General features: G+C 42.4%; 1 long non-coding RNA gene across 2 annotated transcripts; it reads left to right on the forward strand.

Moving 5' to 3' along the window:
- Positions 1-14225: 14225 nt before the first annotated feature.
- On the forward strand, positions 14226-97941 carry LOC138923471 (uncharacterized). 2 transcript variants are annotated; one of them, XR_011437120.1, is made up of 5 exons: positions 14226-14571; positions 16247-16377; positions 50925-51045; positions 68484-68710; positions 96994-97941. It is a non-coding gene; the product is annotated as an uncharacterized lncRNA (long non-coding RNA). The 2 variants fall into 2 exon arrangements; XR_011437121.1 differs by lacking the exons at positions 50925-51045; positions 68484-68710; positions 96994-97941 and adding an exon at positions 20524-21246 and having other exon boundaries at positions 14292-14571.
- The last annotated feature ends 46238 nt before the right edge of the window (positions 97942-144179 follow it).

The following is a 144179-nucleotide window of genomic DNA, read 5'->3' on the forward strand; positions in this document are numbered from 1 at the left end:
GGAAAGATATCCTGCGTTCATGGATTGGAAGAATTAGTATTGCTAAATTGTCCATACTACCCAAAGCCATCTATAGATTCAATGCAATCCCTATCAAATTTCCAATGGCATTTTTCACAGAAGCAGAAAAAATAATCTTAAAATTCCTGTGGAATCACAAAAGATCCTGCATAGCTAAAGCAATGTTGAGAAAGAAGAACAAAGCTGGAGGCATCCCGCTTCCTGATTTCAAGCTATATTACAAAGCTATAGAAATCAAACAGTATGGGATTGGCAGAAAACAGACACACAGATCAGTGGAACAGAATAGAGAGCCCAGAAATAAGCCCATGTATATAGGGTAAGAGGAAAGGGTAGTCTCTTCAATAAATGGTGCTGTGAAAACTAGATATCTACATGCAAAAGAACAAAATTGGACCCTTATCTTACATCACTCACGAAAATTAACTCAAAATGGATTAAGGACATAAGACCTGAAACCATAAAACTCCTAGAAACAAAACATGCAGAAAAAGCTCCTTGATATTGGTCTTGGCAAGAATTTTTTGGATAGGACACTAAAAGCATAAGCAACAAAAGTAAAAATCAACAAGTTGGACAATATCAAGTTAAAAAGCTTTTACACAGGGGCCGGCCCAGTGGCGCAGCGGTTAAGTGCACATGTTCCACTTTGGCAGCCTGGGGTTCATCGGTTGAGATCCCAGGTGCGGACATGGCACCACTTGTCCAGCCATGCTGTGGCAGGCATCCCAAGTATAAAGGAGAGGAAGACGGGCATGGATGTTAGCTCAGGGCCAGTCTTCCTCAGCAAAAAGAGGAGGATTAGCAGCAGATGTTAGCTGAGGGCTAATCTTCCTCAAAAAAAAAAAAAAATCACCTCGTACACCTTAAACTTACACAATTTTATATGTCAATTGTATCTCAATAAAGTTGGGGAAAAAAAATAAAGGCATTCCTCACCACAGAATAATTTCCCAGGCCCTTGATCACTCTCCGATAAATATTATGTGTAATGACTACCATTTATTGAGCGACTTTTATTTGCCCAGCCTTGTGTTAAGTGTGCTACTTTTATGATGTCACTAAAAAATCACAACAGATTTATAGGAGAGACACTCGTTAATCTCTGTTTTGTAGATAATATATCTGAGACTCAGAATTTAATTCACTTGCCCGAGGCCACTTGGAAATAAAGCCGGATTTGCATGTACCCCCCAGATTCTCACCTCCTATCCAACAGACCATGGAGTGGTAAGTGCTAAAATGGAGGAAAATGGAGTGTTAGATATATCCACAGCCGATGCATTAGTTTTCTATTGCCGCTGTGGCAAATTACCACAAATTTAGTGATTTAAACAATGCAAATTTATTACCTTATACTTCTTATGTTGAAACCCAACAGAGGTCTCATGGCGCCAAAATCAAGATGTCGGCAGAGCTGTGTCTCTTCCTGGAGGCTCTAGGGGAACAATCTGTTTCTCTGCCTTTTCCAGATTTTAGAAATTGCCCACATTCCATCTTCAAAGCCACCAATGTCACATCTCTTTGGGCTTCTTCTCCTGTCACATCTCTCTCTGACCACAGTCTGGAAAGGTTCTCCACTCTTAAGGGCTCATGTGATTTGATTGGGCCCACCTGGATAACCCAGCATGCTCCTCCCTCTCAGGGTCTGTCACCTTAATCACATCGGCAAAGTCTCTTTTGTCCTGTAAGGTAACATCTTCACAGGTTCTGGGGATCAGGATGTTGACATCTTTGGGAGGCCACTATTCTGCCTGCCACAGCTGAGTCCTGTTATATCAGGGAAGGCTTCCATGAGGGAGTGAGCTGAGTTTTACAAAGATGAAAAAAATGTCGACTAGTAGGCAAACTGTCCATTGTAGAATAATGAAGACTGTTCCCCGATTTGTAGCCAGTGCTAGACTGAGCCACTTGTGGACACAAAGGAGCCCTGGGAAGAAGATATTGAGAAGACCAGATGAAGAGCAATTCTGGACCAAGACATCAATCTAAGACAGAGGGATTTGTGTGGGAATGCTTAGCCTCTTACCTGAAGGGGAGTTGAGTGAAGGCCCCTTGTATCAGGATGGTGCTTTTGCCTGTAAGTAATAGAATATCTGAGCAACAATAGGCTAAATTATAAGATGCTTAATTATTTCACATTTCAAGAAGTCTAGAGGTGGATGTTCTACTGCTGTTTGTTCAACAAGATCATCAAGGACCCCAGGCTCTTTACATCTTTAGCTCTGCCATCCTCAGTGTGTTGGGCTATGTTTCTCCTCATGGTTACAAGATGGCTGCCTAAGTGCAAAGTATCACATCTTCATATTACATCAGCCTAGAGAGGAAGGAAGGTTGGTTGTGAGAAAGGGAATTTCTCTTTAGGGATCTCTTTCTTATCAGGCAGGAAGGCTTCCCCAGAAGTCCTCATAGATCTTCTTTTTCATCTCATGTCTGATCAGATGCCCAAAATTAAATCAATCACTGGTAAAGAGGAAGGAGATGGCCATGACCAGCTTGGATCAATCATGATCATCCCCTGGGGCTATATGCATTACCACTTGTTCTGTTAGCAAGGAAGAGGTGGGCAATGACTCGTATTCCACAACCTTGGAAACCAACAGTGTCTCCCACAGCCTAGGAAACGTTCCTGGAGGCCTGTTCCAGTTAGGAGTATAGGAATGCATTATCTCTCAGGGCTTTTCCTTCACTCTAAGCCAAGACTCCACTCAAGACAAACTCTCCAACGTATCCCCACAATCCACTTGTCACCATCTTTTCTTCCTTCCCCTCATTGGGGAGTTCTCATTTACAACCTGTGTTACTTTGGGTAAGTTACTTAACTTCTCTGAACCTTGATATTTTCATTGTAATATCTAGCTTCCAGGACTGTTTTAGTGAGGAAGTGATATCACAAATGTGAAAGTATCTAGCCTGGTACTTGGCATACATGAAATGCAAAATAAATGTTGGCTGGATAGTAATGATAACAAGGGTTTGTATATGCTGATGACCCAGCTCTAAATGTCCACAAGTAAGAACACAACAGAAATGCTGTAGGGAGTTTTGTAGAGTCTGCACAGTGAGCTGACCAATCAGCTAACAGATAGTTATTGTGTGAGTTCCCTATGCCCATGATGCCAGTTAAAATTGCCAGGCTTGTGCAGAAGAAACTGCTTGTACTGGCAATTTGAGTAGTTTGCTAAGGGAGATATAATTGTGGTTGCTTTTATTTAAGACAGGTCGTCAGGGCTGGAAAGCGGTAGCAGGACAGAGTCAGGGCTGACAAATGCCAGTGGGCAACAAAAGGGGAGGGGCTTTCTAACCATCCGGTGGATGTAGGTCACTGACTCTTTCTCCATGATAACTGGGACCTCAACTTAAAGCTGGTGTACACATCAAGCTCGCCATCAGGGGCCGTGTTCCTGAAGGGGCTTACAGGTGCCGCTCACCTTACCCAGGTGAGCCCTGTCCATCAGACCAGCTGCAGGCCTGGGGCCAGAGAGCTCTTACCCTCTTTCCTGTCTCAACCTCAGGCCTTACTGCTGAGAGGGGACTCGGGGGCTACATCCAACTTCAAGGAAGAAGGCAGGAGGGTGTCTGCCGGCTCATATTTACTACTGAGAAAGGTGATACTTCAATTCTTATACACATCCCTCCATGCTCGGCGCCCCCCCCAAAAGCAACAATCTCAAGACAACGTACACACGCAAACTAAACTCTCCACTCTTGATCATCTCATCTTAGTAACCTGTAAACACTGCTGGCCCCTTTCCTCAGCACCTCCTCCTGTGGGATAAGCGGAAGCAGAGCTGAATCAGCTCTGTGGGGTCTTGCTACGCAAAGTGAGGTCCCAGCCCAGGAGCATCCGCATCCCGTGGGAGCTTGTTAGAAACGCAGAATCTCAGTCCTTCCCCATCCACTAAATCTGAATCTGCAATTTAACATGATCCCCAGGTAATTAATATGCATCTTAAAGTTTGAGAAATTCTTGTCTCCAGTACCCCGCTGCCTACTTACGTTGTCGCTGATGAGAGTAGACTTTGCAGTTGAGAATGTGGCACCACTGATAAGCAGGTGTTTCTAATGTCCTCTCACTAAGCCCCTGGTTTATTCAACAGTCATCAGAATCCAACTGTCCACAAGAAGCCATCAATACTATTTGAGTGGTTTTTTTGGCTGTGAGTGCCATCAAGTTGATTCCAACGCCTAGCGACCCTGTGCAGAGCAGAGCAGAACCCTGCCCAGTCTTTTTCCATCATCCTCTCACTTTCTGGGGCTGTATTAGACAATGCTCTGCTCATAGGATTTTCATGGCCAATCTTTTTGGAAGTGGGTGGCCGGGTCCTTCTTCCTAGTCTGTCTGAGTCTGGAAGCTCCTCTGAAACCTGTCCACCAAGGGTGACTCTGCTAGTATTTGAAATACCCATGGTATAACTTTCAGCATCACAGCAACACGCAGCTGCCACAGGATGACCGCTGACAGACAGGTGGTGTGGTTCCCTGACCGGGAAAGGCACCCAGACTGCAGCAGTTAGAACGCCGAATCTTAACCACTAGGCCACCAGGGCTGGCTATTTGAGTGTTTACCAATTATATGCATGTACATACATGGTGTATTATATATTTAAGATCATTCACTACATGCTATTTTGGAATCTGCTGTTTTCACTTAGCAACAAAACACTACTATTCACAGCATTGTGTATCCTTTTATTATACCAGTTTTAATCCCTGCATGGTAGTCTATTTGTATGGATGTACTACAATCGACTTAGTTCCTAACTGTTGATCATAGGGGTTGTTTACATTTTTATTTAAAATAATATTACAATGAATATCACTGACACTAAGTCTTCGCTACCAGCTCGGAGACAGACCTATGTATACATGGGAACTTAACATATGACAAAGTGGCACCACGAATCAATAAGAAAAGGAAGGTTTGTTAGGTAGATGGTATTGGGAAAACTGGAAAAAAAATACTGGAACCTTTCCTATGACCAGCTCAAAAGTGAACTGCAGATGATGTGAGGACCTAAATGTGACATAGAAAATCCCACAATAAGAGAAAATGTTGAGAATATCTTGTGACCTGCGATTGTAGATGGACTTTGTGTGCAAAACTGAAAAAAGTATAAACCATGAGGTAAAAAATTAATATATTCTATTATGTCAATTTTAAGGATTTCTTTTCAATCAAAGATAACATGAACAAGGCCCAAACCAACTGGCAGAAGATATCAGCAATGCCTAAAACTCACAAATGACCAATATCTAGATTCTAGAATATTCCAGAAACTCCTGCAAATTAAGCTAAAAGTCAATGACAGCATTAGGAAAATAGATGAAGGGTAGCAACAGGCAGTTAACAAAAAAAAAACACAGAAAGATAATAAGCATGTGCAGAAATGCTCAAATTCATGAGTAATCAGAGAAGAACAAACTAAAACAACAATGGGATATCCCTTTATGACTGTGAGACTAGAAAATTAGAAAGTGGCTAATATTGAGCGTTGGGAGAGACGTAGGGAGAAGAAGCTGGTCTATCGCTGGTGGGAGATGGACTGGTGCAGCTTTCCTGGAGAGCCCTCTGGCAAGAAGAAGCCAAATAGAACGTACACATACCCTAGGGTCCAGCAATTTTACCCCTGGATAGAGACCACAGGGAAGTTCTTACCCTGACCCGTGCCCATAAAGGAACATGGATGAGCGTTTCATCACAGCACGGTATGTGATGACAAGAAGGTGGAGGTAACTTGGGGGAGTAACGCTAGAGAAAGGAAAGGCAAAATTCATTGCGTGTGGAGTGTACACAGCATTTTGAAGAAGCAGATAGAGTTACACACAGCTACTGGCTGCATCTTAAAAGCACCGTGGTGGGTGAAGAAGTGAGAAACAGAATAAGATATGTACATAGTATTGGTGAAGAAAATTAAAAAATACATATACGTATAAAATAATATGCATTTTGCAAGAGCCCATGCAACCAAAAAGAGGCACTCTAGATACGATAGCAGGATTGTCTATGTCAAAGGCAGGGGAAAGAAAGAAAGGAGAGGGGACAGAAGAGGACGAACAAAACCAGAGAGAAGCCTTGAAGGATGACTCAGGCACAGAGGCATAGGAATTACTTGGCCCTTTGCAGCTGAGGGGGAAAAAAATCTTTATTCACATTCATAATTATTTTATAGAACGAATTCCTGGAAGTAGATGACTTCACCTCATTCTCAAGTCATGAGAGAGGTGGAAAAGCTACAGGATTCCCCATGGACTAGAGAAGTCTCTTGAGCAGAGGACTCTCTCTTACTGTTTTTGAGGCTCGAGCTTGGGGCTACTTCCCTTTGCCCCCAGAGCAGTGGGTGGCTCACCATCCTGGAGTGATTTTCAGCCTCCTGTTCACTGGCTGGGCCAAGAGATAAAGGGGCCAACCCAGCAGCTGCTCTGAGATGTGGTTGCTGATAAACTCCAGGAGAGTCAGCTCATGTGTGTACAGATTATCTCATGACAGCATCAGATTAGCCTTGCACGTTAGCATCACAGGATCTTAGACTGGAAGTTGAAGAGGTCTCAGGGTTTGACCTCCCATGGGTCACTCGAGCCCTTTTGAAAATCTTCCACCCCTGCTTCACCAGAGGCGAAGAGCTCAGTAGTGAGTGTGACAATTTCTGCTCCCCTCCGTCCCCCAGCCCTGGTCCCCTACTCCTCCAGCTCTGTCTTACACACCTGGGAGTCCAGACCCCTCACCATCCCAATGAATTCCTTTTGGCATAGGTCAGCATCCCCTTCTCAGTCACCAAAACTGGGTGCTGTGGAAGCAGCCTGTCTGGGACCTTACTGTCCTGAGGACCACACCTAATTGAAGAAGCAGACTGCAGCTCGTTCACACAGACTGGAGATGACTCCCACCTGGGCCCGTCAGCATGGTGACCTCTCTACCCATAGTGCTCTAGGTCAGGGGACAGCACACTGCTCCTCAGGCCAAATGCAGCCCACGAACCAAGAGCTTCGGATGATGTTATATTCTCAAGGTCTTAAGAAAATAAAAGAAGAATATGCAACAGAGACTGTACCTGGCCCACAAAGCCTAGAATATTTCCTACCTGGCCCTTTACAGAAAAAGTTTGCTGAGGGATGCCCTAGATCCTTCACAACCAGCAGCAGCATCAGCATCCCTTGGAAGCTTCTCAGAAATGCGAGGTCTCTGGAGCATCCCAGAGCTCCTGAATCAGAGCATGCATTTTCACTAGAATGCCCCCCACTGCACCCCCCGCAGATGATCTGAACACACGGTGACATTTGGGAAGCCTCAGCTTAGGCCTAGATGTTTCCTGGGTTTGGTGGTTAAGGGGCAGGGTCTGGAGCTGAACTGTAGGGGTTCGAATCTTCATGCCACCACTCCATTCCTGCGTGGCTGGGGAAGCCATTTCACTTGACCAAGGCCTATTTTCTCATCTCTGAAATGAGACAATGAGAGTTTCCACCTAAGAGGGTCTCAGTTAGGCTTGAATTAGAGTAATAGCCCCCAGTAAGGGCTCAATAAATGTTAGGTTTCATTTCTGCTCTGTTGTTTCTAACATCAGCCCTGGCTTCTCTCTGCCTCAGAACAGGAGAGACACACTTTGCATAGATTACTCAGAAGCTGGATGTTTCCTCAGAATCCCAGCTATGCAAATACTCTGAGTCAGCAGGTGAGAAGGGCAAGGGCGAGCCCAGCTCAGCCCCACCTCGTCAGGCGCTTTCTCCTCTACACAAGGAGAGGGAAATGATTGCTTTCTGACTGTGGCCAAATTGGTTTGTTGGGCCCGAGTCATAGGCTCTTTTTCCCCTGAGAAACGGTCGGTGCCCGGCTCAAATTAAAGATAAGGTTAAAATAAAAAATAAAATAAAAAAACAGATCCTGCCCTCCATCTGGAAGCTGCCTAAGCGGGCTGCCTTCCACATGCCTGTGCCTCCTGTCCGCCTTCCTTAGGCCATAAAATGGTTGCCTCGCTCCCTGATTTGCATTTAGCATATGCTTTTCCTGCACAGGGTTCACGCTGGAACTGCCTGGCTGGGTCCCACGTGAGGGCAGAAGGGAGCGCAGGTGGAGGGAAGGAGGACAGCGGCCGGGAGAAGCTGTGTGCTTCCAAGATAGAGCACTGCTTCACCTGAGCCTGGGCAACACTTGCTCAAAACGAAGAGACAAAGGGAGAGCTGGGTGCTCCGGAGGTCCAGTGAGGGACAAGCGTTTAGTTTATACAACAGCATGAGGGTTGCTTCCTTTTTGACTTTTTGAGGGTTGCTTGTTGGGATTAATGAAGTCCATTCAAATATTTCCAAGGATGCAGTCTCTGGAGAAGGCATTTGTCCCCAGGCACTGTTTACTTTAATAATACAGACACAATTCACACCAGGTTACCTCAACACAAAGCAATTCCCTCATTGTGCTTTGTGGACTTCTCAAGTGTGAACTGGGTGATTTTTAACTCATGATCATTTTCTCCATGATGGAAATTTCACATGAATCTTACAGGAAATACATCCTTTAAAAATATATATATATATACATAGTGAAATATATATATATATATATATATATATATATATATATATATATATGTACATATACTGAAGAGCCAGCACAAAATTGGGCAGATAGCCACTTAGCTTTAAGACCATTTGGCAAACTGGAAGCAGCCTCGGCCTGGCGGAGAGATGGCTGTGGATTCTTAGCTTGGGCTCTTCCACTCACTGGTGGAATATTCCCTTTGCCTCTCTATGGGCCCCAGTTCCCTCATCTGTAGAATTAGAGTAGTGGGTATCACCGCGATGCATCGAGCTCTGAGACTCCCATTGGCTGGGGAGAGGGCTGCCACAGCAGTGGGGGCGACAGTGGTGAAGGGAGTGACATGGGGCAGGAGTTCGTCCTCCTCTGCTCCCTTCAGCCAGAACAGCTTCCCCTTCTCCTGTTTTACACAGCAGGAACAGGAGTGAGTATCTGTTTGAAGAAAAGGCCTTCCAGGCTAGGTGAAAGCTTGAAAACTACTTTGGGTGATCACAAAAGTTGGGTAATTGAACATATTTTACCATCAACACAGGGTGTTTTGAGACTGGAAAGGAGATGCTATTAATAATTACACTGGGACAAGAGACTTAAGTGGGTGAATCCCAAATAAAGAGGGATGTGTGATCATCAACCTCTGAGTCCTATTCCAGCTCAGAGGGCCTTTGCTTCTCGATCCTATGTTTCTATGGTTTGACTGCTCTTCTGTTTCTTAGCATCAGGCAGAGTTCTGGGAGCAGCCCTAGGCAGAGAAGCAGTCAAGGACAGCCTCTGGGAATGAAGTCATTAGGGGACAGCCTTGGGGACAGCAGCCATCAGGGACAGTTCCAGGGACAGAAGCCATCAGGAGACAGCACGATGCTTACTTGCCGGAGCATGCAGCTGGAAGAAATGCACAAGGCATCTGCAAATGACAGATGACATGGGTTCAGCTTGTGTTCTTGTTCAGAATCATGTGAGAATCACAAGTTTCACGGTGAAAACCTCAGTGAATCAACGAGCAGTCACCCCGTAAGCAAGTGCCCACAAAGCACTCAGCCCAGTAGAACAGTACTAGTGGTGAAAGATTAAGCAAACAGCCCAAATCATGGGTCCTCGGGCAGAGGAAACAGTCAGGGGAGGAGAAGATCACAAGGCAAGAAGAAGGCTTCATTCCCCAGGCCGGTTGTCCGATGAAGCGTTGTGCCAACCTGGGAGAATCCTAGGAGGATTTCTGCAGACGAATTAACGCAGAGGGCTGGGGACTTCTCTCCCCACCTGTGTCCCCAACACAGACCCAGCACAGGATCCGTAAGGACTCCTGATCCCACCAGGCCTGGCTCAGGCCTGGTGGAGGCCGATTGTCCACTTGCTTCAGTAGGGGTCCCACCCTTTGCCCACCATCCAGTGTTTGCTGCAGTGACGTCCTACCTAGTTCTTCTGCTCCAGCAGCGTCCATTGCATCAAAATGACCTTCCCCTCCCTTCTGTTCCAGGTCTCACAGATGGTGACGTTTATAGCAGAGGGACACAATGAGGAGAAGGCTGGTGACGTAATGAGTTATAAAAAAGTATACAGAAGGTGCTCATTTACCTCTGATGATTTTTTTCTGGTTGCCTTTTGCTGGCAAGTAATGGTTGTGGACTTTTCGGTTGGGCATAGAACATGGTTTTGCGTTCTAATCAGGACTTCCCTACTTGCCAGGCATGCGACATGGGGCAAGGATTGTAACCTCTCTGGATCTTGGTCTTCCCATCTGTCAAATGGGGACACACTACTCCTTGCCTTGCCTGCCTCAGAGGACTGATGGGTGTCCCCCAAGTGTCACCATTACTCTGCTACTCACACGCCCCCCCCCCCCCCCCCGCCCCATCCCATGCCGAGGGGAGTTCTGCAATGCCTTTGGGATCAGGTTTTCGTGGAAACGTTGGCTCCATTCAAATTACCTCCTTTCATCTCACTCCTCAGGTGACTCTCCTCCCCTCTTCCAGTCAGGAAATGCCTCTTTTCTTAATTTTTGCACAAAACAACATCCTTCGTGCATTTGTTAATGTCAGACTTTGCTGACTTTGGGGCAACAGAAGGACTTCACCTCACAGCATTGCAGACAACTAAAAGTTAAATATTGGACTTTCATTTCTGAGAACCACCTTGGCCATTTCTGCCAACTTGGGCACGTGTCTCCAACTGTAACTCAGGCCTCACGCTCCTCCCTCTCTCAGTTCTCAGGGGCACAGAAAAATTTCTCGGGGAATCGTTTTGCAGGAGAATTCAGATCCTCCAACCCCTATCTCCAAACTCAACTCTGGCTTCTCTTGCCCTCTCCAAGCCTCGACATGCTTGGCCAAACAATGAGCCACACTGTATGTGTGGTTTTAAACAAGAAAAAGTTTCTCTTCCTTTATGTGCGGATGAAACAGTGTCCATTTTAGGAATTGGGTTGGGATCCCGGGCTGGGAGGGCCCCATGGGTCGAGCCTGGCGAGAGAGTGCTGGCCAATGGCAGCCTCTGGGCCCCGTGCGCTGGCCTTGGAGCTACTGGCAAACTGAGGGGGGCCAGTGCAGCGAGGGGAGAGGCAGGACCTAGAGGGCCAAGAGGCCCCTGCTCCGTGCCCTTTGACAGGCAGGCTGCTGGCTCACTGTGAATACTACACTTAAATCCTCAACCACCTTGAAGGTAGGGGCCACCTCAGTGGAGACGCCCAAGCTTAAGGAGCCACCTCACCAGTGGCACTGAAGCTCTTGTCTTTCATAAACTCTTTCCTTACACCAAAGGATTTGGGGGAGGGGGTGTTTCTCTCCCTCCCCGTTCTAGCATCACAGCCAAAACCCTAACCCTTCCGGAGTCCAGCCCAGAGGCCCTGCTCTCCAGAGAAACGAGAGCAGCTCTTGGTGTGCTGTGGGCAGGAGCACATCAGATTTTTCAGTGGCGCCCCATTGACTAATTATGTCACTGCAAACAGGATAATGTATTTGAAAGCTCTTTGAAAACTAGAAAATGGGACATGAAGGATGGAAAGATTTAATTAATCATTATCACTCAGGTGGGATAGATCTTGGCTTGAAGCTAGACCACAAGAAGGGCCCAGGGAGCTCCTGGCGTTCCATCAGGTGTGAAGGGGAGAAATGAAGGCAGTTATTCTGGCTCCACTGTAACTAATCAAAATGAGAACACCCGGGGCTGCGAGGACAGTATCTTGGCGCTGTGGCTGGAGGTCTTATATAAATGCTAACAAGGCAGAATGGGATTTCGGCTGGCCCAGGCGGTAGCGAGCAGGAGCTGCTGCTCTCATTTCCTCGGACAGTAGCATGGTCTCACTTTAACTCGCAGATGTTTTAAGCTTGGGATGCTGATACCTGGACCGCAGAAGGGAAGAAGGTGCCTCCGAATAGATACAATAGATTAAAGCTGAAATCCACGTGGATTACTCCAATTCCTGAAACACCCTTGTCTGTTTGTACCTGCCTGTTTGTTGCATTCACTTCTTATTCCTACAGTATTTGCTAGGAGAGACTTTTATTTCAGGAATGACAAAGGACTTAGCCAAATGTAGTATATTCGGAGGTCAGTACTTATAAGAATGGGCTTCAGAGCCAGACAGACAAGGTTTGAATCCCTCGCTGTGTTATCTTGAGCAAATATATTTAGCTTCTTTAAGCTTCAGTTTCCTCATCCGTAAAATGGAGCTGATGAACATGCCCAGGGTATCTTTAGGGATTAACTGAAATACATACATAAATATTCATCTCAGGACTTGGGATATAGAAGGTGCTCCCCAAGTGGTACCTATTATTATCATCATTATTATTTTTTGGTTATTCACTCACACGGTCACACTAAGGAGTGAACTTGTACGAGGACTGACTTAGTAGGGTATGTAGGCCACGGTCGGCTGCACCATCATATGCTTTACTTTCTTCTCCTAGAAAACAAAGCATGCTTTGAAAAAGGATGGCTTTCATTTCCCATGGGAAGTCATTTCTACAACCCACGAGTAAATGAGTCTAATGACTAGAATGTGACAGTAGCTATCAAGAATGAAATGTTCCATAAACAGGACTGCCTCCGAAAATGACTCCATGGCAGTGCTCTGAGTCCTCTCTCGCCCACTCATTCTTTGCTGCTGATTCTCACCCTCCCGTGCCCCCACCTCTCCCCTAGCCCATTGTTTTGGAATCCTTAGGGCCCATTACTATCACCCCGAAATCTCTGAAGAGCATGGGGCAGTCCCAGGGTTCAAGATAAAGCTCAAAGACCCCCATGCGACTCTGCTTATTCCGAGTGGCCTGGGGGATGGGGTGGGGGGTCCTGATGCAGCAAAAGGTGGCACACCAACAGGCGAGCCAGTGGACCATGCCTCATGCATTTTCAGGGAAACATCATTTAATCTCAGAACATCTGCAACAGTCTGCTAGATATTTTCCCCAGGGTTTTACTCTAAGCTGACAAAAGATACCAGACACCCCCACAGATTCTGTGACATATCTTGGTATTATTGAACAAACACCAGTTAGGTTCCCGCCTCAGAGCAGTGTCAGTCTGAATAGCAAATACGCCAGCGTTCTTATCATCGCAGACAGACTCCGTAACTCACCTGCTGATAGTGTCAGTGACGCGGCTCCCTGCCGTGGGGGCTCCTCTCCCACATCTTTGAGAGCATTGTTCTCAGGCAGGCAAAATAATTAAGGTGCTTTTCGAGTTTATGTTTACATTTTCAGAGTAAGCAAGAATTCCACGATCAATGCCATGCACCTTGCAGACACACAATAAATGTCAATGAATTCAATACTATTTGAAGCACCCCCAGGGCTCATTTTTCTACTGCTTAAACTTTCTTTCTGCCCCTTCAGTAAAGGGAAGTCCAACTCTAAAAGAAGGTCAGATTTAATGCCTTCATTTTAAGGATAAAGAGACTAAGGCTCAGAGATTGTAAATTATTTTGCTGGAGCCAACGAGACAGTTGCAAAGCAGAGCCTACGGCCCTGAACTTAGAACTTAAGGGTCAGAGCTTTTCCTACCATTTTTTCACTTACTAATGTCATTCATTTCATTATGACATTAGTCTCTGCAAGTGGATCTTGTCTCTGTATTTCTTTTGTCTTCAAAATAGAAACCGTACACAGCATGAGACATCTTTTGTTTGACTCCTGGAGTTTAAAAATATTTTCTGAATTAACTTTTCTTAAAAAAGGGAGGTCTTTCTCAAATGTCTACATTTCTGGCTTCTCTTAAATTTGGACTATCTGGCAACATTGGGCTTGAATTCTTGCACAGCAACACTCGGCGGGGGCTGGGTGGCAGTAGTCCTCTTCTGACGAAATCTGTGCTGTGGCCACAGTCCCCACCACTCCCTGCTGTCTCACATCCAGCCTGCTTCATTCCTTTCCCTGCTTGGCTGCCGTATGCATTTGAATATGGCCCCGAGTTGAAAACATGACAAACAACATTACAGACATTATTGCTTCAACCTAGATATCAGCAGGGGCCTCCTGAAATTTCCTCGAATCCCCAATTCCACAGCCTGAAAAACCTAAGACTTTCCAAGCAATTGTGTGAACGCTCATAGATTAATATTCTCATGGTCTGCTTTGCCTCTAGCGCCTATGGTTTTGACTCATGACAACTTAAAAGGATCTAGATTCTTCCTTGGTCTCCTCCCCTCACCCCAGGCGATCCAGGATTATGAGTACACTGTAATGATGTGGGTTTTTTTGGGGGGTTGGCGGAGTTCTGGAGTAAAGATTTTAACAGCACCCCTGCGGTAGATGTAATTTTTCTCTCCTTTCTTCACGGAGAGTTCTGTCATTCTCTCTCCTCCCCACTCCCCAGTGTCTCCAACCTGATTCAAATTTCCCTTTCTCAGTAGCAGAACAGTCCGCCTTCTCCCAACCGCGCTGGTGCAAACCCATCAAGGTGCTCAGAGAGCAAAGCCTCTTCTTTGTTAACGCTGTCCATGTCTCTTAGAGAGATGTCCGGATTCTAGACACCAAATGTCTTCCAGTTACACTTCCAAAACGTTCCACAACTGCGCGCTGATCTCTGAGGAGGTAAGTTCCTAGGCTCTTATTCTTTGTATGAACCAGCCTGATTCCCTGACTTTAGATGTGTATAAACCGTTTGGTCCTAAATATCAAAACCCTAGGTTTATCTGTTTACGTGGCTGCCTCCTTGACTGAACTATAAGCCTCTTGAAGTCAGACATATCTTATTTATCTTTAGATTTTCATTACCTACACAGTGGGGAAGGTAGAGGGAAGGGCGGGGAGCAGGGCATACAGAGGAGGTATTCAATAAACAATAGACAAAAGAAGGAAGGTTGCTTCCCTGGTATGTTTGTACCTGTTGTTCACTGCACAAGGAGCACCAACAGAATGGGGCAAATGGATGCTGAAAGCCAGGCCATGCTCTGCTCACCAAGCCAGAATCCTGATGTCTGTCTGCATCCTTCTGCCACTGCCTGTCTTGCCGCCATGTGCTGCCCTGCTCCAGAAGGGGCACTTTTTCTAATTCTCACAAAGGTGCCATGTGGGCTGGGGGCTGAATGGAAAAACATTTTTTTTCTAGGAAATGTGTATTTTTTTGTATTTGTTTTCAACTCCAAGAAAAGCTTCACAACTTTGTCAGGATTTGCCACAGTGGACTCTGATAATGAGGCTGGGACTGGGCCCCCGGGCTCCCCCTCAAAGAGTAAGAGCCACCCACAGGAAGCGCACCCCCAAATCTGAAGAAAGTGGAGCATTCAGGCCTAAAAATAAGTAAAGTCCCTGCTCCCCCCCGGGTACATGTGTGGACCCCTGTCCTGTGACTGCCCCCCTCGGGAAGTGCAGCTCTGCACCTTCATGGGCCAGGCCTTTCGGGGAGAAGCGCGCTTAGCTGGCAGCCGCTCAGCCTCGCGCCCCAGGTCCCTGCGCTCAGCCTGACACCTCCCATTACCCGAGCTCCGGTTGGGAAGAGCATCTGGCGAGGAAGCGTCGGCTGGCCCAAAGGGTGAATTTGGGTTGGATTGCAAGGCTGAGCTAAGCGATCTTTCAGCGGCGCTCCGGGAAGGCGGGCGCCGCGGGCCGTGTGCGAAATGGGCGCGCCGCGGAGCCGGGGACGCGGGCGCGGAGGAGGTGGTGCCCCCAGGTCCCCGCGCTGCGCCGCGCTGGTGCTGACTCGGCTTGGCGCTGACTCGGCTTGGCGGCCGGGAGCCGGCGGAGTGGCTCTGCCAGGGCCTCTGCCCTCATCTGGAAGATGCTGCTCGAGGCCGAGGCGGATCCGCTGAGGTTGGCCTCTGGGTGAGCCAGTATCATCTCCCACTCCGGCTGCGATGCAGTCTTCGTGCTTTTGTTCAAGGCTCCAGCGCCTTTCCCTTCTCAGCAAGCTGGGCTCATGGCAGAGTCCTTCTAGAAAACATAATCGCAGGAAAGGGTGCCTCAGAGCTATGCTCTTCCATGGAATGGTTAAGAATTCAAGACCGGGGCTCTGATGGAGCCGGGTTGGAATGCTGCCTTCACCACATTCTAGCTGGTTCCTTAATCTCTCTGGCCTCTGTTCTTCCTGCTGTAAAATAGGTATTATTTTCAATAATAGCTATTTGGAGAACTCTTTAAAAAGTAAGTGAGAAAAGGTGTTCAAAACACTTAGCACAATGCCCAGCAGGCTCTCAGTGGTCACGTGGTGATGGTGACGTAAAATATTGATGCTAAATCGGAGGCATATCAATAACCTGTTTCTCTAAAGCCTCAGCTACTCAAAGTGCATTCCGTGGACCAGCAGCATGGGCGTCATCTGGGAGCTGGTTAGAAACACAGAAACCAGGGCCTGCCTCCAGACCTTCTGAACCAGAATCTGCATTTTAACAAGGCACCCAGGTATTTGTACAAACTTCAAGTTGTTGCACTGCTCTGGAACATTCCAAGGGCTTCAACCCATTATAATCCGCCAATGTCTTATGAGTCAGTTGGAGCATGTATTTCCAGGTGCATTTAGGCGTCCCAACCCTACCCTCAATGGCTGTAACATTTTCTCCAGGGGCACCCTCTAGCAGCAAAGCATCTGTCTAGAGCTTTATTTCTTCCTTTTTCCTCTGGATGCCCTTAGAAGTGCTGAGGAGCAGAGAAATGACTAGATGGGGCAAATGGAAGGAAGGAGAGGAGGAGAAGCTGGACGCCTGGATGATCCACAGTCTGGGTTCTCAGCCTCCCTGAAGTCTCCAGGTCCCCCTTCCCCCTCATGTGAGATTAATGGGAACCAACAGGGTGAGGCCCAGAGAGCCTGAGGTCCAGAATCATCCTGACTTGTTTCTGCATTGCGTAAAGATTCAGCCTTGGGGATCCTGGACCCTGAACCACTTTATGGGCTCCTCACGCCTCTGGAGCCTGGGCCAAGGCTGAACCAATTCATTCATTCATTCATTTCACAAATATTTACTGAATGTCCGCTCCGTGCTGGGGAAGACCCAAAGTCCTGCTCCCCAGATAAGCTTTTGCTATGCCATTAGTTAAACTGTCATTCTTAGTGAAGTCAGGCATGTGATGGCAGAGGACCCTGCTGAAGGGCCCCTCATTGCCTCGGCTGCTGGAAGTGTGGGTGGCTGAGAGTTCTCAGCTCAGTCCCTCTCCGGGATGCCCCTGGCCTTGTCACACCCCCACCCTGGGCAGCCCCAACTAAGGTCTGGTGGATGGCGGGGGAGGGCATGTGCTTCAATGTGCAAAAATTCTGAAGGGCCAGAGTTACCAGTAGCATTGACGGAAGTCTGTGTTGTAGCTGTGTGACAGAACTGCACGTAACTGTGCCCGATCTTGCTTCTGTCATCCCTCACAGGGATGGTTCCTCACTGAGTGCACTCCCCATCAGACGTTTGCCAACAAATCTCAGAGTGTCAGAATCTGTTTCCAGGGAATAGATCGAAGACAATGATTTTTTCTAAGTACCCTCAATGCCTAAGAGCCTCTGTCTATGGCAATAAACTACAGGTAACTAATTGGCTCAAATTGATATATTTACATTTTTGGAAAAACATTTTCTCAAAGTCTTTTCAAGAGCTCCTAGAGAGGAGAGGTTCTCAGATGTGTTTACTTAGTTTTTTTTTTTTTTTGGAGGAAGATTGTCCCTGAGCTAACATCTGCACCAATCCTCCTTCACCTTGTATATGGGATGCCGCCAGAATGTTGTTTAATGAGCAATGTATACCTCCATGCCTGGGATCCGAACCAGTGAACCCCAGGCTGCCAAAGCAGAGCATGCGAACTTAACCCACCGGGCTGGCCCCTACTTACGTTTTTTAAAGTGTAAAAATATTTTAATCCATAATAAACATATGAATACAATCTCATTTTAGATGAGATGAACAATGCAGAAAAATATACAGTCAAAGTTGAAAGACTCTTTCTATCTGGGTCCTTTCTCCAATCTAACTCTTTTCCTCAGAACTAACCACTGCTTGAGTGTGTCCTTCTAGACAGACCTTTTGCGATGAATTTGCACACATGTAAATGTATAGAAATAGACATTTTTAAACATACATGAGATCAAATTGTTTAAGGCATTTACTTCTTAAAGTCTTGAAGATAGAAGATCTTTTTTCTCACTCAATGTAGATCTGCCTGATGCTTTTTAATGGCTGCATAATATTCCACAGATTGGATATCCCATGTAGCTACTCCCTGGGGCTAAGGCTGTTAGTGCTCACACGTATCCAGTTCTTTTCTCCTCCGGACATGTGAGAGGATTCTACTTCCTGCTCCATTGCAGTTATTTGGAGCCACATGACTAGCTCTGGCTAGTGGGTTGAGAGTGGAAATGCCCTGTGTCACTTCTGGGCTGAAGTATTTAATGGCAGGTCTGAGGTCCTCCAGCATGCGATCCCCTGCCATGATGGAGATGGCCTCCTGTTAAGATGGTGGAGCCACAAGATGGTGGAGTGCTGAATTTCAACATGAAGAAAAGCTGCCCTAGGGGTTGTCTGAATGCAGAGCACACCTCGTAGTGAGTGAGAATTTACCCTTTGCTATGTTAAGCTGCTGATTTTTTTTTTAACCACAGCATAACCTAGCGCACTTCCCTGTTGAGCATTTAGGTTGCTCCTAATTTTTTCACTGTTAAATAAAATGTTGCAATGAACATCCTTTATATACACCTCTGAGCAAAAGGTGGGTTTTTTTTATAGAACAGGTATCCAGAAGAGGAACTGGTGATGTCTTAGTCTGTTTGGCTGCTATAAGAAAAATACACAAACGAGGTGGCTCAAACAATGAACATTTATTTCTCACAGTTCCCGAGGCTGAATGTCCAAGGTCATGGTGCCGGCAGATTTGGTGTCTGGGGAGAACCCGCGCCCTCACAGATAGCTGGTCTTTTTGCTATAACCTCACATGGTGGCAGGGGCTAGCTAGCTTTCTGGGGTCTCTTTTATAAGGGCACTAATCCCATTCATGAGGATTTTGTCCTCAAGACCTAGTCACCTCCCCAAGGCCCAACCTCCTAATACCATCACCTTGGGGTTAAGTTTCAACATATGAATTCTGGGGACAGAAACATCAGATGCTAGTAGATAGCCAAATGGTATTCGTATTTAATTTTGAAAGAAACATCAAATTGTCTTCCACGTTCTTCACCAATATATGTATCCATCAACAGCATCTCCGCTATCAATAGATATTGTTCTTTTTTTCCTAATTTGACAGAGAAAAATGCTATTTTGTTGTTGTTTTAATTTGTGGTTTCCTGATTACTGGAGGTTAAACAATTTTTTTGGGGGGGGGAGAAGATTAGCCTTGAGCTAACATCTGCTACCAATCCTCCTCCTTTTGCTGAGGAAGATTGGCCCTGAGCTAACATCCATGCCAATCTTCCTCTACTTTATATGTGGGATGCCTGCCACAGCATGGCTTGACAAGCAGTGCATAGGTCTGTGCCCAGGATCTGAAGTGGCAAACCCCAGGCTGCTAAAGCAGGGAGTGCGAACTTAACCACTGCGCCACCAGGCCAGCTCCTAAACACTTTTCTATATTTCCATTTGCCGTTTGTATTCCTTCAGGATCTTATCTATGTTTTTCCATTTACCTTCTAAGTTGAAAAATTTTTTTTAAAGATCTCTAGAATAGAATGTCTTCAAGAAAGTCTTTGTCATTGAATTCTTTGTAATCAAATATATCTCCCCCTCTTGACTTCCCAAAGGTGTCCCTGTGTTCATTTAGCCTTTCACAAATATTCATCATTCATTCTTTTTCTACGTATATTTATCAAACGGTTGCTGTGCACTAAGCACTGTGGATGCACTGGTGACCAGAACAGAGTTCCTGTCCTCATGCAGCTTTAGGTCTATCGAAGAAAAATGATGTTGAACAAGTCCCTTGTCTTCGGTGCTGGCCTTAGTAACAGGCGGTAAAGCAGCAGAGGGAGCTGGAGGTAGGCCCGGGATGGAAGCAGTAGAGGGTGGACTAAAAACAAGGCAATGCTCCTTCCCTCGACGTTTAGCAGCTGCAACAAACATTTTCTGAGCTCCCGGAGTCACGGACTAATAGACTGTCAGAGCCCCATTTTATAGATGAAGAAATTGAGGCCCACAGAAGCAAAGTGACTTGCCCAAGGTCTCCTGATTCCTCATCTAAAGCTCCACCCCCTCTCTCAAATTGCCTGCCTGGTAGACCTTTGCAGCTGTACCAAATGCTCATAGACCTTTCTAGGTGCAGAGTGAGGGAAAGGTGAGCACCTGTCCTGGGAGGTATAAAAAATATAGTCCCCACCCTCAAAGGGCTGACAATCTAGCTCCTGCAAATTTCCTTCTAAAATACAGTTTGTATCATTTGGTTAAAAGCTTATTTTCCAAGAGACTAAAGCAACACCAGCCTATGTTGTGCCTTAATAGAACTCATCTAAATGTTTAAAATTTTCATTAGGGTCATGGTTTCCAAAGCAAGTAGAAGCTCTCCAGACAGGGAGCTTCACTGAATTTTAAAAAGCATATATGCTTCCTGGTATTGACTACTCATCCTGGCATTTCACTTGCTTTCCAGGGAATAAAAAATTCCAGAAGCAGCACTGACGGCCTAACTGTTAAAGTTCAGCACTCAGCACTTTGGCAGCCCACGTTCGTTTCCCAGTCATGGAACCGCTCCACCTGTCTGTCAGTTGCCATGCTGTGGCAGCGGCTCACATGGAAGAACTAGAAGGACTTACAACTAGGATATACAACCATGCCCTGGGGCTTTGGGGTGGGGAAAAAAAAAAAAGGAGGAAAGTTGGCAACAGATGTTAGCTCAGGGTGAATCTTACCCTCCAAAAAAAAAAAAAAAAAATCTAGTGTCCATCAGGGTACTCCCTCCTGTACAAATTAGTCCGTCTTTCCTTGCAGAACCATGTAAACAGCTCTGGGAATGTCAGAGGAAAAGTTAGGCAAAGCAGATTGGTCCCATAGCTATATTCCTTAAGCCTCAGTTTTCACAAAAATAAAATGGGGTTAGCAACGTGACCTCATAAGATTGTTGGGAGGATTAAATATAAAGCACAGGAATAGTTATGTCTGTCTCAGAGTAAGGGGACCAATAAATGTTAGCTGCTATCATTGTCTTCAACGCCATGCCCTAGTCCGTATTTATCAACAACCTGGGCATCTGAACAGCCATATCTGAGAAAGCAGAACCGTAAACCACAGCCATCTGCCTTTGTTTTGAATATTTCTGAAACCGATGAACCCTGAAGAATAAATGAGGCATCAGTCCTTGCGTATGAGTCATGGCCCATCGTTCTCTGTGTTTCACGCCCGATGTAGAGCGCACGCCTGGGCTTTCAGGTGTTACAGTTGACCAAGAGCTCGACAATTCACAGCTCTGGGGCCATCCCGTCACCGTTTCCTGCCCACCCTCCATCTTCTCCTTGCTTCTCATTTATTTTAAACCCTAAACTGTCTTTCTGTCTTTTATTTAGGCTGGCTCACCGGTACTCCTCTGCCATGAAGCACAGATAACAAAACTAACCTTTTTCTTCAGTCTCCGTGGGTAGAAATATAAAAATCCCCCCTTGTGCTCAGGCTGTTGGGAAGGGCCGAGTGGCCGGCTTGCAGAACGGGGTCAGAGGCTCGGCTTTTCCTACCAGCTCTCTCCCGAAGGCATAGTGACTTGAATTTCTCTGGGCCTCAGTTCACTCCTCTGGAAATGGGACGGGCAGGGTTGCCTGCTTCTGGTCGGACTCATAAGGCTGTTGGGAGGATGAATGAGATTATGTCTAGCAGGTCATTCGAGTTCCTCAGAGAAGGGTGCTCTCTGAATACAGGGCACGATTGTGTGCCACTCACACGAAGGAGGAGAGGGAGGTTGTCCGGTGCTCCAGAGCGCATCCCCCAGGCTCTCTGCCCTGTCACTGTAATTGCAGACGATTTAATAACGGAGGCAGAGCCCTCACTGGTCAGGAGGTGCAGGTCGCAGGTGCCGGTTCTGTTTGAGGACGTGTGCAAGCTTTAATAAGAGCCTGGGGGTAGGGAGCAAAGCCAAAGCCAGAAATCCTTCCCTCCACCTTAAGGACTCCCCCTCCACTCCCCTCACCCCCACGCCAGAGGTGGGGATCCTAACAGGCTCCCTGGCAGGCACTCAATGAACGCCGGTGGAATTGAAGGGTAGTGAGTAATAACGGATTGTCTTCCTCTGAAGAGCAGTGCCATGCTTTTGCCTGTGTTGAGTGTTTCCTGACCCTTGAGGTAATTATGGATTCAGGAGTATCCTCTAATGTGTTGGGAAGTGTGAGGGGTGGCGGGGTGCGAGCCCGCTTACTCTATGCCTCTTGGCTGTCACTCCCAGTTGGGGTTGCAGACCGGAAGGGGAATGTCAGGTGGGCCCAGTGGTCTGGCGTTGCTGGGAGACAGAGCTGTGAAGAGTTGAAGGTAGGTAGGAGATATGCCCATTAGAATAACCTGTTTCACATAAGGAAGAGCAGCCGGCCACGTCCTGGAGGAGTCACTTGGAGGAGGGGCCTAAGGCCGGTGGTCAGAGATTGGATGAGAATAGCATCCCAGGAAGATACACACATTGCCTGGTCCACAGCCTCCTCCGCCTTTCTTTCCTGAAAACTGGGGTCATCTGATCTCCATCTGCAGACCCAGCTCCGGTCTGGGCTCCCACATCAAACCCCTTGTGTCAGGGCCAGCCCTGTGGCCGGGTGGTTAAGTTCCCGCACTCCGCTTTGGCAGCCCAGGGTTTCGCTGGTTTGCTGACATGGCACCGCTCATCAGGCTGTGCTGAGGCGGCATCCCACATGCCACAACCAGAGGCACTCACAACTAGAATACACAACTGTGTACTGGAGGACTTGGGGGGAAAAAAAGCAGAAAAAAAAAAAAAGAAGAAGATTGGCAACAGTTGTTAGCTCAGGTGCCAATCTTAAAAAAAAAGAAAAAGAATTGGATTTAGATCCCAACTTTGCTTCCTGGATAAATATTTACGTTCTCTAAGCCTCTGTCTTCATCTTTCAAGTGGGAGTAAGAATACCTACTCTCCAGGGTTGCAGGCTGGGCGAGGGCCGTCACAAGCAAGATTTCCACAAGTGAGGACTGACGGCAGCATGGGAGGATAGTAGCAGGACTTTTTGAGATTTGGTCTAACATACAAGATCCTGTGTTATTTGAGGTGTCCGAGTACCTGCCTTGGTGACCCGCCTGCTACCCCACAACGACAGCAGTTCCCATCTCCAGTCCCAGCTCTCTGCGGGCATCTCTGTAGAGCCCCTGTTTCTGTGTTTACTGAGTGTCACCTGCCTGTCATTCATCCTTTCAATAAATATAGACAATAGCTTACATTCTAGTGGGAGGAGACAGACAATAGATAAAATAAACCTGTAAAATACACAGTATGTTCAATGGTAATAAGTTCTTCAAAGGGCGAGGGATAGGGGAATAAAGCAGGGAAATGTCAGGGTGGGGCTGCAAATTTAGAGAAAATGGCCTGGGAAGGTCACAGTGAGAAGGGGGCATCTGGATAGACGCTAGCCTTGGGGTAACTTCCCCGATGCTACCTGCCCTGCTCTAGGACTGCCTCCTGTCTGGGGCCACACATCTGGACACAGCTTTTTCTCTGCCTGAGAGCCTGGCCTGAGACCAAGACAGACATGGATTCAGCAGTATCATGCAGATGTTAATAAAAGGAGACGGGAGGGGCCACCCCAGCGGCGCAGTGGTTAAGTTTGCACGTTCCGCTTCTCGGTGGCCCGGGGTTCGCCAGTTCGGATCCCAGGTGTGGACATGGCACCACTTGGCAAAAGCCGTGCTGTGGTAAGCATCCCACGTGTAGAGGAAGATAGGCATGGATATTAGCTCAGGGCCAGTCTTCCTCAGCAAAAAGAAGAGGATTGGCAGTAGTTAGCTCAGGGCTAATCTTCCTCAAAACAAAACAAAACTAAACTAAATGGAGGCTGGAGACCAGGAGCCACCCCAGAAAGGACTGTCGTCTTTGACAGGTCTTCAGTAGCAGGAGGGAAGGAGGGGAAGATGCACCCTGGTTCAAAGACCTGTAGGAACCTGCAGACTGAAAGTAGAGTGATGGCTGGGCCCTCTTAGAAGCTAGTTCAGTGCTTTAGATCCTCGCTTCTCAGAATGTGGTCAGATCAGCATCATCGCTTTTAGAGATGCTGAATCTCAGGCCCAGCCAGGACCTATAGAAACAGACTCTGCATTTTAACAAGACCCCTAGATGACTCATATGCACAGGAAAGTTCATCTTTGCCAAATAGAGTACGGTGTGCCTGTCTACTTCATTTGTTAGAGTTTATGTGCTGAGGTTCCCCTGCGGCACTTGAGGAGAGTTGGGCAGTTGATGGTATAATGGTGGTGTATAGTGAAGAAACCACTAGGAAACATATGGTCGCTCTATAATCTTCAGAGAACACTTCCTTCCATAGTTTCTCTGGATTTCCTTCATTGGATTCCTTCCTGTGGACGAGATGACTGTCCCAGCTTTCAATGCCACATCCACCTTTCAGTCAGTGAGATGGGAGAATGAGGTGAGAGGAGGGCACGTTCCACTCCTTTTAAGGTCATGACTTTGGCTCATATTCCAATGGTGATGATCTAGTCACATGGCCACACATAACTGCAAGGGAGGCTGGGAAATGGAGTGCTTAGCTGGGTGACTATATTCTAACTTCCATTACTTCTAAACCACAGAAGAAAGGGAGAATGGACTGTGTGGTGATAACAGGCCATCTCTGTCACACGGAGGAAAAGAATCATTGGGATAAGGCATAAGCTAAAGTGTAGGTACACCAAGGATGGAAATATGGGTCTCAGGGTAACTTGGACCAAGGTCCCATCAATCAGAGCACTGTGAACCTCAACCAGAAGATAGCCAGTTCTGAGAGTTAAGAAGCTCTCATCCAAACTATGCTGAGGCGGTACTCACTGGTCAAGTTATACTAGGTATGGCTAACATCTCTTCTGCATGATCCATGCCCATGCCATCCCAGTTGTTAAACATTTTTAACATCACCTCTGCTCTCATTTCTTGAACTTCTGCAAGGTTGAAATGGGATTTTTCTCTCACTCTCACTACCTAAAACTCCCCTGAGAGACAGAAGAGATGCAGTAGGTGAAAAATTATGATCCCTGGTATGCTCCAGGGCGCTTTTTCTCCTCCCCATACAAAATTTTACTTCAACTTTTAATTTAATTTACATGTCCAAGGATAAAATTGTCACAGTCTATTTCCTCCACTCCCTCCTCCAAGCCCCACTTTACTTTTAGAGAATTGCAGTCTCTGAAGAAGGGGGAGGCGGGGCTGGGGGATGGGGGATGGGGAAGAATATGGTAGTCAGGCTGCCTCAGAAAGCAGCGTCCAAGGAAAAGGGAGACAGCTATGGTGTTTGTAGTTGAGGATATGGCTTGTGTTTCAGAATTGGGCCTAATGGAGAGCCAAGGATGAGGTAGGAACTGTTCGCATGTGTTTTCCACAACGTGGCTGTGCTTGGCCACATGGAACCAGTGTACTGACCATGAGGACTATGGGGACTATGAAGCGAATGGTGCCCCTGTGGTTGTGCAAGGTGCAGAGCTGTTCCACAGTGGGTCTTTCTCTGCTTAAAGGCGTGGTCTCCTATTGTGTTTCTCAATCTAGTTCTCATGGCCTTGTAGATAGTGGAGGATTTTGCTTAAGTTCCCACAATAGATAAATGCCAATTCTTATTTTTGGAGTTTTACGATTTCAACTTTTCCTGCCTCTTTGTATATATATTTTTTGAACTTAGGAAAGACTGTGCCCTTTTACCAAGAAATGTATCCAAAATATTAAAAAATCAGATTAGATGAAACCATAGTTTTTCACCACTTGTAGATAGGAAAGAGATCAAGGCCATCATGGATAGTGGTGCTGGTCCTGCACCAGAGAAATATAGCTGCATTCGGAGGTCCTGGAGGCAGTAATGCTAAAGATAAGAATACTGCTCTGCTAACAAAGAGCTTTGTGATAGTCATTGGTGTCACAAAATCCTCTAAGTGAGGGACTGGAGTTTTTTTTTTTTTTAAAGATTGGTCCTGAGCTAACATCTGTTGCCAATCTTTTATTTTTCTTCTTCTTCTGCTTCTTCTTCTCCCAAAAGCCCCCCAGTACATAGTTGTATATATCAGTTGTAGGTCCTTTTAGTTCTGCTCTGTGGGACATCACCTCAGCATGGCTTGATGAGCAGTGCCATGTCTGCACCCAGGATCAGAACTGGTGAAACCCTGGGCCACTGAAGCAGAGGATGCAAACTTAACCACTTGGCCACAGGACCTGCCCCTGTTTTGTTTTGTTTTTTTATATTACATTTTGTTTTAATATGGTCTTTCAAATATATATTCCAAGAGATCAGCATTGTGTCCAGATGCTCTCTGAAACCCAACACACCCAATATGTAGACAATTGCAAAATATTTGTAATCATAATTTCATACATAAATTTTGATTTCAACTTTGGTGTTTGTTTTTGTTTTCGGGAGATACTTGTTACTGTGGTAAAATATATATAACATGATTTTTACCATTTTAACCATTTTTAAGTGTACAGTTCAGTGGCATTATGTGCATTCACAATGTTGTGTAACCTTCATTACTATATATATGCAAAACTTTTTCATCATCTTCAACGTAAACTCTGTATTCTTTAAACAATAACTCGCCCCACCCCCATCAGCCCCTGGTAACCTCTATTCTACTTTCTGTCTCAATGAACTTGTCTATTCTAGGTACCTTGTATAAGTAGAATCACACAATACTTGCCCTTCGTATCTGGCTTATTTGACTAAGCATAATGGCCCACCCATGTAGCATATACCAAAATTTCATTCCTTTTTATGGCTGAATAGTATTCCATTGTATGCGTATACCATATTTGCTTATTCATTCACCTGTTGATGGGCACTTGGGTTGTTTCCACCTTTTGGCTATTGTGAATAATGCTGCTATGGACGCTGGTATACAGATATCTGTTAAGTCTCTGCTTTCAATTCTTTTATGTACATACCTAGGCATAAAATTGCTGGATCATATGGTCATTCTATGTTTAACTTTTTGAGGACTTATGAAACTGTTTCCCACAGCATCTGCCCCATTTTACATTCCCACTGGCAGTGCACAAAGGCTCCAACTTCTCCACATGCTCACCAATACTTATTATTTTCTATTTTTTCTAATTATTATAGCCATCCTACTTGGTGTGAAGTGTTATCCACTATGTAGGACTGGAGTTTTGATTAGACTATTGCAAAATCTTAGGACAAGTGTGACTACTTTTAACAGACTGGGGAAATTCTCATGGCTCTAATCTTCTGGGCAAAGCATGCACTTAGGAGATGTAATGTCTACAAGCAAGCCTTAACGTAGCTGATGCTGTGGGATTGGCGGCAGGATGAGGGATGCTGTCGATGTAGTATTCTCTGGGCTACCTAGTCATAGATAGTTTTATGGGCCAGTGCGATATTGTGATTTATAAGAAAAACATATATTTTGTCATTCAGATGATCAAAATATATTTCTCACATATATTTGGTCTTCATCCATGGTTCCCGCCTCACAGATCCCTTGGAATTTCCTGAGTGGTTGTCAGTTATAACAGTGTCTTTTGTTATGTTAATGAGGTGGCTTTTGGAAAGCACCTAAGGATGGGGGATGGTTGCCAGTGGAGCCAACCATGCAATTAGAGGGTTAAAATTTTCAGCCCCACCGTCCTCCTCCAGCCTCAGGGGAAGGGAGAGGGGCTTGAGATTGTAGCAATCACCACTGACCAATGATTTCATCAATTGTGACTATGTAATGAAGCCTCCATGAAAACCCAAAAGGACAGGGTTCCTAGAGCTTCCTGGTTGGTGGAGGCGTGGAATGAGAGTGGTGTGCCTGGAAGGCATGGAAGCTCCATGCCCTTTCCCCATATCTTGCCCTGTGCAACCCTTCCATCTGGCTGTTCCTGAGTTATATCCTTTTCTAATAAATTGATGGTCTAGTAAGCAAAATGTTTATCTGAGTTCTGTGAGCCGCTCTAGCCTATTAATCAAACCCAAGGAGGCCATGGGAACCTCTGACTTATAGCCAGTTAGTCAACAGTATAGCTGTTACTGAAACCTAAGTGGGTTCCCTCCTGGCAGGTTAAATCAGACTCTCCACCAGAAGTAAGTTGTTTCACAAAGTAAAGTATATTTGCGGCAAATAGTATACCATGCAGAATCATTTCCGGAGCCATGGCATCCCCAAACAAAGGGAAGCAGGGGCCTTTTATTTCAGATGGGGAATGAATATTCGAGAGGGAGAGGTGGGCATTCGCTTGCGCAGGCTCAGTTGGAAAACACACTTCCACATATACTGCGGGTTATGGTAAGAAGGCCTAAACTCCTCCTGGAGAGATTTTAGCATTAAAAATAAGGCAAAGGTCACAGGCGTAGCTCTCATGGTGAGGCTTGGTCTGGTTCAGGGTGGTTGTTGATTGCGTCTCCTTAACATAACAAAAGGAAAAAGAGCAATTTGGAAAAACAGTTAAAATGCATCCAAACCCACCCTTGAGTTCCTTGGGGCCAAATAGAGGTTGACACAGCTAATAACCTGGACTTGCAACTGGGGGGCTTTGGGAACTCCAGTCTGTAGCTGGTTGGTCAGACGCACAGGTAACAAGCTGGCCATACGACTAATGACTGAGGTTGGGGTAGGGGTCAGTCTTGTGGGACTGAGTGCTCAACCTGCGGAATCTGCTGCTGTCTCAGTGTAGATAGTGTCAGAATTGAACTGGATTGTAGGACACCCAGCTGGTGTCCTGAGAATTGCTTGTTGGTGTGGGGAACCACCCCTCCACGTTGGAAATTGAGTCTCAGAACTAAAAGAGCTACCAACAGTGGCAGCTTAAGAACCCTGCAGCTATGTTATGATATGGGACAGCCCCTAACATATGGGCTAAAAGCTGCTCCCAGCTTCATGCCCCATCCCACTGCTCAATTTCACAATTGTGTGCAACCACCCAGGGATGAAAAAGAGAGATTTCCTTGTCTGGGTCTCCAAGAATATATCAGGGAAGAATTGTGCAGATTATCAGAGATTCCAAACCTATGATGCTAAGAACGAAAAACCATATAGTTACTCAAGTTTATTAGTTGGGATATAGCTTTGTATGCTCTAAAAAAGGCTGAAAAGCAGACACCAGGAATTGGCCTAGGAATCATTTGAATAAACATGCCCGTGGGCTGTAGCTCTGAGAAGAAAATTCAGTATCTACGTGAACAGAGAATGGACTCAATGATCATCCTCACACCCAGTTCTTTTGGAAAACACTGTCTGGTTAGGTGTCCCCATCTTTAAAGATGGAACCTTAAGGGGGGGGGGGGTGCACATAGGCCTATGAAAAAATATCACCAAACAAGAAAAATTGAATATTATCCTATAGACTCAGAAGAATAGCAAACTTTTGCAAATGATTTATAGGAATCAGAGGAAAATTTTAAAAACTCGTTGAGCATCCTCAATAGGATGCACAGGAACTCTATGAAACAAGAGCAGAAAAGCATGTGAAAAAATGGGCTGAGATAAAAAGTGACAACTGAAATATTAAATAGGCACAGCTTATGGAAAATAATGACAAAGCAACTTTTTTTAGCTTCTCACTGTCATTTTCTCTCAATTTATTTTTTAACATGAAAAATTTTAAGCCTATATAAAAGTAGACAGAATAGCATAATCAACTTCCACTTTCCCATCAGCCAGCTTTAACAATTCCCAGCTCATGACCAATACTCCCACCCCGCATGGCAGTTATTTTGGCCCCTGTCTCTCCTGCATCTTCTTATCTCGAAAACGCACCAGGAATTGGCACCCTTCGCATCAAATCCTCTACCCCTACCCTAGTACGGGCCATCCTCACCTCTTGACTGGACAATCTTTGTTTGCAACCTTGTTTACAACTCTTTATCATAAAATAAAAGACAGAAAACCACACAAAACAAATGTATAGATTAAGACATTATAATGCAAACATCCTTGTAACCACCACCTGGAAGGAGAAATTCAACTTTATCAGTCACCCCAAAGGGCCCAATCTGTGCCCCATCCAACCACAAGCCCCTCCCTGTCTCTGTCCCTATTAGTGGGCTAGGGCTGCCTTAACAAAATGCCACATAGTGAGTGTCTTAAACACACGAATTTATCCTCTCACAGTTCTGGAGAGTAGAAGTCCAAGGTCAAGGTCTTGGCAGGTTTGGTTTCTCTTATGGCCGCTCTTCCTGGCTTGTAGATGGTGCCTTCTCACTGTGCTCTCACATGGCCTTGCCTCTGTGCAAGCTCATGTCTGTGCCCTCGTCTCCTCTTCTTACGACACCAGTCATACTGGATTAGGGTCCACCCTAGTGACCTCTTTTAACCCTAATTACCTCTTTAAAGGCCCTATCTCCAAATACAGTCACAGTCTAAGTACTGGAGGTCAGGACTTCAACACATAAATTTGGGAGGGGGTACACAATTCAGCCCATATTGACCTCCAAATGTAATCACTGTTCTGATTTTTATAGTAACCAGTTCCTTATAAATCTCTATGGTCTCATCAACCAAGACACCAGAGTTTAGCCTTGCCAAATTTTAAAAATTTGAAATGTCGTTAATCTTCTTAATCCACAGGCTTCCTTTCTATCACTTTCTTTTCCTTATAATGTGTCTGTTAAAGAGCCTGGGCTGTGAGGCCTGTCGAGTTTCCCAGAGCCTCGCTATTGCTGACTGCACACTCGTGGAGCAGCTCAGCCCCTTCTCTCCTCTGCGTTTCCTAAAAATTAGTAGCTGGATCCAGAGATTTGAACAGACTTGGGTTTGCTCCCTGTGGCAAAACTATGCAGAGTGGTATGTCAGATCAGCTTTGCTGAAGTACAACATACATACAACAGATTTAGGACGTCCAGTTCAATGAGTTCCGGCCAATGTGTACGGTTTACAGCATCACATCTGCGTACACAGCACCAGAGTATATATAGTACCACAAGTGTATACATATATACAGATCTGTGATCAAGTTATAGAACATTTCTATCACCCAAAAAACTCCCCTCACACCTCTTTGTAGTCAATAACTCTCTTCCTCTCACTCTTGGCCCCTGACAACCACTGATCTGCTCTATGTCACTGCTGTTTTCCTCTTGTAGAATTTTATACAAATATCATCATAGTTGTAGTCTTTTGTGTCTGGTTTCTTTCATTTAGCATAATGTTTGAGATTCGCCCATGTTGTTGTGAATATCCGTAGTTTATTCATTTTTGTCACTGAGCAGTGTTTTGCTGTATGGATATATCACAATTTATTGTCTATTCATCTGGTGATTGATATTTAAGTTGTTTACAGTTTGAGCTATTAGGAATAAAGCTGATATGATTATTTGCATACAAGTCTCTCTGACATATTTTCATTTCTCTTGAGTAAAGGAGAGGAGCTGCTGGGTCATTTGTTCAGGATCTGATTTACTTTATAAGAATGTGCCAATTTACTTTGCAAAGTGACTGTACTATTATGCATTCTGAGCAGCAACGTCTGAGGGTTCTCATTGTTCCCCATCCTTGCTAACATTCAGTATTGTTAGTCTCAATTTTAGCCATTCTCGTGGATGTGTAGTGTTGTCTCATCATGATTTTGCTTCACTTTTCTAATTATTAATGATGTTGAGCATTTTTATGTGTTTATTTGCTTTTCGTATATATATGTATATATATATATATATATGTGTATATATATATATATATATGTGTATATATATATATATATATATATATATGTATACGTGTGTGCATATAAAGATTTTCTTCAGTGAGTTATCTGACAAGTTTTCACTCATTTTTAATTGTCTTATTATTGAGTTGTAAGAGTTCTTTATACATTTTAGATAGTAGTCCTTTATCAGATGTATTTAACAAATAACTTCTCTCAGTCTATGGCTTGTGTTTTCACTTTTTTAAAGTATTTTTTGAAGAGGAATGTTTTTAACTGATGAATTTTTTCTTTCCTGTTTTGGATTTTCCATTTTCCATATAAGAACTCTTTGCCCACATATATGACAAACCCACTGCCAACATCAGACTCAATGGGGAAAAACTGAAAGCCATCCCTCTGAGAACAGGGACAAGACAAGGGTGCCCACTCTCACCACTGTTATTCAACCTAGTACTGGAGGTTTTGGCCAGAGCAATTAGGCAGGAAAAAGAAATAAAAGGAATCCAAATAGGCACTGAAGAAGTGAAACTCTCACTGTTTGCAGATGACATGATTTCATGTATAGAAAACCCTAAGGAATCCATTGGAAAACTATTAGAAATAATCAACAACTACAGCAAAGTTGCAGGATACAAAGTCAACGTACAAATATCAGTGGCATTTCTATACTCTAATAATGAGCTAACAGAACAAGATCTCAAGAATACAACCACATTTACAATTGCAACAAAAAGAATAAAATATCCAGGAATAAATTTAACCAAGGAGGTGAAAGAACTATACAAGGAAAGCTATAAGACATTACTGAAAGAAATCAATAAAGACATAAAGAAATGGAAAGAAATTCCATATACATGGAAGAATAAACATAGTTAAAATGGCCATACTACCTAAAGCAATCTACAGATTCAATGCAATCCCAATCAGAACCCCAGTGACATTCTTCACGGAAATAGAACAAAGAACCTTAAAATTCATATGGAGGAACAAAAGACCCCGAATAGCCAAAGCAATCCTGAGAAACAAGAACAAAGCTGGTGGCATCACAATCCCAGACTTCAAAACATGTTACAAAGCTATAGTAATCAAAACAGGCACACAGATCAATGGAACAGAATTGAAAGTCCAGAAATAAAACCACACATCTATGGCCAGCTAATCTTCGACAAAGGAGCCAAGAACATACAATGGAGAAAGGAAGGTCTCTTCAATAAATGGTGTTGGGAAAACTGGACAGCCACATGCAAAAGAATGAAAGTAGACCATTATCTTTCTCCATACATAAAAATAGACTCAAAATGGATCAAGGACTTGAGGGTAAGACCTGAAACCATAAAACTTCTGGAAGAAAATATAGGTGGTACACTCTTTGACATTAGCCTTAAAAGGATCTTTACAAATATGGTGTCCACTCAGACAAGGGAAACAAAAGAAAAAATAAACAAGTGGGACTTCATCAGACTAAAAGGAAACCAAAATCAAAATGAAAAAACAACCCACCAACTGGGAGAAAATATTTGCAAATCATATATCCGATAAGGGGTTAATTCCATAATATATAAAGAGCTCACACTACTGAACTACAAAAAAGTGAACAACCTAATCAAAAAGTAGGCAGAGGATATGAACAGACATTTTTCCAAAGAAGATATACAGATGGCCAATAGGCACGTGAAAAGATACTCAACATCATTGATCATCAGGGACATGCAAATCAAAACTACACTTAGTTAGGGCCGGCCTGGTGGTGCAGCGGTTAAGAACACACCTTCCGCTTCGGCGGCCCAGAGTTTGCCAGTTGGGATCCTGGGTGCAGACATGGCACTGCTTGGCAAGCCATGCTATGGCGGGTGTCCCACATATAAAGTAGAGGAAGATGGGCACAGATGTTAGCTCAGGACCAGTCTTCCTCAGCAAAAAGAGGAGGATTGGCAGGAGATGTTAGCTCAAGGCTAATCTTCCTCAAAACAATAAACAAAAAACAAACTACATCTAGATATCATCTTACACGCGTTAGAATGACTATAATCACCAAGACAAAAAATAATAAATGTTGGAGAGGTTGTGAAGAAAATGGAGCCCTTATCCACTGCTGGTGGGAACGCAAACTGGTGCAACCACTTTGGAAAACAGCGTGGAGATTTCTCAAAAAATTAAAACTGGAATTACCATATGACCCAGCTATCCCACCACTGGGTATTTATCCAAAGAACTTGAAATCAACAGTACAAAGAGACTTATGTACCCCTATGTTCATTGCAGCATTATTCACAATAGCCAAGATGTGGAAGCAGCCCAAGTGCCCAAGAACTGATGACTGGATAAAGAAGATGTGGTGCGTGTATATATATATATATATATGATGGAATACTGCTCAGCCATAAAAAAAGATGTAATTGTTCCATTCGCAATCACATTGAATGGACCTTGAGGGTATCACGTTAGGCAAAATAAGCCAGACAAAGACAAACACCATAAGATTTCACTCACATGTGGAATATAAACAAACTTACGGACAAAGAGAACAATTTAGTGGTTACCAGGGGGAAGGGTGGGGGATGGTGGGCACAAGGGGTACAGGGGCACATTCATACGGTCTTTGACAAATATTAATGTACAACTGAAATTTCACAGTGTTATAAACTATTTAGACCACAATAAAAAAATTTTAAAACAAAAATACTTTTTGCCTAACCTAAGGTAATGGGGATTTTCTAATTGTATCGTTCCATCTGTATTTACTATGCACGAACGCTCTTATAAAAAAGACATTTCCCTCATCAGTTATTTGTTTACCTTAAAATACAGTTTATATAAGAAAAGCAGTATAAATGCTTGATTCTTTCATTTCATCAATTTTCAGAATACTAACTCTGCTTTCAGGTCAGTATATTTTGCACTGTTATAATCTTCTCTAACAAACACACACACACAAAAGCTGTAAGGAATTACAACAAAGTGCTGAAATTGCTTTTTTTGATATTGGAATTTTTGAGGATGTTCTTCTTTTTTCCCACCCTCTGGAAAGACACACACCAGAGAGTTACCTACAGTTATATGCAGCTGGTGAAACTGTGCATGATTTCCTTTTCTTCCTATTTTTCCTGTGTTTTCTAAATTTTCTATGGTATATCATAGTGTTAGCAAAATGGGAAAATACATTATACATAGCAAATATCAATCTGTCTGTCTATCCATCAATTCAGTCTTTGGCACTCCATGTCCTCAAATTACTCTTTTCATAATAGAAAATCTGTATTGTTGAAATGGAGTATTTCCTGTGACCAGTTTCAATCTCACAAAAAGCCGTATTGGTAAATTGTGGGGTTTTGCCATTTTAAGGCGAAGTGATAATGTCCAGTGTGCACGCAGAGTGGGGGTCCCAGGAAAGATAGTGAGAGAAACTCTCTTGTCTGGGCTCGTGCAGGCTTCTGTTCCTTTGGGCTGCTCCTGAGCTGGAGCTCCAGCATCACTGGATGGACAGAATAAATGGTGAAGCCAGTAGCTGCCCATGTTCGTTCACTAGGCAGCCATAGCAAAGTCCCACAGACTGAGGGGCTTAGACAACAGAAATGTGTTTTCTCACAGTTCTAGAGGCTGCAAGTCCAACGTGAAGGTGTTGGCAGATTGGTTTCTTCTGGGGCCTCTTTCCTAGGCTTGTAGTTGGCCATCTTTTCCCTCTGTCTTCACGTGTCTTCCCTCTGCACATGTCTGTGCTCCTCTTCTCACAAGGACACCCATCATATTGGATTAGGGCCCACCATAATGACCTCATTTAGCCTTAATTACCTCTTAAAGACTCACTCTCCAAATAACAGTCTGAGGTACTAGGAGGTTAGGACTTCAACATACGAATTTTAGGGGACACAATTCAGCCCATAACACTGCTCATTGCCTATTGTGGTCCTGTTTTTTTCTCTTATAAAGATGATTGTGCTCTATTAGAAAGCAGCTTTTACTGCTGAAGCTTCTCTGCCTAGCTCCCTCAGTAAGTCTTCAAAATAGGTTCAAAAGTTCCAACCCCAGATTTCCAGATCACAGCTAGTTCCCATGCTGGAGAGTTGATGGGAATGTCTCCATCTTGGCCGTGATGGTCACTGCCAGCTAGCCTGCTGGTGGTTCTGCCGAAATTTCCCAGATTTCCCTCCAGCCCATCACCCTCTTGTCAGCCCCACCTCCTTACTGGGTCCTGATTCTACGGCTTCCTTCACATCTTCTTGCAGCTGTGTTTTCAATTTAAGAGCCTGCTCAGGTTCTACTTCACCGGGCCTCAGGATAACGTTGATACTGCTTTCAAATCATTCTTACCCTTTGTCCCCTCTCTGTTTTCTCTCTGTGGCAAGGAGAGCAGAGGCTTACCAGGCAAATGGTCAGTTCACAATGGGTTGCTCTCGTGCTTACTTTTCAATTCTACTTTTGAATGATGGAGAAGCTCCTCCACCAGCCCAGGCTGAGTGTTATCAACTTTTATTTGCATATAAGAAAACCTGAAGCAATTGTGAAAGAAAATAGGCAAATGAGAATAGGTTTGTTTACAACAACTGCAGATGTGTCTCACTTTTACTTTTCCACAAAAGGCCAGAATGCAGTTTTTGCTTTTGTGTGTGGTTGGTAATCTATGCACAACTCCCTACGTTGTGGTCAGGCTGAAAGATACACATTTGGGGAGGCTTCTTTAAGAAAGAGGATGCAAAAATATATTACTTTTGCAAACTTTACAAAAACATGGGAGCTTATGCATGAATTGCTAACTTGTGCCCCGCCCCCACCCCATTACACACAGCTTTGGAAGGGGCCTGTGAAAACCAGAGACCCGGAAGTTTACCCCCAAGCCTGCTTCATTAACTTCCTAGGAAATACGCTTCTAATTATAATGAACCACTTGGGTGTTTACTTGTTTATTGTTTTTCTCCCCTGGCCAGGGCTAGAAGCATAGTACTGTATTCATCACATGTATCTCAATTTCTAGTACAGCGCTTGTGTATAGTAGGCGGTCAATAAATATTTGTTGAATGAAATTGATTACTGCAAAGTAGGAAGGAAGAATGAATGAATACAGTGATGGACCCCAAAACAATTTTGCTCACGCAACATGGAAAAGCTGAGCAAGTTCAAGGCGGTTAACAAATATCCTCACACTTTACGCTTTAAGGGAACACAGGTCATCTTGCTCATGGGATTGGCTCCTCCCCAGCCTCCCTCCCACAGCCTCCCGTGACAGCTGAGACCCATTCCTTCACTGAGAGTGTTGCAGATGGTCCCCGGTGCTCTGGAAGTCCTCCGCCCAAGGCCTACAGCTGTGGGGGCCTCAGTTGGGTCCGGAGTTGGTTGACCTTTGGAAGGAACTTCAAGGCTTATTCTTTCCCATAAGACTTGTCTGAGAAGATGTGATAACCAGTGACCTTTTCCTGAGGACACTGTTAGAGTTGTCACTGGGAGAAGGCCTAGAGAATTGTGGAGAATAACCTACTTCCCCTGTGAGCTTAAAATACCTCCTGACATCCCCACCACAGAATGCTCCCAGGCGGGAACAATCTGCAGGAGCAGTAATCTCACAGCGGTGATCTCTGGATAAATTAACCATGAGAACACAGTGTCCTTTTTTGACAGAAGGGTCGTCAGCAGACCCCATCTAGAGAGCAGGGTGATGTCTTTGCATGCGCCACACAGCATGTGCTTCTTTGCGGGGGCTCCAGATATATTGCCGAAATGCTAATATTGCATTTTCATTTCTTTGTCTCTCTGCCTCAGGCAACTTTGCTGTGATGCTTTCAGGATTTGGTGAGCGAGGGTTGGGACCTTAATCATGACACAATATTAGGCATATTTAGAAAAGCCAGAGTTGTAAGAGAAAGGACTGTAATAATAGGGATTTAGAGATTAAAGCAATTTGAAAGAGAATGCAAACACAAGTAATAGAAATGAAACTTGACATGGATCTTGATGAAACACTGCAGTGCAAAAATACAAGAATTCAAGAAGGGACTCCTCCCCTGTTCTCACAGGGCCTGCTTGGAACAGCCCAGAGGTTAGAGCATGGCTTCTGCAGTCTGAATCCCTGGGTGTGAACCTCACCTCTGCCTCTTACTAGTTGTGTGCTTTGGGGCCGGTTCCTTAACTTATCTGACCCTTATTGTCCACTTCTGCAAATAAGAAACTAGTAAGGGTACTCACCTTATAGGATGGGTGAGGTTTTAATGAGATAAGGTGTGTACATTGCTTAACAATTCCTGGCCCTTAGTCAGCACTCAGCATTGGGTAGCAACTAACCATCACAGGAAACCAGAGCACGTTTAGAATTATCGGTCAAGTCTCTCCATTAAAAAGCAATAGGCTTTCTATAGATGGGATCCGAGCAGTCTGACTTGAATGCCTGCTTCAGGCAGGGGGACAATGTGAGTGCAAAGTGTTAGATATGCTTTTCAGATGCAGAGAAAAAAGCACTAGGTAGCTGGTGACTTCAGAAGACAGGATAAAACCAAGTTGTGAGATAGTTAGTAAGGAGGGGAAAAAAGGAGGAAGGAAGGAGGAGAAGAGAGGGAGGAAGGAAGAAACATGAAAAGGAAGGAAGACAGGAAGTAGACATGGAAAATATCTGCTTACAATAGCACGATGAGGCAATGGTCCCCCAGCAGCAAGGGGCACACTAGTGATGAAGAGGAAGGTGCTGGGTGGAGGAAGGTATGTGCCCAGGAAGAGGCTGGACAGAGACTCCAGCCCCCTCGGGTTCTGGGGACACTAGTTTGTCTGCTTGCCAAGCTGGGCAGCGCAAGACTAACTCCCCCTGAGGCACAGAAGAATGACGTTAATGACTCCAGCTGGGGGCCCTTGTTCCAGAGCCTGTCTGAAATGAATAGTGTCTCCCGTAGAGCTGCCCGATTTAGCAACTCAAAATACAGGATGCCTGGTGGAATTTGAATTTCAGATAAACAACAAATAATTTTTTAACATAAGTATGTCCTGTGCAATGTTTGAGACATGCTAAAAAATTATTCATTGTTTGTTTGAAATTCAAATTTAACTGGCTATCCTGCATTTGATCATTGAATTTTCATCTCAGAGGCTCTGTTAATATTGCCAGAAGTGTGATGGGAAATAAAGCCTGCGTTTTGAAGGTGGTAAGAATGCTCTCTTCCTACAGGCAATAGTGAGCGACTCCGGCGGAGTTTCTGCTCTGTGCTGGGTCTCACAGGTCCCCCTCTCATTTAATCTTCCCAACAACCCTGGGGGCAGGTGTTATCATTATCTCTGCTACAGCTAAGGAAACTGAGGCTCAGAAAGTACTTTACAAAAGATTGACAGAGCAGGGATCTAGATCAAGGGAGGCTGATCCTGGAGTCCATGCTCTCCACAGCATTGGGGTTCGCCCAGTCGAGAACACCCAAGCATCTGAGCACCCCTCCGCCTCCTTCCTGTTATGCGGAATCCTGAATGACAGACTCACCACTGAGCAGCTGAGCCTTGGCCAGAACAGCTCAGGCAGCAGAGAGCAAGGACACACGTATAACACAGGCCCCCACTCCTGCCCTTTCCCGTAGGTCAAGGGATGTACTGCTTTCCCTCTGGGTCTCCTGTCCTGGTGGGCATCCTCTCTGCTAGTTGGTGGAGGCAGAGGGCTGTGCCCGTCAAACACCACCTCCAGCTCCAGCTCCCTCAGTGCCCCAACAAGTGAGTTCTCTCCCGTACCACTCGCGTCTCCAGGTGGAAGAAACAATGGCTTCTACGAGGTTTAAACATTTCTTGGTACCGGACAGCCTGCCCAGGGACCTGAAGGATGTCATGCCTGTCCATGCCTCTGGAGGCTGGCCTGCCAATCTCAGTTCAGCTGGGAATCTTGAAATAGCCCTGTAACCTGGCTCCAGCCCCTCTTAGCCATGGTCTGGGAGTGGTCCTGCCCACCCACTTGGCAGGAGGCACACCTGTCTGTACCTCTCTAGAGGCAGGCCTGTAGACCTCTGTCCCAGCTATGGACCCTGAAGCAGCCCTGTGATTTGCTTCCAGCCCCTCTCAGCTGTAATCTTGGCCCAATTCTGCCTGCCCAGGGCCCTGCCCAGTGACCTGTTGGGAGCCCTCCCAGGGACCCGTCAGGAACCATACCACTTGCCTGCCTGGTAACAGGCCTGCTGTCTGCAGACCCTAAAGCTGACCGTTGTCCCAGTACCAGCCCTACTGACAAAGTCCTAGAGGCAATCCCCTCTACCCAGATGCTGGATAGAATCCACGCCTGCCCGAGCCCCTGGTAACACAGACCCACCAACTGCAGACCTCACTGTGGAGCTGGCAGCAGCCACGAGACCCAGCTCCAGCCCTGCTCAACTGTGATCCCAGAGGTAACCACATCAGCCTGGGAATCCAACAGGAAAAGGTCTTTACCTCCCAAAACCAGTCCACAAAGACTAGAACAGATATTTGCTCCTTCAAATGCATAGGCACCAATGCAAGGCTGCATGGATCATGAAAATTCTGGCAAAGCTGACACTACCAAAGGAAACTTATAAAGCTACAATAATTGACCCCAAAGGAATGGGGATCTATGAATTTCCTGTCAAAGGATTCAAAATAATCATCTTAAAGAAGCTTAATGAGATGCAAGAGAACATAGACAACTAAACAAAATCAGGCAAACAATGCATGAACAAAATGAGACGTTTAATAAAAGAAAAATAGAAACTATTAAAAAAGAACTAAACAGAAATCTTGGAGCTGAAGACAGAACTGAAAAATTCAATGGAGAGCTTCAAAAGCAGACTCAATCATGCAGAAGAAAGAATCAGCAAACTCAAAGACAGGTCATTTGAAATTAGGCAGCTAGAGAAATACTACGGCCTAACTATTCATATACCTCTCAATTCGTTTTTTGAAATCCTAATGCCCAATGTAACAGTATTACGAGCTGGGGCCTTTCCAAAGTGATTAGGTCATGAGAGTGGAGCCCTTGTGAACGGGATTAGAGTTCTCATAAAAGAGACCCCACAGAACTCCCTAGCACCTTCCATCACGTGAGGACACTACGAGAAGAAGTCTGTGACCCAGAAAAAGGCCCGCATCCAACCATGCTGGAACCCCGGTCTCAGACTTCCAGCCTCCAGAACTGTGAGAAATAAATTCCTGTTTTGTTTTTTTTTTTTGAGGAAGATTAGCCTTGAGCTAAGATCTGCTGCCAATCCTCCTCTTTTTGCTGAGGAAGACTGGCCCTGAGCTAACATTCGTGCCTTCTTCCTCTACTTTATATGTGGGACGCCTACCACAGCATGGCTTTTGCCAAGCAGTGCCATGTCCGCACCTGGGATTCGAACTGGTGAGCCCCGGGCTGCTGAGAAGCAGAACTTGTGCACTTAACAGCTGCGCCACCAGGCCAGCCCCAAAATCCTGTTTTAATAAGCCACACAGTCTGTAGTATTTTGTTATAGCAGCCCAAATGGACTAGGACAAGGAACAAATTTCATTCTTTTGCGTGTGGATATCCAGTTTTCCCAACATCGTTTATTCAAGAGAGAGACTATTCTTTCCCTGTTGTGTATTCTTGATGCCTTTGTTGAAGATTGGTTGACCATATGTGTGTGGCTTTATTTATGCCTTTCTGTTCTGTCCTATTGATCTATGTATCTGTTTGTATTTCAGTACCATACTGTTTGATTTCTATAGCTTTGTAACAGAATTTGAAATCCGGAAGTGTGATGCCTCCAGCTTTTTCCTTCTTTCTCAAGATTGCTTTGGCTATTCAGTCTTTTGTGGATCCCCAGGAATTTTTTTCTATTTCTGTGAAAAATGCCATTGAAATTTTCATAAGGATTGCATTGAATCTGTAGATCGTTTTGGGTAGTATCAAGATTTAACAATATTAAGTTTTCCATTTATTTATATCTTCTTCAATTTCTTTCATCAAAGTCCTATAGTTTTCAGTGTACAGGTCTTCCACCTCCTTGGTTAAATTTATTCCTAAGTATTTTATTCTTTTTGATGCTGTTGTAAGTGGGATTGTTTCCTTAATTTCTTTTTTGGAGAGTTTGTTGTTAGTATATAGAAGTACCACTGATTTTTGTGTATTGATTTTGTATCCTGCAACCTTACTGAATTTATTTATTAGTTCTAACAAGTTTATGATGGAATCTTTAGGTTTGCTACATATATGATTATGTCATTTGCAAACAGGAACAACTTAATTTCTTGCTTTTTAATTTAGATAATCTTTCTTTCTTTCTTTCTTTCTTTCTTTCTTTCTTTCTTTCTCTCTTTCTCTCTTTCTCTCTTTCTTTCTTTTTTGCCTAATTGTCCTGGCTGGGACTTCCAGTATTATGTTGAATAGAAATGGTGAGAGTGCGCATTCTTGTCTTGTTCCCAATCTTAGAGGAAAACCCTTCAGCTTTTCACCATGAGTGAGCTTGTCATACATGGCCTTTATTACGTGCCTTCTGTATCCAATTTGTTGACAGTTTTTAACGTGAAAGGATGTTGAAGTTTGTCAAATGCTTCTTCTACATCTATTGAATAGATCATGTGATTTTTATCTTTCATTCTTACATATTATCTTACACCACTCACAAAAGTTAACTAGAAATTAATTAAAGACTCGAACATAAGACCTGAAACTATAAAACTTCTAGAAGAAAACATAGGGAGAAAGCTCTTTGACATTGTTCTTAGAAGGATTTTTTTCTTTTTCTTTTTTCTTGCTGGGGAAGATTCGCTCTGGGCCAACATCTGTGCCAATCTTCCTCTATTTTGTATGTGGGCTGCCTCCACAGCATGGCCACTGACAGACAAGTGGTGTAGGTCCACACCTGGGAACTGAACCTGGGCTGCTGAAGTGGAGCATGCTGAACTTAACCATTAGGCCATGGGGCCGGCCCCAGCAAGGATTTTTTGGATACGACATTAAAAGCAGAAGCAACAAAAGCAAAAATAAACATGTGGGACACATCAAACTAAAAAGCTTCTTTACAAGAAAGGAAACAACCTACAGAGTGAAAAGGCAACCTACAAATGGGAAAATTATTTTCAAACCGTGTATCGGATAAAGAGTTAATATACAAAATATATAAGGAACTCATACAACCCAATAGCCAAAGAACAACTCGATTAACAAATGGGCAAAGGATTTGAATAAACATTTTTCTGAAGAAGACATACTAATGGCCAGCAGACCATGAAAAGGTGCTCAACATCACTAATCAGCAGGGAAATGCAAATCAAAACCACAATGTGATATCACCTCACACCTGTTAGGATAGCTGTTATCAAAAAGACAAGAAATAAGTGTTTGCCAGGTTTGGGGAGAAAAGGGAACCCCTGTACACTGTTGATGGGAATGTAAATTGGTACAGCCGTTATGAAAAATAGTGTGGAGGTTCCTCAAGAAATTAAAATTAGAATATCATATGATCCAGCAGTTCCACTTCCAGGTGTCTATCCAACAGAAATGAAAACAAGACATGGAGGCGATATCTGCACTCTCATGTTCACTGCAGCAATATTCACAATAGCCAAGATATGGAAACAACCTAAGTGTCCATCAATGGATGAATGAAAAAAAAAAATGTGGTATACTCATACAATGGAATGTTATTCAGCCACGTAATAGAAGGAAATCCTGCCTTTTGCAACAAAGTGGATGAAACTTGAGGACATTATGCTAAGTGAAATAAGCCAGACATGGAAAGACAAATGCTATATGATCTCACTTATGTGTGGAATCTAAAAAAGTCACAGTCAGAATCAGAGAGTAGAACAGTGGTTGCCAGGGACTAGGGAGTGGGGAAACGAGGAGATATTGGTCAAAGGGTACAAACTTCTAGTTATAATATGAATAAATTCTGTACAGCATGGTGATTATAGTTAATAATACTGTATACTGTATACTTGAAGTTTGCTAAGAGTCTAGATCTTAAGTGTTGCATGTATTCTCATAGCTCTAACAATGTCTGGCACATAGTATGCTCTCTACAAGTATTTGATAGATGAGTGAAGAAATGAATGAATGAATGAGTTAGCCTGAGTTAGCCATTTGAATGAGCCATCTAGGCCAGAGGTCACAATTTCCTAATGTATCTTTTTGATACACGATTTCCCTCTGTCTTAGAAAGGCGATAGGGTTTCACAAACTGCCGTGTGAATTTTGTTGAGCAAAACACAGGCAAACTGTGGATGGTGGTGGTTTTGAATGATCAGTTAAAATAAAAAAGCAAAGCCAGACTGGCAAATATCTCCAGGGGAAGAGAGTGGGGGTTGGTATTGCGGGAAGAAATGGCCAGCTGTGGAGTAGGGCATCTAGGGCTGGGGCATGTGACCCAGTGTAGGAGGTAGCTGGGTGTGTGTGCATGTCTATAAGGTGGAAAGATTGTTCAGGAGATCCCAGGTAGGTAGAATCCTCACAGAGTATCTATCCTCAGGGTCAACGCCAATAGGGAGAGGAAGCTGCTCCCAGATTATAATCAAGAGGAGTGTCTGTGTATGGTGTTACATGTGATGTGTTCTTTACACACCCTCCATTACTCAGGGTTTCATCTGGTCCAGACCCTGTTTTCCTCCTGGGCACCGGTTTCATTATTCAGGAGTTGCTAAGCAGAGTCATAACACTTGGCCTTTGCGCTTACAACAGTAAGGTTCACCTTCTGAGCCTGTGTGCAATCTGGAAACAGCAAAGAATCATTGTAAACACAAATACCGTCTGGCCTATTTTCTTGGAATGGAGTAGATGAATAGCTGAATGCAGGTGGAGACTCAAGTCTTTTTTCAGAGAGCAATTTTGTTGGTAGCAAAGACTTACTGGTGGGAACCACGTGTTCAGAGAGTGGCAGGGAGACAAAGGTGTGGCGTGGCCAATTGCCCCTGAACACCAGCCTTCACCACTGCCGCCACCTCGTTCTAGTCACAAGACCAGAAGTCTGGAGCCAAACACCTTACCACGTGGCTCAGGATTCCACAAAAGGCAGAAAACGCTGACTGTGGAAGCAAGGCCATTTAATTCAGCCAAAGGGTAACTCATTTCCAAGAGACTATTTTTGTTTTGATTTTCAATAGACATTATTTTCAGTTATGCATATGTTACATTTTGTTTTAATGTAATGTTAATGCATGTGTATTTTTTAAGTATCAAGAGGGCAGGCAGTCACACACCGGCAGTCTTCTGGAAGTCCAAACTTTCTCATGACGATCTGCTTTCCTGGCCACAGCTAACCTTAGCTCTACAGGTCACAGTTTCCAAAAGGGACCCAGAGGAAGAAATATATGTGGGTAGATTGGATATACCATGAGAGACGGGATGATGGGCTTTAATTCCAGATCTGTAATTACTTTGCATTGAAAACAGAACAAAGATGTTTTCTTCCATGGATTGTGATTATTTTAATATTACTAGGAAGAGTCAAATATTTAGTTACCCACTTCTCCTTTTCTTTTGATTTTGGTGAAGTGAGAAAGTCTATGGGCCTCAAAGTGAGGTAACACTAGGAATGAGGTCTACAGTGAATTCAGCGAAAGTCAAAGTGAGAAGACCTGGTTGGGCTCAGGATAACACACACCAGCACACCATAGTCATCTTTCTTTTCTATGTGGCCCCACTCAGCCCTTCCCCATCTCAAATGAGAACAAGATTCAATTCACTTAAGATTAAATTGGTGGAAAATAGTATGGCCATATTGATTTACTCAAGATTAAACACACTGGAAGGAAATCACTATAATCTGGAAATTGTAACAGTGGAAAGAAACAGAATGGAAGATAAGGTGCAATTTGGAAGGAAAATGTAATAATCATATAAACAGAAGGCCCAAGTGGAATACTGAGGAAGAAAACACAGGGTGATTTTGAAATGATGTACGACCGCACTCACCCAGCACTGAACAAGTGAAATGCCCAGCTCATCTTGCTCATCGAAGCAATCTGCTTTGCAAGAGAGGTGAAAGCGTGGTAGAGCAACTGGACTGCTCACTGTCTATCTGCCTTAGGTTGGTGAAAGGTTGACTGCTTTGGCCAGCTGATTGGCCTTGCCTTGCAAAGGATCACCAAGACCGAGAAGGAAATAGTCTGCGATGGACACAGATACATTAGGTTATGGGACAGGACTCTCTCCCAAATGTAAAATTGAGCCTGTTCTCCTTGCCGGGTGGTGTTTGGAGGCCACAAAGAGTCTTACAGGAGGAGGACTGCTTTAATTGTGAGGATGACCTGTTGACATTTTGTTTAGGATCCGAGTTGAGCTAGGATGGATCATGGATATATCAGAGTTTCAGGGGCAAATGAAAGGATACAGGATCAAGACATCCCCTTGATCTGTTCACTTATGCCTGGAATATTGAATATTAAAGGAAAGTGAGAGGGAAAGTGGCCTTTATTGAATACCAAGAACCATTTATTATATGGTCTCATTTGCTCCTGATGGCAATTCCATGATGTAATGATTAGTATCTGCTTTTTCCAAAAAGGACAGTGAGACCCAGACAGAATGTGATGGTTAATTTTATGTGTCAATTTCACTGGGCCATGGGGTGCCCAGATACTCGGTCAAACATTATTCTGGGTGTGTCTTTGAGGGTATTTTGGGATGAGAGGAACACTTAAGTCAGTAGACTGAGTAAAGCAGACGGCCTTCCCTAAGGAGGACTGGGCCTCATCCAACCAGCTGAAGGTCTGGGTAGAGCAAAAAGGTTGACTCTCCCCTGAGTAAGAAAGAATTCTTCCTGCCTGACTGCCTTTGAACTGTGACGCGGGCTTTTTCCTGCCTTTGGACTTGAAGTGAAACATCAGCCTTTCCTGGGTCTTGAACCCGCTGGCTTTGGGACTGGAACCACAGCATGGCTCTCCTGGGTCTGCAGCTTGCCGACTCACCCTTCAGATCTTGGGACTTAGCTTCCATGGTCACAGGAGCCAATTCCTTATAACAAATCTCTTTATATATGCATATATATATGTATACATACATATATCCTATTGGTTCTGTTTCTTTGGAGAACCCTGACTAATACACAGGTTAAGTACATGCCCAGAGTGACACGGATGGTGAGTGACAGAGCCAGAATTCCTCCCTAGGCCTGTCTGGCTCACTTTAAATTCATGTTGAAATGTAAATAGATCATAACAGATAGCCAGCTGAGAGCAATTCTAAACTTGCATGATGCTAGATTGTAGCAGGGCAGAGGTATGAATACCAGAATGCTGAGTCTAAAATGAACAAACAAGAACATTGGAGGAGGCTAAAGGGTTCAGCAACTCCCCGGATTTCTCCTGCATTCACCCCCTCTTATATGAGATCTTCAACAATAGTGTTAGCCACCATTTCTCAAGCCCCGCCTAGAGTCAAATTTATACACATCCAATGTTTACAGCAACCTTGCAAGCCAGCTATTAATCTTCCAATTTTGCATGTAAGTTCACACAATCGGCAAGCGAAAGAGGTGAGACTCAAACTCGGGCTCTCTGGCCCTAGAGCCCACAGCCTTCCCATGAAGTCTGACATGGGGCCTGAACTTTTGGGGTCTGATCCTGAGGCAAGGCGCTCCCAACATTGGCTCCTCCCACCTTTAACATTTAATGGGTGCTGATACTCCTTGCAGGACAGTAAGTTGCCGGACATGGGTAGAACATGACATAAATATGACTTAATTTCCTAAGCCAAATCCTGGATTAAATTCAGTCTTACTAACTAAGCAATCAGTAGGTGAGGATTCTGACTACAGAAAGAGAAGAAAACCAAGAAAGGGAAGGCATTACATCAAGGCTGAGATGTTCACAGCAACTCATGCTAGACAGGAGCTTGCTAATAATAACTTTGTTCGTGTGAGTTATAAACGCATAGGCTCTGAAAATATGAGACAAAGCTATCCATTTACAAGCACTGAGCCTTAGTAATCACAAGAGAAGCATTGTCAGGGAGTCAGAGAGCCAATAGTATGAAGTCTTTCTTTTGTATTGGGCTTTGCAGTTAAGTTTCATAAGCAATTGAGGGGTGGGGTTGGGGGGAATGGTCCCTAAAGGGGAATAAAATATGTTTCATGTATACCTTATTTCATGGAATCTAAGTGATATCAGGTGTAGATTCAATATTGTTTTATGTACCACAGGGAAGAAAAAACCCTGACAAGTATAATTGTGAGATGCCATGCATTACTAGGCATTCCGATTTCAGGAATGTTAAAATGCAAAAGAAATGTGTCTTAGGATTAAGTAGATATCATACACAGCAGAGAGAAAGAGAAAGAGAGAGAGAGGAAGAGAATTCATTAATGTTCTCCTCAAGACCATGAGGCAGAACAATTATTTAGACAACAGTTACTGATACAAATTTAGTCAGGCTCTAATTTTCACAGGTCAACATCAGACACATTTTGACACAATTCTTAAGTATTAGGAGAATATGGACCGTATTTTTCCTGTGAAAATATTATAAACTGTGTGGCCAAAGAAGATGTTTCAAACACAAATTTGTTCAAAGTTTGTGTTTGTTAGTACCTATAAGATTTTGTGAAGAAAATTAAAACCAATTCGTATGTTTCTTTTATCTGTTTTCATTTTTTTCTTCACAATCAACTCATAGTTTAAAAGAAAAATTTTCCATCCATTAAAAAAAAATGTTTTTTCCACTTCAGAAAATGTCTTTCTATAGGTCATTCTTGTTCCCTACCATCATTCTAATCTTTCATCATAGAACTGAGGGTCTGAAATGTCAACATTATATGTCAGAAACTTCAAAAGAGTAGATTTATACAGTTTGACACTGCAGTTCTGATATGGGGAAACGGGCTTTATGAAGAAATACACTATTTTATAACCTTGTGCTACTGGCACCTGTAACTCAGAAGGCCTGAGTTGCCTTCTGGGAATCTAACACACTGTTCTTCATTCAAACCTCCTCTCTGAAACCTGGGAAATACTCTCCTACTAAGTAATCTGCCCTCTTTATATACAAGCATTTCAACCAGCAAATGTTAGAAGGAAGTTTAGTGAAGTTAAGCTAAGGGAAAGGAAAATAAATGACCATTACTTTTCCAGCAGAAGACATGGTTACTGAAAGCTGTCCATTATGACAATTGCTCAAAACCTTGTAAGGTGTGTTTCCCAAGGGAACGATATTGCCACCAGGGGTTCTCAGGGGTCTGCAGCAGCCGTTTCGTTAGTGTGATCTGCTTCCCTTTTTGAATGGCAGGGTCATCTGTCTGGTGTGAAGCGGTGTTTTTCCCACCTTGGTCCTTGAGTGTCCCAGGCCAGTGGTTCTAAGTATAACTTTTCGCTCACTATGTGGCAGTTGTTGGATAATGTTCCCATGAAAGACGTAGTCTTTTGTGCGTTCCCAGGTTATTTATTCACCAGATCACGTATTGGACACCTACGTTTTGCCAGGCATTCCTCTAGGCACTGGGATTACGCAGCATTGAAAAACACAAAGCAAAGTCTCTGCCTTCACGGAGCTTATTCTAATGTGAATTGACACAAAATAAGGAAATAAACAAGGAAAGATACAATGTGACAGACAATCGTAAGTGCTACAGGAGAAAAGGAAAGCTGTGTAAAAAGACTAGGAGAGCAGATTACTATTGAAGGCTTTATTCATAAGAGGATTTTTGAGCAGAGACCTAAAGGAAGTGATGTTATGTGGGGGAAGAACATTCCAGAGGCTATAACAAGTGCAAAGACTCTGACATAACATTATGAATTAGACAGAAGATAAAGGGAAAAAAATGGGGGTGGAAGTACAGGGTTTAGGCATAGTGTTTATCAAAGCTTTCAAAAACATTTAAAGATATTAAAATTGTCTTTGGATGAGGGAAAGTGAATTTATGTGTATGTCCTAAGTTTTGCAAGTTGAACTTTATTTAACAAAATAAGTCGATTTTTTCAAGCCCTCACTCCAGAGTAATATCAATACAGCAAACAAATATGTGCTATTGATGAATAATTAAAAATACAGCTTGTTATTTCTAGTCTACACAGATCTCTAAAATGTAAACATAAATGGAATATTAGAAATTTCACCTGCATCTTTGATGCAGTCATGATAATTGTTGATTTTCATTAACACATGTTTATAGAAGGAGTTGGGGAAGTTGCTACTAGCAAGTGGATTGGGGCCAAGGATGCTGTTAAACATCTTACAATGCACAGGAAGAGCCCCCACAGCCAAGAATTATCTGGATTTATATGTCGATATTGTCATGGTTGAGAAACGGTGTAGTGGAAAAAGCTTCTCCTACCCAACAATTTTACCCAAGCCCCAGAATTGATTCTCATTGGATCCACTTTTGTCACATGCTCATCTCTGAACCAATCACCATGGACAAAGCATTAAATACACCAGTTGGCCAGATTTGGGCCATATGTTAACTACTAGGGCTGGGGCTGATGTGTCACGACTACCCAAAGCACACGAACTATGAAATGCATTTTGGCTTACAAAAGTTTAAATTAATATCTGACACCAGAGGAAGGGGGTAAAGATCCTGGGAAGGCAAGAAAACCAGATGTTCAAGAGATCAGCCTTGGCAGGCCAGCCCCTTGGCCAAGTGGTTAAGTTCGTGCACTCTGCTTTGGCAGCCCAGGGTTTGGCTAGTTCAGATCCTGGGCATGGACCTAGCACCACTCATCAAGCCATGCTGAGGTGACATCACACATCCCACAACTAGAAGGACCCACAACTAAGACATACAACTGTGTACTGGGGGGCTTTGGGGAGAAGAAGGAAAAAGAATGAATGAATGAATGAATGAATAAATAAATAAATAAATAAAATCTTTTTTAAAAAATTAAAAAAACATATCAGCCTTGGGAGAAGAGACTGGTAGGAACTGTGTCTGGTGGATAGGGGTTAAGGTCCTACCAGAGACTTGGAGCCAGACAGGACAATGGAGGCAGGCCAGGCCTCTGGCCCACACCCAAAGCCACAGGACCTGCTCACAGCAGGATTTCCTTCCCAGCCTCACTGCCATAAGCTGGAACAGGAAGGGAATGAGAGTGACTGACTGCGAATTAGCTCAGAAACTAGAACAAATTGAGATGGCTTGTGGAGGGCCTCCCTTGACCCCAGATGCAAAGATGCAGGAGAGAGATGGGTGATACCGCAGGAATCTCAGACCCACACCAAAGGCGTTTGAGCATTTCTTGCTCATATTCTAGTGGACACAGTATTTTCACTAATGAATCAGATTAATAACAATTCTCGTTCAGGTACCTTCCAAAGCTGGTGATATTGTGATGGGTGGGGATTACATTTCAAACTTTTCTTTTTTCTCTTCTCTTGCATTTCCCAACAGGCTCAAGGTGAGCATGATGTTAAAATGATGGCTCCGTGGAGTCTCTGCTCCTCTTCTCTCATTCGGTATTTTCCAACAAAAGGCACTCTTTGGGGAGAAAGCTCTGATCAAAGTCCCATAGGTAAGAATATCACCTCCATTCAACATTTCTCCATGTAAAAAAGTTAATAAACCTTCAGAAAACACTGTAAAATAGTGTTACTGAGGGAAAAAAAGTAATAAAATTCTTGGGTGCAGGAGGAGGAAGGGATTTGTTTTTCCTTTTTTTGTCCTTAAGGATTAGACAACTCTACAACTTTAAGATCCGTCTAGATGAAAAATATTGCAGAAATGTGAGATGAACATCAATTCATAATGAATATTTCTGACTTAAAAGGCACCGAAGGATGAACATTTTTGTGTAATGAAGGTTTTGATCTTAATACTAGTAAAACGGGATTTTACCACAATCCATTTTCTCTCTGGTTTCCAAGGGGATTGGGTTCTTGAGTAAAGGAGCATTTTGGAATCAATTTGCAAGGTGCCCATGAGGACGCAGCAACGTGGGCACTGCCCAAGATTATTACCGTACAAAAGAAACCTCAAAAGCAATTTTCTACTTACCCTTCTCTGCAGTGGAAAATCAGCAGCTCTGGGAACATTTGAAGAGTTAAAATAGGGTAAGTGGATATGTAGAAAAGTTTTTGAAAAGTATTCATTAGCAACCTTCAGAAATCTGGAAGCATGACAGTCTGAGGGCAACCTTCAGTCCTACTGGCTTCTTTTGCCCACATTTTTATTTCTACAATTCCCAAGAAGTTCATCCTTAACTTTCAACCCCTCTCTACCCCTCCCACTAGCCAGGTCTTGAAAAAACGGTCAGGAAGCCATTCTCAAAAGAAGGGATTTTAGGAGAGAAAATCAGATTGTTGTTCTTTTTCAGTTCTTATTTGCTTTTTCTTAGGATAAGACCTTGACCTCTCCCCACCCCACCCCATCCAACCTACCCCACCCCACCCCCACACCAAGAGATATTTTGGTTTCCTCTTTCTTTAAAAAATTGAAATTTGGTGTTAAGAAAAAGTAAAACAACTCTGTTTCCTCAGTAAGGGAGCAAGCAGGACCCTAATGTTCATAAGCCCTTGGCTGAGAAAGACAGTGACTTAACCCTCAAGATACGAGCAGGGGATGTTCATCATTCTTGTCCAGTGTCTTCACAGCACAGTGGCCTCAAAGTGAGCAAGCCTAGAAGAGAGAGGGAGGGATATGATGGCCTAGTTGCTCTCTTGGTGTCTTCGAAAAAGAGGGTTCTTCCTTCTACACTGCTGGTGAAAATGCAAACTGGTGCAGCCACTATGGAAAACAGTACGGAGATTTCTCAAAAATTTAAAAAGCGAACTTTAGATGATACAGCTATTCCACTACTGGGTATCTATGCAAAGAACATGAAGTCAATAATTCAAAAAGATTTATGCACCCCTATGTTCATTGCAGCATGTTCATTGTGAATAATGCTGATGGAAGCAACCCAAGTGCCCATTAATTGATGAATGGATAAGGAAGATGTGATGTATATATAGATAGATAGATAGATACAATAGAATACTACTCAGCCATAAAAAAGACAAAAATCATGCCATTTGTGACAACATGGATGGACTTTGAGGGTATTATGCTAAGCAAAATGTCAGACAGAGAAAGACAAATACCATATGGTTTCACTCATATGTGGAAGATAAACAAACACATAGATAAGGAGAACAGATTGGTGGTTACTAGAGGGGAACGGGGTGAGGGGAGGGCAAAAGAGGTAAAGGGGCACATATGTATGATGACAGATAAAAACTAGACAATTGGTGGTGGAAAAGAGGATTCTTGTAGCAAGGGACAGACACTTGCTCTAGGTTTAGCAAAGGGGAATTTAATCGTGCTGTTGCATTTGGTCTCAGAGACAAATGCACCCAAATGCTTAGTCCTGTTGAAACTCTCTTCCATCTCTGTCTCAGCTGCTCTCCCTGTGAGCTGCTCATTCCTCAAACCAGGTTTCTCCATCTCATCAGCTGCCCAAACCTCCAGGACCTGCATCTTCTTTGTCACCAGATGGGAGGCACTCTCTCTTTCTCTAATGTGTAAAATCTCAGGGTGATCCACTGCCCTGCCCCATTTGGGTTCCATGCTCATGTTCTCTAGCCGGGGGAGCAGCTTGGCCGCTCACGGTAGAACCACAGGTTGGAGGGAGGGAAGAGCACTTCCTCCAACCTGTTTCTTGAAAAAAAGAAAGTGCTCTGAATCTGGGCAGACAAATAATATAACGCATTTTATGGATCATAAGATACCTTTCTTTTCACATTTTAACATCTCTGAAATCATGATCAATGTCATGTCATATTTAATTAGCAGTATTCTTTCTTTTTTAGCATTACATAAAATAGTGGTTCATCTCAGAATAGATGGTGTCTTAGATTCAATGAAACATGGTATGTCTGAAGGCGTGTGAAGGTCAAAAGAAGAGTAATAATAATAGCAGACAAAAGTACAGTAGATGTGACTGCCTGGATCAAGGAAGAAAATACCAAGGATCAAAACCTCAATACTAAGGGAGAGATACAGAGGTTAACACAGCGCAGCACTGTCATGTTTTTGTAGATGAAGAACCTGAGCTTCTGTCACTGACTCAGACAAGTTGCCTGAGGGAAATTGTTCAACTCCTGGAGCCTTTGTTTCCAGCTTAGGAACTGACAGGCCGGTAGCTTGCCTACTCCTCGGGAATGCTGTGAGAGTTAACGGTTGACAACCCATTGAGTGTTGGTCTTTTTCCTGTCCTTCTGGTAGTCTCCAGGACAGGTCCTGGGGCAGTAGAGATTTTTTTCAACACTCATGGGTGGCCAAGAAAACCCTGGTCAGCAGCTAAGTATTCCATGCATCCTGGGTCTATAATGTTCACGAGTCCCTTTAGTAACACTTTATCTTCTGGCATCAGTTCTAACTGCTCAGAAAATAGCAAAGGGGCCACAACCCAGATGACTTTGCAGGGCCTCCTGCTGTGCCCTCTAAGTCTGTTTTCAAGATTTATCTCCACTCAGAATTAACTGGAGAAGGAGGAGGAGGGGAAGGAAATGCTAAATAGCTGCATCATGTTACAACAAATTAAGTTCAGTTTCCACATCGGCGAATGCACTAGGCGCATATTAACCAGGCAGTTTACGGCAGTGACTTTTTTGAGGGTTGTTTTTGTTTTTGGCTCTAAAAGTGTTTCCAGATCCAATGTCCCTGCAGCCTTTTTTGGAGAAATCCAAGTTTGGCTGAGATGAGTTGACTGAACACATTCTCCTACTTATTAATACAAAAGGTCCCGTTGTTTCAATATGCCAGGGAAAACCAAGAGGTGCTAATAAGAGTGGGAGATAATTTGAGGGGTTTGAGGTACATGTTCTCCCCAAAATACACTCTGGGCATTGGCTTAGCATGTTGATGAGAAAGAATGCAAAACCCCATTAACAGCAATTGACTGGTTATTCTGGAATGCCACCTCCCAGGACCCTGCTGGACCAGTACCGTGAACTCCAAGTGAATGGGCACCACCACCCTGGCTTTCCACTTGGAAGTGGGGATCTGGGGAGAAAAGGCAGCAACGCATGAGGCACATATATCATGTAGACACAACCCTGGAAGAAAAAGGGACACATCATCCTTCATTCCAGGAGGATTGTGAGCAACTGGACTGGAAAAGCTCTGCCCTTATTAGACATGGTATTCCAGGGCTCTATGTAACTCTATGATTGATACGCACCAAAAGCCAACATGGCAGGGGTCATGTGTCATTGAACAAATGACACCTGACTCATCTAAAAGACAAGAGATTCTGCTCCCTACACTAGTCTGTAACCACAGTGTGCCCATACTTCCATTTCATGGCATCCTAGGCATCACAGTCTGTAGAGATAGTTATTCATTTGTTCCATCATTCATTCAACCAGTGTTTATCGAGTGTGCCTACCATGTGCTCATCCCTGTTTGAAGCCCTGAGATACAGCATAGACAAAGCAAATTAAAACAAAAACCAACTCCCCGCCTTCGTGAAGCTTACATTCTAGTGGATATCGGCGGCTTTGCTTCTCCAGCATCCCTTCCAATGGTGCCAGGACTTCTGTGTCCTTTTGGGGAGCCATTCTCAGGCTCTGTGAGGGAGATGAGGCTGATGAATGTTTGGCTGCAGAAGCAGGTGTAAACTCCAGGCCTGCACAATCGGGGCCCTGCGGCTAGTTGGTCACAGGGCTAGCTCGTTGCTAGATCTGTTGGTGAAAAGGCCCACTGTTTCACTTGGGTGACCAGAAGGTCATTAGTTGTTGAGATGTAAGTCTAGAACTGTTTCTGGCCACCTCTGCCACTACACAGGGATAGGCTGCCTGGGAATGAAGCAGACACAGAGGAAAGCCAAGCTGAGAGATTGAGAGAAAGTGACTGAGAGAATTCCTAACATGTTTACCATGGCCATGAACCAACAATTTCCATTTCCTGTTAGGCCAGTTTGAGTTGGGTTTCTGTTATTTGCCACCAAAAGATGGCTGACAAATAGCATCTAGGGTGCTAGATGAGGTCATAAAATAGGGTTGCTTTTCTGTGACTTTCTCTCTTCCTCATTTCTACACATCCTCTCCCAGAGAAACCCAGCACATTTACACCAAGGCAATCCCGGGACACCCCCAACAGGTATCCCTTCCCTTTAACCCACTGGACTGGAAGTGCAAATTTCCCCTACTCTGCAGCCCTCGGCCCCCTCTCCCTTCATGGTGAGATGGCATAGTATAGGGGGAGCCGTCAGACTTCAGAGACAGATAGAGCTGGTTTTGTAACCTATCTCAGCACCATAGCAGCCATGTGGCCTTGGGCAAGTCATGTCACCCTGAGCTTCAGTTTCAGCATCTGTTAAATGGGAATTCAAGCTCCATCCTCACGTGTTGCACATAGGAAGAGCAACACTACAAAAAAATTCCCTTTTCTTTCCATTCTATCATTTCTCTCCCATCAAAACACTTATTATGTTGGACATGTTGTGACAAATCCATCAGGCTACTGAGAGCACATGATTGTAAAAAACTGGGAGGTTCGCAAGCAAGAAAAGACTGGCTATGAATCTGTACAAGGGATTTATATTTGGCTCAGGCCCCTGTCGAACTTCTGGGCCTGGGCGTTGGTACTAGCTTCTAACCCAAGCCCTGAAAGTTAGCGCATGAACAGTTAACAGTGATGACAAAGTGAAGAGTGTTTCTTTCCAGGGAGATTTACATTTTAAGCTGGAACAGTCTCTCTTTTTTTTTTAAAAATTTTTATAGAGATTATGATAGTTTACAATCTTGTGAAATTTCAGTTGTACATTATTGTTTGTCAGTCATGTTGTAGGTGCACCACTTCACCCTTTGTGCCCACTCCTCACCCCACCTTTCTCCTGGTAGCCACTAATCTGTTCTCTTTGTCCACATGTTTAAATTCCTCATATGAGTGGAGTCATACAGAGATTATCTTTCTCTATCTGGCTTATTTCACTTAACATAATTCCCTCAAGGCCCATCCATGTTGTTGTGAATGGGACGATTGTATCCTTCTTTATGGCTGAGTAGTATTCCATTGTGTGTGTGTGTATATATATATATATATATATATATATCATATCTTCTTTATCCAATCATCTGTTGATGGGCACTTACGCTGCTTCCACATCTTGGCTATTGTAAATAATGCTGCAATGAACATAGAGGTGCATGGGACTTTTGGAATTGCTGATTTCAAGTTCTTTGGGTAGATACCCAGTAGTGGGATAGCTGGGTCATATGGTATTTCTATTTTTAATTTTTTGAAAAATCTCCATACTGTTTTTCATAGTGGCTGTTCCAGTTTGCATTCCCACCAGCGGTGTATTAGGGTTCCTCTTTCTCCATAACCTCTCCAACATTTGTCACTTTTTGTTTTGGTTACTTTTTGTCATTCTAATGGGTATAAGGTGATATCTTATTGTAGTTTTGATTTGCGTTTACCTGATGATTAGTGATGATGAACATGTTTACCTGATGATTAGTGATGATGAACATCTTTTCGTGTGCTTATTGGTCATTCGTATATCTTCTTTGGAGAAATGTCCCCCGCCCATTTTTTGATCAGGTTGTTTGATTTTTTTGTTGTTGAGTTGTGTGAGTTCTTTACACATTATGGAGATTAACCCTTTGTCAGATATACGGCTTGTAAATATTTTTTCCCAATTAGTGGGTTGTTTTTTTGTTTCAATCCTGTTTCCCCTTGCCTTGAAGAAGCTCTTTAGTCCGATGAAGTCCCATGTGTTTATTCTTTCTATCGTTTCCCTTGTCTGGAACGGTCTCTTATTATAAGTAGATGGCTGTGGCTACAGGCATTGAATTGGGTTGGAGGGAGACAGCCGGCAGGTAGTGAGGAAGTGGTCTACCTCAGCCCCCACCTGCTCTCTCAGGGGCTGAAGCCAGCCCCAGTGGGTGAGCTCCCGGCACTGCCTGCTCTGAATTCGCCACTCTCCTCTCTGAAGAAATGCGTGTGGTTTGGGCTGCAGCGTCTGAACCGCCTTCCCCGCTGTAGTCATCTTGTGGAAGCAAAACCTTCCCTGCTAAAGAGGTTCCAGTCCTCCTCTCTCGGCTTCTCTTGCTTCTCGGGTGTGGTAACAACCTGGGTTCTGTCCATCAGATGCAGCGCCTGGGGATCTCTGACACAAAAATCAAGGCGAGTGGAGGATTCTTCCTGGGGTAGAGGAGGTGGCAGTAGCAACCTGTCTTCAGGCTGGGCAGTGCCAAGGGTGCTAATGGCGATGCCCAATGCCCCTTACCCACAGGATTAGGGGTCTAAAGATGGCGCTCAGCAACAGATACAGAAGTCTCCCTGCTGGCTGGTTCTGGCGAGTGCATTTGGCCAGAGTTCTAGACGCAGAACCTCTTTGCCTGGTGCTCCAAACTCCCCAGCGACTCTGTCAATGACTATCATTTCAGTAAATTAATTTCTATATAAATAGCTAGAGTAAGTTGCTGTTGCTTGCAGATCAGAATCCTAACTGATACCCAAGTGTCTACAAGACTTCCAAATCTACATCCCAATCCTGACTTCTCATATTTTCTGAACCTCAAGTCTTATTTTTAGCCAAGAATTCCACTTGTATCTGCCACTTTCAAATTTACCCAAGATAATTAATTTTTTTCCTGAATGTCCACTCTTCAATTTCACATAATCATCTATGGTATCTCTGGTGTCCTGGTCCCTCAGCAGTAATTAGTGACCTATGAATCTAATCCTTGACTCCTGTTTATTTTCACATCCTACATTCATTCTGTCCCTTAATAAGCCTGGTTAGGTATCCCTATTTATGGTATCCCTACTAAGCTTGGGCACTGGGAGTGCTGTGTGGCCTGACAGTCTGGCCTTCAAGGGGCCTGGTTTCAGCGGGGGAACTCTTCTTCTTTAATAGTTTCCCAAACCATCACACATTCTTCCTCTCCAGAAGCATGTCCATCTTGTCCCTGAACTATTAGTGACACACTCCTTGCCTTGGGCTCTTTTCCTCACCAGGCTTTTTGATGTGCCTTTCTCTGATGTATTTTGAATCACATCCCATCTCTTGTCAGACGCCCGCCGTGGTTCATTACAGGGTTGCAAATCCAATTAGGGCCTTAGATAAGATGGCCTCATGGGCCCCTGGCCAGAGCCTTTCTCACCCCCTGTTGCCTCTTATTAAGCATCATGTTCAACCTGTGCTGTCCTTTACCCAGGCAGCCTGCACTCTCAGCTCCAACCCCTGGTCTCCCTGAAATGTAATAGGCATTCCCCACCTGGAATGCTCCTCTCACTCTTAGTCAGACAGCGAATACTCCTGGGAGGTATTCTCACAGCAGTGCCATATGGCTCCAGACGTTCTAGAGACTCCAGCATGCCCTGGGCACATGTCTATTTCCCTATAAAGTTTTTGTTGGTTGTGTGCTTGACACAGTTGGGTATTTTTAGTTTATATTTTGGTATATGTGCCTGTGTGTGTTGTAGTCTTTGAGACTATAAATTTCTCAAAGGCATGTACTATGTCTCTTATTTCTAACTTTCCTTTCATGTAGTTAGAATAATAATAATGGTATTAATATTTTGGTTTTGCTTTATTGTTTATAAAGTGCTGTCACAAATATTATAAATGCCGTACTGCAACGTTTTGAGATGGGAATAGAAGGAGCAAGGAAGTTAAGCCTTTAGGCCTGAGTCAGGCAGACCTAAGTAAATCCTGCCTCTGCAGCTTAACAGGGGCATGTGTCTCAGTTTATTCATCTGTGAACAGGGGTAACAATGGTTCTGAGATCATACAGTTGTCATAAGAATTAAATGAGTCCAGGTGTGAAAAATACCTGGCACATAAAACGGCCCAATTATGAGTATTTTTTGTTGTTACTGTTGGTTGCAGTAACTATCTTCATTTCACAAATCAGGAAACTGAGGCTCAGAGAGGTTAAATAATTTGCTTAAGAACCTGGGACCACCAAGAGGCAGACCAGGCTATAGAACAGGCTCTAAGATGCCAAAAGCAGTGCAACACCCGACATACTGGAGGCCCCTCAACAATTTAAGGCATCATTTTCTGCTCACTGGGAGAACTGGATGGACACTGCTGAAGTGTGTGCAGGACAAAAGGCCTGGTGTCTTTTTTTTAATTATTATTATTATTTTTTTTTTTGAGGAAGATTAGCCCTGAGTTTAACTGCTGCCAATCCTCCTCTTTTTGCTGAGGAAGACTGGCCCTGAGCTAACATTGTGACCATCTTCCTCTACTTTATATGTGGGACGCCTACCATAGCATGGCTTGCCAAGTGGTGCCATGTCTGCACCTGGGATCTGAACCAGCAAACCCTGAGCCACCAAGAAGCAGAATGTGCACATTTAACCGCTGTGCCACCGGGCCAGGCCTGGTGTCTTGAAAAGCAACTACACAAACACACGTCTACATGACTCTGAGAAGATTTGGATTCTCCCTATTCACTTACACCTTTAAAAATGACAGCATCCCCTCCTGAGAGATCAGAAATGCTGAGTAAACACCTCATGTGCTGGCTGCCAGGTGCAGATACGACAGGAGGGGTGCCACCGGGATGCAAGACTCCTCTTGGGCACTAAATTAGAGACTTTTTATTCCATTTTTCCTCACAGGTGAGGAGAAAGAAGGCAAAGTCCCCACAGCGACGCTTCTCGGGGAAACCATTTGCTCCATCAATCTGTCCCTTTTCTGTTGTCACAATATATAGAATAAGGAATGAAACACTCAACTAGTAAAGAAAAACAGTCACATTTTGGAAAGAAAAAAAATTGTCCCCACGACATTCTAATGGAGAGGGCAGTGCTGTGGGATTGTGAGGAGAGCGCAGGGCTTGTCACACGATGAGCTGTGTGACCCTGGACCACCTATCCAGCCTCGGGAGCTGGGGTTCCTTGCCTGTGCCATGGAGTTAATAATCCCCCACCACAGGATTATCGTGGAGATGAAATGAAATAAGGCACGTGTAGTACTCGGCATTGTATCCTGCTTAGAATAGTGTTCAGGACGGATTTTTAAAATTCTGGGCTCTGCTCAGGGTCCGTCCTTGCTCAGTCCACCCAGTGATTTCCAGGGAGCTCAGCAAACCTGGGTAGGTGCTGTGTCAGGCAGCGGGTAAAGAGTGTCTGCTCAGCTGCTGACAGCTCCTCCTGACGTTAGGGGCCTCCTAGTCTGAGCACCTTACTGGCTTCTGAACACCCAAACCCTGAAGAATGTAGCCTACTATATTTTTATTTTCCTTTTAAAACTTGACATATAATTTTCATACTAGAAAATACACAAATCTTGTGTACAGCTCAATTTTTACTATATGTGCAGCTGTGTTGTCATGACCCAGAACATTACAGAACAGTCCTATCACTGTAGAAGGTTTTCCCCCAACCCCTTTCAGATATGACCCCTCCACTCCCAGATATAACCATGCTTCTGGCTTCTGTCACCTCAGGTTTGGTTTACTTATTCTCTAAGAACTTGTTTATAAAAGAGAAAAAGGAAAAGCATTTCATGCTTTTAAATCACCTGCCACCATCACCAAGAACAATTTCATTTTAGTCTAAGTTTCTTCTGAGGCTGGAGAAAGAAGTGGAAAGAAAGCAAACCAGACTGGTGGGGAAGGTAAGGGTCAAGAGAGGCAGGGCCTTGGGAAAGGGGACCTGGAACCTGAGGGAAAGGCCTAGAACCAGAGGGAAAACAATTTACGTAACAGAGGAGGTGTCTGAAGACTGGAGGGTTAATAAACGCCGCTGAGGAGCCCTGAATACTCAGGCACTCTGGTCATTAACTGCACAGAGACACTCAAAGACCATCTAAGCTGACGTCAGAGTGGGTGGATTAAAGAAAGCCTTCTGGACAGAAAGTCAGTTTTGCCAACTGCCTGCAGAGATGAGCACCTGCTGTCACCAGGCCTGAAAACAAGCTTCAGGGGCGAAGGGGGTTGACTCCTGGGAGGGTGAGGTGTCCAAACTCCACAGAGGAAGAGGGGAAACAGTAGGGAGAGGAAGACGATTCCAGACGCAGCGGTGTGCCCATAGCCGTTCATGTTCAAACAGCTCCATTCAATCCGTGAGCTTCCAGACAATCTTTGCCTCATTAAAGCTGCGAGGGGATCACAGGAACTATTCATGATCTCTCTGTTGACACCTGGATTATCTGTGCTGATAGAAGGGAAGGACAGGTAGCCTCTTAGCCTGGGTGGCAGACGGACAATGTGGCCAGGAGCCACACTGAGCTGAGCTGTTGGGACAAGGGAGGGTAACCCCAGACAGCTCAGGAAGCCCCTGTGAGAGTCTATCAGGAAGCAGAGCCCCCCTCACTGGTTTTTCTTCTCAAGCACAGCCCCCGCTGAGGAGGACCTGGGCACAGGCAATCTTCGGGATTGCCCTGGGCCAAACTGGAAGGCCTCTGGCCACTGGGGAGGGATCTAAGGTTTTGGCTTCTAATCTGGTGGCTAAACACAATTAGATTCAATTTATAAAATGGAATTGGCCTTAATATAGGCAAAGATATAAGGCCGGTGGGTTGCCTGATGCTCCTCAGTGCCTTCACTTCCTCTCCCCTGACTGCAGTTCTCAAAGCTGCTGGGAGCGCTGCAACAGGCTCCGGAAGTGCTTTTTTGGCTGTTTATCTTTTTTTTTTTGAGGAAGATTAGCCCTGAGCTAACTACTGCCCGTCCTCCTCTTCTTGCTGAGGAAGACTGGCCCTGAGCTAACATTCGTGCCCATCTTCCTCTGCTTTATACATGGATACCTACCACAGCATGGCTTGCTAAATGGTGCCATGTCCGCACCTGGGATCCAAATCGGTGAACCCCGGGCCACCAAAGTGGAACGTGCGCACTTAACTGCTGTACCACTGGGCCAGCCCCTGGCTGTATAGCTTTAAAGAAAGAAATTTTAAGCATGGCCTAATATATGCATATCTGTTTATAAATTACATATGTGGACTGCTCTGCCAGTGCATTCCGTGTAGTAAAGACAACAAAAAGAAAATTTGCAAAACTAGGTAAAAGATAAAATAAACAGTATTCTTAAATTGACTTTGATTTTATTTTCTAACAACACAAAAATATTTTGCTTTAATCAAAAAGAATTTGCGTGTTTTAGCAAGAGGAGTGGTTAAGTAAATCTTTGTTTAACCCATTATGATAAAACAATTTGATTAGCTGGTTCTAAGCTAAAGCAGAAGAGTTCAAATGTTGGTTTTCAAGACCATCAGAGCTGAAAAAGTTCCCTCACCAAGGGACACAGAGACAAAAGAAGAAATTCGCCCCTGCCTGGACTCGAGAAATCATGATAGTTTATTTTTCAGTCTCCTTTGTAAATTATGCAAATTTTGTTGAAATTTGGCTAGGAAATTTGTCTCTTCCTTGATATCTATCAGTTGTTCTTACAAGGTAACCTTGCACTGTTTTTATACTTAGTATTCTTTTTTTTTTTTGGAGGAAGATTAGCCCTGAGCTAACATCTGCTGCCAATCCTCCTCTTTTTGCTGAGGAAGACTGGCCCTGAGCTCACATTTGTGACCATCTTCCTCTGCTTTATATGTGGCCTACCACAGCATGACTTGCCAAGCGGTGCCATGTCCGCACCTGGAATCCCGACCAGCAGACCCTGGGCCGCCGAAGCCGAATGTGCAAACTTAACCGCTACGCCACTGGGCTGACCCCATACTGTTAGTATTCTTAACAAATGGGTTCAAAACCCACTGAAACTGTTTGGAAGATCTTTAAACAGGTTAGAAAATTATGATTCCAACTTTTTAAAGAGCGCTGACATGTGACACATGTACCCTGTTTGTACCAGCAGATGAAAAATTCCAACCATCTCCAAAATGCTCTTTTCATATACGTTTCTTTAGAAAGATTTCCTGTTAAAACATCACCTTTATTTTGAGGGGACAGATGAAGTGTGTTTATTTTTTCAAAAATATCTGCTTGGTATCATTTGTCATCACAGTAAAGGTCTGCAAACACAAAACACTTCTTTCTTACAAAAGGAAACCGTGGAACTTAGCTTTGAGTTTGACAAATCTGTTCAAAACATTTCCCTAAGACAACTTGTGAAACTCTGAGTGGTTCAAAATATTTTCGTGATCACTGTCCATCTCAATAGAAAGTATTGCTGACTCTACTGCCTGAGACACCACAGGAAGCAAATGTGTGAATGGCAGCAGCTCTCAATAAGTGAAGAGGATGGAAGAGCAAGGGACCTGTGGCCAACCCTCTGCCTCAGAGAGCCACTGTCTACCTACTGGGTGTCTCCCATGCCGTGTGTGACAAGTAACCATTTGACGTTCAGCCTGAGAGTACCAGTAACAATCCACGTAATACATTTTTTGTTTTGTTTTTGGATGGAAAATAAATATATAGAGAAGCTTGCAATGTCCTAGTGGCTCACATTCTACTCTGGAAACTTGTGTTGAGGTAGCTTGACTTTGAATCCACATACTTCATCACTCTAGTTATGAGACTTTGGGTACGTTACATAACCTCGCTCTGCAGAGGTTTCCTCTTCTTCGAACTCGGGATGACGGCAGTACTGACCTCATAGGATTGTTAGGAGGATAACATGAGCCACTGCATGAAATCACTTAGCATGGCGCCTGGTAAAATGAGAATTGGCTGCAATAATGCTTACACTTCGGGTTCTAATAATAAAGAAGCCCACTTTAACAAGCTTTTGACAAAAAGAGTCCACTTTGGATAATCTATCATTCCTCCCCATCCTTTTCCCGCCCTGTAGCCCAGGTCTGACCCTGGGCTTGGCAAATGTATTTCATCCTGCATGTTGGATCTAATTCATTGATAGTAGCTGTGTACAGCACTGGGTTGAAATGGACTGTGATGTTAAATCTAAGTTCAAGGAGGAAAAAGTGCTGTGATTGATTATCAATGTCTGCCACGGGCACAGGAGGAGAAAATGGTAGCAAGCCTCCCAGACACTACTGATCCTTATCTCATCTCTGAGCACCTTCAGGACCAGGAGGGAGCCTGGATCATCCTTACATCACTAGTCCCAGCATAATTTCTACCATTAAGGAGTCAAACAGGGTTTGTTGAATAAAGGGAACACATAACAAATGATCTACCTTGTTTGTCACTACCATCGCTTCTGTTAGCTTGAAGGAAATTATTGTTTTCTAGAAAAGTTTGATCATAGAGATCTGCCCAGAGGGCTTCAGAGTTGGAATACCAGCTCTGACCAGGTACCTCAAGTTGAAGAACGGGATGTTGAAGGAAGGCTGTGGGAAAAGGGGAGCCTAAAGAGACAGCAGGAGGAGGATGTGGGGAAAGTTAGCAATAAGACTCGTGGGACACAGGCTGAAGTCTGGAAAACTCCAAGTCACATGATAACCAAAGTGACTGTACTTAACTCTTTGAATTAAATAAAGGCGTACTTTATATGCTCTTATACCAGTATTTTTTTTTTAATTGTTGGGTAACACAGATACAAAAGTATTTCTGTGACTGGAAAGGGCTTCAGAATTATACAAGTAGCTATTCAGTGTTCAACTTCGCTCCCTGTGAAGGGGTGAGCCTCCACTGGATGAAAGCAGCTGGTTTGTAAGAAAAACTTACTTTGCTTGGTTTGGCCAAAGAGACAACTATGACATTTAGGGATTTGTAGAAGGATGGAAGGAAGGGATCTGGAAGATTAGAACAAGGAGTTAAACCTTCCAAATCTGAAGATTAGAAAATATTTCCCTTTTTTTTTCTTACACAATCTCCATTTTTCTAGTCCATCTCACCATCCCACCACCAAGCTGCCATGTAGACCATCTTGTCTTTTTCAGATTGACAGGAATTGACATTAACTAAGTTTTAGAAATGTAAACACTGGTCATGCCCTCTTGAGCTAAGCCAAGATTCCCTGGGTGTTGTAAAACTTGAACTAAGAATGACTGCAAACTGTGTGTACACATATAAAACAAATATGTATTTATACACGAACATTATTATTAATGTATAATTACAATTTAATGTCCGCCATTAACTGTTGAGTAATGTTCACCATTCGCTGTAAACAGGCAACAGAAAACACTCACTCAAGTTGTTAAGCATGCCTTTGATTTCCAGACTCTTCTATGCCTGGCTCAATAAATTAAATCGCTTAGTGTTCTCCTCTAGAGGAGAGAGATTTTCTTGCCATTTGTTTTATAATGAACATTAGTCAACCCTTGACTAATGTTGGATATGAAATTACACAGTAGCCATGTATTAAATATCGCCTGCTGTGTGTACGGAATGTAGCTATACAAAGTAAGCTTCATTTGGCATTGAGAGAACCCAATAAACAGCACCCCTCTTCCATGATCAAACTCTGAGCCAACTGAGAAATCAGACAAAAGAATAGGGCAGCCAGGAAACTAAATCACCTTTTTTTCACAGATAAAGCTGGTATCGGAGAACGTGCCTTATATATGCAAACAGTTGGGTTTTCTGAGATTAGACTCCAGAATTAGGCAAACTAGCCTACCCAGCCATAGATAGGCCTGGATGACCACAGATGCAGCCCCCCTAAAGCTTACAGCATGGAGGACCACAGAAGCCTGTGTGCACCTGTACAAGAGAAGGAGGTCTGGACCCCAAGCCCCAACATCACCTCCTAGACTCATCAACGAGATGAAGTCACTCCTCATACCTCTTTTCCAATGTAGCCCTGATGGTTATGTGACTAGGGGACAGTGCCCAGACTCAGATTCAGGAGGACAGCAGAAGGTCATCAAAATACTGAATGAAGGGGCTAGCCCCGTGGCCGAGTGGCTAAGTTCATGAGCTCCACTTTGGTGGCCCAGGGTTTGCTGATTCAGATCCTGGGCATGGTCCCACACACTGCTCATCAAGTCATGCTGTGGCAGCATCCCATATAGAAGAACTAGAATGATCTACAATTAGGATATACAACTATGTACTGGGGCTTTGGGGAGAAAAGAAAAAAAAAGAGGAAGATTGGCAATAAATGTAAGCTGAGGGCCAATCTTCCTCACCAAAACCAAAAAAAAAAACCCTCAAAAAACAGAAAACAAAAACTGAATGAGATCAGACCATGCAGGAAATATGGTATCATTCATTTGAACATAGGCTCCAGGAGGGCAAGAATTTTTTCTGTTTGTTTGCTGTATTCCCAGTGCTTAGAAAAATTACCTGGCATATATAAGGTGTTCAACAAATATTGATCAAATGAACAAATCAGGAAGAGTAAGTGAGCAGGCAGAGAGGAACCAGGAGTGTTATACATGCGGAGCCCCTCCTCATGGAAAGAAAAGTCCTTCTCCGTGTGTCTAGGAGATATTTTTAAAATAATAATAATAATAGCTGTCCTAGGAAAAAATTTTTTTCATTTGACAACTTTGCCATCACATGATATCATAAAGTTATTTGTGGGTAAGAAAAAGGAATGGTCTTAATCAGTAATATTTATTGAACATATTAGGTGTCAGGCACTCTTCTAAGCTCTCTATAAGCATTAACACTCTAAACTTCATAGCAATCCTCTGATGCAGGTGCCACTATTGGCCCAGTTTAAGGATGCGAAAAAGGACAGTGCCAATTGTAACGCATTCCAATCCAGGCGTTTCAGTTCCTGAGCTCGTGCTAATAACCGCAATGCCGTGTTTTACTTTGGGATTTTCTCTTTTTTTTTCTCTCTCTCTCTCCCGCCTCCCTGTCTCTTGGCCAAGTTTTCTCCATCTCTGTGTGATCTAGATTCACATCTTAAAATGAGGGTAATAATAGGAATTTGATGCAGCGTGGGGCTAAATAAGATAATAGTGTTAAGCACTTAGCATATTGCTTGGTATAGAGAAAATGGTTAATAAACAGTAGTTACTGTCCTTATCTTTCATACCGACATTGCACCTGTGGCAAAGTCTTGGTGCCAGGCCTCATATGCACCTATAGACCGGCTACTCGTGAGTCAGGCATCCTCCCAGATGCAGTCAGCTGCAGCGGGGATGATGGGCTCCCAGGTCCAGCTTCTGTCCGCCGGAACTATGGACTTGGTGGGTTCTGAGCTCTGCTTCTTCCTAAAGACAGGGTCTGGACTTAAGTTCCATCGTGAACGCTGACTGCTGGTGGCTTCACTTTCCCTTTTATAAGGGAGCTCAACGCCCATCCAGCCTCTATTCTCAGGGGGGTCATAAAGGTACAAACAGTATTTTCTGTGCTGGAGGAAAGGATGCAACAAACCCACAGCGCTGTGTGTGTGGGTGCAGAATGCAGCTGGATGAAACAAGCTCCTCTTAGGGTCTGGGCGAGCCCAACAAGCGGCACTTCTCTTCCTTGAATGAGCATTGAGCCAATTGAGATGTAAGACAAAAGAGCAGGGCAGTCTGGAAACCAAAATATCACCTTTATTTACTGAGAATCTGATATTGGAGAATGCGGCTTACATATGCAGGCTTCTTGATACTGAACTCCAGAATTAGGCAAACCAGCCTACCCAGTCGAAGACAGGGCTGGAACCGTGAGTCCCTGTAGGAGTCAAGGTTATTCAAGTCAAAAGAGATGATGCTTGTAAGGGCAGAGATCTGTGCCTCAACTAATGTGAGCTACTATTGTTATTACTAAGAAATTTGAGGGGCCGTCTCCGTGGCCGAGTGGTTAAGGTTGCGAGCTCCACTGCGGTGGCCCAGGGTTCAGATCCTGGGCGCGGACATGGCACCGCTCGTCAGGCCACGTTGAGGCGGCGTCCCACATCCCACAACTAGAAGGACGTGCAACTAAGATATACAACTGTGTACGGGGGCCGGGGGGGTGGGTTTGGGGAGATAAAGCAGAAAAAAAAAAAAGATTGGCAACAGTTGTTAGCCCAGGTGCCAATCTTTGAAAAAAAAGGAAGATTGGCAACAGTTGTTAGCCCAGGTGCAAATCTTTAAAAAAAAAAAAAGAAAGAAATTTGACTTGCCAAATTGAAATGAGGGAGTTTGGTGTTGAGCGTAACATACAATCTGTATGACCTGCCGTTATTTTCTAGGCTAAGGAATACTTTCTCCACCTCTGACAGGAAAGCCTTAAATCGCTTGGACTTTGATTTCCATTAACCCCGGAGGACGGGGAAGAAAAGTGCAGGTGATTATGGTGAAGAAAGCTTAGACCTCCTCCTTAATGCGCTAGTGCTCCCGAGCATTTCTCCCCCTGAGTCTCTACAAGACGCAAGTCTCAGAAAATGCACTGGAAGCCTTCGGGGACATGCGATCCCAAAGAACTCAGTCATCGTCACTGGTCATTAAGGTGAGTTTCAGTCTGTTTTGTAGCAAGCCTTTGAGGTAGCCTTTTCCTCCCTTCCTTCCTTCCCCTCTTCCTCCCTCTCTTCCTTCCTCCCTTCTTTCCTTCTTGCTAAGGAACTGTGAGCAGGACCAGGTGGCTTAGTGCCAGAAAGTCACCAAGGTGAATTAACACAGCTTCCCCTCAGGGAAAATGTAAAACTGCTAATAACTTGTTTGCAAAGGTAGGAGAGGTGGAAAGCATAAGCCACGTGTCTCCTGCACGCTGCAGCTTGCTTTCCTGGGAGGAGAGTGTTCTCGGAGCTCCCAAACACACTGTGCACCTGCCGACTGTCCGCTGGCCGAGTCCAGCAGTTCTCACTCTCAACCAGGACCTCTTGGAAGGCAGCCTCAGACCGTGTCTCATCTCCTGCACGGAGTGGTTGGGACTTGTTAACTGTTGAGTGTTTTCTCTTGCTGTGGGGACCACATGGTCTGACAGGACAGAACCTGCCTGGAGGAGATGTCACAGGCAGGTGGGTAGTAGAACACGGAATGTATGACTTTAGGATTGCTAACTACACTGCTTGAAGAATTACTTTCCACCCATAGTCATTTTATGTATTCAATTCACTGGCCCAGGCCTAGCTTGGCAGCTCCTTTATGGTCCTGGTCTCCAGGGAGAGATGTCACAGGAGGTGGCTATAGGACCCAGACAGCAGGACATTAGGATCCCTGACTATCCCATGCAAAGAATCTCCTTCCACGCAAAGTCATTTCTGTATTCGATCCACCTCACAGCTTTCAGGGCTGTCAAGGACGATCTTGTTTGCTTACTCGTTTATTTATGGTCTGTCTTCCCCACAAGAATATGGGGTTCCATGAGGACAGAGGCTTCATCTGTCATGTTCACCTCTGCAATGTCTATGTTGCGGACATTGCCTGGCTCATGGTAATCAGGAAATTAAGATTTGCTGAATGAACAGTTGAAGAAATGAATCCTGTCCTGCATGCTCATTATACAGAGGAGGAAATAGAGTCACAAGGCGACTCAGGGACTCGACTGTAGTCACACAAGGTGGAGGTTGAACCTGGACTAGAACCCAGTTCTTCTGTCTTCCAGCACCATCTCATTCCTCACCTCCTTCTGGTCTCTAATCTAAAGTCACCTTCTCAGGGGGCCAGCCCTGGCCACACCCTCCCCCCAGCCAACATGTCACCTTCCCTCTCCAGCTTTATTCTACACTCCCCCCAACCCGTGAGCACCTATCATGACTCTATACTTTACCTTACTCATTGGTTGTCCCTCCCTGTAGACTGTGGGTTGCTCCAGGGCAGGCACTTTGTCTGTTGTCTTCACTGCTGTCTCCCCAGCGCCTAGCATGACACCCGACACATGGTAAATATCTGCTGCTGAGCAGTGAATGAGCAGCACTATGGCCTCAGCCTATTTGAGGACACAATAGGATACACTTTCCACAGGATGAGTGCAACTCAGATGATGGGCTAGGAGGGATAAAACTTTAAACTTGTGTGGTCAGTACCTTTGGCCTTTGGGCAAGTTTGCCTGCCTCAGTTCTCCCATCCATGTAATGGGATTACATAATGATTAAACGATGCCATTTCTGCAGACCCCTCAGCATGTGTCTGGCCCAGAGTAGATGCTCAATAAACACGAGTGCTCCTTTGCTCTTAATCTGTCTCTGTGAGGATCCACAATAAGATGCCTGGATCTAAGAAGCCAAGGAAACCCAAGGAAGCTCCTTGAATGAGTGCAAAGAAGGTAGAAATTATGAGCAGTGGGGAGCATGTCGAGGGACCCGTGAGCGCACCTTCCGGCTCCACTTAACTCTGTGCCCGGGCCTTGACATCAGAGCGGTGCACACCGTACTCTGAAGGCGAAAGGCAACTTGTTTACCGTGGCGGAAGGAAAAGCACTGACGCGCTGGGATCTTCCCACCCAGTTCTGGGAGCATTTGCAAAGGCGGGTCGGTCAGGAGCCGGGGAGTGAGACCAAGGGAGGCTTCCTGCCCTTATTCCCAGTTAAGGACAGGCTGCCTCCTTGTCTTCCTGGTTAGAGGCCCATGATGTCACGTGACCTGGGGAAATGCCAGCCGGAACAGCAGGTCAAGATCTTCAGGGGCCTGCGCGCTGTCCCCCTGAGTGCTGACTTATAGTTTCATTTGATTGCTCTGTGATTGCAGCTGAGTCACAGGAAGACAGCAGCAGCCTGTGGGGGCACAACAAGGGTGGTAGGCACCCCCCACCCCCTCCTCCCGGCAACGGAGGCCCTGCCACACAAGGGCCCACTGTGGGAGGCAGTATATGCCCAATGGTTAAGGCACTGGCTTCCCCTCCCATCTCAGTCACTCACTAGTTGGGTCAGGTTGCTTAATGTTTCTAAGTTCAGTTTTCCCATCAATAAAATGGGACAATAGCTACTTCATGGGGTTCTTAGGGATTTTAAATGAAATAATCTATGTAAACTGGCTGACACAGTGAGTGCTAGGTAAATATTAGCTATGTCATTGTCATTGTTGTTGCTGGGGAGACAGCAGTGAACACAGAAGACGAAATGCCTGCCCTCATGCAGCCTGCATTCTATAGGGAGGGACAAACAATGACCAAGATATAAATACAGAGAGGGTATCAGTCACGGTAAGTGCTCAGGTAGACTCGGGAAGGGAAGGTGACATGTTGGCTAGGGGGAGGGTGTGGCCAGGGCAGGCCACCTGAGAAGGTGACTTTATTTTTATTTATTTATTTTTTTTTCAATTTTTTTTATTGAGTTATTGATAGGTTACAATCTTGTGAAATTTCAATTGTGCATTAATGTTTGTCAGTCATGTTGTAGGTGCACCACTTCACCCTTTGTGCCCACCCCCCACCCCACCTTTTCCCTGGTATCCACTAAACTGTTCTTGGTCCATAGTTTTAAATTCCTCATATGAGTGGAGTCATACACAGATTATCCTGAGAAGGTGACTTTAGATTAGAGACCAGAAGGAGATGAGGAATGAGATGGTGCTGGGAGACAGAAGAACTGAGTTCTAGTCCAGGTTCAACCTCCACCTTGTGTGACTACAGTCAAGTCCCCATGTCACCTTGCGACTCTGTTTCCTCCTTTGTAAAATGAGCATGCAGGACAGGATTCATTTCTTCAATCGTTCATTCAGCAAATCTTAATTTCCTGATTACTATGAGCCAGACTCTGTCTGCAACATAGACAGTGCAGAGGTGAACACGACAGATGAGGTCTCTGTCCTCATGGGGCCTCTCATTCTTAGACAGACCATAAATAAATGAGTAAGCAACAAGATCATCCTTGACAGCCCTGAGAGCTGTGAAATGGATCAAATGGAGAAATGACTCTGCGTGGAAAGAGATTCTTTGCATGGGATAGTCAGGGATCCTAATGTCCTGCTGTCTGGGTCCTATAGCCACCTGCCTGTGACATCTCTCCCTAGGGACCAGGACCATAAGGGAGCTGCCAAGCTAGGCCTGGGCCAGTCTCAAGTTGGGAAACCACCAGTGCCGAGGAGTGGTGGAAAGCATGAAGGCATAATATAGGGAGCAGAGCCTTCTCTCCTCCCTGGGGTCTTGGGGACCTCTCTGGTCCTTTCGCATCTCAGTGACGTTATAGTCTGCAAAGCCAGAAGGTGGGAAGTCCTGGAGTATCATCTCACTGCCGTGTCAATTGCCTTTCTCAGCCTTACGTTTTCAGCTTCTTCCCAGGTTTTTGTTCTTTCATGTTTTCTCTACTCCCTGCAGTCAGAAAGCCACACTTCTGATTATTCTTCTCCTGACAGTTACAATATTCCTTCCCTGCTGAATCTCATTCCTTTGATTTTTCTGCCTGGTGTCCTAACCTCGTTATATTAGCTTAGTTTGCATTCTCCTCCTTCCAGCCGCAGTGGCTCCCACTGCAGGCCCGGCTGCCACTTCATTAGCAAGCTGTTTTCACCACTTCCAAGTCATTAATAAAGATAGTAAATGAGCAAAGGCCCAGTCCCAGCCTCCAGCACCCCTGCAGACACCTCCTTGGTGGGTAATTGCTATTTGTTGTGCTGCTCTGTTTATCATCTTTTAGCCAATTGTGACTCTGTTATTTTTTAAACTGACTTTAATAGATTTTTCAAGGGGATTTCTCATGGGCAGATATTCACTCTGAGACTTAATAATGCCAAGGTCCAGAGAAACTCACTTTGTTGGTGGAATCATGTCCAGGGTTGGACAAGTTAAAACTCTCCCAGATGCTGCTCGACACCATGGATGCCACTGCACTGAGCCTACCTTTAGGGGTTTCCTGCCTCATGCTAACTCCGGCCATCATAGGAACTTACTGTTTCTATTCTTCAAGGCCCCTTGATTAAGAGCTTTGTGCCTTCCAAAGTCTAGTTATTACCAAAAAATCAACACGAACTAATGAGAACAAGTTTTCTTCCTCCTTTCCCTTTAACATACTTGTTCATTTCAGTGATGTCCTTCTATTTAATTCTGTCCAACACAAAATGTTTCCTGAGGGCCTACACAATGTGTCAGACGTTGTTTAGACACAGCAGTACAAAGATAATGAGGCGCTTTCTGCTCCTGGTGGGATGTATAAGCTCCTACAGACCAATTCTCTCCCAGATAACTATAAGCTCTGGATAAAATACAAAAAAACCCCAACTACTTGAAGGAACTGGAGTGTGAACAAGAGCAGGAAGATTCTGGAAAGGAATTGGCACTTGGAAGAAAGAAACAGCACTGGATGAATTTCCTACTTTGATGGCTTTTAGACTTGGGGTGCCATGAAGGGCGGCGTGGTTAAAATCCTCTAAAAAGTTCACTGGTAACTGAGAGGGGGATCACAGAGAGGAAAGCATCAGAGAGAGAGAGAGAACCCAAATTCTGTGTATACACTCTGTCTGGGTCTCTGTCTGCCCCTTGAATAAAGTGTGTGTCAGGTAGATTGCAGGCAGACCAGCTGAGGGTGAACGAACTGAACCAAGATTTGAGTTGCTACCCAAAAGACAGAGTTTGCATTTTGAATCCAGCTAAGTAAATTATCTGCTAAAACAAATAAAGTAAACACTGTTTAGAGGAATATAACATAATCCAGAGTCATCACAACATAACATTCACAATGTCTGGGATATGATCCAAAAAAATCACTCGACATACAAAGAAACAGGAAAATGTGACCCATTCTCAGGAGAAAGGGAGAATCATTGGAGACTGACTCCAAAGGAACCCAAAGATAATGAAGTATGTTAAATACACTATTAGAATACAATAGAAACTATGCCTTAAACACAGTTGTAAAGCGATGTACTTGGCACAGAAATGGCACACAGGACAGAACAATCTACACAAAAACTTTTGATGGGTTTTCAACATCACACTGATTTTGAAATTTCTTGTGGTCCAAAGAATAAAAACATTCAAGTTTGTGATTTTACTGCATTTGGATTTCTGCAGACTCTAGTGGAAGACCTTTGGATAGGCCTTGCTAACTGTGCTTGCACTCCTAGAAGAACTTTATGTTTCCTTTTTGGACGGAATAGATCTATGTGAACCATTAAAACAAACAGCAGTATTTCTAGAGTAAAATAAAATACAATTTTAAAGATTTTATTTTTCCTTTTTCTCCCCAAAGCCCCCCGGTACATAGTTGCATACTCTTCGTTGTGGGTCCTTCTAGTTGTGGCATGTGGGACGCTGCCTCAGCGTGGTCAGACGAGCAGCGCCATGTCCGCGCCCAGGATTCGAACTAACGAAACACTGGGCCGCCTGCAGTGGAGCGCGCGAACTTAACCACTCGGCCACGGGGCCAGCCCCAATAAAATACAATTTTAAATAAGAAAAGAAAAGGGACAGGAAAGGCTCCTCACAGGAGTTAGCATTTAAGCTGGAGTCTTAGGACGTAAAGGATGAATAAGAGTTAGGAAATAGAGAGAAAGAGAGAACTGTAGGGAAATAGATGTAGGGAGTGAAGGAGGGTACTCTAGACAGAGGAAATAGCAGAAGATGCCTTGGGAAAATCACGAGAACAGTTGAAGTCCTCCTACCCTATGGTAATTCGTTCCTCAAAAATATTGGTGAAAGTGAAAAGCTATAGAAAATTGTCTTTACATGCCTTAAACATTTTATTTGAATTTAAAACATGTAAATGGGTCTTTCACCAACCTTTTGATTTTAACCCCAGACTGTTTCTTGGAGTATGGTCTTTTGATTAGAGTTCCATGTTGACTTTCTCATGTAAATGAATCAGTATTGCATTGTACACTATTTCTAGTTTTTACTTTTTCAGTGAGTGAGAACTTAAAAATGCTTATAAAGTAAACTTAAGGAAAAACTATGCTTTTGTAATATCCTTCCACCCAATCTTTATGGTTGCCTTGTTCGCACCTAATCCAACAGCATTTTGGGGTAACTCATCTTAGTGAGTCTTTCCAAAGCATTCAACCTAGTTTTCATAGGAATAATTCTTTTCTCTCTGATATGGGATAACATTATGTAGTATTTATATATAAATTAATTATATAATGGCAATGACAAACACGGGAACAATGGCCTCTTGGTAAACATACAACTTTACTTGTGAGAGCAGAAATGCATGGGGCCACGAGAGAGCCACAAGACATCTCAAGTGCTCAGTGTGCTCATTCAGTATGTCCACAGAGAAAATGAAAAGCTTTGGTCAATAGGTTGAAAAGCCAATGTCCTAATTTTATATGCATTTTGCTGCATAACCCAAAATACCTCTCCAATATTGTCTAACTCAGAACACTTATTCTAACATTATGAATTTCCAGCTAGGAAATACAGAAGTGTCAGTAAGGAAAATATATTTAAGTAGTCAGATCTAACAGAATGCCACAATCACTCCATACAGATTGATCCTTATCTAAAATTCTATCTAAACTGGTCATTGCTAGGTCATCTCTGTCTTCACTGACTTTCTCCTTCAGAGACATCTCCATCAACCATAATTCTGCTCCCTGATTTCCTGTTCTCAGAGAATAACACTGAGTTGCTATTGTAAGTGTAAGATGAGTTCAGGAAATTTACTAAACGTCGAATGGCCTGAGTTAAGCATTTCCTAAAAACCAATTTGGAAAAATCATTTAAATTCAGTTGAAATGTTTCATTAAAAAATTGGATGGGAAATCACATGTCAGTATCCTTCTACAACTACCTAAATTAAGAAGCTCAGCTGAAAAAAACCCTGGGTACTTGTTTTCTTGAATGTAGCCTAATTTACAAGTCAGAGGCATCTATTGGTTAGGACAGGGAATAAAAATGGAAAAAATATCATTTTCAGACTAAAGGTTCAAATAAAAGATAAGTGATTTAAGTTAATATTTATAGCAAAAATAAATTCCAAAAGATGGCTAAGGTAAAAGAAGAATGAGTTACTCGTATGCATATTTTTGGCTGACTAGTTTACCTTGATTTGGGTAACCAAGTGAAAAATGAGTAAGAACTAGTGAAGAATTAGTGGGCTCTTTCTAAATGGACAAAGCTTGGAAATTACCCACATAGATTTGGTCTTTTCTTTTAACATAATATTGTACTCTTCTAAGCTTTGCTATTGTAGTCATTTACGGTGTAGATCTAAACAATGACCAATGAGCACTCTCACTTTTCTGACTTCTTTTTTGGAGTGATCAACAAATATTTATTGAACACCTACTCTACCAGATGCTGGGGGAGGTATTGAAGATGATTGTTACTTGACACACAATTCCTTTGTAACCATTAGATCATTTTTAAAAAAGTGAAGAGTTTTATCATATTCTCTGAGTGTTTCAGACTTCTAGAGTAAACATATTGTTTGATAACATATGGGGGCTAATTCTTATCCACACGTAAGTGGCGTTTCCAATTGTAATAGAATTGCCTTGTCAGAATTTCCTAGCTGCCATATCATGCAGAGGCCATAATGAACACCTCTATTTAGGCTCTTTATCTGAGAACCTATCATGTGCATCTTCTCACAATTATGAAGAAATCAATCGTAAATATAGGTCAGTATTTTTACAGCATTACATTATTCAATATTTGGACCATTGTTTTTGCATTACTTGTCTGTTTATAGTTCTCAATTTGTTAGTGACCATCAGTTCCTACCGTACTGAACTTATCAACATTCAACACACAGGACCATTCCTTCCTTCTTGAAACATTCTCATCCTTTTCGTTCTTTGATTCCACCTGCTTTTGGTTTTTTTTGTTTAACAGTATTAAAACCAGTAAAACCAGTAAATCCCTCAGGCCTATTTACAGTTAAGCCTCTTTCTCATCCCCAGCCCATCTTTCTTGGTTTTCCTCCTACCTCCCTAGCTTCTCCCTCACTCCTTTGGAGGCTCATTCTCTTCTACTGTGTCATTAAATATTTAAATTTCTCAAGGAACTACTTGGGCCCTCTCCTCTTCTCAATCTGTGCTCTTCCCTTGGAGAATCTCATCATGCCCATGGCTTCAGTTACCACCTAGAAGCAGGGAGTAATCCAGATTAGACCTCTCCATGCTGACCCAGATCTGTATATCCAAAGAATCTACTAGACACTTCCATCATAGATGTTGAAAAAGTACTTTAAATCCACATATCCAAATCCAAACTCATGGCTTCTGTCCCAGTGCTGGTTCTCAGTCTTCTTAAGTAGAACAATTGTCAGTTCAATCTCCAAAGTCAAAAACCTTGGGAGCATCCTTGACAAGATCCCCTCCCTTGTCATCCATATATTTAATGTATCATCAGGTCTCTTCAATTTTATATCCTAAACATCTCTTAAATACTTCTGCTTATCCCCGTCACTTCTGCCATTAGCCTTGTCCGGGATTCCATTATCTCTCACCTGGAAAGTACAAAAATAGCCTCTAACTTGTGTCCTCATCTTCTCTCTTCCCTTTCAATTAGTTCTCTATATTGTAGCCAAAGTCAAATTTAAAAAACCAAAAACCAAAAACCAAATCTGACCCAATAACTTTCTATTCCTCTTAGGTTAATATAAATGTATAAACACGACCCATTGTACACCATCGTACATCGTCCCTTGTTCTCCAGCCGCACAACCCACATTTAATTTTCTTAAAAGAACACGTTCCAACACATCACAGGTCTATTGCACATTCGTTCTTACTGCTCAAATCTCCTCTATCACTCACCTCACCAGGTTAACTGCTACCAATCCTTCAGATCTCAGCTCCATGCAAACTTTCTCAAGGAAACCTTGCCCACCCATCCTCAGTCTAGATCAAGTCATCAGGTTATATGCTTTCTTAGCATCTGTCTTTCCCTGTATAAAATCTACTGTAGTTTGTAATTATATACTTATTTATGGCTGTTTGATTAATATCTGTCTTTTCTACTTGACTATCAGTGCCATGAAGACGACAACTGTGTCGGCTTTTGTTCACCCAAGAGCTAACACAGCTTACAGGAGGTACTCAATAAATATTGTGAAATGAATAAATAAGTGAATAAAATGAACCAAACTAGTAAAACCAAGCAGAATACAATCGCTAAGATCTGGAAATTGCATACATTGTATACTCCCCTCCTCCAGCCCCCACATCTCTAAACTGGCTTTATTTCACATGTAGTCTGTTTTTACCCAGATAGAAGCGCTCAGTTTAAATTCAGAGGCTATTTCTTGACTGAGGTACGACATGGAGTCAAACTGACATTACTTTTTTGCGAACATGTCTTCAACTGTGACGTGTCTTTACTTCTGAAATGAGAGACCCTCTCTCACTCCTTGGAAATGAAACTAAGAGCTAGTCTTCCACATCCAGGGGTGCCCTGGCAAACATTTACCAGCTGGCTCTCCAGGGGGGAAAAGACCTAACTGGTAGTAGTTGACAATTTCAGGGGTGTAAGTACCCTGACCACAGTCAATTTGAAGTTACCAACTTGGTCTTGCTGAAAACAGTTGGGAAGGGAGACACTCCAACTGCTCTTGAGTGCCGCTCCAGCACGCCACTACATCTGAGGGACACTGTCTCCACGTTTTTCTCTCCTTTTCCTCTTTAACCAAAAAGATGGACTACTCTTGCCTCTGTCCAACTTTCTGCAACTTCATGATTATTTTCCTGTTTGTAATACTTTCAACTAGTAGAGATTGCTTTTTAAAATACAGAGACTCTAGGAGAAGTTTTTCATAGCCATTCCCCAAGGCTCAATTGCCATTTCTGTCATGAACTCTAATCTGCCACGAGAATAGGGCACAGGGTTCAACCTGTGTTTGCAGCTTCACAAAGATTTGCATTAGACAGTAAATCCCATCAAAAAGAAACACAGGCCCAGGAATCTGACCGTGAGTAAATGTTATTCACAACCACTATTTACCAACAGTTCCACATGCCTTTGCAGATATTCATAAACAGTTTTCAAGGCAGTGTTTATGCAAAGGATTAGTGAAAGGGCAAAAGTCTCAAGGGAGAGACTTCACCAAAGCACGTATCTCTCCAAGCATTAAATTGTCAACAAAATTAAGCCTTTGCTCCACCCTAGAGCCCGGCTTCCCAGCCATCGTTAGATACCCACGTGTGCTGGCAAAGATAAAGTCAACAACAAAAGCACACATGTCACATCTCCTGCGGAATGACATGACCACTGCTGCTCGGGCGTGGCAACTCAAGCCTGCTGGAAATCCTCACGGTAAACACACCAGCGAGCCCATCTCTTGTTATGTGGCTGACAGAACGTTGCAGGGTACAGAACGTTGCTTCTGAAAGCAATGATAGCAAACCTAGCAAGGGCCCCAACTGTTAGTTAAATGCCTAATGATTAACAGAAACCCCAGCCTCAGCCTTTGGGCTGCCACTCAGGGTAGTCTGTTTACTAAACAGTCAACCACCAATATCTTGAGCAGGTTGAACAGATGGCTCCAGGGTTCAGGCCAACTGTGTTTCCTTCAATTTCACACAGCTTTGGGTAATGAAGGCCATAAAATTCAAGCAAAGTATAAACATAAACACTGCCCCCTCCCTCCCCCACAGATGTACAGGGACTCCAATCTGTAGGTGATGAAATCTAACAAAGATGTAAGGTTAGAGGGAGAGGGAGAGAGAGAGCCTGAGTGGAGTGGATCTGAAGTCATTAGGAACTATCTGTGGGTGACTGAAGATTGAGGAGAGGGAAATGAAATCCCCATAAATTTTTCTGCATTGAGCATGTGAAGGAACCAATACAATGAGAGAGTGTCGTGAAGCTCAGCCAATGGCTCAGAGATCTATAGGCAGAAACCACTGATTCTAAAGTAGAAACACCTTGTAATTAAGTTGTAAATGGCACATTTGGCCTACCCACCATAGAACTTCTCCATCACACCCAAGATTCCAAGTGTTTTAAACAAGAAAAATATTAGAGGCTGAGGCTGAACATCATAGGCTTGATAGGATTATGAATAACACCTGCTTAAGACAGACTCAGGAAACCTACTTGCCAATCCTAGCCCTGCCGCTGATCACCTGTCATGCTCTTTTTGCACTTGTAAAATGGGTACATAAAGCTTGACTTTGTATATTTCATCAAGTTGTTGCTAAGATACGTGAAGCATGTCTTCTGGGCCAGAAGGCATTGTAAATTCATGCATTAGGTCCTGATCTACTCTGAATAAATGCTAGACAAGGCTTTAAAAGAGAAAAATAAAACAGACACAACCCTCATTCTAAAACAAGGTCAACTTCTGCATGAATCAGAAACACGAAGCAGGAAACAAAGCAGGATATGTGCTCCCCCCACCTGAAAAATATATTTCGAGCTAACAGAAAGCTCCAGGCCTGGGGAAGAGAGAGAGAGCAGACCTAGCTGCCTGCTGCTGCCTGCTAGAGCGAGTGCCTGGATAGATGCTATCTTCAACCTCCCCAAAGGATGGGGCCCTGAGTTGCCAATAGAAGGCAGACTTCTGGAGTAAGAACCCAAGGGGTTGAATTGAGACATCTACAAAATACAGGGAGGGACAACATTCGAGAGGGAAACAAAACCCTTCTACTCGAGATGCACCTACAAATCAAACTTCTAAAACACAGAAGGAAACCGAAATCTAAGGGAGTTAGCCAACAACATAAAAATCAAGAGATTAATTCATTCCTGAAAATGAGTGAACTGTTATTTCACTGGTGCCTATTATTCAAGTGGACCTATCTGAAAGTAACTATGCAAGTATATTTAAGGACTTCCAAGAAGTAGAGAAAGGGCTGGCATCCATAAAAAAGAACAAAAGGTCGTAAGACAGAATGGAAGGAATAATAATAATAATAACTTAACATAATAATGACAAAACAATAATAAACCTATACAGAATACATGGATTAATAGAAATCCCAAAAATGACTTCTGGTTTCAGGTCTGACATGAAAAGAGCTTGGAAGTCATCACTCCTGTTCTTACAATAATAAAAAGCTGAACAAATTGAAAATCAATGGCTTTTTTTTTTTTGAGGAAGATTAGCCCTGAGCTAACTACTGCCAATCTTCCTCCTTTTTGCTGAGGAAGACTGGCCCTGAGCTAACATCCATGCCCATCTTCCTCTACTTCATATGTGGGATGCCTACCTCAGCATGGCTTGCCAAGTGGTGCCATGTCTGCACCTGGGATCCGAACTGGCAAACCCCGGGCCCCTGGGCTGCCAAGGAGCAGAACGTGCGAACTTAACAGCTGCACCACTGGGCCGGCCCCGAAAATCAACAGCTTTTTATGAAGCTATCTGAGAACTAGAGGGACAGGTGAATTCAGAGTCACAGCTAAAGATCTGATTGTCTGAAGCAGAAGATGCTGGAACCGTAACTTGGTGTGAATACTTAAAATAGCAATTTTGATGAATTCCTGGAGACTAAGCCAGGACTAGCATGAGAGTGAGAAACTCCTGGGGATCCAGTCTTGGGAGGAACCCCACACTTTCATGGATTTTTCCTCCAGGAACCCCACCAGGTGTTTACAGTCATCATCTGGGAAAGATCCCTCTGTGGCTCTGGCAGGAGGGAGAAGAGAGTAATCCCTGTGAAATACATGCAGAACTTTTTCCATTACAAAGGCCTACTTTCCACAGGAAAGAATTTATCAGAGTCTTATGCAGCTGGGAGGAGGGCATTTCTCTTGTTTCACCCTCTTCTAGCCCTCCTATTTCATCTAAGAGGGGAAAAAATGCTGAGAAACAATTGTGAAGGTCTCAGCCCAGGGACACAGGCCCTCTAAAAGACAATTTAACTAAACAAGATTGTAGAACTCTTTCTCTCCCCCTCACCTTCCTGCCACACCCACAGGGCTCCAGTATAATACCAGTGGATTACTGTTGAAAGAGCTGTGTCATGAAGACTCAGAGGAGGGGTTCTTAAGGAAAACAAAAAGATGGACGGTAAAAACAAGGATACTAGGATAATCTGAAACCTCTCCACTCTGCAGCTACAGGAAACATTAAATATAGCCCAATTCCTAGCCAGATTAATACAAAATATCACAACCAAGGCCTATTTACCTTAGTTCCCATTATCTGATACACCATGCCCATCTTTTGACAAAAAATTGCAAGATATGGTAAATGGTAAGAAAAAACACAGTCTGAAGAGACAAAGCAATCATCAGAAGCAGACTTGGATGTGACACAGATATTGGAATTATTAGACAGAGAATTTTAAATCACTATGACTAACATGTTGAAGGCTATAATGGAAAAAAAAAAAAAACCCCATAAAAGAACAGATGAGTGGTATAAGCAGAGAGATGGAAACTTGAAGAAAGAATCAAAAACAAATCCTGGAAATCAAAAACATTATAACAGAAATGAAGGATGCCTTTGAGGGCTCATCAGTAGTTTGGAGAAGGCTGAGGAAGGAATCAGTGAGCCTGGAGAATGGCCAATAGAAGTGCTCCAAACTGAAAAGCAAAGAGAAAAAGAGAATGAAAGAAAGAAACAAACAAAAACCAGAACATTCAAGCACTTTGGGACAATTTCAAAATGCATCACATATGCGTGATTGGAATATCAGAAAGAAAATGGAGAAGAAATATTAAGTAAAAATGGACAAGAACTTTCTGAAATTAATGATATATCAAACTAAAGGTCTAAGAAACTCAGAGATCACTGAGCAGGATAAGTACCAAAAGGTCAACACTTAGGTGTAGTTTATTTAAACTGCAGAAAACCAAAAATAAAGAGAAATTCTTGAAAAAAGTCAGAGGAAAATACCTTACCTACAGAGGACCAAGGAAAGCAATTACAGCAAACTTCTTGTCATAAGCCATGTAAAGGAGAAGAGAATGAAGTGAAATATTTAAAGCACTGAAAGAAAACGAAACTCACCAACCTAGAGTTTTACATCCAGTGAAATTATCCTTCAAAAGTGAAGGGGAAATAAATATTTTTCCCAGACAAACAAAAACTGAGGGAATTCATCACCAGCAGACCTGCCCTGAAAGAAATGTTAAAAGTTCTTTGAGGGGCCAACCTGGGTTGCCTAGTGGTTAAGTTCAGCATGCTCTGCTTCAGCGGCCCGGGTGTGATTCCTGGGTGCAGACCTACACCACTCCCTTAGCTGCCATGCTGTGCCGGCAGCCCACATACTAAAATATAGAGGAAGATTGGCATGGATGTTTGCTCAGGGCAAATCTTCCTCAGCCAAAAGAGAAAAAAACGTTCTTTGGGGAAAAGGAAAATTATATAGGTCAGAATCTCACATCTACATGAAGACATGAAGAATGTCAGAGAAGGAATACATGAAGATAAAATAAAATATTTGATTTTTATTATTCTTAATGAATCTAAAAGATAACCTTATTTAAAGTAACAGTAGACATGCATTGGATAATTATAACATATGGATAAATGAAATGAATTAGGGCAATATCATAAGGGGTGGGAGGGAGGAATTGAGAGTACTCTATTATAAGGCAGCTGCACTACACGTAAGGCAGTAGTGTTACTTGAAGATGGACTTACATTAGTTTAAAAATTATATTGCAAACTCTACAGCAGCCACTAAAAAATTTTTTAAAGCAAATATAATTGATATGCTGAGAAAAGAGACAATATAGAATCATATAAACTGCTCAATTAAAGCCAGAGAAGGCAGAAAAAGAGGAGGAAAAAAATGAACAAATGTAACAAATAGGAAACGGTTACAAACATGGTTGGTATTAATCCAACTATATCAATAATCACTCTAAATGTGAATGATCTAAATACACTATTTAAAAGATAGAGATCATCAGAACAGATTAAGAAAAAACAAAACTTAACTGTGTATTGTCTACAAGAAATCCTAGGGGGAAAATGCAATGAAAAAATTCAATGGATGGAATAAACTCCAGCTTGTTCACAATCAAAAGGGGTATTTAGAAGATAAAATTAAAGACTAGCATGCAGTGCAGAGATTTAAAGATAAAAAGTGCAGTTTAGATACACAAAGTCTCGATTGAGAGGCTCCAACATATTTTGAATAGGAGTTTCAGAAGAGGCTGGAGGAAATGTGGAGGCACAATATGGAAATGTGGAGGTAATGGCTGAGAATGTCTTAGGACTGAAAAAAGGATGTGAGACCTCAGGAACACCAAGGGCATAGCTGGACAGATGAAAACAAATCCACGCCTGCACTCACTGAAGAGAAACTGCAAAACATAGAGAGGTAACCTTAAAAGCTCCCAGAAAGACAAGACAGATTCTTTTTCTCATTAGCAGCAAGAGATACCAGGAGGCGAGGGAATCAAGCTTCAAATTGCAGGCATTGCGTCTGTAAATTAGAATTAGGTTCAGCTCCAAGTAACAGAACTACCAAAAATAGCAGCAACTTAAACAAGAGGAAAGTTTATTTCCCCCTTATAGCAAAGTCAAGAAGAGAATATTCAAGACTACTATGGTGGCTCTCCTCCTTGCTCCTTAAGGATCCAGGCTCCTTCTATCTTTCAGATCTGTGGTCCCCAGGATGTGTCCCTTGTCTCACAGCCCAAGAAGGCATCTCAGCCATCAGAACCATGTTCTCAGCAGCTAGATGGAGAAAGAGGTAAAGGAGAAGCAAAAGGCACCCTTGAGCTGTCTGTTGAGGAGGGTTCCGGAAGTGGCTTTACGACACTTCCATCTACATCCATTGGCTAGAACTTAGGAACAGGACAACACCTAAAGAGGCTGGAAAATGCGGTCTTCATTTTGTTGTGCCCAGTTAAAAATTCTATTTCTATGGAAGAAGCAGACAATAGATGTTGGGGGACAAGTAGCAATTCTTGCCATATTATGTATGAAAGCTGTCTGAGGTTTTTGGGTTTTTTTTAAAAAAAAGACATTTTAATTCCAAGACTCAGAACTATAGCGATATTTAAAACAACAAAAGCTAACAAAGAAAGTAACTGAGATCTGGTAAGACTGGGGGATCCAGGGGTAGCTTAGTGTCTGTAGCTGCTCTCACAGTCTTAGAGCAGGGCTTTTCAACCTGGGGATTCATGGATGGATGTTAGGGGTCTGTCAACCTTCTACAATTCTACACAGACTTTGAGGTTTTTGTGCGGTTTCCTGGGAGATGCTTCAGGGTTTTTGACAGGTTCTCAGAGGTGTCTATGACCCCCCCACCCCCCTGCCTAGGGGATAAAATTAACTTTGAAAAATCAGTTTAGGTTGAATCTTAAGAATTCTACTTAAATGTTTATGTACCATTGAAGAATGAAAGCAAATTGGTCTAACTAAGTCCTGTAATATGAAAACTGCACATAATTAAATGGTGCAGCAAGTGTTCGTGATGAGAAATTCTGCCCGATAGCCTTTGGTCTGCACCACTCATCGGGTACATAAACTATTCCATTCTTAGTTATCTTTTTGCATCTTGCTTGCTAAGTAAATCGGATCCCCTTTCAGCCAGGACTTTGTTTGTCATACATCCTTGTATGATGTCAGCCACAGTTCTTTGCCCACAGCAAGCATCCTACTAGTCGCTAGATATCCGTTTAATCATTCCCTGGTAACTACCTGTCTGGTTTGCCCTTACCCTTTTCCTGCTGCCTAGAGGAGAGACCATTTTGGTGATATAAAGCTATTATTGTCCTTTTAATTTTTATCTTTGTTTTCTGCTTCCTAACCTTTCTCTGAAATTAGGTTGCATAGATGATATACTCCTCTTCATCGAAAGGATAACGAGCTTGAGCTTTGAAAATGTTAATTACCCAAGTTTGGTAACAAGCCTCTAGTAGCCACAGGTTGATAGAAGCCAGATTTCTTAATTCCCTCTCCTCGTCTTGTCCACATAACCACACACTTTTTGCAGGGGATGAAGGAAAAGACATCACTCCAGCTGTTCAGACACCATACCCAGGCTTTGCACCCAGCGAGCTTCCCCAGGCCTCTTCTACTATCATGTTCTAGGCTGAGGAATAAGAAGAAGATTTTATCAATAGCGTACAACCAGAGGACCTCACACTTTCAAGGGCTCAATGAGCATCCCCACAGCAATCACGTAGGAAGACACAGCCACTCTCATCAGCTCCTTTTTGGTGAATAAAGCAGTAATCCCAAACTTGCTAACATTTATTAAGCTGTTTTTATTATTGTTGCTTTTAAAGCGCATCTACTATGTGTCAGGACTGTCCTAAGTATTTTGCATGGCGCTAGTCTTCCACGTTCCCCAAGGAGTTTTATGTTGCTAATATTTTTATCCTCATTTTATAGATGAGGAAACCAAGGCACAGACAGGTAAAGTAACTTGTCCAGTGTCACACAGTTAGTAAGTGAAGGAGGTAGATAGGCAGTCTGGCTCCAGGCTCTTGAGCTCTCAATCACTGCTTCTCACTGCACACAGGACGGGCACCAAAAAGCCACAGGCGTTATCAAGTTTGTGAGATTTTCAGTGTGGTGTAGTGTTTAAGAACACTCGCTCTGGAGTCTCATAAAGCTGTTTTAATTTCAGGTCCACTAGCACTAACTCAGGTAAATTATTTAAACCTGGTTTAATGAATCATTTAAACTCTCTAAGCTAATTCTCGTCTGCAAAGTCTCCATCCTAGTAGTTCTCTCACAGGATTGCTGCATGGATTAAGAGTGAATTGCTTTACTCAATGTCTGGCACAAAGCATGGGCTCGGTACACACACGCAATAATAAAGGGACGTGTGGATGTAAATGGGAGACCTGAGACTCCAAATTATTTGACTCTTATTCAATCACATTTTACCATTAGAGAAAATATGCCAAAGAGAGTTGCCAAATCAAAAGACGTAAGTAATGAGGGGAGACAGGGAGCAGGAAAAAGTTGGATTCTAGAATCCAGCTTTGGCACATGGGACTTCCTGTTTAATACCCTCACACAGCACGTGAGAATGGGCCGAGCTGTAAGCAGCCGTCCAAATGCAGCCATTGGAAATGCTCCGGTCTCATTTTGAAATGGCTCAAAATGTTTCATGAAGGAGCCTGAGTGCAGGGAGAAGAAAACGACCCACACAGGTGACTCCCCACTCCATACGCAGAAGAGTAAGAGGGAAAGTTTAAAGAAATAGGGAGGGAGGAAGATCTTGGAACCATGACTATTGTCTAATTCATCAGGAAGACAAAGCTCAAATCCAGAAGAAGAATATTTAGGATTGGAAAATTAAATGAAACTTTGCACATTAGACCTCATTAATGACACTTAAGACGAAGTTAAGAAGACTCAGGTGTGAAAGGTGATATTGCCTAGTAATAAATGTATTGATTATAGACTGCTTAATAATTGAAAAAGGGTATTCCAGGTAAGGCCTGGCAATTTCAAGATATTCTAGAAATAAGATGTTAAAAATTTGCAAGTCGTAGAGTACAATAAATATGAGATCACTCCAGATGTCTTTGTTCATCATTTTAGGGAAAGAAAATAAGCCTGGTAGTGGAAAATTCTGTCGGGTGCTTTTAAATTGCCATTCCAGCTTCTTCCCTGGAGCCTAGTAAGGTCCATGCATTCATCCACCAAGTCCGGGTTGTTAAAGAATCATTGCAAAACGGCAGAGAGTAATTAATATGGCAGAGACTCATCAAGCTGTCTCTGGAAGGTCAAATGCGTGATGCACAGAATACAATTAGAAGGTTAAACTGGTCTGTCAACTTTTACATTATTAGCTGTGTATAGGTGTCAATATCTTTCAAGAATATGGGCCCAAGAATGAAATTTCTAAGGAGCTGGCAGAATTGTTGAACCTTTTGCATTTGCTTTAATCACGTAAGGCAACACATTTTAAAATCCCTTAAAAATATATGTCATTTTTAAACCAACATTCATGCATAGACTAGAGTAAATTCTCTAGTCAGTAATAAATGAAACAAACAAATATATCCACTAAATTGAAATCTCTAGTTCCATTCTGGCCAGATTAAAGTGTAACGAACAAAATTTTCTGATCTCTGCTCCCAAATCATATCAGACCTTTGGAAAAAAATGTCACTTTCACAATAAAGCAATTTGTTATGAGAGAAGAGTGTAGAAGAGAAGTGGAGCATCTAAGACTTTGCTATGACATCCTAAATTCTGAAAATTTTAAAACTAAATTAATAAGTGTACAGTAATTATTCAATCAGAATTTTTCTTTTTTGAGCAAGATTAGCCCTGAGCTAGCATCTGCTGCCAATCCTCTTTTTGCTGCAGAAGACTGAGCTAACATCCATACCCATCTTCCACTACTTTATATGTGGGACGTCTGCCACAGCATGGCTTGCCGAGCAGTGCGTAGATCTGCACCCGGGATCCGAACCAGTGAACCCTGGGCTGCCAAAGTGGAACGTGTGAACTTAACTGCTGTGCCACTGGGCCAGCTGCCCACTCAGAATTTTTTAAAGAAAAGAAATCTCTAAAGTGCATATATGGATATGTGGGTCAGGATATAGGGTCAGGAAGAATTTGAGGACATAGCTGGAAAGAGAGAGCTAGCTTAAGTATATAAGTTTTTGGAGAATGGTGCATAGAAAGAGAGAGAAGAAGGAAGAGCTTCTTGTCACACTCTGCATTCTTGTGGCCAAAGGGCCCTCTGACCAATTATGACCACTCCCATCCCTCACTGGTTTATTGAACACCAGTTATATGCTAGATACTGTTTCAAGCATTTGAAATACATGATCTCATTTCATTAACAAAACAACCCTAGGAGAGGTAGGTATTGCCCCATTTTGTTGAGTGAGAAACTGAAGCTCATATGGGTTATCTAACTTGCTCAAGGTGACCCAGCCAATAGCTAGGCTCCGAAGCCTTTGCTTCTAACACCACATCCAGCTCTTTTCCAGACACCGAATGGCCCTCTGTCTTTGATAAGAGAGACTCTAACCACGTGATTGGGGACTAGCTTCCTCATGATCTCTTTATAACCTAACTGACTTTGGGTGACTTTGACATCTCTAAAATGCCACAGGACACCTCTTCAGATTTCCCCATCTCTCCTTTTTCTGGTTGGCCTTTTGCCTAAACTGCTAAAGGAAACCGGATAAAACAACGTAGAACAAAACAAAACTGGGCTTTATTTATTCAATTAAAATATGGGCCTCTCAATGCAATGGGTGCCTCGAGATTTTATACCAATAACATGAAAATCCCATGACTCTCTTTCTTAAATCTATGTTCCTGTTTAATTTTCACCATGACTGTTGTCCTGGCAGGAGAAGATTCCACTGGCTCTGCTTTGCCAATTGTCAGAGGGTCTATTTTGAGGTTCATATTCCTGAGACCCTTGTGTACATCCTGTTCTGACTCATAAAACACGATGAGGAATTTACAACACTGATTTCTGCCATAGGAATAAAAGTAGCCGCATAATTCCATGTATGCAGAGGGTTTTTTTCCCAATTACTTCTTCATTAAACTGCTCATGTCATAGCAGGAGGGCATGCTGATGTCACTGTGCCTCAAAACCTTAACGAAATGGTGAGCTGGGTAGCTTGCCTCTGCCCCTTCTCCCTGTACTGGGCCCTGGCAGGCTGGCCCCTGCAGACTGCACCTGCTGGCTGCCTTGCTGTAGGGTTGGGTTTGGTCAGTGGGCAGGAGGAGAGTTGCAGTTGGCACGTCTGTTCCCCTGTCTCTCTCTCTGTGGGTTCACTGTGGGTTTCCGTGTCCCTCCAAGAATCCACTGCTCCTATCACGTGGCCCTCTCCACAGAGCTCTCTCCAGTTCTCTTAACTCTTCTCTTTAGGTCTAGAGAGGATGGCTCCATGCTGGTGCCAGCCCTGGGCTACTGCACCATCTCTGTGTGTCTTCCTAAACTCTACTCCTGTCTTGGTAAACAGTCCCTTTATTAAATTCTCCTAAATACCTATTTGGAGTGGGCCATCTCTTGCTGTTTTCTGCACCCCAGTGAATGCAGATGGGCGTTCACGTGACTCAAGATTTTCCTTGTGTGAAGATGATTGCTTGCTTAACCAAATGACATTGTTAGAGACTAAGTCCTACCTGTGCACTGCATTGCTTGTGGTTTTGCCACAACCAAGCTTTCCCCTTATGTGGGAAGAAAACACTTCAGTAAATGCATCAGGTTGTCACGTAGATGAAATGATGCCTAAGTATCTTCAGAATGAGGTTGATCTGGAGTGAGATTGGCCCACTGAAGCCATCTGAGCCCTCAGTATAACTCCATTTAAAAGCAAAAATAAAACAAACAGAAACATAACCTTGTCACTGGAGAGGTAGATATGATTGTCCCATCAAGTTTCTTGGAGGAAACAAGAACATTTTTCTGGAGACTGTCCAGAGCCTCTGGTTTTTCAAATTGGTTTTTCTATCCCTTGCATACACCCTAAAGATGGGATCCCTTCCTAATATTTATTACTAATCTGTCTGAGGATGAGGTGAGACCATTTCAGAACTTTCAGTTCAGGTGGGACATCAATCAGACCACATACTTACCTTCAAGGAATGGAAGCATGGCTGCTTTGGGCAGGGCCCGGGGCTGAAGTGGGGTTTACTCTCCTCTGTATTACAGGCCAACCAAGCCATCTGCCCTTTCCCGTGATCCAGGAGGACAAGCCATAGAAAGAAAGAAAGGAAGGTTTTGGTTTTATTCTTTCTACATGAAGAGGAAGAAGATTAGAAAGTAGGAAAAGTTGACCTCAAAGTCAACTTACAACCATGTTATATTTGACTTCTGGAAAGTCATGTAGCATCCATGGGCCTTCGCTTCCTTTTCTGTAGAATGGGATGACTGAACCACCCTACTGTGTGCCAGTGCTAATGAGATGGTGTGAATGGAACATAGTATAGCCCTCCGGTGCAGGACACAGTGACTCTGAGACTGGACTCAGCCGGGCTGCCTTGGCTTGACTCCCAGACCTTGGGAAGCCTGCCCTCGGCGTCAATTTCCTAAACTGAAAATTGGGATAATATCAGTACCTTCCTCAGAGATTAAATGAGTCAATATGTGTAAAATGCTTAGAAGGATCCCTGATCCATGGAGAGTGCTAAATGGTAGCTGGTATTACTGATGCCAAGGGGAGTAATGGTGGGGATCCCTCACACGACCTCTACCGGGCGTTCCTGTTTCCATCCAGTGGAAGAACTGTGGAAACCCAGCCTTGCTCTGGAGACTTACTCTAATTTTAGCACAATGCCAAATTGCTCGTGGGGCCCATTTAACAACAGCTCTGTCACAGGACAGTTTTGCGAGAGTGAGACTGTATTCTATTGTTTTTTTCTTCTTTATCTAAAACGAACAGTTTGCAATATGAGATAATACCACTGGCATCTGTTTCTGAACGTTTCCACTCACGAGAACCAAAAAGCTCCCATGAAGAAAAGACTTTTCTTTCCGCTGTGCTGGAGTCTTTCTGAAACAGCTTCTACTGGGAGATTAATTATAGAAGCCACAGTATTTCCTGAAAATGGTAAAACATTTTAAAGGAATACTAAGACACTGCTTGATAAATGGCTTGATTCTTTATTGCCTTACAATCCGAAAGAAAAATGCATGTTTGAAACAGAACAGGATGTAATGGAAATCTAAGTAGATGGACTGTAAAATGGATTTTATTAACTATTTACAGTGGCTGTGTAAATTGTTTTCGTCTATGCTTGAGAAAGTTCCCCGTCAGGGTGTCTGGGCCTTTCCTGGTGCTTATCTCTTTGATCTGTAGTATAAAGGTGAGTGGCTCCAAATGGGACGGTTGTTAGTTGGATCCCCAGATAAGCCTCGCCAGGTACTGCAGACCTTGCCTTAGAGCGGGACTATGTCCTTCAGAGAGAACATCCTCCATAAAAGCAAGGAAAGCACCGAGGAAAACAAGTGCCTTTGCGTCCTGGGGAATGTCTCGTGTCACCATTGCTCCTGGCAACTTGTCTCTATTGTAATAGAACAGAGGGTGAAGCTCAGTAGTGAAGTCATCTTTTAAAACATATAATTGACTCTCCAAATTGCTAAACTAAATGTGACCTCTCTCTTGTGCCATTTGTAAAAAGTCCCTCCCAGTTTGGAAAGACTTTCAATTTACTTTTTAAAAAGTTGATTTGATCTTGCCTCAAAATGTACCATAACTTTTGGGGCCGGCCCTGTGGCCGAGCGGTTAAGTTCATACACTCTGCTTCGCCAGCCCGAGATTTCACCAGTTCAGATCCTAGGCTCATCAAGCCATGCTGAGGCGGTGTCCCACATAGCAGAGCCAGAAGGACCTACAACTAGAAAATACAACCATTTACTGGGGTCTTTGGGGAGAAGGAAAAAAAAGATTGGCAACAGATGTTAGCTCAAGTGCGAATCTTCAAAAAAAAAACGTACAGTGACTTTTCCATTCTTTGTGGGATTTGCCACATAGTTTGTGAATTATCGAAACCCCTGGCTTCTCTGCTCTGAGCCCCACTTCTGACCCATCACTGAACAGTAGGAGAGCCCTTGAAGAAATGTTGGGTTACCCTATAAGCAGACTGGTTACCTACAAAATGAGGATACCCCCAAAAAAATCTTTGTGAAGAGAATTTGAAAACTGATATTTCAAAAGAAGGACTAAGACTGGCATCACAGTGGGAAAAATATCGGAGCATTGTTGTGCTTCTTTACATTTAATTATGGTGTAGTGCTGTTTTTATTTTTAATTATACACGGGAGTGGCAGCACCATAATCTTCTTAGTGCTTAGGTCCTGTAACAGCTTAATCCAAGCCTGATGTGACTCTGGGCTTAGATGTTGAGGAGAGGGCCTCCTGTGTGCCAGCTGCTGCTCTGCTTCTATGCTGTGAGCCCCAGGAGAGCAGGGAGCATGCGTCTGACTGCCTGTCTGTCTTTGGTACCTAGCACAGTGCTGGGCACATAGCAAGTACACAGTAGAGACCCCTGTAATTATAGTCACTATTTCTGCTCTTAGCAGTTGTAGTGAGTGTTGCTATTAAGGCAGCTCGGTTTAACTGAGGAAGCCAGCGAATGCTCTAGGCGCTGTATAGCTCTCTCCGTGTAGCTGGTGGAGGAGAGAAATGTGTCTGGAGCAGTTAGTATATGCTGGGCACCGGGCTGAGTTCTTTACGTATGTTAACTCTCTCTCTCTTCAATCCTTGTATCAAACCCTAAAGTTGGTATTAGCTCCATTTTACACATAAAAAACCTGCAGCTTGGAGGTTAGGCAACTTGACAAAAGTCATTCTGCCGTAAATGAAATAGTGGAGCATCAGACCAAGGTCAGTCTGACCCCCAAACTAGGGCACTTTTTATTACACATGTTGCCAGACCTCTTAAAGTTCAATAGACGGATCGCTGGTGTACAAAAAGAGAGATGCCTGTCAAAAACAGCTCAGCAAGTTCCTATCTATCAAGTCATGCTTGGCATTAAAAGAAAATTAATTGAGGACCTACACGCAAGATTGCAGGTGGGAGCCCAGGAGGAGGAATTCTCTGCAAGTTTTAGGTTTCCAGGGAACAATTCCTGGATCTGAATAAATCTTAGAAAACTCTTAGGGCCCAGGCCCTTCCTGGAGTTTTGAGAAGTGCTGGATTTGGGATGGGGCCAAGCATGAAGCTGGAGGCAGCTTGATAGGCCTTCACTTCTGTCCCACGTTTCCTGAGCTGTGAAGGTGGTGAGGAGGTAGTCAGCATCTAAGGAATGGTGAAATGATGCCAGCAAGGGACACAGAAAGAGAAGAGAAACACCCCTCATCCTCTTTTCTTTTACCTCAAACATTGGTTGAGTTCAAGACTATTTTCAGGAAATCCTGGAATTTCTACAATTAATCAAATTATGGCAACAGTCAGGGAAGCTGAAAAGCAAACTCCACAGGTCACGGCAGAGAAGGGAGCAGAGAAGGGAGCAGAGAGGGGAAGCAGTCTGGCCTTTCTGCCTGGAGGACATCTATATTTCCAGGTGACATGAAACTAACCAGCTCCTCTTCCCAACAACGGAAAGAAGAGTCTGAACTGAAGGAGGAAAAGGTATTAAGCTGCATAAAGGAAGAAGCTTCTTAAATGGAGGGCAGAGGCATGGAATCCTGTGCATTCTTTTGAAATAGGACCCAAAATTACCCGCCGGATTGGTGTTGGGCCGGGCTAAAGTGCAGGAGGTGGACAGACAGCCTTTCAAAATTCTTCCAGCTAGAAATTTCGGTGATTGTTTGGATAATTCCCCATTCTATCTAATTCTTTTTTAGTCTAGCTTTCCATGGCTCCGTTTATAATAGAAAAAGAGAAAGTTATTCCCCTGTCGCATAAGGCCAAGTCCAGGTTGTATAGAGTAGTGGAATGGAAAAGCCACAGACCCCAGCGTTAGGCAGTGAAAGAAGAAATTCGCAGACCTCGGCATGAAATGAAATGGGAAGATGTGAATTTCACTTCCTCCACGACACGTGGGCTTCTGAAGACCAAGGAGAGACAGGAGGATGCGTCATGATGGGCAATACTCCCATATCTAGCTTACCTGTCTAACTTGCTCTTTGTTTTCTATGATATTTGGATACAAACTGAATTGTAAAATATAACATCAAAGTTAATAGTGTGACTTGAGTGTTAAGTGTGATAAGTCCTGAAAAGGAGATGGTTTATGAGTACACTGACGAGAAATTGAAGAACTCAGACATAAAGTAATAATGAGTTGTGTCAACTAGGAGATGTACGGAAGAAAGGAGAATGAGATTTGAAAATAGATAGTCCATGTGACAGAGAGCTAATTATCTTGATGTCTCATCTTCCAGGAGACTAACAGTCAGTTCACTTGCTAACACTCACCTAGGAGTGAGTCGCAGAGATATTTTTAAACATGCCATTTTCATAATCTAGCCGTGCCTGCATCTGATAGGCAAACCCTTAAGGACCAACTGTTAGAGCAAAATATGAAATACTCTGTTCAGCTCTGTGCTTTAGACGCTGGGAGGTTATTAGCAATTATAAGCCCTTTACCACCATTCAGATGAGTTCCTGAGACTTGCTGCTAGCACTGTGGGATCGCAGCACCTCTGAGTAAATTGCTCCGTACTTTATTCTGTGTCACCATTTTTGTCTGATGAGATTTAACGGTTTTGGAGAGTGGTCTGGGCAGAGGGCTTGAGGGTGTTGGAAGAATCAAAATAAAGAGCAAGACCTAGGTAAGGTTCTAGTTCCAGAACTCCTTCTAATCAGCTTTGTTATCTTGGTTGTTTAGATGAATTAATAGAGTTACATTGTTTCAGGCACTTTACATGAATTAGCTCATTAATCTCTGCAACAACTCCATGAAATAGGTTCTGTCATTATTAGTCCTGTTTTACAGATAAGGAAACTGAGGATCAGAGAGTCTAAGTAATTTATCCAAGGTCACACAGGAAGTAAACCAGAGAGGTCAAATTGTACCCAGCTTTTCCTCCCTGCAGAGTCCACGCTCTCATCTTTCTTGCTATATGGCCTCTCTGAGCTTGTTGGCAATTACCATGTGTAGACAATATACTAGACGCTGTGCTAAACACAGAGCCATGGCTGAGGGCACAGTGTGGACCAAACAGACATGACCCCTGTCCTCATGGGGCTTACAGCCTGGAAGCAAAGGCAGATGTTAAACAAATCATTTAAAATTCTTAAATAATATCCAGTGTGCAAAGAGCTCTGAAGAAGAAAGGGGCATTAGGTTTTTTCCTCAATGAAGTGAGGAAACTAAATTATATAATATCCCTTCCAACTCTATCGTTGTATTCTCTTCAGAAACTTACACCCCAAATAGAATGTAAGCCAACAGTACAAATCATTAGACCCACAAAAATTCTGTTCACCCATAAAGCTTGCTCTGGTCTATGAAAGCCCCATGTTCTCCAATTACAACCACCTTCCTTCTTTCTTTAGGCCTCCTCTGAGTGTCCTACGAGATTTGTTCTAATCCATAACATTGATCGGGTGCCGTAGAGTTGACCAATGTGTCCCCATATGTCATCTCGTTGAGACTTCCCAACAGTCTTGAAAGGTAGATGCAAGTCCTTCCGTTTTGCAAGTAATAGTAAAACTCACTGAGCGCTCTGCTTTGTGCCAGATCCTGAGCTAAGCTCTTCACACACTTTATTCAATCAATCCTCTTCACAACTCTGTGAATTAGATATCATGATACACACTGAGGATGTCAAGGCTTAGTCCAACAGCTGGGAGGTGGAGCAGCAGAGATCCTCTGCTCCATAGCCTGAGCTTATGGCAGCTTGATGGGAGTTAGGACTTTCCCAAGGCCATGCAGCCAGTGAAGGGCAATGTTAGACTTGAACTTGACTCCTTTGTTCTTTCCTCCATAACCCAGAAACCTCTATACCTAGGTCTTCAATATTTGGGCACATAGGCCAGCGGAAAGACATATCGAAAGTAACTCAAGTGTACATAAATTGAGAACATGTTCTACTTCATTTTAAAATGACATATGGCTATTATCAACTTGTTTTTCTGGGAACAAAGAAAGTTTGCATTTATAAGGAAGAATCATTAACAAAAGCATTTCCCATGCATGACTGGGGATGACCCCCGCTGTAGCCTTATTCAGTTTTTGACATGTTTATTATTGTGATAGTAAAAGTCAAGAAACGCGGAAGTGTGGAATGCAGATGCGCCAAAATGAACTTCTAATCTAGTCTGCTGAAAGAAACTGACCTCTGAGCCAGTACAATCATCAAATGTAGATATTGCCCAAGAAAGTGGGCTTTGAAAGCTTTAACGCCCTCAGACATCTCATTGGATTTTTCTATGACTCAGTCTTGCTTCTCAAAAATTCTTATGAGTAGAGAAACTTTGGAGTCTTTCAAGAACATAAAATTGATAAATGACTAATATTATTTACATCAAATACAGTTTAATCTGTAAATGCTATGTAAGGCTATTCAAGGCCTGTGGCCGCCCACATTTTAATATTCAACTATAAATGGGGAAATCTGGCTAATTTTAAGCTGATTTTTTTTTTTTAAGATTTTATTTTCTCCTTTTTCTCCCCAAAGCCCCCGGTACATAGCTGTATATTCTTCGTCGTGGGTTCCTCTAGCTGCGGTATGCGGGACGCTGCCTCAGCGCGGCCCGACGAGCAGCGCCATGTCCGCGCCCAGGACCCGAACCAACGAAACACTGGGCCGCCTGCAGCGGAGCGCGCGAACTTAACCACTCGGCCAGCCCCAAAGCTAAGTTAATTTTTTAAAGATCGAAATTTAAGTTATCAAGAAAGAATTTGCCTGGTATAAAAAGTTATTTATTCTTAGGAAAAAAAACTATAGGCAAAAAAACAGAGAGAAATTAAAACATAAGGGCTCGGGCGCAGACAGAAGAATAAAAAATCAGATTAAAGACATGGGATAATTATAGATCAGATCTTTGAACAGCGATTTACTTCCCTGTCACTAGATGGGGCTCACTAGTTGAGGTTATTTCCCTTCCCGATTTGCATTTTGTGTCAGACAACATAAAGAATTCAACCGGGGTCTGGGTTCAGCATTTTAAAAGATAAGTTATTGGAAGGTATTCAATGGGAATCCTAATAAGATTGACTTTTTTGCCAACCACAATAGTCTTATTGAGCAAAGCTAGCTTTATCCCAATTTAACATGAAATAGGTCACTATTAGAAAAGACAGCTTTATTGTGTTTGTATTTAGGATTAACGGATAAAATAAATAGTTCTTTTCTTCCCACAGTGGTTGATGAGCCAGCTTTATTCTAAATGACTGAAGACTTCTGTTCTTTTCGACAAACACAGTCCTCCAATTAGGAGCTGCAAATAAGATTATATGCCCTGAATAAGTCTGAAAAGGTCCTTTTATAATGAGAAAGTTTGTGTGTGGGAAGTGGAAGCAGCGTGAAGTGCTCACTGTGGCTTCATGAAAAGAGTGACATGAAGGTTTCCCAAGTCCTTGTCTGAGTGCTCTAAAATGATAAAATAAAAATTACAGAAAACAGTGTCTTCCATTCCTTCTTTCTTTTTTTCCCCCTGAAAGCCTTCACATTTAAACTGTAGAAACAAGTCAGTGTTTTTTATTTTATCAGGCATATTTTGGAAACAGTGTCAAAAGCACAAAGACTGTTCGAATACAAGTGAAATTAATTTCAATTAGGGGGTGAAGTTAAAATAGTATTGTCAATATAGGGCATTCTGTATATTTTCACTTAAACACTTTCATGATAGTCACTCTGTTACTATATGATGTAGTATTTTGTTAAATCCTGTCGAATTTGACATATTAAGCTTCCTGGCCTGTGGACACACAGTAGTAATTGTACCCATTAACCTTTCAGATCAACCAGATTTTAATATGCAAATGGATGTTTCCTGGCTGAATAAAGACCCTCCCCACAATGCATGCAAGGACCCAATTGGATGTGGCCCTCACAGCCCCCTGTGGGGGACACAGCTTCCTCTGAACCAAGAGGGGAAGGGCAAGGCTGGCAAGGGAGCAGAAGAGCTGAGAGTCTGTAGGTATAAAGGAAAAATAGCAGTGCCAGATGCAGCTGGCAGAATCACATCGGATCTCCAGATCAACCTCCTCCACAAATATATTATGGGTTCTTATAATATGCCCTACACTATTGTGGCACTGGGGACACAGCAGTAGACAGGACAAAGATCCCTGCCCTTATGAAACTGACATGTTAGCCACTTAACTGTGGGACCCTGTTGTACCTTTCTTTGCTGTACTTTTATCTGTAAAATGGGTATAATAACACCTACCTCTTATGGTTAGTAGATTGGAAACAACATAGCTAAGGGGCCCGACAAAGGCACTGACACCTAGGAGGCACTCAACAGATATTTCATGAATGTATAAATATACTTACTGAATCAGAGACTAACTCTCTATACCTGGTTTCCTAAACTTTTAAACTTTAAAAAAAAATTAAATTGCAGATACTATCTTCTGACGTTTTAATTTTGTGGACACATAATATGCTCACACACACACACACTTTAGAATCATTGACTACCTGAGGAGTAAAAAAGATTTTGTTGAGCTTTAGTTTTTCTAGCTTAAATTGTGGGAAAAAAACCCCTTATTATTCAGAAATAAAGCCTATTTGACTGAGAACTTTCACGTCCACGTGGAACAATTGGCTTTATGGCATAGCAAGGTATAATTTAGACCAGTGGTTCTCTTGGCTGCACATTAAAGTCATCTGGAGGAGCTTTATAAGACATCTAATGCCTATGATGTCTTGCCTATGACAACAAAAGCACAGGCAACAAAAGCAAAAATAAACAAGTGGGACTACATAACACTTAAACACTTCTGTACAGCAAAGGAAATAATCAACAAAATGAAGAGTACCTCCAGAATGGGAGAAAAATATTTGCAAACCATATATCTGATAAGATGTTAATATCAAAATATATAAGGCACTCCTTCTCAGTAGCAAAAAAACAAATAATTTGCAGAGGACTTGAATAGACATTTCTCCAAAAGAGACATACAAATGGCCAATGGGTGCATGAAAAGGTGCTTAGCACCACTAGCCATCAGGGAAATACAAGCCAAAACCACAGTGAGATATTACCTTACGCCTGTTAGGACGGCTATTATAAAAAACAAAAACCAGAAAATAATAAGTGTTGACGAGGACATGGAGAAATCGGAAACTTGTGCACTGTTGGTGGAAATGTAAAATGGTGCAGCTATTGTGGAAAACAGTATGAATGTTCCTCAAAAATTGAAAATAGAATTCTCATATGATCCAACAATCTCACTTCTAGGTCTTTGTCTCAGAAATCAGGATCTCAAAGAGATTTGCACTCTAATGTTCATTCCAGCATTGCTCACAACCTAAATGTTCATTAATAGATTAATGGATACAGAAAAGCTGGTATATACAAACAATAGAATATTATTCAGCCTTAAAAAAGGAGGAAATTCTGTCTAATGCTGCAACATGGATGAAACTTGAGGACTTTATGCTAAGTGAAATGTCAGTCACATACTACAAAATACTATAAATTCCACTGTATGGAAAGTAGTCAAACCCATACAAGGTGGAGGTAGAATGGTGGCTACCAGGGACTGGGGGGAGAGGGAAATGGGGAGTTGCTGTTCACTGAATGTAGAGTTTCAATCATGCAAGCTGAAAAAGGTCTACAGACCTGCTGTACAACCGTGCATACAGTTAACACTGGCCTGTACACTGAAAAATAGGTTAAGAGGGTAAATTTCATTTTGCGTTTTTTTAATCATAATAAAAAATTTAAAAAAACAATGGATGGCCCCATCCTAACCCATTAAATCAGAATCTCTTGGGGGCAGGAGGCGGACAGCCCTTTGCTGTTTTTGCTGATGATGGTGGTGGTGCCTTTCCTCTTTCAGCCGTGCTCACGAGAGAGCTACATGCTACAGGGAAATCTCTATAAAGCTACATTATCTTCCGTTTCTAGTCTCCATCCCCTTACTCATATTTGTTCCCTAATAATAACTGTGATACTTAATAATACTTATTTGGATCAATGACATCATCATCCTTCAAGTTACCTGACCGGGAAACTTGGGTGTCAGCCTAAACTCACTCCCCTCTATCAGACTGTTAATTCCCCTCCCTCTCTCTCTCTCTCCACTACCACATCTTTAGAATGGTTTTTGTCTTTTCTAAAATTAAAATCTGATTATGTTGCTCTCATCTTTGAAAAATTTCAACGAATAGCCTTAGCCTTCAGAATAAAGTCTAAAACAGAGCCAATATGCCCCGTCAGCCTACTCTACCCACTAAAACAGAAGGGGGGAGAGTCAAATTAAAAGAGGGAAGCTCTACATAGTATATTTTAGATCTCTACAATTGAAATTTTTTTCGGAGCACTAATCAAAGTGGGGTTTCAGTTTTGAACGGACCTCGCTGTTTTAAATGTTGCAGTTGATTTGGGCATGGCAGTGTATATTATGCCCAGCTCTCCATTGTCTCACCCTGGCCTGCTGCTCCAGCCTCATCTTCACATACAAATAGTGCTCCATCCTTTCCAATCTACTCTCAGCTCCTCAAACATGCTAACTCTGTGGCCTTCAAACATTTGCACAGGTTGTTTGCACTCTCTGGAACACCTTCCGCATCCCTGCCCTTCTCCACCTGACTAAGGCCTCTTCAGACTTCAAGATCAGCTTATGTGTTACATTGGTTTCTGGGGGACAGGGATGGTCACAGCAGTAGATAATATAACAAACATGGCAGGCAGTGCCCTAGGGCTTTGAGCCTATGCACTTTTACTTCCAAAGCTGGCATTTGAAGCTAACCTGACTAGCTCTACAGAGTTTATAAGGACCCACTCATTCCCTCATCTTTGCAAGTTAGCAAAAGGGAATGCTCTAGAGGAAAGGGCACAAAGCCACAGAATTTTAATTGCAGTTTAGAATTACAAATGTGAGTAAGCCAAAGTTTGCAAAATTTGCAAAACTGAGAAGTCACTATGAATTTTGCAACGATGCCAGGAATGGTTGTGAGTAGGTCCACACAAATATGCACACTAGTTATATAAATACAGAGAGCTTTTTTTCACCCATCCCCAACCACTAAAACCAAACCCAGTCTGCCATTTTTGTCTAATACCCCCTAACATGGAAGACGGAGGGGTCGAATGAGAAGAGGTAAGCTTTATATAGCATATTTCACATCCCTATAATTAATATTTCTTTCTGAGTACTAATCAAATTGGGGTTTAGGTTTTGAGTGGGTCTTGCTATTCGAAATGTTGCAATTGATTTGGATATGCCTTTTGATTTGCTTTTGAGACTATTATCTATTTGACAACCAGGGAAAATTATCTTCTTTGGATATGACCTGCCAAATTTGATCCCTAAGAAACAATGAACATCCATTAGAGGGTGCATCTAAATTAATGAGCAAGAGGGTGTTGAACTGCGTACTCTGTAATTATCGTCTACAATTGTTTCTACATTTAAAACAAATTCTGATATTATTTGCATGCATCATTGAAAACCAATTATTTATACATGTTGCAATTTTGACTCATAAAAAATGAACACTTGTTTTATACTTTTTGAGGAGGGATAAGTGCAATGAATAGAATATAATGGATTCTCTGAAATTATCAGTTACCAAAAATATTTCTTTTTAATCCAAGAAGGCCTGTTTAAATAGGAATGTTTGCATTATTTCATTTGTTTACTTGCTTGTAGTTATTCTTGCTAAAATTTACAAGTCCAATTATTTGAATGTGACATGGGAATTATGTCCAAATAATTGGAGAATACTTTGCCCATTGGTAATTAAAGTTTCTGGGGTGAAAGGAATTTAAAAGATTATGTAAGAGATAACAAATAATATTATCTTCTGTTGAGTAACTGTGCCCTGAGTTCTTTGGAAAGGCAATGGTATTAACTCTTCTGCATTTATACTCAAGTAGGTCTTGAAGGGAAGGTTAATGAACACCAACTACATGGCAGACACCGTCCCAGAAACTGAGAACACAATGACAAATAGAAACCACCCCCCCAGCCCCAACAAGAAACTTACATTTTAGAGGGCCACAGTGTCTGGGAGTTTAAAATATCATGTATAGGAAGTTATCTACTACCCAATATCCTCTCCATCAACACTGACGGAAGCCAAGGCCTGCAGAGCTCTTGCATCGAGTGTAGGAAGGTTCATGAATATTTCAGAGGCTACAAAAATGTCTGCAGGCTCATAATGTTTTGGAACTTATAGGAGAGAAGATTAAATCTGCTGATCTAACAGACAGATGAAGCCACGCTTGCTCACTTCTTCTGCACACCCTTTAGACGTGGGAGACAGCGTACTATAGAGGTTACTGGCTCTGGGGTTAGGCCCTAAGCAGTCTTGCTGTTAATTAGCTTATAAATAAGCAATATATGTAACAACCACTTGCCTCAGTTTACACGTCGGTAAAATGGAAGTAACAATTTCATTCACCCTGTAGGAGTGTTGTGAAGATTAAGTAGATTAATTCCTATATCAGGTCTAGACCCACAGAAGGGCTTAGTAAATGCTAGCTGTTACTGTGAAGATCTCATTCAGCCCCTCTCAATCCAAATCCTTCTATGTCTTGAGAATTCTGCTCCAAATCCTTTGCCAATAGGTCTTTTTAAGATTAACTCAGACGTTTCCTGGGGCTGACTTGACAAGGAGAGGGAGGAGGGAACAAAATTGTCCTCCCTTTCTGCCATCAGGTTTGAAATTACCTTATCAGTGCCTCACTTTTTCGCATACTGCAGGCTTTGGGGCTTTGAAGAATTCCATCTTAAAATGCAGATTCCCCTAGGAGAGGCCTCTTCCAGTCTCAAGGAGAACAGAGGTGACAAATGTGTGGCTCTGTGCTGAGGGGAAGCGAGCGCTTCGCAGCTGCATTCGCAAACACTGCATTTGGAAGGAAAAAAAATCCTGGCCCGACGCCACCTTTTTCCCTGATGCCCTGAGAACGGTTGCAGGTCCTTCCCCAAAGTTACATCTGTGAAAGGCAGAACTGGCAGGAACAATTCTCAATGCACAAGTGTCTGGAATGCCAGGCAGATGAAGTGCTCAGAGGAGCCGAGAGAAGAGCCACAAATCCCTCCCTCCATCGACGTTCCTTCAAGGAAGCAGATAGTGAAGCCTAAGGTTTAGACAGCCCACACGTATTTTTTCACTCTTAGATTGCTGAGGCGGGGAGAGGGCAGCATATTGAAGTGAATATGGAATCAGGTGGTACTTCTCGTCCCTGCTGATCTAAACCCTGCTGCGGTGGCGGGTCAAGCTGCTATCTGTGGAAGAAGTGAAATGGAGAAGGTGACGTGCTGTCTGACGGGACCACTGCTGTCCAGTTGAAATACAGTGTGAGGCACAAATGTGAACCTGTGATTTTAAACTTTCTAGGAACCACATCTAAGAAAAGGAAAAAGAAAGAGGAGAAATTAATTTTAATTATGTATTTTAATTAACCCAGTATGTCCAGGACATCATCATTTCACTGAAGAATCAATAAAAAAATTATTAGTAAGCTCTTTTACATGCTTTTTTTCATCCTAAATCTTTGAAATCCAGTGTGTATTCCATACCTACAGCACATCACAATATGGACTGACCACATTTCAAAGAAGCCGCAATTCAATAGACACATGAGCCTAGTGGCTACCGTTTTGGACAGAGCAGGATAGATCCTTCTTTGACAAGTAAGATAAAGCAGAAAATTTCCAGATTGCCAGACCAATGAAATGCCTTCCATCTGAGTGACTGGGACAATCTGAGATTCATCTTTATAAGTTACAGGCTTTTCAGCCCCAAACTGCGAACTGTCACTTGCTCTCTCTTCTGGTAGCAGGAGGCAGCAGCCACTCTATCCCAAAGCCCTGTTCCTGGGCATCATTTATGAAGTATCTTTTTGGTTGATTTCTTTCCATTTCCAAAGTTTCCAAGAAGGTCAGTGTTAAGACTCCTCTGGGCACTCACAGCTACTTTTAAAGGCTCCTGGTTCTTCCTGACAAAAGCTAGGGCTGGGTAAGAGTCAAGAGCTGGGAAATCCCTGATCAACTTTAGAAACAATGCAGCAAATGCGGAGAATGGATTACTGCCTCAAGCTCTCGCTAGGGGAAGCGGGGGAATGGATGAGGGCTTCACTCAGTCCGCCATGATTTCCTTTGCTTGCAAACATTACCACCCTGTCCTCAGGAATCCACAATTCATGACAAACGCTTCTCTCCATCACTCTCCTAGTCACAGAATCATTCCTCTAAGGCTATCTCCTGCGGACACTGGTTTTCTACGGCTCACAGAGACATTTCTCATCCTCCCATACCCCAAGAGATCCTACAGATCTCAGCCCAAAGGTCTGCATCTTAAGGAAATCGTTTACTGACCTACAACTACAACAATTACTCATAAGACCAGTGTATCTTTTTTTAGCTCCCTGCAATTTTCTCTCATTCATGGTACTTCTCCTATTTTATAATTATTACCAATCTGGGTAATTATAAAACTAATATCTATTCCCCCTATGTTTCCTGGGGGTAGAAATGGATCTGTTTTGTCCACTTTTAACAGAGAAAATATGTGACCCAACAACCCTATGGATTGAATTAAGAATTTAATACTACCTCGAGCACAGGAAAACTCAGTCCCAGCCCTCAACCAAATCTTCATTCACTGTTTTGCTGCTTCTTGTTTCATTTTGTGTTTAAACCTAGACAGTCCTTCTCTGGCTCCTGTTTAAACCCTTCCTGAAGGTGCCCCCCCCGGGTCCGCAGGGCCCCCTTTGCATTGCCAAACGCCTCCCTCCCTGTTCCTCACCTGGTATTTCAGAGACCGTTAGAATGTTTCCTCTGTTCTATGGATAGACCAAGAACTCACTGTGTTCCCACTGCTGTATCCTTGAAGGGAAGGAAGCCATTACCTGAAACCCCTATGTTTTGTTGTGAACAGCAACTGCAAAATCCCATCAAAATGCTTAAGGGAAAATATTGGAGAATCAAAAAGACAGACCATAAAGAAGCTTGATGTCAAGGTGACTGCATGTTCACATACTTCCTAAGTCAGCCTGGGGTTCATTTTCCACTCTTTCTGCCCTTAGCTACGACTTGCTTCAAGATCCTGCCAAATGAATTAAGAATTTAGAAAGCTTCATGCAGGCTTCCTATTTTCCACAGATGACAATACACTAAAGGTCCTCTGGAGACATTTTGGTGGATGGAATATTACTGCAAGAGAGTGATTCAGCCTGGTGCCAGCAAGGAGTTCTTGTTCAGAAAGACTTAGTGCCCGAGACAGTGTGTTTGGATGGTCCCTCTGGCTTCAACGAGCATCATGATTCAGTGAAAATAATTCTCTTAGCAGCTTAAGGGGTCTCTGATTGCATGTAGGTCTGTGTCTGTGAATGCCAGTATAAGGGACAATGAAACCTTTTGTTTTCTAGGCTACGCTGTGTGCTAGTGACTTACGACGAGCAGGACCTGTTCTTAGAGAGAAGAGCTGAACATTCCTCTTTGTGGTTTGCAAAGAGACCAAAAGAAAACCTGCACAAAACTATTAACAACAGCCAATCCTTGCTGAACATTTTCACATCAGTCCTCTGAGACCGACACAGTAAGGACTTTTTGGTCATTGCACAGCTGGGGAAACTGACTCTAAAACCTCTTGCAAGACTAATAGTAACAAAGTCAGAACTTGAACACATATTTCCCTACTACATCCACTATTCAGTATTATCTTCTCTCTCAATTTTATTTTTAAATTTAAGGCCATAATTTATTATCTTTAGAATGACTATTTGTGGAGGACTGATTATACAAACACGAGGTGCTATATGTTTATTGCATTTTGCAAGTGACTTGAAAATTATCTTAACCTACTGACATGCTTCAGAAAGTTTGCTGAAGGGCGTAGCAATCATGTGTATGTCTGCAAAATATAGTATTGTTTCTGGAAACGTAGAGTCAATGACATAGAACATAATTACTTATAACCAGGGGATCTTTTATTAACTAGAGATTTTTTTCAGCAAGTTGTCCTACGGAGTAGGCATCAAAGGAGAGAGAGAGTACGTGTACAAAGAAAATACCCTCTTTCACGCAGCAAAGAAAAGGGCATTGTAAGAAAGAACTGTACACACACACAAACACATCTCTTCTCCTTTTCCTCCAGGTCTTAATAAAAACTCAAACACAGCTTCTGCAAAGAAGCTTTGCAGGTTAAAAAATAGATGCCCAGGGCACTGTGATTCAATCAATCAAACCCTGGACTTAACAGCACAATTGAGCCATTTTCTTTTTATTACGACAGTTCATAAAATTGGGGGGAATAAAAGAAAACGAAGCCCATGCATAATCCTACTATGGATTCCAATAGGACTACTTCCAGTTGGAAAATTCCCTTCCAGTTTCTCTTAATATGTATTTTTTTCCCCTAAAGACCCTGAGATGTAGTTATCTTCTTTGAATCCTATCAAAAATTTCAGAAGAAAAATTTAAGTTTAAATATCATCACACTCTTGCTCCTGTGGTGATCATTTTATATTTACTTGGGGAGTTTTTTCAGAGGTTTATCTCCTGGGCAAAAGTTTTTGCTTCACAAGTTGTGCTCAAGTTAAAGAGAACCTATTAATACTGTCCTTGGCTCCCACACTGAGCCCAGTGTTTGGTCAAAATGCAAATTTATGTGACTACATATATTACATAATAATCTCCTTCTCCACTCTCAAATTACTTTAACAAATGAGGCCCATCATTTGTATTAACTAATTGAAATTTATTATCATTACTTCAGGGCAAAGCACCATGCAGGTGACATTAATAGATGTAGGGTAGTACATAATTGACAGTTTGTACCATTGGGTCATGCTGAATGGTGTTTAAATAATGCCAGGGTTCAAAAGATTAAATTCCACTACAGATTTGGTCATTTTCAACAAAGTAACTTAATTTACAGCATCTGATTTGCATAATCCCTTAGCCTTTCAGGTAGGATTATTGAGAGAGACATTAGGAGATTGATCCTACATTTCCAGGTATAACGTTTCAGAGTTGAATTTGATACTTTGATCTCACAGGTAGATTTTTTTTTTAAAGATTTTTTTTTCCTTTTTCTCCCCAAAGCCCCCCAGTACATAGTTGTATATTCTTCGTTGTGGGTCCTTCTAGTTGTGGCATGTGGGACGCTGCCTCAGCGTGGCTTGATGAGCAGCGCCGTGTCCACGCCCAGGATTTGAATCAATGAAACACTGGGCCGCCTGCAGCGGAGCGCGCAAACTTAACTACTCGGCCACGGGGCCAGCCCCTCACAGGTAGATATTTTAAAAATATTTGTCAATTGGATATTTTGCCACCTAAAATATGTTTCTATTCTAGTGGCGTTTCCCATCCAAGTGACAGTCATGGACAGAAGGAAAGAAGATATTTGAATTTGTCCTTGAAAAAAGAAAAAAAGTATAGCACCTCTACTTAAAAAAATACAACCAAAATCCAATTCGGCTCTTGCTGGCAAACTAAATTCTCTGTTATCAATGTGCAGGTCATATCCAGGATTCTCTTGAAAAATCAAGAGAGAATTACTTTTCTGATGACTCTGAGCATAATCGTCCTCAATAAATAGTAAAGGAGGCAGATGGACAGCTCATATATTCTGAATATGTTTCACAGCTGAAAACTTTGGAAAGAAGCCATATATGGTTTTGGTCCTCTAACTTAAAAAAGAAAGAGTTGGGAACTTTTAATGGTCTTTATGGTCTTCACTTTTGTGAGGAATCTGCATATGCTATCTCTCAGCTGCTGCTTTAATCTTTTATGATTATCTTTGAGGTCCGTTATGCTCCTTTGACCTTAAATTTTTGAACCTTTTATTTTGTATGTTAAGTTCAAATTCCATAGCAACCTTCTCATCCACCCACTCGTCCATTTCTGGTTCCATTCATTCCTCCATCTACTAACTCACTCAGTTGTCCTTAATTCATAGCTCTTTAGGGGCTGCAAATATGATGTAAGGTAAGACACAGACCCTGGCCTCAAGAAACTTAAAGTCAATCCTTAAATGACATTATGTGCCAAGAATCACATATTGCTAAAGAGGCAGATTCTCCCAGGATAAGTCACTTGCTGTGTGTAATTTGAGAGGTACATCTTTTTAAGTATATTAAGAAATTAAAGAGGGAAAAAAGGAGGATTAGGTTATGGAGAAGAGAGTGGAGAAGAATTGGAGAAACTAACTGATCTGACAAATACATAGTGCGCTGTTTATTTACCATTGTAGAATAGTCGTTCAAACAAAAATGATTAATTACATTATTAAATAGTTAATTAGCAATGTTTAAATCCTGGCTCTGGTTGGCCAGAGATTGAATCCATTTCTAATGTGTGCATCTGTTAGCTCTACTAGAGAAAAACTTCAAAGCCTGGAGAATATAAGGAGGATGAAAGGGGTTGGGGGCAGGATGGAAGTAAAATTTATCATTTATGATCCATGTGTGAAAGACTTTAATTTGGAAATAGTATCTTTTGTAGAGGTTCTTAATTGACCTTCCAGTGACCAGCTTGGTCATAATACCCTTGTGCAGGAGAATGAGAAACAAAAGTCATGAGAAGAAATTGGTTCGTGTTTACTCTGGGCCAAACCCAGTAGACCCAAGGAAATGAGGCTTACAAGGAAAACTGAGAGTGCCAGGGAGCACAGAGGTACTCTTAAGGCTTTCCTTGGACATTTAGAGTTTTGTTGCTTTTTGTTTTTTGGGATAGGAATAGATATTTAGAAGAAACACCTCAGGGTAAGTATTATAAACAGATTCTTCTCTTCTTAGTGCTATGGTGGGAAGTAACGTGTCAGGATGGCCAGGGAAATGAGAAACGTTTCTTGAAATTCTAGATGACCACATAGAGTTTATTTTTTCCTCTAAATAATTTTTGAAATTATTTTGCAAAGTTAGAGCAGAGGATTTTGGCTGCCCTTATGAATTATTCTAATGGGACGGTCACAGGAGGTGGTTTTTCTGAAGAGTAAATGGAGAAAGAGTCCAACTTCCATGTTTCATTTCACCACAAAGTTCCCCAATCTGTTCTTCCAGAAGCTGGTCACATGACAACCTAGAAATGATCCGGTGGGTCTCCAGGAGGCTTGTCAGAGTCTGGGTATTGTGCTTCGCCCACCTTTAATGCTCTCTCTCTTTTTTCTCTCCACTCTCCTTTTCTCTGTCTTTTGCTTTTGTTGTTGTTGATGATATCACATTTAGTTGCAGGCATCAGTCCTTGTCAGTAAATTCAACATATTCATAGTTGGCAAATTTACAACATTGATAAAGTAGGAAACATTCACTTTTCATAATACAAAACCTCAAATTTCATCTGTGTCGAGATTGGATTGTATCAACTTAAGTAAGCTACCAACTTACTGTAAAAAACGGAAAAGAAAATCAGGAAAGGAGACATACTTTTCACTCTTTACCCTTTTGTTCTATTTGAAAATTTTACTGTAAATATATACCTATTTTTTAAACTCTATATGATAGTTAATTAGTTAATTAATTAAAGCCACCTCGGAGATGTGTTTCAGCAACGTTCATTGAGATATCTCAGGAAAAGGGCATCTGAGGTCCAGTGCTGTTCTCATTCAGATTTAGAGCAATCAAGGGAAAAAACACAAAAGCTGAAATATTCAGGAGAAGGAAGATTTGTTTACATCATTTAAATTTATCCCAAACTATCAAAGACCAAAGCAAGTACTGAAATTTGCTGGAACAATTGTCTCTGCAAAATGGGACAGCATTTTATTGCCTCTCTGTCTGCTGTTAACAAGCTAGAAAACAAAGCTAGTGACAACTACAGTCAGCGAGTGACAGACGACATGGTTCTCATCAGCTCAATCTCTCTGTGCAGCCTTCAGTAGACTCTAACTTTTTAGTACCTTCTACTCGCTCATAAATCCTGAGGCTAAGGTTGAGGGTAGCTTCCCTGGGAACATGATCAGCCTCTCCTGGGCAGAAGAGAAGCCTGCTGGGCAGCTTCAATAGAACCAGGTGGAGGGAACAATGGGTCTGAGTCTGCCCCATGGATATAAATGTAGCCACTCAAGGACTAGGGAGATGAGGTTTGGGAAATCGGTGTGAAACTAGTGAAAGAGAATACAATCCAAGACCTTGGCTAGGACACTACACGCAATGAGAAGAGGTGTGTGAATTTCCAGTTAGTTCCTCACGCCTGGTCTCATGACCTACCCAAGTTCCTTTTCCAATCACTCCATGATAACCAAGCAATATTACCTAAGTCTTATTCTCCTTCACTTTTGCCTTCTCTCTGGCACTTGTCACTCTTGACTATATTTCTTCTACTCACAGACGCTTTTTAGAGGACAAGACTATGTCTGATAATAGTAATAATATTAATAATTACTACTTATTATGAAATAACTTCCATGTACCTAGTAGCTTGCATAAGCCTCTTACTTGATCCTTAGAACTGCCCTTTGATGCCTCATAGGTGTGATTACGGCCTGGAAAATGGAGCTTAGAGAGGTGAAGAGATTTAATTTACATTTCTGATGTCACATTTCTAGTGTCCCTGATCTTGTTACTTCCTAATAATGGGACGTTAAAGTGAATGACCTACAGAGTATCTACTTGCTTTAGCACTGTGACAGTTACAAGGAAGTGGGCCTGTTAGAAAGAGCATGAATTTTAGAAACAGATCCTTGATCCTGATACATGAAAGATGCTCAGGAATTGATAGTTACCACCACCACCACTCCATTGTCATCATCATTGGCATCGTCCTTATCGTCGTCATCAGACTTGAGCTCTCCTTTCTAGGAACTCTTGTTCTTTCCAGTATATTACACTTCCTTGTAATTGCGATGGTGTCCATAGCATGGTAGGTACCTTTTAAACATTTCTAAAATATTTGTTGATGGGTTAACTGATTGCAGTTTGTCTTTCCAGATGTAGTATTATTGACAAAAGAACAAATCAGTAAAGTAACAAATTGGTAAGCTGTTCTGCAAATCAGACTATAAAGATTTTTTCTACAAGGTCCTTTCCTGAGTTTTAGGACCCAGGACCTACAGGAGCCCAGCACAGACGGGAGAGCCTTCAGGCTCCCCTTCAGCCACCGTCTCCAGCTAGAAGTCCAGGGAACAAAGAGTCACTAGACAGCATAAACCAAGGAAATCAGAGCAATCTTCAAGAAGCAAAAACCCCCAAGACAGTAAGTGTAGTCCCAGTTAAATGCTTTGTTAGACTGAAAGGAAGACGTCCTCATATGTTTTAATCTTTTGACCTTGTTAATGGAAGGCATGGAGTAAAATTGTGTTTACCTGAATTTTACTACAGCAGAGCTAAAGGAAATCAGCTAACGTCGGAAGTTAGTATAAATGTCTTAAAAACTTCATCTTCTGAAGCCAATTGTAATATTGCCACTCAAATGAAAATGAAAAAAAAGTGCTTCCAAATGCTAAAAGAGATTTCTATCTTCCCATCATTTCAACAGCAACCACTATAAAACATGCTCTAAAACAAACACAGAGCACTAAAAATTCCACTGTTTAAGCTAAAAGTCAAACATCTGTCTCACTGCCTTCTAGTTTCACCTGGTTTGCTGAGGGTCTCAACTAAAACCACAGAAATTTGGAGCTTTTCACCCTCACATGCATTTTAAAGAGTTAGTTCTGAGATTTTTAATCATCTTTATTAGTTAACCATGGCTTCTCTTTCAGCCTAAACAGATATGGAAAGAAGGACCATCTATGGAGTGGAATCAGCCTCGTGTGTCTAAAGGATGTGGGGAGAGGGTGCAGGATGATGCTGAAGGGCTGGACAGACCTGGGTTTGAACCCTGCCTCTGCATTTTCCTTTCCAAGTGGCCTCGGCGTGTTACTTAATCTTTCTGAGTCTAAGTTTCATGTTTATGAAAAATGATATCAATAATACTTGGGTCATAGGGTTGTTGTGAAAATTCAAAAAGAGAGGTTATAAAGTTTTTGCCCAGCATCTAAAAAGGGCTCAGGAATGGAAACCATTATACCATTTTTGTCCTTCTTCACATGGATGGAGGGTAATTAATCATAACTATCTATCAGTCACTGAGCACCTATTATATACCATGTATGTATGCATCTAATACTTAAAACTGTGTTGCAAGACCAGTATCATTACCCCCATGTTACAGCTAAGCCACCCAGCTACCATGCAGTGGAGCTAAGATTCAAATTCAGGTTTGTTTCCCTCTAAAGCCTGGGTCCATTCTACTATCCTCCACTGCCTCCTCAAACCCAAGAAAAAGATTCAACTAGTCCCGTGAACATTGGTAGTTTTCAATAGGGAATTTCCTCTTCAACAACCTATTCCCAGTTGCCAGCCTCTTGAAAGGCAACTTTTTGCAACTTATCATAATTGATCATGAGCCAGGGACCCTAACCAGCCCCGTGCTCCAGCATCTCAGTAATGAGACCCACAAGCCTTAGACTTGTCTGGGTCATTCGGTGTGTCTGGTCTTGGATGGCACATGGTTGTGAAATCTTCAGACTCCGAGAAACTATCACCTGTCAGGTCCAGCAAAAAGTTTGATTCGTAAGCGTCTTAGTCTGTTTGGGATGCTATAACAAAAATACCACAGACAGGGGGGTTTAAACAACAAATATTTATTTCTCACAGTTCTGGAGGCTGGGAAGTCCAAGGTCAAGGCACAGACAGATTCAGTGTCTGCTGAGAGCCTGCTTCCTGGTTCATAGATGACCTCTTCTTGCTCTGTCCTCACACAACAGAAGTGGGGAGGGCGCTCTTTGGGGCCTCTTTTAGAAAAGCACTAATCTCATTCATGAGGGCTCCATCCTCAGGATGTAATCACCTCTCAAAGGCCCCACCTCTAAATACCACCACATTGAGAATTAGGATTCAATATATGAATTTGGGGGAGACACAAACATTCAGTCCATAGTACTAAGTCAATATTTGCAAGAATAAAATCAGCATGTTATCCCCTGTGGAACTGTTCATTATTCCCTCTGATCATCTCCTTCCCATTGGTTTGATTTCTGATGTGAGCTCTCAGCATCATGTGCTACATGAGTGATGGAGAACACACTACAGTTTCACATCAACCACACAACCCACCCACAGCTCCTGTAGGCAGCCTGATATTTTGCCCTTATGCTGTACTCTGGGAAGAGGATAGGTGGTTGGTGAAAGACTCACTGAGGACAGTATGTACAAGTTACCCCAGCTGCCATCTCCAGGCTCAACATTTCTGAAATTATCTTTGTATGTAAGTTTACAAAGGTGAACAAATCTTTTAACCAAGTTATCACCTATGTAAAATGAAGGACTTGGTTTATGTTAGATTCTTTCCAGCTTTCCAATAATATAATTATACTATTCTACATGATCACCCAACCCATCAGTCACCCCAAAAGTAGAAGACAGTCTTAGAATACGTGATGACAAATTACATCTATATTCAGGAGTTGTTGATACAGAGTATCTTAAAAGCCTTTATGAATTCTTTTAGATTGAATGGATTACAGTCACTTAGAGTAAAAAGAATCCACCGCTAATGATACGTGTCTGTATCTTTCAAAGATTACAAATATTGGTCTGTAACATAATGTGTCGCTAAATAGTGAGCTCTCTTGTCATTAGTATTCATCTTATCTCATAAAAATAATAAATTCATGACACATAAAGACAAGTGATAACTAACATATGAAACCAAAAACACTTAAGTGCACCAGTAGGGCAAAACTCTTTTTTTTAAACAATTTCATTTTCCTATAATTTGCATGATTTCAAGTTAATGAAAAAATCCTTAGTAAAACAAATCTTATCTTAAATGCATTCAGAAATGGTTTGTTTTTCTAACTAAAATAGATTATCTTAAATTTACCTATTCACCGTTTCCCAAGAAAGGGCTTATGTAAAACATTCATTAAAATAGATTTTCAGGCCCATTTTGTAAGGCAGGAGATTGGAGTAAGCATACTTAAGCTACCATTTTGATGGAATCCGAAGGATTTTCGTTAAAAGCTGAAATACTTTGAACCCAATATTTAAGCTTCAAACAAAGCTTCAAGCACTAGAGGAAATGTAAGTTAAATTTTGAGTCAAGTCAACCTAAGATCCTTAGCTGAAAAAGTACTTATGTCCTTAAAAATACATGTTAGATCAGATTCTTATAAGTATTTTGGTGTGCACACGTACAAACACATGTACTTTTCTCTAGTGAATTCTGCCCAGCCAACTGACCACTCATTTTGAGACACTTAAAAAATATGATTATTTCTACATTCATTTAACAAATTTTTTTATTGAATCCTTGTCTGTGCCAAATGCAAAACCCAAAACAACTCAAAGTAAAAGCATCAGAAAACACAAATGACAACCAAGCTATCAGGGAATCAGAGAGAAAAATTCATAAGGTGGGTAAAGCCCCATTGTGCTATTGAAATTAACTCATCAAAGAGCCAAAATATTGAACCCTTTCCTGGGGTCACAGAGATGAACACATCAAACAACTGCAAAGTAGGTCCTCCTTGATGACAGGGATTGGGTCTTATTTGTCTGTAGGTCTCCAGCAGCCAGCATACTGCCCACCACATAGAAGGTGCCCAAATAAATTTGCCTTCTTTCAGGATCATAAGCCACTGTAGGACACTTAAATATATTTGAGAAAACGTGAAATCACTGTTTACTAGCCCCATTATCAATAAGATGCAAGGTATTTGGGGTGGTTTTAATTCAAAATTATCAGATCTAATTGATGGAGGTGTGCTGGTGACAAGAGGTGGCTTTGAGGGACTTTGCCCTGTTTTCCATTCTCTCCCCCCTCAATATACATACTCATAATTCTTTAACATGGACCATCGATGTTTTCTTAACCTGTTGATATGGATTCCACAAAAGAACCTCAAAGCCTTCTCGCTCCAGTCCTCACTACCACTTTGTCACTCCCTGTCCCCCACTGATGGCTCTGGTGAGCACTCGTTCTTAGGGGCAGGCTTTTGTTAAATAACTGGTAGCCCCTGGAAATGGAATTTTCAATGAGTAAATGACTCCAGGATCTTGTTATGATAACCAACAGGACAAACTAGACTAGTCAAGAGAATCACAGGTTTCCTGTTGCAAAGACAAATTCATCTTTACTGATCAAATGAAAATGCAAATTTAGGGAAAACAAATCAGGTTATTTGGAGGACAGTATGTACTCGGAGGATATTCATGTCATTGTGGTTTCCTGAGGAAAGGGCTTCTATTTTGCTTGCAAGCAAAATGCCAATTCTAATTATTCAAACTGACATCCCACAGGACTTCTTGTGAAAACTGAGGTAGGTCCAGCAGAATGGGCAGGAACTGGGGTTTTCATTTTGGAAACTAGGAGAGGTCAGCAACCTGTAGGTAGCTCTGACAAAGAGAATTCTTGAGTGGCTGAATCCAAGTCTCTCAGTAACAGAAGCTGGTTGAGTAATTTTGGGTGGGAATACTTCCTCTGCCAGCTCATCTTCTCTTAGTGCAATTAAATAAGCCCTTTCTTAAGTAAAAGCCTTTTGGTGCGTCCACACAATGTGAAACATAAAGATGAAAAGTGTTGTTTGAGATTATCGAATGAGATAGTCTTTGAAAAATTGGTGCATATTTTATTGTAATGATGATGATTATTAGGAATATTATTAATGACTAAGATCTCCTAATAGGGTATATCAATTATCTACTGCCACAATAATGTTCCATAACAAACAACTACAAAACATACATTATATACAAAGATAAACATTTATTTAACTCATGAGTAGGCATGTTGACCAGTTTGGGCTGGGCTCAGCTGGGAAGTTCTTCTGGTCTTCTCCGAGTTCACTCACAGGGGTGGTGGTTGGCTGGCTGTCACCAGGTCTTGATGGGCTTGGCTGGGAGAATGGGGCAATTCCACTCTTCTCCATGTGATTCTCATCTTCCAGCAGAAGAGCTTGGACATGTTCTCATGGCAACAGCAAAGGGAAAGAGTAAGAGCAAGCCCAATATCACAACCTCATTGCAAACCTCTGCTTGCATGTCATTTGCTAAAATCTCATTGGCCAAATCAAGTCACATGACTGAGTGCAGGATCAGAATGGGAACAAACAGCAAGTTTCATGGCAAAGAATGTAGATACAGAGGAGTGAAGAACTGGGGAAAATAAAGCAATCGATCTACCACATGGGGCAAGCTATTTTTGTTTATCTTGGAGTATTCATCTGTGATACTTTATTCTTATAGAATTAAAAGGGAATTTTGCCTTTATTAGAATCTATTAAAGCAGCATTTCTCAAACTTTTTTGACTGCAACCTACAATAAGGAATACATTATACACACAATGTGACTCATTTCATACAAACGTTTCACAAAACATTTCTTCCTCTTACTATGAACATTTCTTTCTATTATACTATTTAATTTTTCAAACTGCCAGTAGTCCTCTAAATTAACTTCAGGATTCTCTAATGAGTCATAATCAAAAGTTTGAAAAACATAATTTAGGGGCTTTAGCCTTCCCCAATCCCTTTCTTGTTTTGGGGAACAGCCCACAAATGTCTAGAAGGGCCAGAGAAGCCAAGTATAATATCTGAATTGGGTATGTCACAACACAAATACAAATGACTCATAGAATCCAGAAGTGTGGGCATGAGCAGTCTGGGACCCAGCTTCACCTGGCCATCTCCAGAGCCATGGTGGCTTCTGACATTTTGAGGCTGAGAGATGGCAGAAGGAAAGAGAGGAGAGTGTTAATATTCATTGAGACACTTTGCTAAATTCTTTAATATAGCAACATTTTCACAAGGAAACTGAAGCTTAGAGAAAATAAGTTAGCCAAGGTCACACAATATTTGGCAGAGCAGGGATTTACAGGTCTCAAGTGCCTCATAGTCCAATGAAACTACAACCCCATCTTCCATCAAAGGCCCCATTTTCATGGCACAGTAGGAAGAGAGAAGGATGAGTCAAATTATTCACACTAATAATAATTCACACTAATGTGTGACATAAACATGCATTTAACAAGGATCCACCAAGAGTAAGACACCATTTTGTGGTATATTAAGAAGGGTATGTAGAGCCAGCCCTGATGGCCTAGCGGTTAAGTTCGGTGCACACTGCTTCGGTGGCCTGGGTTTGCTTCCCTGTCTCAGAACCACACCACTGGTCTGTCAGTTGCCATGCTGTGGTGGTGGCTCACATAGAAGAACTAGTAGGACTTACAACTAGAATATACAACAATGTCCTGTGGCTTTGGGGAGAAAAAGAAAAAAAGAAAGCTATGAAAGGGGGATCCTAAATGAAACAAGGATCTTATTAGAAAATGTAGGCATTCAGCAGTTAGGAAAACTGCAATTTAAAGAGTTGCAGCTTTTACTTCATAAGTATGTGTATGGTGGAAGGAGGCCCAGGTGGAGATTTGAGTTTACTTTTGAGGCAGATTATTGTTTTTGTTCATTTACTTGTTTGTTTTTTCTGGAACAACCACCACTTTGGGGACTATTAGTTATGCAAATCTAAAGCATATTCCACCCGTTGTTTATGGGAAAAGCCCATTGCAAGGAAGTAACCTGAATTTGAAAATGCAGTGTTCTGTTGATTCAGGTAAATTTGGAAGATGTTTTAAAGAAAGCTGCATCTCTGCAGACCATTTGTCCCTTAAAGAGCCGTTACTCTTCTCAATATGACTCTGGATTGCTTGTACCTCTTTAGCATTATGTGTCCTTGGAGAAGTTTGTATATGTTTCTCATCTAAGTTGTTGTCCACAGGGCATCAGAAAAAGAAATGGGCTAGGCTCAGTGCAGTTGAAACTAAAATGGACTAGTCCTACATGTGGTGTTATATGAGACTAAAGGACCCAGATGCTGAGAAATGCACTAATGTCAGACTAGTGTTGTGGTGTCTTGGGAGTAGGGGGTTGACAAGGTATGGCCACATTTCCCTGGGCTTTTGTGGGAAAAAAAAAAAGAATATTCCACCCTCCAGTGACCATGGGAGGCAGTCATTCCTAGAAGAGAAAATAGAGATCGGGAAGATTGGGTTTGGGCTGGGAAGAAGAGGATAAAAATCCCTCTCTCCGGGACTCTAAATTTTAGCTTGACTCCAAACCCCATCCATGAGTGCAGGACCCCAGGTGTCGGGAAGTAAACTAGCCATTGTCACATGGCAACAGGGTAGAAGAGAGGAAGAGAGGTAGGTGAACCAGTACTCCCAAGGATGGGTCTGGCACTGGGCAGTAGTTGTAAGCAGATCTCTATGTTATAATACTCTCTCTCATGTCCTCTGTTCTTTAGAGAATTGAGGACAAGTGATAATGTTTGGGATAAAGTAAGAAAAGGAAGAACAGTGTCTCATGCCAAGGCCAAAAATAGTCATGACAGTGGTGGTCATCAGTGAAGGACAGCTTTGCTAAGCAGAATAAGGAATCCATGAGAATCATCGGTGGTAAAGATGTGATGGTCAGATGAGGAAACCAGAACAGAAGAGTGTAGACTGTAAAGGATCTGAACATAGGAGCCGGTCAGACAGCCCCCTAAATGGGAAGTTCTCAGGAACAGCTTGAGGACACTTCGAGGGAGGTAAATTTCTAGCAGTCAATCTGGTGGGGCTTAAGGCATAATTTGGATTCCTCTTTCTGGGAAGGTGATGGTACAGTGGATATCCTGAGGAAACCCAGTACAGAAACCTTAAAATGCTGGATGAAATATTCATAACATAATTTTAAATGCTTAGCAGAGTTAAAAGAAATACTCGTAGGATAGAAATAGTAAAAAGGCATGAGCCCAAAGCAGTAACTGGACATTAAAGCTAAATCTTGTCTCCAAGAAATCTGCCAATATATGGTTGTGAAGAATCTTGTTTGTTTTAACAGGATATAAGCATGTGCTGAGGACAGAAGACAATGACTGGGATTTCTGCAAGCTAGGAAGGCAAACGAGACGCTTGCGTGGAGCCAGTCCTACAAAAGGCAACTACCTCAGTGCAGGCAAACTGGAAAAATAAAATTAATATCACAGCAAGAACACAGTGAGAACTCTTGCCTCTGTCAGTTTTGACTCTGGGTAAAGAGGGGAAACAAAGGCTCCTCTAAGAATTACTAACCACAAGGTGACCATCGTATAGGTTTAGTGTCCAAATTCATACTATTTGAGTGGTCTGAAAAACCCAACCTGAGAACTGAATTTAAATAATTACAGGTTAGTAACGACCCAAGGAGCCTGGAAGGAGCAATCACAAATCTCTGGGGAAGTTCAAGTCTCAAAGAATTCCTACAGAAAAGTTCCAATAACCATCAGCTCACAGTAAAATAAAAAAGAAAAATCACAGACACGTGAGAAAATAAACAAACAACCATGAGCAAGAGTCAGTAGAAATAACGAATAATAGCATCAGACCCAGAAGAGCATATACATTGGAAAAATTAGCTATAAAATTTAAATGAAATGTATTTAATGTATTCAAAGAAATGAAAAGGGATATTAAAAGTATGACCAAGGAATCGGAAAGTATTTTTTGAAAGACTAGGAATACTTGATATTAAGGAATTATAATGAGTTTTTAAGGAGGTAAGAAAATGGTACTGTTATTTGTTGTTGGGTTTTTTTGCTAAGATTTGCCCTGAGCTAACATCTGTTGCCAATCTTCCTACTGTTTTGTTTTATCTGCTTGAGAAAGACTAGCCCTGAGCTGACATCTGTGCCAGTCTTCTTCTATTTTGTATGAAGGTTGTTGCCACAGCATGGCCAACAAGTGGTGTAGGTCCATGCCCAGGATCTGATCCTGCGAAACAGCACCACTGAAGGGAGCACACTGAACTCAACCGCTACACCATGGGGCCAACCTCTTATTGTTTGTTTTAGAAACAGAATCCTTGTCTATTAGAGATACGTATTGAACTATTACAGATAAAATGATATGATGTCTGGGATTTGCTTTGGAATTATCTAGAGTGAGAGAGGCAGTAGGCAGAGATATAGAGGAAACAAGATGAGCCATGAATTATTCATTGTTGACGCTAGATAATGACTATGTAGGGGTTTACTATACTCTTCTTTTTACTTTGATATGTTTGAAGTTTTTCACACTAATTTTTTTTAATGAGGAGGCAGTGTGAAGAAAAGCCAAACAGAACTTCTGAAAATAAAAAAGTATACTAAATAAAATTAGAGACTCAACGGACATATTATAGATCATATTAGACACAGTTGACAAGAGAATTACTGTACCAGAAGACAAATATGAAGTTATTGGCAAGAATGCAGTACAGAAGGACTGCATGATGGACTATGTGACAGTTTGAGATATCTAGAAGGTAGACTCAGAAGGCTAATATACATCTCATAAGATATCAGAGGGAAATAATCTAGAAAATGGGGAAGATGTAATATTAAAGAGGCGTTAGGGAAGAATTCTCCAGAATTGATGAAAGACACAAATGCCCATATTCAGGAAGCCCAAAAAGTGACAAGGGAAGAAACCCAAACCTGGATACATCGTGATGAAACTACAGATCACAATCGCAAAGGAAAGATCCTTTACGAGAGAAAAGATGCATTTTATGGAAAAAAATGACTAGACTGAAAACTGACTTCCCAACAGCAGCATTAAAAATCAGAAGACAACAGAGAAATATTTTCAAAAATGAAAGGGGACTATTTTTCTCATCTTACACAAAAGTGGATTCTAGTTGGATCAAGCACGTAAATGTGAATCTAAAAATTTTTCAACTTTTAAAGAAACTAATAGAAACTATCTTAAGGATCTTAAAGTAGGGAAGTCTTTCTTAAACAAGACACAAAAGGCATAAACTAAAAAGAAAAATGTTTATATATGATTAAATTAAAATTAAGAACTCTTTATTAAAAAGATTGTAAAGAAGTCTACACACCAGGACAAAATACTTGCTATATATAATCAACAAGTGATTAGTATTCAGAATGTAAATACTTTAAAACTCAAAATTTAATAAGAAAATGATAAACAACCCAAGAGAAAAGTAGATATAAGTTATAAAAAGTTATTTTACAGAAGAGGAAACATAAGCAGCAGACAAATGTGTATTCAAAATGCCCATGTTACTGAGTGAAAGAAACAAGTCACAGAAGTATTCATTCAATCTAATTCAGTTTATGTAAATTCAAACATATGCAAAACTAAAAAGACATTGTTTAGAGATGTATTTTTGTTTGGTAATAACTGTAAAGAAAACAAGAACAAATATAAAATTGAGGACCGTGGTTACCTCCAGGGAAAGTGTGAGTGATATGATTAGGGAGGAATACAAAGGAGAATTCAAAGATAGTGAAATATTCTCAACCTTAAATTGTGTGATGAGTGCAGGGGTGTTTGTCTTATGGGTATTTGCTTTATGCTTGAGAGAGAGACACACATCTAACACATAATATGATCTAGCATATAACGTGTATATAGAACACCTTTGTACAGAGATACACATTGTATGTTAGATTGATTATGTGATATAATTATATATAGATCTCTATATAAGTTGTATTACAGATCTGTCTCTCTCTATATCAAGATAGATTAATAAATAATGCATGTGTATTTATTCTATGTAAATTTACACATAGAATTCATATCTTGTTGTTGTCCATTGATTGCAAAATGGATCCAATTTTTCACATTTCCCACCCTTTTCAGAGGAGGAAATGAGAGGGAAACTATCCTTTTCACAGACTAAGTAAAAAAGATTTTCTTAAAACAAGGAAATTCCATACAGACAGTTCTCTGAACAGGACTGCTGACTTCCAAGGATTGTCCGATCGCTCACTTGCATGTAAATCATTTTTGTTAGACATGTAGTTTTATAAAAATTGATGTGTTTTCCATGCTTCCTTTTCCTGTACAGGCTGGGGATCTTAAAATAAAACCACTGAGCTCTAAGCTGAAATCTAAACATGGAAAAACATGTAAATCCTCAGGCTCTATCTGATAGAGAGTTAATTACACAGCTCAGGGTTTTGCTTCACCAGAAAGTGAGCTCTATCCACCTGCCGCACTCCGCAGTGACTGGGAAGGGAGGGTGTAATGAACTGTGATGAAAAATTCTGCTAAACATGAGACAGTTCCAGAAGCAATTCTTTTTTTTTCCTATGCACGCCTCTAATATATTTGAGGTAGAGTATTTCAAAAGCCACTTTATTAAAATAAACTTTAATTTCAGAACTATTAGATTTACAGAAAAATTGTGAGGATGGTACAGAGAGTTTCCATACCCTCCTCTCCCCACACAGACACAGGTTCCCCTATCATTTACATCTGACGTTTCTGTGGTTCACTTATCTCAATTAATGAACTAATATTAATCTGTTATTATTAACTAATCCATGTTTTATTCAGATTTCCCCTAATGTTCTTTTTCTGTTCAAGGATCCCGTCGAGGATCCCTCATGACATTAAGTTATCGCGTCTCCTTAGCCTCCTCTTGGCCATGACAGTTTGTCAAACTTTCCTTCTTTTTGATGATCTTGAAAGTTGTTTTTTCTAAATTAAGTGACGTTGGTTTATAGCATTACGTAAATTTCAGGTGTACATCATTATATTTTGACTTCTGTACAGACTGAGTCATGTTTACCATCAAAAGTTTAGCTTCCATCTGTCATCGAATATATGTGTCCCTTTACCCCTGTTGCCCTCCCCCGACTCCCTTCCCCTCTGATAGCCACCAATCTGTTCTCTGTATCTATGTGTTAATCTTCCGCATATGAGTGCAGTCATACAGTAATTGTCTTTCTCTGTTTGACTTATTTCACTTAGCATAATACCCTCAAGGTCCCTCCATGTTGTCGAAAATAGCAAAGGATCATCTTTTATTGCTGAGTAATACTCCAATGGGTATGTAAACCGTATCTTCTTTATCCATTCATCTATTGATGGGCACTTAGGTTGCTTCCAAGTCTTGGCTATTGTAAATAATGCTTCAATGAGCATAGGGAGCCATATATCTTTTTGAATTAGTGTTTTCATGTTCTTTGGATAAATACTCAGAACTAGAATAGCTGGGTCATATGATATTTCTATTTTTAGGGTTTTTTTCTTTTAGATTTTTTTTTAAGATTGGCACCTGTGCTAACATCTGTTGCCAATCTTTTTTTTCCTTCTTCTTCTCCCCAAAGTCCCCTGGTACATAGTTGTATATTCTAGGTGTGAGTGTCTCTGGTTTTGCCAAATGGGATGCTGCCTCAACATGACCTGATGAGCGATGCCATGTCCGTGCCCAGGATCGTAACCAGGAAAACTCTGGGCCACCAAATTTAGCATGCGAACTTAACAATTCAGCCATGGGGCTGGCCCCCTATTTTTAATTTTTTGAGGATCCTCCATTCTGTTTTCCATAGTGGCTGCACCAATTTACATTCCCACCAGCAGTGTTCTTTCGCATGTGGCTGTCAAGTTTTCCCAACACCGTTTATTAAGAGACTTCCTTTCTCCCTTATATGTTCTTGTCTCCTTTGTCAAAAATTAGCTGTCCACTGGGCCAGCCCAGTGGCACAGTGGTTAAGTTCACACATTCCGCTTCAGTGGCCCGGGGTTTGCCAGTTCAGATCCAGGGTGCGGACATACGCACCGCTTGTTGGGCCATGATGTGGCAGGCGTTCCACACATAAAGTAGAGACAGATGGGCACAGATGTTAGCTCAGGGTCAGTCTTCCTCAGCAAAAAGAGGAGGATTGGTGGCAGATGTAGCTCAGGGCTAATATTCCTCAAAAAAAAAAATTAATAAAAAAAAATTAGCTGTCCATGGATGTATGAGTTTATTTCTGGGCTCTCTGTTCTGTTCCATTGATCTGCATGTCGCTTTTTCCGCCAGTATCATGTTGTCTTGATTACCATAGTCTTGTAGTATATTTTGAAATCAGGGAGTGTGATACTTCCAGCTTTGTTGTTTTTTTCTCAGAATTGCTTTGGCTATTCAGGGTCTTTGTTGTTCCACATAAATTTTAAGATTCTTTGTTCTATTTCTGTGGGAAATGTCATTGGGATTCTTATTGGGATTTCATCGAATCTGTAGCTTCCTTTAAGTATATGGACATTTCAACTATGTTTCATCTTCCAATCCATGAGCACAAAATATCTTTCCATTTCTTAGTGTCTTCTTCAATTTCTTTCAACGTCTTATAGTTTTCAGTGTACAGGTCTTTTGTCTCCTTGATTAAATTTATTCCTAGGTATTTTATTCTTTTCATTGAGATTGTATTCTTGATTTCTCTTTCTGCTAGTTTCTTTGGGTTTAGCTAAGGGTTTGTCAATTTAGTTTACCTTTTCAAAGAACCAAATCTTGGTTCCATTGATTTTTTTCTATTGTCTTTTCAGTTTTTATTTCATTTATTTCTGCTCAGATTTTTACTATTTCCTTGCTTCTACTGCCTTTGGGCTTTGTTTTTTCTTTTTTCTAGTTCTTTTAGGTGTAGCGTTAGATTGTTTATTTGAGATTTTTCTTGTTTCTTGGGGTAGGCCTGTATTACTATATACTTCCCTCTTAGTGCTTATTAGTATTTATTGAGACTTGTTTTTTTTCCCAACATATAGTCTATCTTTGAGAATATCCTATGTGCACTTGAGAAAAATGTGTATTCTGCTTCTTTTGGAGGGAATGTTCTTTACATATCTATTAGGTCCAGCTGGTCTAGTGTTTCACTTAAGGTCAATGTTTCCTTGTTGGCTCTCTGTCTAATGATCGATCCATCAACGTTAATGAGGTATTAAAGATCCTTACTACTATTGTGCTGCTGTCAGTTTTTCCCTTAGGTCTGCTAATAGTTGCTTTATATACTTTGCTGCTTCTATGTTAGTTGCATATATATTAATAAATGGTGTGTCTTCTTTGTGGAATGTCCGTTTTATCATTATATAATGTCCATCTTCATCTCTTCTTAGATTTTTGGCCTAATGTCTGTTTTGTCTGATGTAAGTCTGGCTACACCCACTTTCTTTTGATTGTCATTTTCTTGAAGTATCATCTTCCATCCCTTCACTCTGAGCCTATGCTTATCTTTTGGGCTGAGATGGATCTTCTGGAGGCAGAATATTGTTGGTTCTTGTTTTTTAATTCATCCAGCCACTCTGTGTCTTTTGATTGGTGAATTTAATTCATTTACATTAAGAGTAATTACTGATATATAAGAGCTTAATATTGGAATTTTATCTTCTGTTTTCTGTTTGTTCTATATTTCCATTGTTAGTTTTTCTTTCTGTTTCTGTCTGCCATTTTAGTTTGGTTGTTTTCTGTGATGTGTTTCTTAGTTTTCTCTTTTTTTATGTGTTGTGACTCTGCTCTGAATTTTTGTTCTGTGGTTACTGTGAAGTTTGTATAAAAGATCTCACAGATGAGATTGCCTTTTTTCTGCTGATAGCATTTTATCTCCATTTACTTGTGCAGGTTCAGTCCTTTTCCTCTTCCATTTCCATGTTTTTGCTGTCATAAATTATCCCATTTTGTATTGTGAATTTGTTACCTAATTGAAGTGGTTATAGTTATTTTTAACGTTTTCTTTCCCTTTAGCCTTTATATTATAATTGTTTACTAACATATTCTGATATAGAGTTGCATGCTTTTTTTCTTTCTATTTATCACCTTGCTCAAAACTTTGTATAACTTTGCCCTTTTTTTTTTCAGATAGGAGGGCTTCTTTCAACACCTCGTGTAAGGCAGGTCTAGTGGTGATGAACTCCCCCAACTTTTGTTTGCCTGGAAAAGCCATGGTTTCTCCTTTATATCTGAAGGAGAACTTTGCTGGATAGAGTATTATGACTGATAGTTTTTATCTTTCAATATTTTGAGTATATCATTCCACTATCTCCTAGCCTGTAGAGTTTCTGCTGAAAAATCAACTGATAGCCTAATGAGAGTTCCTTTAAAAGTTATTTTCTTTTCTCTGACAGCTCTTAATATTCTTTCTTTGTCATTGACTTTTGACAGTTTTAATAAAATGGGTCTCAAAGATGTTCTGTTTACATCAAGATAATTAGGTATTATATTAGCTTCATGTACTTGCATATCCAGTTCCTTCTACAGGTTTAGGAAGTTCTCTGCTTCTTTCTCCCTCTCTTCTCCTTCTGGGATACCCATTATCCTTATGTTGCTTTTCCTGAGTCAGATATTTCTCACAGAATTTCTCCATTTTAAAAAAGCCTTAATTCTCTCTTCTCTTCAACTTGAATCATTTCTAGATTTCTATCTTCAAGCTCACTAATTCTCTCTTCCATATGACCTGCTGTATTTTCAATGTTTTCTACCTTATTCATCTCATTTATTGTGTTCTTCAGCTCCAGAATTTCTGTTTGGTTTTTCTTTAGAGTTTCAATCTCTTTGGTGAAGTGCTCCTTCTGTTCATTCATTTTATTCCTGAGCTCATTGAACTCTCTTTCTGAGTTTTCTTGTAACTCATTGAATTTCCTCATGACACTTATTTTGAATTCTCTCTCAGTTAGATCACAATCTTCTGTGACTTCAAGTTTGGTTTCTGGAGAGTTGTCATTTTCTGGTTGTGCTACCATGTTTATTGTAGCTCTTCATGGTGCTTGATGAGTTGTTCCTCTACCAGCACATTTGTGGTACCAAACAATTTTATTACTTGAGTAGACTTTGTTTACTTTGATTCTGAACTACTTCTGGTTGATATTGAGAACCTGTGCTTTTCACCCTTCACTGCCTCTTCCGGAAGTGTTATCAGTGCCCTCCTTGTGCTGCTTGTACCTCCAAGGCTACTGGCACCTTATTGCTTATGTTGTTGCTGCAGTCATATGTTTTGCCACCAAAATCACTGGGCTGCAAGCATCTCTGCTGCTTCCAGGATCACCTGAGTCATGCATTTCCCACTGCAGCAGGGCGGAGGGGAAGAGTGGCATGGGAACCAAGGTCACAGGCACTTCCACCTTGTCCAGGCTTATTGGGTCTGCAGGTACCACCACTATGGGTTGAGGGGCCAAAGTACAGGTGCCTCTGCAGCTGGGAGGGGCTAGAATCATGGGCTTTGCTGCCACTGTTACCTAGAGCTCCATGGGCTTTCCACAGGCTTGGGTGCTGCTGGCACATGTGCCACCCGCACTGCTGCTCCCAGGTTATCTGGGGGTGCTAGCAACATTGCTGCTGGGGGCATTGGACTCATTGATGTTGCCACTGCTGACAGAGATCAAGGTCTTCTGTGCAGCCCCTGCTGGGGGCTGGGTCATGAGCGCTGCTGCTGCTCCTGCAGCCTCTAGTCTTGGGGGCCAGCCTGATACCCGGAATTTCAGGTCATGGATACTGCCATGGCTACCAGAGGTATCGAGGTCTTGAATGCAGCCCCCACTGATGGAAGAGCCATTCGAGGCACCATCTCTGGGAAAGGGGGAGAGGGGTTGGGTCCCAGGCACCACTGTATTTCCTGAAGCCTCAAGTCACAGCCACCATCTGCCATTTGTGAGGGATCGGAAGGGGCTGAGCCAGAAGTGCTGCTACAGCTCCTGCAGCCTCTGGTCTCCAGGGCCAGTGTGCTTCTTAGAACTTCAGGTCGTGGACACTGCCACAACTGCCAGGTGTATCCGTGTCTTGAATTCATCTCCCTCTCCTGGAAGGGCCAGTGCTGAAGGTGCTGCTGCCAGGAGAGGGGGCTGGGTCACAGATATCGTCATCGTTCCTGGAGTCTCCAGTGGCCAGCCTGCAGTGATTCCTGGCACATCTGGGAGCGTGGGCTGCCTGGATTCCTGGAGCTCCTTTCATGGGTGTTACCTCAGTTCCTGGGGCCTCTGGTGGAGGCCTGGCTGCGGTTCCTGGAACCTCCAGTATTAGGAGCTGCCACTGCTCCCCTGGTTCCACTGTCTCTGGGAGGTGCAGGCCACCTACCTTCAGATGTATAGATGTGAGGATCACTCAGGTGTTCTGGTGTGCTGTGCAGAGGGTCCTTTGTTGGTCCATGGATGTCCTACTGGTTGTAACTTAGAGGACAGAGACAAAAGGAACAACTCACTCCACCATTATGCTGACCTCACTCCTGATCCTGACAGTTTTGAGGATTAGTGGTCAGATATTTTGTAGAATGTTCTTCAGCTGGGATTTGCCCAATCTTTTTCTCATGATTATACTTGAGTTATTTTTTTGGGAAGGAAAACCACAGAAGTGAAATACCATTGTCTTAAAGTTTCATTTTATTAAATCCCATTTTTTTAAAGGGAGTGTGAACACGTAGGAGTGAATATACACAGAAAAATAAATTGCAAAGGAGTAAATCAAAATATTATCATAAATTATCTCCGGATATTGAAGTTACTGGATATTTGTATTTTCTACTTTTTATTTATCTATGTTTTCTAAATGTTCTACAGTGAACATATGCTTTTGAATTAGAAAGAAAAAAATTTAATATCTGTTTTTGGAGCTGTCTATACCTGTCTGAAAAGGTACTCAGCTTCCTCAGATGTACAAGTTCCTCCCAGGGTTGGTAAAACTCGAGAAGTATTTGTCAGTCTCCCATGTCACAGGGAGGTAGCCCTTCCTGAGCAGAGTCAGAAAATGCCTCCATTCCATGTTGCAACTACTTCTGGGTCAAACCCCACAGCTGAAGGGGCCAAGGAGGAAGTCTGGAGGAAGAAGGAGAAGGGGGAGGGATCAGTCCAAAAGAATCATTCTTACTTCCAGGCAGTTCCAACAGAGAGTAGCTCTCTCTTCTCTGTCTTTCTTTCTCTGTCTATCTGTCTCTCCTCTCTCTCTCTTCCTCCTTGTTTCTTTCATTCATTCATTGGTTTATCTTCTCAACTAGTGTTTATTGAGTGCACTGAAAATTGAGTAGGACATCAAAAGACTTCCCTGTCCTCAAGGCACTTACTTTCCAGTGGGGTTAAAGCATCTGGCAACAAATATTCTGTTGGGTGGTGAAAAATACCGTGAAGAAAAATAAAACAGGGCAAAGAGGGATAGATGGGAAGGAGGAAAGAGGATTTGCTATTTTAGAGATGGTGGTCAGGGAAGACCTCTCTGATAAGATGACCTTGAAGAGGTAGTAGTGTTCCAGGCAGAAGTGGCAAGTGCAAAGGACCTGAGGCAGGATTTGAGGTCTCAGAGGTGTGCTGGGGAGGGAGGGCAGTGCCAAGGCATGTAGAGCCTTGTAGACCCATGTATACAAGGTTTTTATTCTGTTAGATGGGAAACCATTGGTGGGTTTTCAGTTGAACAACGATATGATCTGAACTAGGCATTGAAAAGATCCCTTTGGCTTCTGTTTGGAGATTTGATTGGGATGAGAGAGCTGGGGTGGGGCACGGCAAGGCAGGGAAACTTGTTCGGAGACAATTACATTAGTTATGGCAAGAAAGATGAATTACAACAAGGTGGTAGCAGTGGAGGTGGAAAGAAGTAGGCAGATTCCAGATACAGTATGAAGGAAGAGACAAGGGGATATACCAATTAATTGGATATGAGATGTGATAGAATTTCCAGGTTTCACACACACACGTATGAAACTATTCTGTACCCCCAAAAGTATTATTTCACCCGAGCTTTCAATCTTTGAATTGTCAAGATTTGACAAATTCTTACATATACCCTCTCTTTGAGAAGACAGTGGAAAGGAAGGAAGGCTTTTTTTCTTCATTTATTTTTTTTCAAGTCTCTTCCCTCTTCTGTTCCCCTTCCCCAAAAGCCATCCACTCTAATATATGTGTCCTTAAACATGCTTATACCCTTGCTAAATTCATAGTGTTATTTTATGTGTATTTGCATTTCTAACTTACCGAGAGGTATTGACTTAAAGATCTCATTTCTTTTCTTATTTTTTTACTCAACACTGTGTTTTTAGGATCTGTTCATGCTGCTGTTGGTACATCTAGTTCATAGCTTTTGTTCACTGTGTGTATTCTACAGTATCTATAACCTTACTGATGAATATCTAGTTTGCCTGCAAATTCGTACTATTATAACACTACTTCTAGGAACATTCTAATATAGATTACATTATGGACCTCTTTGTGGGTATCTGCGGGATAAGATAACTCTAGCTACCTATTCACATCCTTTACTTTTTTTCTATTTCAGGAGTTCCTCCTATTCTGGATACTAATCCCTGTCAGTTTCAGATACTGCATTTATTTCTAGTCTATTACCCATACGTTAACTTTGTAGTTTGCTTTATTTGGATGAACATCTTGAATTTTAATGTAGTCAAATGATCTGTTATCTTTTAAAAATCCTTAAACTGTGTAGAGTTCAGAAGAAACTCAAGAAAGGACTTAGACACAAAGTGGGAATGTGACACTTAAAAAAAAGAGAGGCAATGTTTAACACTGGCAGGTTGTACTTCCGATGAATGGGGCATGACGTGGAACACATCAGTGTGGTAGGTTTCATCCACTTATGGAGCTGTGTTCTACCCCTACTCATCCTCTTCCCCCTCCACACTTTCTCCCTTGAGAGATCATATACTCCACTCTCTTCTTTGAGCACTGTAACTGAGAAAACTGCTGCATTCAGCAGACTCGAGCCAAGATCTCTTTTTAAATTCCAGACCCGTCTTTTCAAATGCCTGATCTAGGCTGCAGTAGAAATGTGTGAGTTTTACTTGCCTGTCATTTCTTTTGCCTTCTTCTAACTAACAGAATAGAATTATAATAGCAAACAAATACCACTAATTACATGACAGATATTTTTCCTGTGCTTTACAAATAATTCTTCTCAACCTTATGAAGTAGACAATCTTATTAGTCCCATTTTTCAGATGAGAAAACAGAAGCTCAGAGAAATTAAGTCACTTACTCAAGATGATACAACTAGTAAGTGATGGAGCTGGGATATACCTTTTATCAGTGGGGGACCTATTCTACATGTATGAGAGTGGAGTTGACACCATCACATTCCAGCCCATAGGATGGGCATATGACCAAAGTCCCTGGCACATGATTGTTTCAAGGATGGGCATGTGATCCAAACTGAACCAATCAAAATCCTTCATGCCTGGGGATGTTCTATTTCTACTAATGAATCTAAGATAGTGTATGTGAGTCCTAGGGGCCATCATACCCTCTACATAAGAGAATCTGACAAGAAAGAGAGAGATTGATACCTGATGACATAATTTGAGTCCCTTCATCCAATCACAACAGTAGCCAGTATGACCTGGACTTCTTCGTTTTGGGAGTCAATAAATTTCTTTTTCTTAATCTAGTTTGAACTGGGTTTCTACTACATGTAGTTTAAAAAATTCTGACTACTATAAATGGCCTACAAGCACCTTTGTCAGATTCATGGCTGTGGTCATCATTTAAAAAGTCCTTCTCTAATGGAGGAAATTCCCATATTATGAATTCAGTCTTGTCAAGGTGTGGATTTCCCCCACTGTCATTCATGTAAATTCAGAAGCCGAAATTCAGAAGCCAAATTCCCAGCCTCCTCAGCAGCTAGGACACAAGCATGTGACCCAGGCTCTGGCAATCATCTAAGTGGCCACACATAGGATTTCACATATGCATGGAGCTTCCATCTTTGCTGGTGTAGGTAACAGCCTGTGTGCCCAGCTTTCAAGAGTAGCAGGAGTTACAAAGACAAGAGAAGTTCTTGATGCAAAAGTAGCTTTTGTGCCGGAGGAGGAGAGCTGCAGTGAAGGAATTTCATTTCCCGTTTGCCAGTGGCAACAACAGCAAGGGTAGCCGCCTTATCAGGTTAGTTCTGTGATATGGTTTGGGGCATTGCTCATGAAACCTTAGCTTGAGTCTGGTTCTCCGGGTCTCCCAACAATTCTGAGCGGTGACCAATATCCTTTAATAAATAACATTTTTGCTTAAAGTCAGCAGAATGGTTTCTGTTGTCTGCGACTAAGAACTCTAGCTCATATACTCAGTCATAAAACACAAGTTTCATGAGAACAGGGGCCGTCTGTCATTCACCACTATATCCCCAGCACATAAAACAGTGCCTGACACATAACAGGTGATTAATAAATCATAGACTACAACTACAATCATAGCACTATTCTGCTCACAGTCTATGAAGGAAGGAAAAAACAAGAAATATTGCACACAATCCCATCTACAGAAAGATTGACTGTTAAACTTTCAGTGCCTCTACTTCTAAATATTTTTTCTCTATAAATATAAATATAGGTATACAGAAGATTTTTAAGCAAGATTTGATGACAAAATACGTATTGTTTTTAGTCTGGTCTTTTTTTCTTTTTTCTTCTTTCCTACTTCTTAAAAACTGAACGTCTCATAAGCATTAGTTGCAGTTAACAAGTTTACCAACATCACCATTCTTACTGGCTAATGGCTACTGGCGTTCCATTGTTTGTATAAACCATAATAAACCAATTTTCCATCTTTGAACTTTTAAGTTAGTTCTAGTATATATATATATGTATTACACATGCACTACATTTTATGTATGTATTAAATTATGTATGCAGTTACATGTATATTACGTACAATTAGGAAATAATCAATGTTCTTCGAGAAATATCTTTGGCCGTATATCTCTGCTTATTTGATGGGAACTTTCTCTCACTCTGTGCTTCTCCACAGGAACTGCTCCCGTTCCTATACCTTTTACTCTAAATCCTTGGAATCAAACCAGCAAAAATTAGAAGCTTAACAAATTATCCCCACTGAATATTAAAGGATTCAGGGATTTCTTTGCTTGCTTATGTGTTTGCTTGATTGTTTATTCACTTATTTTGCTAGATTTGTCAAAAACAAAATTCAGTACATTTTAAGCCTAGATTTTTGCATTACGTCTTCACAGTCAGACAAGAAGATTTCTCAGGTGGGTTTTTAAAAAGCCACCTTACTTTCGCGTGTAGTGACATATTCTCGGTAATTAAGTATAATGAACCATGCACTGGGAGAAAACCATGAATCAAAAAGGAAAAAGATCTGGCAAAGGAGAAGGACTGTCTGCAGGTTTCTGAGAATGGGGTTTGATAAGTGAGACCTGCCAATTTACCTAGTTTGTGAATAGCAGAAAATCCCCCCGGGGACTGAAGATTTCCCTCGAGGCTAGGTGGGAAGAGAGGGTGCCCCTAGTGATTAGCAAACTTGTATTTCCAAGTGCGGCACCTGTGGTTAATTGTCCTTTTTGTCTCAGGGGTGGCTTTTCTGGCTCTTCCCCAGAAATGCATCATCCTCTCAAAGATACCTCAGTATAAATAATAGAATAATTGTAAAAATGAACAAATGCACTCCTCTGCTTTCGAGTGGTTGCCATGGCAATGAGTGAACCACCAGTGCAAATTTCATACGAGCCAGCCTCTGCATGAAGGACCCAACCTGCATCTCTTAACCAGAGGCTGCCTCTGCGGCTGAGCTTGTGAAGCCCTATTTCTGAGGAGTTAGAGGACACTCAACCCTATTAGAGAAGAGCTGCCCGCCTTCTAAATCACAGAACTCTCAACTTCCCTTTCTGTCATCCCATTCAACGGCACACTCAATCAGTCTCCTAAGGGAGTCAGCAGAGAAGTGATTCATACCAGCCCTAAGTGTTCATTAGAAATATTGCTACTAATGAACTAAGATAATTTATTTGAAACATGTACTTCATAATCACTCTTCTTTCTGTTTCTAGGTTGGTGAACTATTTTCCCTTTAAGCAACGTAGGAAGCTCTCCATGCAATTGTCGTCATCTGTCATATATTTGGGGGCCAGTTTCATATTCTGCTACCTTTACATTCTTCTATCTTTCTCTTTCTTCTCCCTTTCTTCCAATTCCTCTTCTTCTTATGGGTTTGCTTCCATGTCAGTAGTTAATGTCCAGAATATACAAAGGAAATCACTGTTATCAGGATTCATAACTGGGATACAGCCGGAAAAAGCCAGTAGAGGCAAGATCTTGGAGATGGGGGGACGTTTGGATCATGTTTGATAACCACGGACAGGGATGGATGCACACTAAGACCCTAGAGTCTCCCAGCGAAAATGGCCTTTCATCTCTGGCCAACTCAGAATCTTTCTTCCCTGACTCCATCTCATCCCTGAGGCTTTTAATGGTAAAATTCCTCATGTCTGGAAGATACCTGACTGGCTCTGAAAAAGCTCTGAGTCCTTGCAGTGTCCACTTGCCAGCACCAAGGGGATGGAGAAGGCTCATTCCTCAAGGCTTGAGGATCTTTGACCCCCCCCCGACCCCCCGCCTTGAATCTGAGGAAGGCTGAGGACTTTGTCCCCAGAAAAGCGTGCATGCACACACATATAAGCACAATTTCACTAAAATTTCAGTACAATTTCAGAGGGCTCATGGATCCCCATTGAAGCCCAGAGTAGGGATCCCAGAACAAAATGTGTTAGTCAGGAGGAGGGGGTTTGACCCCAGATCCCGGCATCTAGTTTTCTGTCCTAGCATCATTTCACCCATGAGTGCTGATTAAACACTTCTTGGATGCCTAATCTCTGGTTAGATACTTTGAAATGTAAAACAAAGAAAAACAAGGTACAATCCTTGTTCTGGGAGATATTTTAGATTAACAAGAGAGGTGGGGAAGGCAAATATCTGAACAAGCAAATAGAAAATAATACAGAAGGGTAAAGGGAGAAAAGGCAAGTCACACACATACACCCTCTAGGAAGGAAGAGACCTTGTGGGCTGGTGTTAGTCACAGAAGGCTTCTTAGAAGGAGCAATCCTTGTGTAAAAATCCAGATTACTGGTTGCCCCAGACCACAAGGGGAAGAAAATTAGAAACTTTGCAGAAGTCAGACTGTCTGAGGTTAATGTTCTGATGGGTGAGCTTCCTTGCTTATTCATGCTGTTGTTAATTTTTCCCACATCCGGAACAGGCAAGGAGAAAGGATGAACAGTTTATAGGAAATGAGGAACCTTTCTATTCGCCTAAAAGTGGGGTGGCTCTGCATAGTCTCTCGCCGTTGTTAAAACAGTTGTGGAAAACCAAGAGTGCCAAGAAGCGATTTCCTTGTAACCTGGGGCTGAGTTACTGAAGTCAGAGAACGGCTCTATTATGGGAAAGAGTTCATGGAAGTATTTCTTAGGCAGGGAGAAAAATAACAAAAGGGTTTTTTCCAACTTAAAATATTTACATGAACAAGAATACTGCACTATATCACTCAAATGCTATGCAAGGTTGCAAACCCAGGCAACCTTCCTTGGGGCCGAGCCTTGGCCGAGCAGCTGAGCTATGAAGGCCGAGTTTATATAAAAATGCATAACCAGCACTTGATTGTCCATATGGAACAGTGCTGAGAATGAGGGCCTTGCATATGAAGTACGTGCCCTTGGCTTTCCAAAACAACAGGAAAGGATGTATACTTTAGATAGCTTGTTCTGGTTTCTATCATTTTTTAAAAAGATTTTAATACAACTGTCTGAGCTGACCAAATGATTTAGACAAACCTAATCACGGCTGTAAAAGAAATATCACTGCATTTTGAAGTTTCACTCTAAGTTTGCATATCTAAAGTTCAGAAAGTGACATTTAAGAAACATGAAGTTTTCATAGATGTAGAGGCAAGAACACACCCAATTTAAAGTTCTCTGAGGTGACAACTTGCTCCCAAGTTGCGAGGATTAGAGCATTCTTAATAGCTACAGGAATAATCTAAAACATCACATGCAAGCAAAGTGGGGAAGAGAACTATATTATTAGAAACCTGAACATTTCTATTTTTTATTCTGATTTTTAAACTGATGACATTATTGCTGAGCAAGGACATTACAAATTGGGAAAGAAGTCACGCCTAAGTATTGCATGAATGTGTCTATTTGGTTTTGCATTTAATTACAATTATTTGGAATCACTCTCTAACTATTTGGAAAAAGGGAGTGGAAAATGGTGAGAAAACCCTTCCGTTGGTCACCAAGGGAGGGGATGGAGGCTGTGATCCAGCTTCCACCCCTACTGCCCATAGGCTCACTGACGACGTTCCAACTGCCAGACAAGGCAGCCCTTTGCGATCCTCTTTCTACCCAAGCCCCCTGTAGCAGCTGGCACTGCTGCTCCTTTCTTGAAGCTGCTTCTCAGAGTCTATAGCACAACACCGTTTCCTGTCTCCTACTTTTTTATCTGGAATTTATCCTTTCTGCATCCCTTGGCTCTTCTTTCTGTATCCCTCCTTCTCCTCTCAAGGGTGAGTCTTCACCCACTATTCCATTCTTGACCTTTTTCTCTTCTTGCTCTATACACTTTCCCAGATTGGTCTTAACCATTCCACAATTCAACCATCTCTTGTAGGCCAACATTTCCAAAACTCTGTTGCAGCCCAGCTTTCCCTCCTGAGTATCAGACCCAAATGTCCATTTTTCCCATAAGAAATTTTCACTTGAATGTCCCATTTGTTGTTGTTGTTAGTGCATAGAATGAATTCCGACTCCTAGCAACTCTGTGTACAGCAGAGTGGAACCCTGCCCAGTCTTTTTTCACCATCCTCTCCCCTTTCGGTGCTATATTAGACAATGCTCTGCTGCTGTCCATAGGATTTTCATGGCCAATTTTGTCAGCAGTGGGTGGCCAGGTCCTTCCTCCTAGTCTGTCTTAGTCTGGAAGCTCTGCTAAAATCTGTCCACCACGGGTGGCCCTGCTGGTTTTTGAAATACCAGTGGCATAGCTCTCAGCATCACAGCAACATGCAACTGCCACAGTATGACAAGTGAAAGACAGGGGATGTGGTTCCCTGACCAGGATATGAACCCAGGCTGTGGTGGTAAGAGTGCCGAATCTTAACCATTAGACCAGCAGGGCTGGCTTGGATGTCCCATGGGCTGCTCAAATTCAGCATACCTAGAATAAACTCATTATCCTCACCCTCAAACTTGCTATTCCCCCTGTATTTCCTTCCTTGGTTACCATCACTACCATCTACTCACTCATTCAACAAAAACTTGTTGAGCACCTGCTATGTTCTAGGTGCTTGGGACACATCAGTGAACAAAACCAAGACCCCTGCCCTCATGGAGCTGATGTGGAGCACATGTCATGGAGCTGACATTCTAGTGCAGCATCCCAAGTAGCATAAGCCTTGGACTCTGTCCCTGACTTTCCCTCTCCACTGCCAAAGTCCTAAAAAGATTATTTCCATCTCTACCTCATGTCTTACAACAGGCTCATAAGTGCCTCCTGTCTCTTCCTATTCCAATCCATCCTCCACATTATTATCAGAGTGATCTTTCCAAACTGCCAAGTGGCTCAGGGCTTCAGTGGGTTTTCATGGCCAATAGGATAAAACCAAAGTTACGCCCTGCACAGCCTAGCTCGCTTCTTCCCATTGCTCATATCCTGCTCGCTTGGCACCCTCTGCACTGCCCCCCCAACACATCAAGTCTTTCCCCACCTCTGTGTCTCCTATAGAGCAGGGACAATGTCCCCTCCATCATTTGCTTTCCTAGCACAAAAATAAACAATCACAGCAATAGTTCCTGTGTATTAAGTGCCCATTTAATTGCCAGAGATGGTGTTAAACACTTTATAGACACTTAAAGCCACATAACAATCCTGCGAGATAGGTACTATAATTATTAACTCTCTTTTACAGAAGAGGAAACTCATGCTCAAAGATATTAAATAACTCGCTCAAGTTACACAGTTATAAGTTATTCCAAAGGCCCTGCTCGCGCACAGGCTGAACTCCCTCACCCCTGTGACCTTGCACACATTAGGGTCTCATTGAATTCTGATTAAACAACTGAATTTTTGCTCTCTTATGTCTGCATCTTTTGTTGGAAGCTGCCAATAACATCTTCGGAAGTGGATAACATATGAATAACGTCCAATCAAAATTAGTTTAATTAACAGGGTTATCTTAGCACACTTTCTTCAGATCTCAGGATTACAGCTCCTCGAAGGTCAGTGTAAAGCTTTCTTCTCTCTTTCCGTTGTTTTCTTAACTTTGGAGCACACCTTGGAAGGTTGTGTCACACGGAAGTCGGACAGGATGAAGACGAAGGGCTGGAGGTCATCCTGGAGGGAGAAGAGGACGGTGGTGCCCTTTGATGTCCCATGGGAAAATGGACCCTGCCTCACAGCCCACACTAATTTTCTCCCTTTGTCTTATCTCCTCATTCCAGTCTGGCTAAGGTGACAGTAACTATGGGCAAAAGTGACAAGGAAAAAAATATGAGCTCTCCTCATCCCAGTTCTGGAAGCCCAGGTTCCACTGATAACTCAGAAAGACTCTCTGGGAAAGTAGTCGGGTTAGGAGAAAAGATTTGGCAGCTCCAGGTCGTAGATTTTCCGTGGTAATCTCAAATCCAAATATTTTGCCCTGTTTTCACTCACTGTAACCCAGCACTCTTTTCAAACATTCTGGTGTTTCCCATGGCCCCACGAGCAAGTCAGAGGGCAAAGAGTTACCCTCTCGCATTTCCCTGTCTGAAGGTTGATGGCAGGGCCTGACAGAAATGCTCAGAGGAGAGGGGCTTACACTCCAAGACCCAAGTGGATGTACAGAGTGTACAGCAAAGGTGGTGACAGGGAGGGTAGTGTGGAGGAGGCCTTCCCTTCCAGCGGAACTCTGAGAGCATGCCTTGGGCACTACCAGGTCTTACTGCCCGGGTTGTCCTTTTAGAGCAGCTGGTCCAGCTCTTCTGTGATCACAGACAGGCCCCAGTGGAGGCAAGTGCGTTCAGTGCAGGCTCATTGGCCCCCAGAGCAGTGGATCTTAACCCAAACTCTACTACACAGACATCTTCTTACTTCACAGAGGAAAAGAGCAAGGAGGTGCAGGAGAGGCAGCCAGCAGCACGGAATGATCCAGAAGAGGAGTGATGTGGACTGGGATGGAAATGCGTGTGCACTGCTGCTCTAAAAAGCAAGCAGGGCCAGGGGATGCTCGAAAGGGAAGAGAAGGCCTTCTATTTGTAATTTACAAACAATCTCATTTCACCCTTATTTTATTATCCTCATTTCTTATATTAGGGAATTGAGGCTTTAAGAAGTTCAGCTTTGATGTTTGACAGGTCACTGAGACCTTCTAGCCCCCAATTTTTCCCTCTGTCACTAAACAGAACCCTAGGATGCTCTATCCTTCATATTCCACAAGGCTGAGACTTTTGCAGGGACCACTTCATGCCATCATTCGTACCATGCTTGTTTGTGCAACCCTGCAAATGGTATCCCACGAGATCATGCCATCTGCCTCTACCAGTGACAGACGGGCCCCATGGCAGCTTCCCCAGAATCTCTTCTCAAGGTGGGCCTGTTCGGTGGTCAAGAAGATAACTTCCGGAGGGGGGGTTACCAACCCACTTGATGTTGATTTTCCAACTTACAAGACCTCTCTTAGGCCCTCCATAAGGGTTCTCTTAGGGGACAGAAATTCAAACTGGCTTTAAATGAAGGGGACACACAGAGAAAGAAAGACAGAAAGCCAGGTGATTGTGACAACAGGAGACATCACAGGCAACTACTGTCTGATTTTGAAGAAATGATGCAGGCACATATGGATAAAATAAATATCAAGGCTGGTAATACTTAGATCCTGCAATACCTGTTTGGGGCTGAGGCCGTGGGTGGAAAGAGTGTTAACAGAACAGTTAAAACTTCAGCTATGCTTTTCTGATTGTTCTTCAGTTTCCAAAGAGTTACATACAAGCGTAGGTTTCGGGTACTCCTTGGCTTTATTAAATAACTAGATGGCTGGCACCCTTCGGTTACCCTGACACTCATGGGAGCCCTGCCTCATGTCGGGGTCGCCTTAAGCCCTAGAAGAATCAAACTCGACATTACGTTTTTTCACTTCAGTCTTTTATGGAAATCATGAAGCTGATTTTTAATATAGATCTTTTTATGATGAGTCTGAGGGTTGCAGAATGACTTTTATGAGGACAAACCTGGTTACTATGTATGTAATTCATTGGGGCTTTTAAGATGTAGCAATTTGATTGCCTGCCTCGTGCGGGGACTTTTCTTATTGCACATCCAAGTTTGTTTATGAAATCCTCCGGCACCAGATACTATTTCTGTGTGATAAGAACAGGGAGTGTTTACGTGACCTTGTGGCAATGGTGGTTGGGGTTTGAGGGTCTCTTCTTTCTAAATGCTCACTTGGTATAGAACATGCAATGACTCCACATGAAGATAGTGTAATTTGGTGACGTACGGAAGAGGCTTACCAGCCCCATAAGCATAATGGACTGAAAAGGTGGGTACCATGTCTTCCTCTTTTAGGAAATCCAGGGATCCCGTGCTCACCACACTGCAGGGTGAGCCAGGCTCCTCCCATACCATGAGGGATCCTCATGGAGGTGGGCGTGCGGAAAGGCAGGCGTACTGTCCAAAACCCAAGAGGATCGGGTCATGATGGAAGCTGTAGGCAGAGTTTCCAGGGCTCACAAAGCAACTCACTGCCAGAGTTCCCAGCCAAGGAAGATAGCCCTTGGAGAAGGCACGTTCTGAAGCTCTGACCCCTCTCCTAAGAAAATGTCAACACTACTCAGCTGCTCTGTTTCTTGGACACTGTGTTCAATGCTTAGCATGCATTCCCTCATCTAATCCTTACAGCAGGGGGAAACTGAGGCTTATGGAGGTTGAGTATCTTGCCTAAGGTCACACGGTGCCTATGCTTCTCACTATGACACTTCGTTAAGCTGGTCTCATAATGCCAGGTTACCACTCAGTTATCTGTTTTCTTCAAACTCAGTGCGTCTACAGTCAAAGTCACCATCTTTCATCCCAACGTGGCAATTTCCTGACTCTCCTACAGTTCATGGAAACACCCATTTCCTTCATCATTATCTCAATACAGGCCCTCACCAAAATTGTGATTTATATAATCGCCTTCTTATCAATCTCCCCGCCACTCTGTTCCCTCATCCATCTTCTATGCCACCGTTTGCTTGATCTTCTTAATGTGTCATGTAACTAGGTCACGATCCTACCCAACAGTCTTCACGGATGGTCAGTGTAATGTGATAGAAGAAGCATGAGGTTTTATGCCAGACAGTCCTGTGTGTGACCCTCAGCTCTGCCCCTGACTGCCAGGTGACCCCGGAGCCTCAGTTTCCTCAACTGTATACCTGCTAACCTCTGAGAGTTGGTGTGAAGATAAAATATACTAATATATGTAAGGCATCTAACACAGGCCTTGCCCTGAAGTGGTTGGTGCTTCACAAATATTTGCTCGCATCCTTTGAAAGAGCCCTCACTGATCTGTGGATAAATTCAACCCTGGAAATATGTGTCTCATCTCCCTTCCTGTCTGATATCACTCATTTTACACGTTCCTCTTTTAGCTAAACTCTACTTGGACCTTCCACTTTCCTTCCTAGCCACTTTTGCACATGTCATTTCCCATGCCATCTCTCTTCTGCACCAACCAAAAACCCAGCCATCCTGAGGGTAAAGGGAGCCTGCCTCCTCCATTTGTGCCCCTGGACTTCTCTGTAAGGGAACTTGCTTTCTCTCCTCAGATGCCTTAGGACGGGTCTGAATCACCCATCTAGGCCCTAATCTCTACTATATTTTGATTGATTTGCAGATGTTGAACCATCCCTGTGTCCCTGGTATAAAACCCACTTGGTCATGGTGTATAACCTTTTTGATGTATTGCTGTATTCTGTTTGCCAGAATTTTGTTGAGGATTTTTGCATCTATGTTCATCAGTGATATCGGCCTGTAGTTCTCCTTCTTTGTGTTGTCCTTGTCAGGTTTGGGGATCAGAGTGATGTTGGCTTCATAGAATGTGTTAGGAGTACTCCATCTTCCTCAATTTTCTGGAATAGTTTGAGAAGGATAGGTATTAAATCTTCTTTGAATGTTTGGTAGAATTCTCCAGAGAAGCCGTCTGGTCCTGGACTCTTATTTTGGGGGAGGTTTTTGATTACTGTTTCTATTTCCTTACTTGTGATTGGCCTATTCAGATTCTCCATTTCTTCCTGATTCAGTTTGGGGAGGTTGTAGGAGTCTAGGAATTTGTCCATTTCTTCTAGGTTGTTCAATTTGTTGGCATATAGTTTTTCATAGTATTCTCTTATGATCCCTTGTATTTCATTGGTATCTGTTGTGATTTCTCCTCTCTCATTCCTAATTTTATTTATTTGAGATTTCTCTCTTCTTTTCTTGGTGAGTCTGGCTAAGGGTTTGTCGATTTTGTTAATTTTTTCAAAGAACCAACTCTTTGTTTCATTGATCCTTTCTACTGTCTTTTTTGTTTCAATATCGTTTATTTCTGCTCTTATTTTTATTATTTCCCTCCTTCTACTGACTCTGGGCTTTGTTTGTTCTTCTTTTTCTAATTCTGTTAGGTGTCGTTTGAGGTCGCTTATGTGAGCTTTTTCTTATTTAGTGAGGTGAGCCTGTATTGCAATGAATTTCCCTCTTAGGACTGCTTTTGCTGAGTCCCAAATGATTTGGTATGTTGTGTTCTCATTTTCATTTGTCTCCAGATAATATTTGATTTCTTCTTTAATTTCTTCAATAATCCATTGTTTGTTCAGAAGCGTGTTGTTTAGTCTCCACATTTTTGCACCTTTCTCTGCTTTTTTCTTGTAGTTGATTTCTAGTTTCATAGCATTATGATCAGAAAAGATGCTTGATATTATTTCAACTCTCTTGTATTTATTGATACTTGCTTTGTTTCCCAAAATATGGTCAATCCTTGAGAATGTTCCATGTGCACTTGAGAAGAATGTGTAACCTGCTGTTTTTGGATGAAGTGTTCTATATATATCTCTTAAGTCCATCTGGTCTAATTTTTCATTTAATTCTATTATTTCCTTGTTGATTTTCTGTCTGGATGTTCTGTCCATTGGTGTTAATGGTTGAGGTCCCCTACTATTATTGTATTGTTGTTGATGTCTTCTTTTAGTTCTGTTAAGAGTTGCTTTACAAATTTTGGTGCTCCTGTGTTGGGTGCATATATATTTATAAGTGTTATGTCTTCTTGGTGGAGAGTCCCTTTGATCATTATATACTGTCCCTCTTTGTCTTTCTTTATCTGTTTTGCTTTGAAGTCTACTTTGATATTAGTATAGCGACACCTGCTTTCTTTTGTTCATTATTAGCTTGGAGTATTGTTCTCTATCCCTTCACTCTGAGTCTGTGTTTGTCTTCGGGGCTGAGGTGTGTTTCCTGGAGGCAGCATATAGTTGGGTCTTGTTCTTTGATCCATCCTGCCACTCTGTGTCTTTTGATTGGAGAGTTCAATCCATTTACATTTAGAGTGATTATTGAAATGTGGGGGCCTACCGCTGCCATTTTATGTCTTGTTTTCCAGTTTTCTTCAATTTCTTTTGTTTCTCGTCCCATGGTTTAATCTGTTCTGATGAAAAGCTGCTACTCTCTGTTGTTGTCCTTCTACTTATCTCCTCTCCTCTTGGTTTTATAGCCCCTTTCCTTTTTTTGATTTTTCAGGAGTGAGGGTTTTCCTGAGAATTTCCTGAAGAGGAGGTTTTGTCGCAATGAACTCTCTTAATTTTTGTTTATCTGGGAAAGTTTTTATTTCTCCATTGTATTTGAAGGATATTTTCACTGGGTAGAGAATTCTCGGCTGTAGGTTTTTGTCCTTCAGATTTTTGAATATATCATTCCACTCTCTTCTAGCCTGTAAAGTTTCTGCTGAGAAATCTGCTGATAGCCTGATGGTGGTTCCTTTGTAGGTTAATTTCTTCTGTCTGGCTGCCCTTAGTATTTTCTCCTTGTCGTTGACTTTTGCTAGCTTCACTACTATATGCCGTGGGGTTGGTCTTCTTGCATTGATAAAGTTTGGAGATCTATTGGCTTTTGTCACATGAAGTTCCATCTCTCTCGCCAGATTTGGGAAGTTCTCAGCCATTATTTCTTTGAATAGGCTTTCTGCCCCTTTCTCCTTTTCTTCTCCCTTTG

Source organism: Equus caballus, chromosome 3 (genome assembly GCF_041296265.1).
Source record: "Equus caballus isolate H_3958 breed thoroughbred chromosome 3, TB-T2T, whole genome shotgun sequence".
NCBI lineage: Eukaryota > Metazoa > Chordata > Mammalia > Perissodactyla > Equidae > Equus > Equus caballus.